Source organism: Anabrus simplex, chromosome 7, assembly GCF_040414725.1.
Source record: "Anabrus simplex isolate iqAnaSimp1 chromosome 7, ASM4041472v1, whole genome shotgun sequence".
NCBI lineage: Eukaryota > Metazoa > Arthropoda > Insecta > Orthoptera > Tettigoniidae > Anabrus > Anabrus simplex.
In genome coordinates this window covers 115,684,509-115,819,296 of record NC_090271.1, presented here as the reverse complement: position 1 = coordinate 115,819,296, position 134,788 = coordinate 115,684,509, and the positions used below count along the sequence as shown (strand labels likewise).

The following is a 134,788-nucleotide window of genomic DNA, read 5'->3' as shown; positions in this document are numbered from 1 at the left end:
CGATGGCTACCTATCTGAAGGAACGGTCGTGTGTGTGTGTGTGTGTGTAGACAGAAAGGAAGAGACCCACCGGCTTTAACAACAATGTACTTTTCTGGGTTTTCACTACTGTATTAGGTCTGAAATGCACCCGCAAGTATTTACAGTCAAAGTGGACAGCACGTACAGCGCTTTTCCAGTCACGTTATGTCAGACCATTCAACGCAAAATTCTGTGTAACACAAAGGCGATCTATTCTTGCCATTTGTTTTGAAGTAAAGAAAGTTTATCCTGACTTATTATGTTTTAGGATCCAAGCATCGCACATTTCGTAGTGTATAACTAACATTTGTTAGCTACTACGTGGCTTGAAGTGACCTGTGCAATCTGTTTCTTTTTATTTACTAGTGGCTTTACGTCGCAACGGCACATATAGGTCTTATGGCGATGATGGGATAGGAAAAGCCTAGGAGTTGGAAGGAATCGGCCGTGGTCGTAATTGAGGTACAGCCCCGGTCTGGTGTGAAAATCAGAAACCACGGAAAAAACATCTTCATGGCTGCCGAGAGGGATTGTGTAACCTATTGTACGCAGTATGCAGTTAAAGGTTACAACATTCTTTAAAAAAGACAACAGTCATCTGACCAGATAAACTGAAGGTATTTGAAGTGCCGTGTAGTTAGAGAGACGACAATCCCAACCATACGCCTCTCGCACCAGTACCTCCTCAGTATGTCTGATGTGGGTTCGTGGACCCGTTTCAGCACTCAATCCACAATATTAATATATCAGCCGGTCTGGGAATCGATCACGAGGCCTTCGAGTAGGAAAAAGACACGCTTCCCCTACATCACAAGTCTGGCCAACATTCACACAATTAAATATATTATTATTATTATTAATATTATTATTATTAATATTATTATTATTAACTTCAATGTCCACGTTGGCCCAGTTGTGTCGTCCCATGCCCACTTTCCTGTCGAAGGCTGTAGTCTACTTACCAGTACTTTCTCATTGGTTCCGATCGTAAGTTTCTCAATCCGTCTGAAATTGCCACATCCCTTCTGTGCGTCATTTCTGAAGAAAACATGCCAGTCTTAAGAAGGGTGTTAATTTTACTGTTCTCTTCTGCATCTTCTATCTCAATTCTAAATGCTTTGAGATCTTGATGATTTTCACTGCTCCATTGTCCTCCTGTCTTCTTTCGAAGATAATTTATTGCACTGTTAACTTTATATAATGCCACTTTCCATATCATTAAATTGGTTGTCGTATACGTCACTGACTTTTAAGTTGCTGGGGAGATAGTTACTTGTGTCAGCTAATGGCTCCAAATCCTGACACTCATATGTACTTTCATAAGAAGTAGGCTACCTACTAAATGATATGCTGTACAGCAATCTTACTGTCTATATCAAGGCCTCTCAAACGCCCAAAATCTCACGCGTGCAAATCGAGGCGCAAGAGCTCCGTGCACTGTGCATCGTTCACGCTCGGCTCGACTCAGACCAACGGTTCGTCTCTGGGCCACTCGGCTAAGCTCGCCTAAGTTCGGCTCTACTCGGCGCAACTCAGCTCGGATTTGGAGCGCTACGTAGCAAGTGTGGAAGAGGGAGACAGGTGGAGCGAGCGAGATAGGCGTGAGGAAAGAGAGAGTAAGCGCTATTGCTCCACATCGAAGAGTGGGGGGTCTGCACTCTGGTCAACCAAGCCAAGTCGTCTTTTGCACCGTGCGCAGTGCATGCACCAGGCGCATGCACCCTGAGAGGCCCTGGTCTAGATGATGATGGATTCTATGTGATCTGTATTCGAGATCCTCTTTTCTGCTCTTAAGAATGACAACATATCAGATAAGTATAATTTATCTGTCATAGATGGACTTGTGTCCTTGAAAGTCTGTTATCCTTGCCTGTCACTTGTAAGGAGATCGTTTATACCCTAAGCATGTATACGTTATTTTATTCTGTTCTGTGTTAACATTTTACTTTGTACACAGGTGTTTGTATTTGTCTTCTTCTCATATTACATCTTCTTCTATAGACTTTAAGCTTCCCAGGCACTAAATCTATTTATTAGGCCGGATGCCTCTTTTTGCCTATTATTATTGTTATGATTGTTTCTTGTTTATGTATATTAACTTATACAGTAATGTCTGTGCGATTTCACTTGAATTTACCTCTTATAGGTGAACAGGGTGTGTCAGAACGATACCGACAAAAAATGCAGGGATGCCGGCGTACGACGGTGCAATAGGACATGTGGAGAAAATTCTTCTTTTCGAGAAAATTAGGTTAATCTTTTTAATCTGGGCGCCCTATTCAAATTGAGGGTCATCCTTATGTTGATGATCCGTTGATTCTTCCTATCTCACTGTTCCCATCCAGTCCTGAGACACGGTGTTTCTTATACTGCTGTAACACCATAACATTGAACTACCATGTGTACAACGAACGACATATTCAAGAGACAGCGTACAATTCTTGCGAAATATACTTACTTTAACTGGGAGGTTTCCTATAACGTATACCCAGGAAACTGTAATATTGTGAGAGGTTCTCCGGAGTAATTTTCTTTCCTTTCAGAATGCTTGAGGCAAGGTTATAGTGGGATACTCATCATCAGAGAGAATCTTTGCCAGCTGAAGAGCAACCAGGAGCTGGAGAATGGACACACGTACTGTAGTAGCCATTTCCATGTTTTTCGGACCACAAATCACTAGCAATTATATTCACAAGATATGTGTCATTTTACTGTAGTTATATTATAGCTCATTCCACATTAAGAAAACAGTAATGCACTTATGATAACATGGTTGCCATATCGAACGACTCTGTTTAACACCATCACGGGATAAAGGCGGCACATAAATTTGTGAAATTCATTATTTAAGTTCAAGAAAAAAAGCGGAATGAACTAACCTACAAATCATGTTATGGGCTAAAGGGGGCGGAGCATTTACAGGGGATATTTTTGGCTTGTACTAGAGCAACACGGAAGAAGGAAAATGAAGGAAGGCAACGAAGCGATGGCTGTTCCTGCCATTACGCTTCCTCCCTGTAAATGTGTTTATGAAAAAGAAAATGTTATGTAGTTATGTTAATAACTCACGGGTATAAATGCCTCATCATTTTTATATATCTGATAAAATATTACAAAATATAGTATAATACCCTTTAATTACGAGGAATTATGGGTGTCTCCGAGGGGGTGTGTTCACTCCTTATAGATCCAGAACAGCAATACTGTTTTCTTAACTTGAAATGAGCTGTAGTAGGTGCTGATAAGAGTTTCCTTCATGTACGGTTGATGATGGCGTCTAGAAAAGGATTTTAATTCGTTGATAAGACACCTCTAATCTCACACAAAAGATCTACTCCACACTCTAAAATACTTTTTGACTACTGGGACCTTGGTCAACCTACCGATAGACGGCAGCCTATCTTGGATAGACGTTTTGTTACATGTAATTAATCTCATAATGGAACCGTATTGAGGACAATATATTAAAATTATAAAATCCTTTTAATCACAACCACCTACTCAATACATTATATTACTCATTGAATTATAAAATAATCATGAGGTGTCTTAAATAAAGGAACATGTTTCGTTCGACATAGCGAACATCATCAGCCTTAATTTACAAGGATTAGGTCAGGGCCCTGAGCTGAATGATAAAAATTGTTAAAAGAGTGACAATACCATAATAAAAAGTAAAATGATAACATTAAACATGAAATTATAACAATATGTACAGATTAACAGCAAGTATGCAGAGGAATACTTTGAATGATGGTAACTCCAATTGTGCCATAATCTGCTCCATCCATTCTGGTTTGCTGGAACTCTCCCTACTTTCAAGTTATAGTTACTTAACGAGTCCACATTGGTGTCCTACGTTGTATAAGTTTAATTCTACTGCTAGCGTGTAAATACGGACTAGTTCAACCTGTATTTCCTTCTGGCATTGTGTTGGCTCTCCTACAGAATTCCTAACTACTGAAGTTTACGTCATTTCAACCTTAGCTTCGTCGCTTTGCGCCTTTTGACTGACTCAGCTTGGCTCGCGCTGTTCAGTAGACTCTATTTTAACTTTTGGTTTGCTCAATTAGGAGCTCCATGGTTGGCGATTGGTCCACGCTTCACGCATTGACTTATAATTTGGGATCTACTATATCTGTATCTTTTTACTTTTACAACCTCATGTTTGTTTTAACTCTATAGACTACCATCATTCAAAGTATTCCTCTGCATACTTGCTGTTAATCTGTACATATTGTTATAATTTCATGTTTAATGTTATCATTTTACTTTTTATTATGGTATTGTCACTCTTTTAACAATTTTTATCATTCAGCTCAGGGCCCTGACCTAATCCTTGTAAATTAAGGCTGATGATGTTCGCTATGTCGAACGAAACATGTTCCATTATTTAAGACAGCTCATGATTATTTTATAATTCAATGAGTAATATAATGTATTGAGTAGGTGGTTGTGATTAAAAGGATTTTATAATTTTAATAGACGTTTTGTGCCATATAGAAGTCAGGATGAATCCCTCTACTGTTATGTCACTCTCTTGTATTAGATTTGCTTGGTTTTGGGAACTGGTATTTTCTAAATTTCTCAATTGCCCTCACGAGCCCGGGAGAGCGTATATTTCGTTCGTTGCGGGGCCAGAGATCGGATGTACAGCCTCATGGGAATAAAAAACTACTGTACACGTACTTCTAAAACAGATATCTGGGTGATGTTAGTACATGGGGTTAATTGTATTGGATAATACAGGAAATTCACCATCATAATATTTTCCTCATACGACTATAAACATCTTCCTCAGACATGATGTCCGTTTAAGAGGACACCGATTTCAAGTGGCATCGGGATGTGACTAGCGTACGTTTTAAGTCCCATTTCTTAGAAGACTGCCACATTTTGTTCAAACATCAACTAGGACCCATTGCCAAATGTCTGTCTCCCTGAGTTCATTAACAGGGTTGAATATAGAAACAAATTATATTTCGGAATAAACATTTCCTCTCTCAAATTCAGGTCAACTTTCACAAGCTATTGTGAGGAGTCACAATTCATTTTGTGCAAGTTAATGACACTAGTACCAAAAATGTGGTCAAACAATTGTACCCTATTAAACTAGCCTCTCAGAAAGAATAATTATCCCTTCAAAAATATGGAGATAGATAGTGCCATACCACTTATATATTTAAAAACATTATTTTATTTTGCAAGTCTTCTTTGTAACTTACAGTTTACTGTGTTTGATTGCTCAAGCTCTTATTATATTAAATTTAAATTAATCACAATATTTAAAATGGTGCTTTTGCGATTGTAATGTTAGCTCCCAGCTGAGGCCTTGTGGCGTATTGCTAGAAGTGCCTCTAAACGTGAAGAGCCATTTAAAATAAACTTCAGTAACATCCACAAAGTAAATATTTTTGGATTCAGGTAAGATTATTCCACACAAAGCAATAAAAAATCTAAGTGTGAAATTTCATTTCTTTAACAAACTTGCTTTTCGTCACACCGATACAAATAGTTCTTTTGGTGACGATGGGGTACGAAAGGGCTCTGAGTGGGAAAGAAGCTACCGTGGCCTTAATTGAGGTATAACTCCTTCATTTGCCTGGTGTGAACGTGGAGAAATCACGGAAAACCATTTTCGGGTTGTCAACCGTGAGTTCGAACTGACTAACTCCCGAATCCGAGCCGATACCTACGCGACACAAGCCGTGGAGCCAGTGTGATTTTTTGATTACATTTCACGCCATGATGCACTCAAAATTTAGTATATCACTCAATTGTTCATACTACCTACACATATTACATACATACATACATACATACATACATACATACATACATACATACATACATACATACTACATACATACTTTGACAAGTCGAGCATACTGCTGTTAAATTCGCTCCTCGTTTGGCCATTAACAGTGATTCTTCTAGAGACTCGTCCCACTATTGGGCGATGATATTGATGGTATTGTTGGTACTTCCATATTATTTCGCATTTCTATGAAGGGATAAAAGAATGGATGAGAGAAGCATTGTAAGGACTGTGGGTCTGAATGGGAATTAAGGAAGATGAGGGAGGAGGACGACGAGTTGGAAGGAGATAACACGACATTCAACGGAGGACAGGAATGAAGATATGTCTCCCTTAATAAATGTACATGGGACGGTAGGTAGACAAAGGGTGAGGAATAGGGGGAGATATTTTGTAAGACAGGTGGGCTAATTTAAGGGAAAGAAATAGTAGGGCAACGCCACGCTTAAGCTGCAGCTTCGCTGCTGGCACATCGCTAGGCCTCACTGCTCGATGCTAGGCGACGAAGAAGCAAACCAATGGATCTCAATCAGTGATTTTACCCTGGAGCTTAGCTTCTCGCTACGCTGCTCTCTGCTATCCTCGCCACGTCGATGGTCTCAAACATGTTAGTTTTTCGAGCCTGGTACATCGCCGGCGATCCTGTAACTTAGACTGTTCCTCCCTTCGCACTCTATACAGATGTTCTGTGATATCTTGCTATCTGAACCTGTCTTCGAATAAATGCGATTTGGAATCACCGACATGCGGATCATCTTATAAGAGGTCAAAATGGGATACATAGAGGGACGACATTGTCTTTTAATTTTTCGTTTATTGTTAACTACTCTTTTATTCTATTGACTATGTGTATTTTTAATTTGAATTTTGAGAGGAAAATAAGTCATTGCGAATTAGATCAACTGATTATGTTAGATTCATAATAATTGTCCTCATCATTATCATCTTTCTAATCTTAAAGGGTTAATTATAACTTATAATCCATTTCGTATCATCTCGTACCATCAGGGGCCGATGACGTAAAGGTTAGCGTGCTTTAAACAACAAGCATAATCAAACTATGGAATAAATTGGCGAAAGAATGCGGAACGATTATGTCAAAAAAATTTATTCTTGCTACATAGGGGACCTCTATCAATATATGCAGGTCATTTATATGAAGTACCTCGTTTTTCATGGAAAGCTCGACAGTTATTTTTTCAAACTGTAAATACATTTCGTTCAGGAGACCTAACTAAAGTCAAAATTATGTACTCAGTAACTCCTTACTTTACTTTACAAAAGAGTACACTATTAAATTACGAAATGAAGTATTCGTAACTCCATTCTTCAAACAACTCTCGCAGTAGAAAATGACTGAAAAATCCAGGTGAGTATTTTACATTTTTATTATACATTCAACGTACCAAATTATTTAAAATCCACTCGGCAACAAAACTGTGACTCACTCGTTAAAAATCTCTGAATTTATTCCGCACTTTAAAAGCTTCAGTGGAGCTGCGTTGTTCCTCCTTGACAGGGTGGCGCCTGGAAGTACGCGTTAAGTGTTCAGCCCCTCTATATCTATAATCATATTAAGAAAAAAGCATTCTAGCCTGAGAAAGCATCGCATGCGGACGTGCTGGGTCGAGTGTGCCGGTAGAGTGGGTGTAAAATGTGAGCGGTAAGTGCAAGAGGGAAGCGGAGAGTGATGAGGAAGGTGATTGGTATGGAACAATATCGGGTAATTTTTGGAAGATGGCAGGGAGGAAGGAAGAGGGAAACAGGAAAAAAGAGAGGGAGGTAATGGGGAAATGGGAATGAAGGGTGAGTGGATGTTGGTGGAAGCGATAATTATGATACTGCTAGTCATTGGGGGCGTGGAAGTAAACCCCGGACCAATTTCCAGTGTCAACATGAGCTGGGAAGATGTGGAAGTCATAAGGAGGGTGGTCAAGGAGGTTGTGGGAGAAGTTTGCCCGTTTGAACAGATTAAAACTATGTTACAGGAACAAGTGAAGGAGTTCGAATATATGAGATAATGTATCCAGAAAAAACGGACGAAACAATGACGAAAATGCGAAATAACGAGGGAGAAATAGTGTTACTCAGAGAGAAAATAAGAAATACGGAAGAGGAGATGTTGAAGCTGAAGAGAAAAATAGAAAACAGTAGTCAGGAACGCAAGAAGGAATGCTTTTTATATATGGAGTGCCAGAAGAAAAGGGTGAGGACAAAGTGGAGACAATTTACAAAGTTGTGGACGTCATCCAGAACAAAATGAAAGTTAAATTCAGCGAAGTAGATATAGATGAAGCGGGAAGGATAGGCAACAGGCGTATAAATTTGTACCTGCCTTTCTTCCACTCTCATCCCCATCATTTCTTCCTGCATCAGGCCCTCCTCTAATAACGGTAATTTCGTCACAGTGCAAAATCTGACCCATCTGCCATTAGTTACCACTAATTGCTTCCCTCTGATGTGCGATAATTCTTGAAGTCTGGCCCTCAATAAATGTTTCTTTAGGATTTTTAGATTCTTAATCCCTCTCTTCCCATGTCTCTTTTAATCTGAATTTCTTCACTCTGTAGGTTCCCTGCGTTTCTTATCACAATTGCAGCCACCAATGTGGATAATAAAAGAAAGCAGCGCTGGAGAAGACGGGCATGGTGGCAAGGAAAGAACAAATGGAAGCAGTGAGGTGGGGGAACTTAGTATAGCTTCGAGATCGGAGGAAAAGCAGGCAAGAGGAGCACGGAAATCATAGAGCTTGTAGAAATCAGTGAAGTGCTGGTGAAGACAAGAACATAAGAAATGGCAAGTGGACAAACGCATAGTGTATATTCTGGTTTGACGGAAGAAGCAGGAGCAAAAGGAACTATGATTAAAGGGAGAAGCATGAGTTTAAAGGACCTATGTAAAAAAGGTAAAAGTGATGAAGGCATAGTAACGAGAAGTATAAAGTCGAGTAGTATTAGTAAGTTAGCTAGCTAATAATGAACGGTTATTCGGTTTGTAAATAATTAGATTGGAAAATGTTAAGAAGTTAAATGTGGTAGGTGGTGAAATGTGTATGGTATAGGCCTTAAGGGGTGGTGTAATTGGAGTATAGTGAAGTATATCAGAATTAAAAGTGAAGGTAAGAGTGAATTCATTGTTGTTGGTAAGAGGTTTATTTCGTGGTATGTAAGAGTGATTAATGATTGAGTTTGGTGATATAATGAAGGGTGACTGTCAGGTGGTTAGAGTTCGGTCTGAGAATGATTAGAGGTACTGTTAAGTAGCTATACTATGTAGGTGGTGGAGTGTGTTTGTTAATTGTATTTGAGGTAAGAGTAAGTTATTTAATTTGTAATCTAATGTGGAGTTTGGATCGGAAATAACGGAAGGGGAAGGCATTTGAATTGTAAGTATGATTATTAAGAAAGGCAGAAGTATAATAAAAATCTTCCGGGCTATTATGCCGTGGTCCATTCCTCTCGCTTCTCCCAGACGTTTCGACTACTGCTCTGGTAGTCATCTTCTGTGGCGTCGTGTCGATACACTCTCCTGTATACCGCAGTAGTAGTCGAAACGTCTGGGAGAAGCGAGAGGAGTGGACCACGGCATAATAACCCGGAAGATTTTTATTATATTGACACCGGCCGTGAAGCCTTCATAGTTTAAAGGCAGAAGTGATGAAGGCATAGTAACGAGAAGTAAAATGTCAAGTAGGATTAGTAAGTTAGTTAGGTCATAATTAAAGGTTATTCGGTCTGTAAATAATTAGATTGGAAGATGTTAAGTAGTCAAATTTGGTAGGTGGTGAAGTGTGTATAAGGGAAGGTAATAGTGATGGTGATTAAGCGGTTGATTTGGTGTGTAAGAGTGAGTAATTATTATAATAAAGGTTGGCTGAATGGTGGTGGGAGTTTGGTCTTAGAGTGCTTAGAGTGATTAGAGTTATTGTTAAGAAGTTAAATATGGTAAGTGGTGGAGCGTGTTTGTTAATTGTATAAGAGAAAGTAAATTAATGGAGGAAATGTATTGTTATTTGTAAGAGTTTAATTTGATGGTGTGTAAGAGTGATTAATTATTGAGGTTAGTGATATAATAAAGGGTGGCTGTAAGGTGGTTGGAGGTTGGTCATAGAGGGATTAGAGGTACTGTCATGAAGCTGAATAGGTAGGTGGTTGAGTGTGTTAATTAATTGTATCTGAGCTAAGAGTGAGTCATTTAATTTGTAATTTAATGTCGAGTTTGAATGGGTGTGAATGGAGTATAGTTAATTATATCAGAAATATAAGTGAAGGTGTGATTATACAAGAGGTTGTATTGGTGGTGTGTAAGAGTGATTAATTATTATAATGCAGGTCGGGTGAAAGGCGGTTGGAGTTTGGGGCAAGGGTGATTAGAGTTACTGTTAAGAAACTAATATTGGTAAATGTTGAAGTGTGTTTGTGAATTGTATAAGAGGCAGCAAGTTAATGGTGTAATTGCATTGCTATTTGTAAGGGGTTGATTTGGTGGTATGTGAGAGTGATTAATACTTGAGTTTGGTGATATTATGAAGAGTGGCTATATGGTAGTTGGAATTTAGTCTGTGATTGTTTAGAGGTACTGTTAAGAAGCAAAATTGGGTACGTGGTGGTGTGTGTTTGTTAATTGTATTTGCGCAAAGAGTGAGTAAGTTATTTAATGTCTAATTTAATGTGGAGTTTGGATCATTGCGGCTTGAAGTGTTTCCGGTTTGCTAAAACTGATAAATATTTAAATGGTAAGAAGTTGGAGGATGAGATTATAGGGAATAACGAGAGGTAACTTGAAAGTAGAACAGTGGACAAGGAGGAATCAGTAAAAAAAATAGAGGACATAGACTTAGCAGATGACACAAGGTTATGGTTGGTCAGCAAGTTATAACAGATCGTGAGTGAATATGTGAGAGTGGAATGTATTATGACTTGCTGTGTCAGCCAGGAGACGAAAAGGTAGGGCAATACCCTTCATATGGGTAGCCATGTGCCAGGTTTCTCCAGTGTCGTTTAATTTATTTTAAACTGTTCTTGTTCTTTAAGTCTGTTTTTCTGTTCATACAGTTGCCGTGTGTATGATTTGTTTTGTGTTTTGCGGGTGCTTTGATTATGTATTATTGTGACGTATTACCATGGCGTTCAGATATCCAATAGGGGCTGGCCAGGGGATATTTTGCTGGGGAGAAGATTATTCACTCTAATTTTCTCTAGTTGGGTTGTTTGATTGCTTATTTTATATAATTAAATTTAATTTAATCTAACATACTCTTAATGTAACTAGTATGTTTCCTTGTTGTTTGTGTATTTGTTCATTGAGTGGAGTTGAAGAGCTTGTTTAGGTATGGACATTACACAGGGGAGGAAACTATGTATAGACTCATTAATTGAATACGTAAATAAAAAGTCTTATTACGAAAAATACAAAGAGCCTTATCTATCATTTCCGCTAGTGATGTAGGGAAGGCACTGGCACCGTGTTTTGAGACCAGTGCCAGAGACGGCACGGTAGACTCGGTGCCACGATTTAAAATAAACCAGTGCCAGTGGCACTGCCATAAAGGTAAATCCGCGAAACGTTTACAAGAATAAAAAGGTTTTTGGCGTGAATATTGATCTAATTTATACCGTTAGTAAGGACAAGTACACACACCAATCAAGTACGTTTTTCCATGAGTACATCGAACAGTATGGCGGGCACTGGCGACTAGCACTGTTGCCGAATTAAGGACTACTGTATGTGGCAACGTGACTGTCTCGTGCCAACGGCACGGCACGTACAGGCCAGTGCTTCTCAGGTCCATGCCGGTGTTAGTGACAGTGTGCCAGGTCAGATCGCTTCTACGGTACCTACTGGTCACCCCGTCCTTCCAGGATTGTACTTTAGAATGGTCCCTTGGTCTGTAACGCTGTTTCTTTCTGGTAGTTTTTGGGTAGGATCCACTGATTGTTTTTGGGTTCATGTCCATCCATTCATTCTTGATGTCAGTTTTTCTTTCGGTCAGTGGATGATTTAAAACTTTTGTTTTGCCATTTCATTTAGTGCCTTCAGGGGCCGATAACCTAGATGTTAGCCCCCTTAAAACGACAAGCATTATCATCACTAAGTGCTGCCAGACTGTGAAACGCCATGCTTTATTCTCTTTCGTTATATTATCGATTGTCTTGAATTTCGTGTCAATGACAGACAGACGAAAATATAGCCCTTCGTTGAGTTCTTTCACTCCAGATGATAAAAACCAGTACATAGAATTGTGAGATATTTGTAAATCTTTCATATCGTTTAAATCGACAATAACAGGTTTAAAACGACATATGCTTCGCCATACCTGGAAGACCCCATGATAGTTAGGCAGGCATATCGGTTAAAATGGTGGTTGGGAAGAATGCTTCAGTATCCCAACATTTACTGTTTAGCTGTCCGGAACTTATGTGTTGTAGCAATGTTCGCGCCTCCCGAAGGTGTGTTTTCGAAAGCTGGTCAAATTTTCACTAACAGACTGTCAGAAAATAAGTGAAAAAAATACTGATCTTGAATGTGAATGGAAAATTTATTTTGGGGTTATTTTGTAGTATTTTGCATGTAAATTTTGACCAACAGACGAAACAGACTGTCAGCAAATAAAGTTAAAAAGTACTGTCCTTGAATGTGAATCGAAAACTTATTTGAGAGTTATTGTGTAGGATTGTGCACGTAACTTCTAATACAAATTACGGTATATCTATGTGTAGTTCCTTTTTTGTCAATACATGAAGTGTGTTTTTGTGTTTGAGTCATCAGTCCATAGACTGGTTTGATGCAGCTCTCCATGCCACCCTATCCTGTGCTAACCTTTTCATTTCTACGTAACTATTGCATCCTACATCTGATCTAATCTGTTTGTCATATTCATACCTTGGTCTACCCTTACCGTTCTTGCCACCTACACTTCCTTCAAAAACCAACTGAACAAGTCCTGGGTGTCTTAAGATGTGTCCTATCATTCTATCTCTTCTTCTCGTCAAATTTAGCCAAATCGATCTCCTCTCACCAATTCGATTCAGTATCTCTTCATTCGTGATTCGATCTATCCATCTCACCTTCAGCATTCTTCTGTAACACCACATTTCAAAAGCTTCTATTCTCTTTCTTTCTGAGCTAGTTATCGTCCATGTTTCACTTCCATACAATGCCACGCTCCACACAAAAGTCTTCAAAAACATTTTTCTAATTCCGATATCAATGTTTGAGGTGAGCAAATTTCTTTTCTTAAGAAAGCTCTTCCTTGCTTGAGCCAGTCTGCATTTTATGTCCTCCTTACTTCTGCCATCGTTGGTTATTTTACTACCCAAGTAACAATATTCATCTACTTCCTTTAAGACTTCGTTTCCTAATCTAATATTTTATACGAATGAATAAGTTGTCATCTTGGCACTGACAGTGACAGAGGCACAGCAATTTGCATCACTAATTTCCGCTGTTTTGAATTTTGACTACAACTGGGAGTTGCCAGCAGCGTGAATGCGGGACTTCTGCAGGCTAAAAGCTCCATGGCGTGCGGCCTGGCTATAGTCAGCAGCGAGCTGCTAGGGCGAGCATCCATGTGCCAGCAGCGAAGCTGCAACATCAATGTACCCTAACGGTTTTGCTCAGGGAGTGGGTCCAGGATATGCGTCGATGAGAAATCGGTATGTTTCACTGCACAAAGTTCAGGAGAGTTCAGGAGAGGAACATGTAGTTCAGGTAAGGTTACAGAGGACGAGGTTAGAGGAAGGGAATGGTAGGAGAGGGAAACGTAGAGTAGTGGACCGGAAGAGTGAGGTGGAAGAGGGTAGTGTGGAGAAAGAAGGGAGGAGAAAGTAGGTTCTGTTGGCGTCAAGGAAGTTAAGAGGAAACAGGAGACGATCGAATGAGGAGGATGGGATTAAGGCTCTGGTCATGGGTGACTCAATTGTAAGGCATGTGGAAAAAGTGTGTGGAGGAACGGAATCAGGGTAGAGTATTATCTAGGTATTACGTTAAGGTAGATGTTGAGTAATATAGTACAGAAGCAGGAGGGTAAGCAGAAAGTAGTAATTTTCCGCGTTAGTACCAATAATGTAAGGCAAACAGAAACAGGTGCTAACATAGATGGGAATGTGCGGGACCTGGTTACGACAGCGCGGACAATATTAAGGGAAGCAGACATTGTTGCCAGTGGGATACTGTGCAGGAGGGATGTCGACTGGAGCGCCATTGGGGGATTTACATGAGACTAAGGAATGTTTATGTGGGGAATTGGAAGTGAAATTTGCAGAACCTAGTGGGTGGGTAGGAGATAAGCTTGTATGCTCAGATGTTCTTCACCTGAACATTAATGGTACATACAATTTAGGGGGTTGTTAAGAAGAATTATAGGGAGGTATATTCAGGGAAACGGGATGGACTTGGAAGCGGTGATGACAGTATAGGTAGCATGAAGTGAAGTTAGGACAACATAAAATTGTTAGTGTTAACAGTAGAAGTATTGTAAATAAAGGAATTGAATTAAGTAACATTTAATGAATACACACTTACCAGATATTGTAACAGGAACTGAATCATGGCTGAGATGTGATATTGTGAATGCAGAAATTTTCTTATTGAAGCGGAGTGTTCATCAGATAAATGTCCGACTCGTTGGCTGAACGGTCAGCGTACTGGCCTTCGGTCCAGAGGGTCCCGGGTTCGATTCCCGGCCGGGTCGGGGAATTTAACCTTAATTGGTTAATTCCAGTGGCACGGGGGCTGGGTGTATGTGCTGTCTTCATCATCATTTCATCCTCATCACGACGCGCAGGTTCACCTACGGGTGTCGAATAGAAAGACCTGCACCTGGCGAGCCGAACTTGTCTTAGGACACTCCCGGCACTAAAAGCCATACGCCATTTCATTTTTTCATCAGATAAATTAGCTCACTGCCACATCGGACCGAAACGCTGGTAATTTCACGATTAAAAAGACTCAAAGAGCTTGAATATTTGTTACAATGTGTAATGGTTACTCATCCGCTACTGTCCTCGTATCACCAGTTCGCCGGCAACCATCGCTTATCAGAAAACACGACGATGAAGAAATCTTGCGTGCAAAAATTTAATTTCAATTAGTGAAGATTTCATTTTCTGCACTGAATTACAGTCCACTTTCTGACTGCAACATGTGCTCGCCACCTCGATTGTGGCCTCGCAACGTAATGTGTCCTTCATCCTACCTGTGCGTGGACACATCACTTCCACGACAGAACATTCTGGCATGTTCCTTCTCCTTCTTCTACCGCTGAATATATAAGCCCCTTCTTGTCAAAAAATTTGGGTCGATAGATGCAGAGTGGGTCTCGGCCCATAAGTGGCCACGGCTGGTTCGTGGTCCAACAGCTCTGCACTCTCATCGGCCAACCAAGCCGAGGGGTTCGGACACGTCTTTACCATGGCTCTACGCCTCTGCATTCGGGAGTTGGGACAGGGCTGAACCTCACGGCTGGCCCCAACCGTCGGCTGTCTTGAGAATGGTTTTCAGTCGTTTTCCATTCTTTTGCACTAAGGCGAATGCCGGGACAGTTCATAGTATCGGCTACGGCCGCCAAATCCCTCACCTTTTCCGAGTATCTCCTTCACCGTAACAAATCTCCCGGCCTGAGAGACGGCGCCACCATCTAAGAGGTCCGCCTCCCCCTTTAGGGGAGGAATGAAAATATTTAGTAGTAGTAGTAGTAGTAGTAAGAAAATGTCAGCATCATTCTGTGATTATAGTGAGGTCAGACATGACCTAATGCCGTTTCGAGCTGTTCCTAAATACCTTTACATATGATGTGAGTAGGGGTAATGCTAATCATGGGCAGTATTTATGATTGTCATTGCATGAAACTCATTTATACAAGCTCTTAACTTGATACTGCGGGTGAATACATTTGTCCAGTGTTATCCTAAGTACAGTATGTACTTTGTGAAGAGATGGGACAGTTCGGCAACGTATTCGGCAAACAATTAATCAATAATATGTTCTTTCCTATATTTAGAATTTCCTTCCAAGAATAAGTGTAATTTAAGATAAGAAACGTGTGATATGCGTTCTTTTGATGGCATTTGCTATGTGAATATATTTCAATTATAGGAATGTCCACAAATTAAGTATTTTGGATTCAGGTACTCTTACTCCATACAAAGAAATAAAAATTCAACGTGTGAAGTTTATTTCCTTTACAGACTTACTTTACGTCGCGCAGACATAGATAACACTTATGGCTGTTTATCTTTGGAGGCACCACTTGTATCTCTCAGATGAGAGTTAACATTACATTCCCAAAATCTGAGCGAGTTGGCCGTGCGTTTAGGGACGTGCAACTGTGAGCTTGCATTCGGGAGATAGTGGGTTCAAATTCCACTGTCGGCAGCCTTGAAGATGGTATTCCGTGGTTTCCAATGTTCACACTAGATAAATGGTGGTGCTATACCTTAATTAAGGCCACGGCTGCTTAATTTCCACTCATACCCATTTCCTATCCCATCTTCGCCATAAGAACTCTCTGTATCGGTTCGACGTAAAGCAAATAGTAGTTAGTACATCTCCAAAAGTAACATTTTAAAATATTCTGATTAATTTTAATTTTGAATAGTAAGAGCTTGAGCTATCAGTCTCAATGCATTATAAGCTACAAAGAAGACTTAAATACTAAACTTTTCCCAAAAATATAAGCAGTAACTTATTGCATTCCCTCACTCTCCCTCTCCAAATATTTGAAGAAAAGGGTGTTCGCTTTCTGAGATTTTATTTGAATAGGAAACACTTGTAAGACATTATTTTTGGTACCGTACTGGTATTTCTTTTTAATCGGCTTTACTTCGCACCGACACATATAGGTCTTATGGCGACGATGGGAGAGGAAAGGCCTAGGAGTGGGAAGAAAGCGGCCGTGGCCTTCATTGAGGTACAGCCACAGCATTTTCCTGGTGTGAAAATGGGATACCACGGAAAACCATCTTCAGGGCTGTCGACAGTGGGATTCAAACCCACTATCTCCCGGATGCAAGCTCACAGCTGCAGGGCCCTAACTGCAGAGCTGTGTTATTATTACCTTGCACAAAATGCATTATGAGTCCCCATAAAACTTTGTGACAATTGTACCTAAATTTGAGAGATAAATTTTCATTTGTAAATATTATTTGTTGCTATGTTCATCCTTCTTGATGAACTAATGGAGACAGACATTTAGTAATGCGTCCTTGTTGATATTTGAACAAAGTTTGGCTGTCTTCGAACAAATGGTGGTTGAACACATTCACATCCCGGTGCCATGGAACTCGGTGTCCGTTTAAGAGAACGTCATGTCTGAGGAAGTTGTTTGCTCTGCCTCGGTTGCAGTCGTATGAGAAAAATATTTTGTTGAACGCATTGTGCCGGTATGGTATGTAACTTAATTTCACGGCTGCTTACCTCCTCTTCCTTGTCTATCCCTTCCAATATTCCCATCCCCCCACAAGGTCCCTGATTAGCATAGCAGGTGAGGCCACCTGGGCGAGGTACTAGTCCTCCCTCCCAGTTTTATCTCCGACCCAAAGTCTCACGCACCTTATAGGTGGTAGAGGTGGAATTTCCCGCTGAGTCCGAGTGAAAATTCAACCCTGGAGGGTAAACAGATTAAGAATGTAAAATAGCGAATTAAATGCAATTTATTAAAAACTGACCTTATACTAAATATGTTGGCTTTTTCATATAAACATATTAAAAGTTTTTAATTTAAACTACTTTTCTTTCTTTTTTCTTACGTGACAAATAGGTCATATTAAGACGATGTGATAGGAAAGGGCTAGGAGTGGAAAGGAAGTGGCCGTGGCCTTAATTAAGATACAACCCCAGTATTTGCCAGGTCTGAAAATGGAAAAACTATTGCCAATAGACAATATTTAGGTAGCAGAAGTAATTCACTCTAATTCCTCGGTTATCTCCCTGAATGCGGGAAGTCCTGCTGGTCTGTGTACTTGCATTTGGTTAAACACAGGCTATTTCGAAACAACATGTTGCGTATCCGCACACTCTGTTGCCATATGTGTCTGGTAATCGATTGGTAATTGTTAATCGATACGAAGTGCGAGTTGTAACTAACTTATGTATCGTTTAGTAGAACTACTCTTTTGCCACGTGGAGACTCTTTTGCATCTGACAGGTTTTTGGTGGATTTACACAATATTAAAGAAGTTTTATTACAGTTTAGAATGTGCTGGGCTAAATGAGGTTTCAGTGGTAGGTAGAGAATAATAATAGAAAAAATTAATTGAGGTTAGCCGGAATAAAGTGAAGAATCCTCTTTGAAAACATATATATATATTATTTCCAAAAGCAACAACAACCACAACTGTTAAAAAGATATCCCTTTGACATAAATTTGGTACTTCAACAAATCTTATTACGATGTAGATCATCTACACCATACTATCATATATCACGTAAGTCATTTCGGTTCTAAGGATATTCGAGATATAATTTCAGTATTTATGTTTTTTTCCCAAACTGTAGAGGTCTTCCCAGAAATCCATACGGGTCTTATGCAGATCCTTCTTCGCCTCCAACTGTGAGCCGATGTCCAAGTAGTTCGTTGCATCACTCGTATAGGGAAGCCACGCAGGGAATTCCTCTGTCACCTCTGGTGTTGGGTTCCTGAAATACACGAGAATGATATTATCTCAATTAGAAATCTCTTAGACATATATTTAGTTGTAACAGGTTTACTATTACAATCATTAACAAATTGTTTTAGCCTATCTGACAGTCTTCCACCATGTTCTGTCGAGCGATTCATCCTCATTTCCTCAGACAACTTAAAGGTCCAAATACACTTACTCCCGTCAGTGAAGTCTTAGCCAGAGCTTGGTATATTACGGCGAGTACGTAAACACCGCTTCATTTATCGATTTCCATTGAACGCTACAACATTTCACTTCATGCAAATATTGTTGTATTTTACTGCTGATGAATCTTCAGGTAATTTTCACTGTAATAGGTCCTAAAATGTTCGAATTTTTTAATGTTCAAATAAAATTAGAACTCGATATCTTCTCTTATTCAGGACTCAAGTTTCAGAGCCATGGACAAGTGACATTACTATGATGTAAATCGTAATTTTTGTATTCCTAGAAGCCATTGCATTTGTGAATGTAATCTTCATATATTATCTTTCTAAGTTACATTCAGTTATTTTTACACTTATTGTAGATACTTGAAATATGAGAACGATCAAATGAGAGGTTCTATGCTTTATGGATATCATTTAAAATGCTTCTGTTACTCAATCCTTGTCCCGTTTCTCTCCATGAATTGAGACAATTCTTTATAGCAAGATTTTGCGACAGGATGCACTTCTTGATGTCAACCTCATCATAGGGGGTTAATGAGATGAAATGAATGACGTGATATATGACAGTAGGACGGGAGAGAGTGAAACACGGTGACGGCACATAGCCTACTCCTGTCAAATAGCACCAAGAGGTAGGCTCAAGGCAACGAACGAATCATCGTCAACAGCGTCATATACCCTCTCCCCATATTATCATTGCAGAGCGGTTTAGAACTCAACTCAGGCTTTTAGCACGCAACGTAGTGAACATAAACTGTATACCACCACCTCTCCTACCCTGTCGGCCAACATTCCGGGACTCGAACCGGCTAATCACGGTGTCAGACCATATAAACTTGACGCCTATTCGATCAGGGCCAGAAGGCGGGGTATGGATATCATTTAAAATATTCATCTGACAGTAGATACAATGGACCGCATTAATCCATAATAGTTAACGTGTTATTTCAATTTATTTTTAGTTGAATGAAGTAAAAATCCTCGCAATGTTTCTTGTTTCTTATTGATTTTAAGCCCAAAATACTTTTGGTTTCATTAATTACCTGCCGGAAGTATGACATTATGTGAATATTATTAAGATCTCCCCACCTCAGGCAAGAAACGTATGATCTAATGATTGTGCCTTATGAGGTAGTTCGCTTTTTTTTTTTTTCTAGAATAGTTTTCTTGATGTAGAGTTTGGAGCCAACTCCGAGCTACTGGCAGCAGAGTGACGGATTGAACAATGGCATTTTATGTTGAACTGTAGCTTGAAATTTGATGTGCATTATTGAAAACAATGATAATTTATGGTAAAGATAAAAAATATACAAAAGACATAATTGCAAGAACTGACGACAGCATGTTTATCCATAATGCGGCACTTACGCAAAAAACTTACAGACATGGAAATTATTCATTGATTTTCCACCCATCCTTCCATAGTACCTTAAAGTACATTGTATTATTTACGAGTAATTGCTACCCTCCCCGGCTTCGCATGGGAGCAGTTATGAATAGGCAATAGGTTACTTTTAACGGAGGACTTTTGAGATTTCCTTGTATACGACATTAGTTGTTTTTTCCTCCGGAAATGAACACGAAAAATACTTGTTTTGACATAACACGCGAAAGGAACTGTCCATGAGCAAAACATTTTCCACTGAGATCAACTGCAGCCAAATTAAGTGCCTCTCACTGTCAGACCAAAGCAGACACTTATCAGGATTTGGACTCGCTTGAAATCAAAAGGCAAATCTGAAGGAATTATAGGGATTTTCGGTATCAAGATGCTTCTCCTGTTCAACAACACTTAAGTTAGTAGCTTCAATCAAAGAGCTTTTAAAAATGTTCACTACCGATCGCGTCCTACCGCATATCTTTTGGCGGGTTTACATTACATAGCAATATAATAAACACCCACACATTCATAATCGGCTTGCGTGATGGCAAGAAAGAAGGATATAAAGAAATTAGAAATTCTGTACAGTAATAAACATCTTCACTACCGACTGCTGTGTACTGAGTAACATAGAATAGAATAGAATAGAATAGAATAGAATAGAATAGAATAGAATAGAATAGAATAGAATAGAATAGAATACAATAGAATAGAATACTGCCATCTCCTAGTTCCGGAACTAAGGGAGAGAGCACTCTTATATTTCAGTTCGTTCAAGTTTGATGCATGCATTACAATTTTGTCTTGCAGTTATTTAACTGTTACTATACTAAATATAATTTGTTTTGTCCTAGACGTTCACACTGTTATATTGTCTAGGATAGCATGTATCTTCCCTCAGCTTATTTACAAACTTAACTTAAGGGAATAAATGATCATTATCAAACATACAATACAACAGCTCATCTCATGACAAACTGACAAATAACACACACACTTCTACTTCGCAGCACAAACAATTTAAATAATGAATTCTGCATCGTAAGCAAATATATTTATGACCTACAATAATGTGAAACATACCATGAGAGGTTTTAGCGGAATACAGGTAAAGATATGACCACAATATCCAGCTTGCACATTAATCTAAAAAGTTGCTTGTTACTCCACAGTCAACACAGTACTGACAAAAGATTCATGGAACACATATGAAAGTAAGATTTTTATTTTTCACTAAAGAGAGAACCTTCGGATACTTACCCAGTCTTTATGAAGTTTGTCCACAGGGTGACCATCCTTGATCTCACTTTAGCGTCCAAAGAATCGTCCGAAACTTGGGCTCCAGTATCGAAGATGTATGGAATGTCATCTCCATGCGCAGCACCTGCCGGATAACAGAATTATTTCACAAATGCGACATTTATAAGAAGCACCGAGGAAAATCGATATTAAAAATGTTCTTGTGCTTGCAACTGTGGATGGATTTATTTTGAAATTTTTTAAATTTGTTTAAATGAGCTTACATGTTAGCAAAATATATCGTAGAGTTCAGTTCGATAAATTTATGGAATGCAGTGTTACCAACCCCGTACGAAGTTCTTGAAGTGGGGGATAATGGTGACTGTTGTTGTAAGGGACCCAACATGAAGGTAATCGGGTCCTCGCAGAGAAAGGCAGTTGGCAAAAGTTAATATCAAAAGAGTCTTACGTTACCTTATACTATCACAGATAATAGAGCAAGTCATTGTTTTAACATCTAATCATGAGTTTTTCATCTTCTTCTTAAACCCGAAAAACCATCCAACTAGGCTCCTCAAATAAGATCACATCAACATCAATTATTTCATGTTCAAAAGTCAAAACCATCCATTTTTCTTAAAATTGATTATGGTTTATAACACTGTTATAAAAGAAGTACATATTTATTACTGCTTCCATGAAGGAGCTATACCAGATGACTCTGGAGTTGCTATAGTAGCCCCATTGTACAAAGAGAAAGGTGATAAACATATAGCTGATAATTACAGACAAGTCAAGTTGACGTGTGTTACATGTAAGCTCTGGGAGAGCTTTATATCCTACTATATTAGACAGGTTTGCGAAATTATTTCTTCGTTTGACAACAAAGGAGCTTAAGTTTAACTTGTAGGATTCCAGCAAGATACAGCGTATGTTTTAGGTTCAGCAGGTCAAATGGACTTCATCGCTGTTGACCTCTTCAAGGCCTTTGACAGGGTAGATCATGGAAGATTATTGACGAAAATGAGGGCTATTGGAATTGACAAAAGTAACTGAATGGGTGGCTAAATTTCTAGAATATAGAACTCAGATTATCAGAGTATGTGAAGCATTACCTGATACTGGAGTGATCAAGAGCGAGCCCCCAACGCAGTGTTATAGTACTTCTTTGTTTTTTTATAAATAAAACTGATTTGAGTAAAAGTGAAATGGCCTATGTCTTTTAGTGCCGAGGGTGTCCGATGAAGTGTCCGGCTTGCCGAGTGCATGTCTTTTGAATTGACTTCCGTAGGTGACCTGCGCGTCGTGATGAGGGTGAAATAATTATGAAGACGTCACATACACCCAGCCCCGTGCCAGACGAATTAACCAATTATTGTTAATATTCTCGGCAGAACCCCTGTAACTAGAGGCCAGCACGTTCACCATTGAGCCATGAAGCTGGACAATGATATGAGTAACGAACTGGAATAGCGGAAAATGCTTTATGTGGATGATGTGCTGTTTGGAGTAACTATATATTTACAGTATTGTGAGAGACTGCCAAAAGACCTCGACAAAATTGTTAGATGGACAGCAGACAAATAAAGTTGAAAGTTATGTAAGAAAAAATCCTCTCATTTTATAGTAGTGTGTTGATGGGATGACAGCAATTCAATGAGGTCACTGTAACTACATAGATTTTAATGTAAGAAAAGATATCCTCCGGGTTTATCACATAAATGAGATTGTAAATAAAGGTTACAGATCTCTTCATATGGTTATGTGGGTATTTAGGGGCTGCAGTAAGAAGTAAACGAGAGGGCGTAACACTGGTAAAACCGCAATTACAGTATGATCCGATTGTATCGGCCACCTCACAAGGACTATACTTGATACAAGAACTGGAAACTATTCAAACAAAGAGGCATGATTTACTCTTGGTGATATCGAACGAAAGAGTCGTCTTATGGAAATGTTGCGAAATTTGGACTGGTAAGAATATGAAGTTAAGAGACGAACAGCTCGACTAAGTGGATTGCTTCAAGCTGTCAGTGCAGAGATGGCTTGCAATAACAATAAGAGGCTAATAAGCTTCACTGGAATTTTAAAACGTAGGAAGGATCATAGAATGAAGATAAAGTTTTAATTGAACGAGGTAAATTGGAGAAAATACTGATTTATAGGAAGAGGAACTAGGAACAAGAGTAATTTATCAGAGGAGATATTCGATACATTTAAAACAACTTTGAAATCATAAAAGAAAAGACCAAGTATACAACTGACAGGGAATCTTCCACCTGGGTAACAGCTCTAAATGTAGATCAAAGGCCATTGATTGATTGATTGATTGATTGATTGATTGATTGATTGATTGATTGATTGATTGATTGATTGATTGATTGATTGATTGATTGATTGATTGATTGATTGATTGATTGATTGATTGATTGATTGATTGATTGATTGATTGATTGATTGATTGATTGAAGTCGAAATATATATACCAAAGAGGAAAATGAATTTAATAAAATTGAAAACCACTCTTTACAATTACTAATATATTTTTGGTATTTTTTTTTCTTTCTTCCTGATACACATCATTTATCTCAGTGTAGGCCTACTCACTTGTGATTTATGTTTACTTTTCTTTTGTTTCGGTAATTATGAACATACGGGAGTCGAACCCCGCATCTAAAGGACAGCAAATATTATAAATACCTTATACATAATCAATATATTTTTCAATTTACTTTTTATTACAATTTGCTTTACGTCGCACCAACACAGACAGCTTTTATGGCGATGTTGGTGTAGGAAAGGGATAAGAGTTGGAAGGATGCGGCCATGGCCCTTTTTAATGCACAGCCCCAGCATTTGCCTGGTGTGAAAATTGAAAACCACGGAGAACCATCTTCTAGGCTGCCGACCGTGGGGTTCAAACCCACTATCTCCCGGATGCAAGCTCGTAGCTGCGCTCCTCTACCCGCATAGCCAACTCGCTCGGTAATCAACATGTCAATCAAATTGTTTGAGGACGACGCTGATAATATCTTAATTGATTAATAGTTAGTGTATGGTAGCTTTATGTAGCATAAATATATATTATGTACGTTGGAGTCTGTATGTAGAGCCAATTGTAACTGAATGTAAAGATAGCTCTAAGTTTCGTGAGGAGGTTTGTAGAAAAAATAAGACAGACGGTTAAACTTAATTACAGAACTGTCAGAAAGTGTTACGAAACCCAAAGTGGACTGGGCAAGCAAATGTACTCAAAACACATATACATGACGTTAATCCATATTAACATTTGAGAAACGTGGCCCGCAGTCAACCTCATCTCCTTATGTGACCAATTAGAGTAGAGTAAATTTTGTAAATTTAAACAATCTTCCGTAGAGTGGCACAAACTAGTAGACTTGTCAGTATACGCGTGATGGTCCCATGACTTTGATAAAACACGCGAAAAATCAGGAAAGCATATAAGGGGCCAGGACGTAGGTAAGTTTCACTCTCATTACTAGTCTCATTCTGATTGTGACTCTCTCGCTATAATTCGTAAACGTCGTAACTGGTACGTCAGTGGAGTATGTAGTCGCTCTTTGTCTGCTGTATGACTTACTGTGCTCTTCTTGATCCTTTCCTAAGGACATTCTTTGATTGTCTGAGATTCTTTGGGTTTCACATTCGCATACCAATGTATAAGTGCTGAACGAACTGCACATGTTTTCGACTTCGGCTATTCTGTATTTTATGTGTGGCACTAAAAGCGTGTAACTATGTCATTAAACGGGTAGTATAGAAAATTACTACATCAGTTTACTTAGGTGCTGTCTCTGCGATTCAAATGTTCGAAGTGTTTATACAATATGCCTTCAACTTGCCTGGAGGCCCCGGGTTCGATTCGCGGCCAGATGAAGAATTTTTTACTACGATCTGAGGGCTGTTTCGAGGTCCAACCAGCCTACGTGATTACAATTAAGGAACTGTCTGACGGTGAGGTAGCGGCCAAGAATAACGGCCGTGAGAATTCGTCGTGCCGACCACAGGATACCTCGTAATTTGCAGGTCTCCGGACTGAGCAAATGGACCTTCGGGGCTGTTGCGCCATGTTATTGATAATACTTACATTTATGTATGTCGTCTCAATATAATTTATATGGTGCCGCATTCTTCAGAGATCTAGTAATTCGGCACTATGATGTCAACGTGTGTAAGTATTGTTACATAATTGTACGTATTTGTGGGTGAATTACCTTGTAACAACTTTGAACGGGAAGTGAACCAAGTATTGTCAACGAGAAATGTCAATCTGTGTCAGTTCAGTAACAGTGGATGCGTATGGTTATGCAGTATTAGGAAATGGACTGAGTAAACTGGGGTAGCCTATGTTCCATTCCATCAATCAGGTTTTCGTTCCTGGTCTAACGAAGATGGAGGATAATACATTCGTCGAGTGCAATTCTGTGTTAAAATTTTTGTGAGTATAATATTGTGTTGTCCGCCTCTGTGGTGTAGTGGTTAGTGTGATTAGCTGCCACCCCAGGAGGTCCGGGTTCGATTTCCGGCTCTGCTATGAAATTTGAAAAGTGGTATGAGGGCTGGAACGGGGTATACTCAGCCTCGGGAGGTCAACTGAGTAGAGGCGGGTTCGATTCCCACCTCAGCCATCCTGGAAGTGGTTTTCCGTGGTTTCCCACTTCTCCTCCAGGCAAATGCCGGGATGGTACCTCATTGAAGGCCACGGCCGCTTCCTTCCCTCGTCCTTGTCTATCCCTTCCAATCTTACCATCCCCCCGCAAGGGCCCTGTTCAGCATAGCAGGTGAGGCCGCCTGGGTGAGGTACTGGTCATCCTCTTCAGGTGTATCCCCCGACCTAGAGTCTGAAGCTCCAGGACACTGCCATTGAGGCGGTAGAGGTGGGACCCCTCGCCGAGTCCGAGGTAAAAGCTGACCCTGGAGGATAACCAGATTAAGAAGAAGAAGAATATTGTGTTGACGAATTCATTGGTATTACTGAATGTACATCAAGAGGGTATGTAAATACTGCATAAGTATTGTGTGTTAATTGTGTTAAAAGTGTTCATTGAGTTCAACTCTTGGTAATTCATTAGTAGAGTCAACACTTGGTATGATATCCCCACTTGATCTAAGTTCTTTCAGTGGAAAATGAGGGAAGGTCTATGCGAAAATTTGGATGTATGTCAGCCCTTGACCATATATCTTGGAAAGAAGAGCTCTCATGACCAAAGTAAATAAAATAGTAACATGAATAGTGATAATAATAATAATTTAATATAAAATGGTTGCATTAGGTAGCCTCCGTGGCTCAAGCGGCAGCGTGCCGACCTCTTACCGTAGGATACCGTGATTCAAATCCCGGACACTCCACACGAGATTTGTGCTGGACAAAGCGGAGGCAGGAGAGGTTTTTCTCCAGGTAGTCCGGTTTTCCCTGTTATCTTTCATTCCAGCAACACTATTAACATTTCATCTGTCAGTCATTTATCATTTCCCCAGAGGAGTGCGACAGGCTTTAGCAGCCGGCACAATTCCTATCCTCGCCGCTAGATAGGGGCTTCTTCATTCCATTCCTGACCCGGTCGAATGACTGGAAACAGGCTGTGGATTTCATGGTTGCATTGGGATCGGAAGTTCTTTTTGACTTCAAGTAAATTATTATCGATGTTTGGTTAAGATTTCCCTTCTAAATTATTTAATGATATATATTAAAATAATGCTAAATTAATTAATAGCATACGGCGTATTTGCAAACGACACACAAGAGTAGAGATAGTCTTATATGTATTATTATAGTTCCTGCTTTCATTAAGAAATAACTTTTACAGCTCTTCTTATATACATTTCTTCTGCCCATGATAATGGCCACCCATCTATAAAATTTGTCGCTTGGGCATTCCTGCCCCACCCCCCACCCCCCACCCCCTTTGTTGCTAGCATGTGTACTCTAGTACAAAAGAGGCAGCTATATTTCAGAAATCAGTATGTACTGCTGGGTCCATGGCATGTAGTTTAAGGTCTTCCCAATGGGTTGTTCTGAGCCCTTTGTTATACACAACATACACCAGAGACCTGGTCATCATTCTTCAGTATGATGATGTTTGCCTCTTCGCTTCGGTGCAAACGTTTGGAGATACCAAACTGCAGTACAGCTACGCGAAGCTGTTCATAGTGTGAAACAATGGATAATAAACAACGGATTCGATATCTCTGTATGCAAGTTCACAGCAGTGATTTTTATACATAGAAGACCCCATCATTAAATCTTTAACATGACCTTAGGTCAGTAAAGTTTCATAGTACTAATAATAATGTTATTTTTTATGTCCCACTAACTACTTTTACGGTTTTAGGAGACGCCGAGGTGCCGGAATTTTGTCCTGCAGGAATTCTTTTACGTTCCAGTAAATATACCGACACGAGGCTGACGTACTTGAGCACCTTTAAATACCATCGGACTGAGCCAGGATCGAACCTGCCAAGTCGGGATCAGGAGGCCAGCGCCTCGACCCGCTGAGCCACTCAGCCCGGCTATATGATAGTACAACGACGCGCCAGATTTCTTGGGTAAATATTTGATAGCCGATTTCCGTGGTTTGATCCCAAGCATCATCTTTTGAAGAATGAAGAGGAAGCTATTAATATTATACGTACTTTAATTAGAACATGTTGGGGTTCTCAATCCAGTGTACTGCTCCCGCTCTGTAGATCCCTTATTTAATTTATATTGGATTAAGACTGCACGTTTTATCATATCGGTTTGAAATGGTATATCAAGAAATTATAGATATTACAGTACCGATGCATTGGACTTTTCGCCTTTTTTATGAACTCAACATCTCATAACTACAATACAGAGCCGCAACTATTCTTCCAGATCTCTCTCACACAGCCACTGCCAAGTAAGATCACAGTCCTCTGGACTGTAAAATACCGTATTTACGCGAATAAACCCCACCGCCAAATAATCGCCGCACCCTAATTTTAGGAAAGATAATTTTCAAAAAATGAAAGGAACTAAAATTCCTTCTAGCGAAAAGGTAACGTAGGCATAAACAAATATTTTATATCACTCCTCTTCCACGCGGTCTTTACGCAATTATGAACGTGACGGATATACCTACTTTGCCTGGACATATTTGAGATGATAAAAATGCATCATCACCACTATGAAATAAATTTGCTATGAAAATTGGCAAGTAGGCCATCTTACGTGACAGGTATTTCACGATTTCACTCAAACTTGGCAATTATGAAGCACACTTAGACGCATAGAAGCGAGTGAAAGTGCGGGAAGCTACCCCTACACGTCCTGGAAAACGCGTTCTATCGTGACGCAGGGAAAATTCGAATGGAAATTACTCTGTAAAACATTTTTTAAAATGTAAAGGCAGTTTTGAATTAAAAGTCTGGATTATTTTCCGTTTAAATATTACATCTTCCATCTGCAGTTACACAAAGCATAACTGTACACCCAACACCGAAAACTATGTGAACCAGTAGCGCGTTGCCAACCTTGACGCAAATAAATCCCGCACCCCAAATTCGTGCCTCAATTTTTTAAATATAATATGCGGGGATTATTTGCTTAAATAAGGCTTCGGAAAATATAAAGCTACAAATATGTTTATGTGAGTGACTCAGCTGATTTGTCAAGTTTCAAAGTGTCACTGTCCATATACAGTATATACCACGTATGTGGTATTGACCAATCTTCGGGCAATCTTTCGTTAAATAATTAATTTCAGCCTATTGCATGTTCCCTCTAAGCCTTTTGGAGTTCGGTTCATTTTCTGCATGCCGTGGACTCTGTTATCTTTAGAACTTATTTTAAACGTGTTCATTTATGTAATGTACGTGTTTCTATGTATATTATTGGCAGTATGATTGACACAGACCGAAAGCCACACCTTCATATAAAGTAAAATTAAAACTCCAACTTCATAACAAGCAGTAAGACAAAATTCGCTCAGTAGATGATGTCAATGTTGCCAACATCCAACAAAATGACAATGGCACCTGGATGGATGAGAGGCATTTTTATCGAATATGACCCAAACATGAGAAATTTCTGCCCCACCCGAAAAATACGTTTAAAAATCTAAATGCCGTACAACGATGTATCTGCCATCAAAACTAATTGTATGTCACGCCCAATTTTAGTGGTAAGAGTTCCATATCTTGCTTATAGGTGGTAGTAGTGCCGTGTATACACCAGGATGGTGAAGTTCATTCAATAATTGCACTGTGCGAAATACTGAGATTATTCTGCGTTTTGAATGTTAATAGGATCAAGACGTGCACTCTTAAACAAAATTCATATTTTTAAATATTTTAGAGCGTTTTGCTGTACATAGTTCGATGTAAGAGAACATAAATGAATAGAAAGTTTCATTACGTGCTACTATTATCTGAATTATATATAAAAGTTGGTTATTCTATGTCACAATTCACACTACTATTTCTATCTGTAGTTTAGAAGTTAAATACGGACGTATGAATTTAGTTTGTTCACACACTAACTTTATGTATTGAGTTAATCAGCATGGATGGAATTCAACCTTCTTTCTTTCTTTCTTTCTTTCTTTCTTCTTTCTTTCTTTCTTTCTTAATTGGTTTACCGTCCAGGGTTGTTTTTTCCCTAGAGTTCAGCAGGGAATCCCAACTCTACCGCCTGAAGGGCAGTGTCCTGGAGCTTGAGACATTGGGTCGGGGGATAACCTGGGGAGGATGACCAGTGCCTCGCCCAGGCAGCCTCACCTGCTCTGCTGATCAGGGACCTTAGTGGGGATAGACAAGGAAGAGGGAAGGAAGCGGCCGTGGCTTTAAGTTAGGTGCCATCCCGGCATTTGCCTGGAGGAGAAGTGGGAAACCACGGGAAACCACTTCCAGGATGGCGGAGGTGGGAATAGAACCCACCTCTACTCAGTTCACCTCCCGAGGCTGAGTGGACCCGGTTCTAGCATTGGTACCAACTTTCAAATTTCGTGGCAGAGCCGGGAATCCAACGCGGGCCTCCGGGGGTGGCAGCACACTAACCACTACACCACAGAGGCGGACATAGAAGGTTCTACATCGTACGTGACGTAACCTCTCCTTTACAGGCCAGCACCGAGCTCGCTGCAAGGTTGCCAGCTACAGTCGGATTACCTCGCGCGTAGCCCGTAATTTGAAGTTGAAATAACTTCCGAGTCGGGCGTTTTATCGGCGTTCCTAGTTCTATATGCATATGTAGGGAGATTTTATGCATTGTTTCTTTAAAATCCTAAAGAAATTAAGGTGATAATATGTTTTCATAATGAACCATTCCGTTAATTGTCTTATAGTCATGATTTTAGCCTGCGGTATTTGGAATATTCGAGACCACCCTGAAAATCCTTATGCACTAATTTATTATATGAGAGAAGTGGAGTGTGAGCAGTTCTCGTGGGAAGAAAGCAGCTATGTAAATATGAAGTTTCTGGAATCTCATAAGATGAATTTATAACCCCAGCGAAGCTCTGTAATTTAGGCAGAGGACGCCAAACACTTCACCTCTGTAGCGTGCCAACAAAGGATTTGGAGCGAAAAAAGAAATTAATTTATATCTTTGAGGATAGTATAGATGCATTTGATTTAATGAGAAAATTGCAACCTCCGTAATCGGCGCAAGATTTTGATATGCGGCATGGGCATAGTGAGAAGTGCATAAGGGAGGTAAGTACTTGGCGCGCATTATGCATGCAAGCCGCGAGCGGGAGAATGTCGCGCGTAACTCGTTAGCGTGGGTAAGCGAGCCGTATTATATATATATATGGAGCCGCGGAGCGCTTGAGGTTCATTCTTTGACTGTCTTGCTGTCGGGACTGCGGGATAAGATTCCGAGCTAACATCGAAAACAGCACCTGAGCTGCGAGCCGCAAACACCAGGCACGATCTATTCGGGAAAGAAAGTAAGTAAGCAATCTGCATGACTAAGTTGAAATTTTTAAATACATGTGACGGCTTGCCTGTCATGAGAAGATGTACTGCCTATGACTTAATTGCCTAGCTAGTAGCTTCATATGACTTTGAGGACCAATTGTTAGAAAGGAAGTACGGAGAATAATAGCTCAGATTATTTCTGGTAGTTGAGAGTAACATTTCTATGAGAGGACAACAAGATATTGTCACCATATGTGAATAAGTGAATTCCTGAATCATAAGACAAAACTCTAGTAGAGAACAGAACTTAGAATCGTGTGAGAGGGGGCGTTTGTGGAAACAGGTATTGAGTTGGAACCCTCTATAACACATGTCTCTTTACAGTTTTCCCCTCACCGACCCAGCGGGAGCAACAACACGCTGAGAACTAGAAAGAAGTACGGCGAGTTGGAGAAGGCAGGAGCTGTCAACACCCCGAGCATCGACACAGGGACACCAGGAAGGCGTGCTCATCACGATGCCGAAGGAGACACCTCACAACCTTCGAGCAAGCTGCAGGAGAAGCCTTCATCAGCCATCATGTATCCAGTAATCAGCATACCTGTGCTGCCGGCGATGACGACTGCCAACATGGAATAAAATCCAGGGGTCCACAGAGGGGCTGCCACACAATGCCATCGATACGTCCAGGTTAGATCGCTCCAATTGGTTCTAAGCATGTAAATTATTGCAGTTAAGTTCAGGGTGGCCGTCAGCCACAACAATAGCTGTCTGATGTAAATAAAATTTTGTTTAGAGTAATGAAGTACAGACCTCGAACTCAGGATAGTAGGATAGGCAGTAGGTTGTATATTCCCACTTGTATAAATTTGAGTTTTTTTTTATTTCTTAATTTTGTGGTATCTGTTCCGTCTTGGTCATGTTTGCTAGGTCTGTTAACCGGATACGGTAGTTAGGGCAGCGTAGCCTATATCTATTTGTTATTGTACGTAATTCAGAGGAGATCAAGACTTACTCCTTGACTCACATAGGCTAACGGGGCTGGGTGTGTGTGCCATGTTGCTTGAGATATCTTTACACTTCTAGCTGATCGCACGTATTGTTATAGTGATGCCGAGCGCAAGTAAATGATGAACACTGTAATGTGAATATTATGCATTATTCTGGCCGTGGTAGCTCCAGGGAATTGAGTCCTTCTATACTTATGGATACGCCCAGTGGAGGCAGATATAAGAGAACGTGATTTATGAATAAGCCCAGTGGAGGCAGAGCTAAGATAGTGATTGAATAATTTCCGCGCTAAGAATGGCATATCATGTGATTATAGAAGGGAATTGAGGTACACGGCAGGAATGCCTTTATCCGATCAGCTGAGCGCTCCCAAGAGGAGCGGGGCCTACACACATCCCGTTCTTTGTGGGGTTAAGGAAGTCAAGTTTTACGCCACCGGCTAGGGAAAGTAATATACCTGTCTGCACTAGCTCAAGTGTTCGCAGGGAGAGCCTCCCCCGGGCTAGAAACTGTGTAGCCAGCAGGGATCGCATTTTGTCTGCATGGCTTTGTTTTTCTTAGTCTGGCCACTTATTTACTTAGCTACCTTATGATGGAGCTGTAATTTCCACGATTTTATTGATGAGGTTAGGTGCCTTATGTAAGACGGACTGTGAACCTTCATTCAGTCCAGGCCAAGTAGATTGTAGTTTTGTTGTTTGATGATCTTGGGTTCGAGGTACTGTGATGTGATAGTTTTCATATAGAGGAGATGGCTTTTCTAACGTGTTTTTGTACAGGAAGTTATCCTTTCTCATTACTTTTGATTTATTCCGTGATTCATGCTTGTTCCAGCCTGACAGTACGATAGGACTGTGACCTGGAAGTCTTCTGCGACAAGCTATTGACAAAAATTATTTGAGATTTTAACTTATTGTAAATATTTGGACAATTTTTCTATTGTAATAAATCCATTTGTGTTTACAGTGAATGCAGCGTATTTTCCCGTATTTTCATTTTAAATTTTTGGGTTGTTCTTACCTTGCTTTCATGCATATCCACGTGTTTGATTGTATTTCGCCCTCTGTTATAACCCTGTATCCCTGAGACATGTGCGACTGAGTTGCTGAGGATGGATATGTAACGCAGGTAAGAGATGTTCACGAGCCCACGCTGGTGGGAGTTTGTTTACTATGGTGTTCTTGGTTCAAGCTCGGCTTTCGCCTGATTGGAATCAAGAGCATTGTAGGGCACAATAATATTTGTTCATAATATTTGTGTATAACGTTGAGTGACAGCAAAATATATTATCGTCAACATTTAATGTGAATGCTCTTCATCAATGGAAGGTGATATGCAGAGAAATGAATGTCTCCAAGCCCTTTCTCTGAGATAATATTTCAAAATTTACAAATACTACTTTTCTTTTGCTGTCCAATTTGACATGGAATGCTCCATTCCTGGAGTAGTATTCATATTTTGGAAAAGACGAGTCAATATGGGATCTGCACTAGAAATAATTTTGAAGGTTATATGATCATTTCCAGATATGTTGTTCCATGCATGTTACACAATCTCATAATATTACGTACCTGGGACTTTAATCAGGTGGGGAAGTCCTAGACTACCCTCATATGAAAATTGGTAAAAGTAAACTGGTGCAGAGCTTAGTGAAGACATCTTCTTGACTCCATGCAGAACTCCTTCATGGAAACTCATATCGGTACACATCTGTAAGTATCAGAATGAAGTATATTGTACGAGAAATAAAATATTCAAATAACAACATAGTATTAGTACTAGAATGGAAACGCTTCAACAAATTTGTACGATAAGGCTGCGGGCTACCTTCCACTCACTTGTCGTATTTACATGAACACTCATACAAAAAAGAAGAAACTGGATCATCATAACTAACCACTCTTAACGGGATAATATCCTATTATATGGGACGGGGGGTAGCAATTTGTAGTTCAGCGGGTGACTTGACATTCTATGCACACCATCTTAAGAGAATAGCAGCTAACTATGAAAAGCTGAAGAAACAAAAACATTTGATTTCAGAACGAAGGATCCATAAAGTTGCACTGAATAAGTAGACAGTAAAATGAATTGACTCCAACTATTTTGGATACTCCCTGTCATTGGTAGCAATAGATATACCGACTGAAAGCCACAGCTTCAATAAAAATAAAATTTAAAAAACCTATTTCTAAACAAGCAATAAGACACAATTCGCTCAGTAGATGATGTAAATGTTGCCTACGTGCAACAAAATGACAATGGCACCTTGATGAATGAGAATTTGACCCAAACATGAGTAATTTCAGCTCCACCCGAAGAATACTTCTAAAAATCTAAATGCCCTACAACGATGTATCTACCATAAAAGCTGATTGTATGTCACTCCCAATTTTAGTGGTAAGAGTTCCATATCCTGTTTATGGGTGGTAGTAGTGTCGTGTATACACCAGGATGGTGAAGTTCATTCGTTAATTTCACTGAACGAAGGTAATTTTTCATGAAAAACAGCTGAAATAGGATAGTCACTATTGCAGTATTCATGTAACTTATTTTTGGTCCTAGTTTACATTCCAGAGAATGTTGTGTTGTTGTTATTATTATTATTATTATTATTATTATTATTATTATTATTATTATTATTATTATTATTATCTTCACTTTCCGCTGTGGCCTGTCATGGAGCCCATATCAATTTAAATTCCTCAACTTTCGATGTTTTCTCCTCCTTTGTTCCCAACATGACCGTTAGCTTAGATAGAAATTATTTGAAGAATAATATGCCGATGTCAGGAGTAAATTCAACAAATTCAACAAATCTCACTTATTTACATAAATATGAACAGCTTATTTCAGAAAGGGACATGAGTCACTTTTTGTGGGTTTAGAGTTAACGACATATTTGTGTTCTCCTGTTATAGACGCACATTTAATACCAAAGTACCCTGAGTCATAGTTTCCTTGGAGCTATAATGAGGTGGTTAAATTTTTATGTAATTCAGAAAGATACCTGAGTCATTGACTCGGGTACTTCTCTGAAGAAAATGTTGGCTATTGTTTCACCTGATGATCAGGTTGAAGTTGGTAACTTGGTAACATTTCAAAAAAGGGAGTAAATGACATTTCTCCATTTTTGATTGATTACATTAAAACATACGTTCCGGACACAGTGACCGAATTTCATATTTTCTCTGACAATTGTCCAGGTCAGAACAAGAACCATACTTTGTCCAGTATCATGCTCAACTTAACAGACTCTGATATATTCAAAACAATCAAGCAGTTTCTTCCACTGCGAGGACATTCATGTCTTCCATGTGACTTGAAGTTTAGTGTAGTCAAACGCCCAATAAAACGCTCCAGCAGGATTTACACAGTCAAATGGCTTTGCAAATTGATAATTGCCACGGATAGTAGACGAAACACACTTAACATGGTTGAAACTAAACAGATTATTAACTATGATAAATGGTAGCCAGTGCTGTAAAAGAACACTGTGTTCTCATTTGAAACAGTAGGAGGCCCATTCAAGAAGAGGGAACCCTTCAGTATATCCAAGTATCACTATTTTAAATATAATTCTGGAAGGGAAGTTGCCATCTTGCCATCAGAATACACTCATACAGTGTGCTCAGGATACAATCAGGGTCATTAGTACAACACATTCCTATTGTTGAAAGAAAATGACAATTATGTGTACATTCCCAGGAATCGTCCATACCCAGCTGACCGCCAACCCTTCAGAAAGGCTAAGATGGAGAATATAAAGAAGGCAATGAAGTACGTTCCATATTAGTTCAGAAACTTTTATGATGAAATAATGCTCCTCTCTCCAGATTGTGATTAAATCATATAAAACAAGTGCTGGAATTTGAAGTTACTATTACTGACGTTACAATTTGCTGTTTTTGTGGGTCTTGATAATTATTTACGTATGCAAATGAAAATTGTGCACTGAAATTTTTTAATGTGGTTTCTGTATTCCATTCGTTTTTTAGTATAAAAGTTAAAATTTAATAAAATAAACAACATGTATTTTTTTCAGTTCTTGGTTTTATTTCAGAAAGGGGCATCGGTCAACAATTTTAAAAAGTTATTTCTTGGATGTAAACTGCCTTAATTTTTGTTTAGGAAAATTTAAATCATGCATTAAATTCAGGTAAATAATATGACAAAATCATAACTGGTATAAATCAAAATTATATATATTTTTAGATTTTTGGTATTTCTCTCAAAACTATAGATGAGTGACTCAAGTCCCTTTCTGAAATAAGCTGCTCATAGAATGATTAAAAGAAGAATTCCCTTAACTTATTGATTAGATGAATTGATGTGTGATGCCAAACTAATAATACAATCAAAATGATGGAGATCTGCATATTATAATAATTATAATTAATATAATTAATAATAATTATTATAATAAATGCCGAGGGAAGTCGGCGGCCAAGTTGTACGGTTATAAAGAATACTGTTGAACAGAGGAAGCTGATGTCGCACAGAAATGAATGTCTCCAACCACTTTTCCTAAGATGTTCAAAATTTCAAAAGCTAATTTTATCTTGCTGTCCGGTTTACATGAAATTATTATTATTATTATTATTATTATTATTATTATTATTATTATTATTATTATTATTATTATTATTATTATTATTATGGTAGTAGTAGTTCAATTTCCTTGCTGGAATTCGAATTCTGGTAGATCCAGTATCGAGATTTTCCTCTCAAGAATCACTTCGGGTCAGGAGGGGCATCCAGTCTTAAAACACTGGCCAAAAACAGAATGAGCCCTAGTGGCACTCCAGAAATTATCGGGATACGCTTAAAATGTTTAGTATTATTATTATTATTATTATTGTTACTTCCAAATAATTACGCCGAATCCTCAACACTTTTTAATGACAAACAAGTAAACTCGTTAGATCACTCCCGGTTGTGAATACCATTATATTTTGCCACTAGTACTGAGAAGAGTGCGGTAGGCCAATGTGGGGCATGGCTGCCAAACCGTACCTAGCCTCAGAGCCTTTAACAGGTTAGCAATATATTTTCTAATCACTTACGTGGACTAGCTCTTCTAAAGTATCGTTGCTCAATGGCTTGTCACCGAAGTAGAAAGATCTGATCTTGGGTATCATTTCATCTCCGCAAGAATCTTCTCTGCAAATCCTTAACTCAGGCTTAAATGTTCTTGAGAAATCTTCATCAACCTCCTCTAACGTTCTGTTATTTTGAAATATTCCGGCTGAAAAATGAACGTGAGTATAAGATTTCGGCAGCTATATGCATTTTCACAATTTATCTAGGAGAAATACAATCATTTTAACATTTGAAAATAAATTCAGAATAATTTCACATCAATCAATCAATCAATCAATCAATCAATCAATCAATCAATCAATCAATCAATCAATCAATCAATCAATCAATCAATCAATCAATCAATCAATCAATCAATCAATCAATCAATCAATCAATCAATCAATCAATCAATCAATTATTTGACTTTAGGGATGATTCCTTAACAGTATTTGACATAGTCTTATCTTAAATGTTTTCAAACAGATTGGAAACTTATCAAACATCTCCTTTGATAAATTATTCCAATCTTGAATTCCTTTTCCTATAAAAGAACATTTGCCCCAGTTTGTCTTCATGACTCGAACTTTATCCACATATTATGATCTTTTAAAGACTAAATTAAGGATTATTCGTTTACTAATATCATACCACGTCATCTCCCAGTTGACAGCTCGGAACATTCCGCTTAGTTGACCTATTCGTTTTCTTACTTCCAAGTCTTCCCTACCAGAAGTTTGCAATATTTTCGTAATACTACCCTTTTGTCGGAAGTCAACCAGAAATAATCGTGCTGCTTTTCTTTGGATCCTTTCCAGTTCTCGAATCAAGTAACCCTGGTGAGAGAGTACCGTTCACTAGAACCATACTCTAATTATGGTATTACTAGTGTCTTACCCGTCCTCTCCTTTGCATTTTTATCACAACCCTTAAATATCCTCACAAGCACTTACTTACAATCTCGCTGATGCGATTACACCAATTAAAATAATATTTCCTCATATTAATACTGTCTTGGTTAATTACAAGGATCGCCTATGAGTTATTATGTTTACAGCGCACTTTGTCTTCTGTTAAGGGCTGCATAAAATTTGATACTTTCTTGACTCTGATAATCTAAAAGTGACTGTACTATGCTAGTCTCACTGGTATGATTTGAAATATAGAGAAAGGGACATTGAGAAAGAAGAAATACATCAATTACCTATCTCTCTTGAATATAAATATCCTGTTGTGAGTGGTGGGAAAGTGTCAGTCACAGAATCGGTTGATGCGCGCATTTCAGTCGGCTCGGGAGATCAATATGAAATGGCAACTTCTGGTTCGGTGGGGAAAACAACGAGGAACTACTTCACTCCTCAGTTCCCTATAATGCCTCTTCAATGACTCCTAGGCCATCTATGACAGGTGAGGGTGGAGCTTTTTAAGGATCAACCCAGACTTCGTGATTAACGTCTTACATCCATATCAATAGGAACTGTGTTAACGGACTTAACTTATTTGATAATTACATTTTAGAACTCCCCCTCAACTTCGGTTTCACCCTGCTTGAATAAATATTGTATAGCCTTGATTGTAGTGATTTCTTTTTTTTTTTTTTTGGTAAATGCTAATGTTTATTAAGTTATTTTCAGTCACTTTTACAATTTACGCTTAGGTACTGTACCGGGAACTGTTCCAGCCCTGTACATTGTTTTATTGTTGCCGAAACATATGAAAAAGGGACGACAATAATATCTGTTCGTGCGTCCGACATCTTGTGCTAGCGCAAGGCGAAGCTCCTTGTAGCGAACTGGACACGTCACGAGCAACGAGTCTGCAGGTGACGTCAATATCACATGTTACATGCCTCTCCATCGAAGGTACTAGAAAGAAAAGGCCTAACTTTTCAGCCGATTAAGTTTCGGATTTGAGACATGTATCATCATGTAGCTCATGTTCCAAATACAAACATATATTAATTTCAGTAAATTCCGTCAAGGCATTCTAAAGATATAAGCCAATTTCATCTCTGTGACGTAGCAAGCAGCCTTGAGCCGTACTGAATATAAGCAGAGAGCCAGGCCACAGCAATTCAGTTCACGTCGAGTTCGCACCAAGTTCACATCGAGTTCGAGTCAAGTCTACATTCTTTCACAGCTGGCTAGTATATCACGCTGCGCGCGTTGAACCAAGTATTCCTGCGACCGGACCTCGCACTACTTAGAAATTTTCGATGGCTAGTTGATACTTAGTCTCTGCGATACCAGTGAGTAACCTGTACATTGTGGGACTTGTAATTCGTCTGATATTCAGACTTGGAAAATGAACGTGTGTAATTTCAAAGTCTTAAAGACTTATAGTATTCTGCAACAGTTGTACTTGACACTTAGTAAATATCTTAGTTGACGTGTGAATAACCGTAACCAACTTGGGGTTTAACACAAATACTTCGCATGGTAATGATCTTCGACTATTTGAACTTTGAATTTCATGAGTGTAGGTTATAACACTTTGATTGTCTTGGGAGCCTAGAACACTGTCATTTGTGTAGAAGAACTGTTCGCGCGTCATCATAACAGGCTGTGCTATTTAAAATTAATGCATGTGGACTAACTGTGTACCCAGTGTTATCGTGAAGTATAGGACTTATACTTGAATAATTGAGGTATTACAAGAGAGAGTCGCTTATTTATTTTGCTGTGAAGTTGAGCAATTACAAACTGTGTTCCAAATGTAAGTTAACTTAACCCTACGAACAGTGAGCAGTAAGTAGTTAGATGAACTGTGCCGTGAACGATATTTCTCATGATCGTGATAGACGATAAAAGACTCGCTCCAACGTATTTCTCATCGAAGTGAATTGTGAAACAGTCACCAGTGATAACCGTGCAAAATCAAATAGTGCACGTTTTCGACGTAGAACGACGGACATCGACGTAAAACGACGGAGATCGACGTAGAACGGCGGAGATCGACGGAGATTTGGTACTTCGCGGGAATGGTTCCAGGGGCGTGGTACCATGGAGCATCTTGGGGCCTGCTGACAGCCGAATCCCAGATTGCTGTTCGCAGAGTGGTTTTCTACTGTTCGAGAAGGCGTATATCAGGTGATGTCAGTGCTTTTCCATTAAATTCTGACTTTAAGCAGGACCTTTATGAACTAAGTCATTACGAACAAAGAACATTAAAGAGTTTACTTAATTAATATTCTACTTGAACAGTATTAACGTTTTCCAAGTCAAGAAAGACTTTCAACAACAAAGTGCTCCCGTACACTCCCATTTATTAGAACTTTGAGGTATCAATTAAGTGCACTATTCGTGGTGAAAGTATAACATAAACTCCAAATTTGCCATATTTTTCATAACATGTGCTCAGAACTTTGAAAGACTAGATTTGATTTCAAGTTTTAACGTGTTCTCGAGAAGAAATTTGCTTTACTCAATTCATGTAGGAAGTGTAAATATGAAATCGCAAATACCCCTAGAGAGAGAGACTTTAGGATTTATTTACAACATTCTTGATTTATGACATGAAGAATATGATGGACATATCAAATTGGGAAATATTATTCAGTTAAATTTCATTTGAATTAATTTCGATGTTCTGTTGTTAAAGAAAAAAAGGAGAATGAGGATTTATTTTCAATTAAATATTCATTATTTGACGACACGATAGGAGAGCATTCCAAAGAATGAAATAAAGGAATGAAAGACGTAATATCTCTTATTTCGCCTTGCTATCCTCTCTCTGTACCATCTCCTAAGGACTCAGTACCCTTTAGAAAGACCTCATGCTATTAACAGTCAACTTTTCCTGGTACAGTACGTACGTACAGACAGACGTGATTGAATATAAATTAAAATTGTATTCCCCTTTTTATTCTGGACATGATCAATACACATATATATTTAAATGTGTATAATCAAAGTTCAGATAAAACTATTATCTTATTTATATTGAACAGAGATAGGTCGTTTTCTATATTTCTTAGAAAGCGTTGTACCCTTCTCAATTTTCATTTCTCCATATTTCGAATCATACCAATCATTCATTCATTCACTGGCGAGTATAACAATATTCTGAGCAGGGGCGTAGACAAGGGGGTTACTGGGGTTATAAGAAACATGGAATTTTTTGCTAAAGAATGTAAACCGAAATTGACAATAATAACAATGAAAGACAACTCAATGGGTTGGGTCTTATGAACATTCAGAGAGACATAATTATAAAATCTCTTGAATCTATCTTCTAAGAAGCCTCCAAAGTTGGATTTTAGTTTGTACGAGGAACCTGAACATGCCATTCCAGGAAAATATTCTCCTTCATCATATTGTTCTTCTGCTGTATTTTAATGTATGATTTTGTAGTGTACCGGTACTGCAATCTGAATATCAACATAAGTTTTTGTATCAGTGTCCTTATAATGATAGTCACGCATGCGCGCACGACACACGCACAAGCATCTTCATTCAGTTCTAACATTATTTTGTAACCATAACCTCCCCCCCCCCCAACCGTCGATCCTGGCTACGCTACTTCTTCCGAGTGCCTCATTGTTGCCGATAATGGATTCTTAAATGGCTGAAGATACCAGGCATGCCTATCAATCATATCTACGATTAGATTTTCCTCTCATTTTTCTTGTTACTTTCTATGGTCTATTATATCGGGTCATGCCTCGTTCACAGTATGTTGAGCCGTCTTGGACAATATGTTATCATTTTGACTGATCGGACATTGCATCTTTCCGCCTGCTGAAATCAATTTGTCACATCATCTTATTAGTCGTTAGAACGTCTTTCAAATAGCGAACACAACACCGGGTGACGTGACCAGCCCATCGACGTTGAACCTCGTTGTTAGAGGTGCTGGACTCTTCTGAAATCAAAATACGGCCACACTAGACCGTCTGGGGTGTTATTTTATTTCACCTTTTAAAGTAAGTTAATATTTATGGCTGCCAAAATAACGAAAGTGTCGTGCTGTTTTACTCTTATAGGACCGTTGGTATTCTTTTCAAAAATTTAGTCTTCAGCAAGTAGGCCAACTCTCACATTCTGAAATCTGTCGGACACTGAGGTCGTGGCGATCCAAGGAACACTTACAGAGAAGACCAATGGCCTCACAAGACCGTCTGGGGGTGTTACTGTGTTTCAGCATACAAAGTAAGTTAGCATTTATGACTGCCAATGTGAAGAGAGTGTTCAATATTGTGCATTATCTTGCCATTGACCATGATGGAAGGAGCTGCTTCGTTGGAATTTGGTGCAAGCTAGCAAATGACTTTTGTTTTGTTAAAGTTATGTTAAAATATATTAAATAAAAGCTTCGTTACATACATTAAAATATCTTGTAGGCCTTTCTTTGTATTGGCTAGAACAACATTATCATCTGCGTATTGGAATTCAGAAACTGAGGTTGAGAACACTTTGGTCTTGGCTAAGATTAAGCAATTTAATCCGCCTTCAAATCTATACATTATTTTCACAACCAGAGGATTTTTTCCCTCAACTAGATGAACTGACCTAGCCCCGCGGTGAATGGTTGCAGTGCCTACTTCTTACCCGGACGGTCCGGTTTTGATTCCCGGCTAGGTCAGGGAAATTTACCTGGATCCTTCCGACTCCATGGCTAAATGGTTAGCGTGCTTGCCTTTGGTCAAAGGAGTCCCGGGTTCGATTCCTGGCTGGGTCGGGAGTTTTAACCATAATTGGTTAATTCCCATCACGGGGACTGGTACTTCATCCTCATCACGACTCGCAAGTCGACTACGCTATCAAATCAAAAGACCAGCACCAGGCCTCCCCGGAGGCCACAGAGCGATTAATTTCACCTAGATCTGAGCGCTAACTCGAGTCCACTCAGCTTACGTGATTACAATTGAGGAGCTATCTGACAGTGAGATGGGGGCTCCTGTCTAGAAAGCCAAGAATAACGGCCGAGATGATTCGCTGTGCTGACTACACGACACCTCATAATCTGTAGCCATTCGGGCTGAGCAGCGGTCGCTTGTTAGGCCATGGACCTTCGGAGCCGTTGTGCCAGGGGGTTATTTTTGTAGACAAGAAATTCGGAGAGACTACATTTATCTGTATGACAACATTATAACCAGGAAAGGCTCTCACGTTCCAGTGCAGGCTAAAAAGCCGAAGCACTTGCGTTTCCGTGCAGAAAACGAAGTATTGTGATGTATTTTGGGGGTTACCCAACTAAAACTGACTGTAAGTTTACGAAGTCGTATACTGTACTTTCACAATATATTTAACTGCCACGTTAAGAGGTTTGTTTTGTTCTTTGGATTTTCCCTGCATTTGTCGAAGCTTATCGATTATATGTCGATTGGTTCTAAAGCCACACTGGGTTCATGTTAATGATTCATTCGCCAGTAGTAGCAGATAGTTAAATAATATTCTTGTTTTTTTTTAATCTTCCGAGTAAAAGTATTGATAACCTTTGTTCAGTGGCGTGCGGTGACCCTCGAGCCTAGTGAAGCACTCTATTAAAGTATAATTTCGTGTGGCTATATCTAGCCGAGTGCAGCCCTTATAAGGCAGACCCTCCGATGAGGGTGGGCGTCATCTGCAATGTGAGGTAGCTGCATGTTATTGTGGTGGAGGATAGTGTTATGCGAGGTGTGTGAGTTGCAGGGATGTTGGGGACAGCACAAATACTACGTCCCCGAGCCAAGGGAATTAATCATTTAAGGTTAAAATCTCCGACTCGGCCGGGAATCGAACCCGGGACCCTCTAGACCAGGGATGGAGAACCTCTTCCAGCTAGTGTGCCATTTTAAGTCTGTTTTATTATTCTCAACTGTTTACTGTGCCACTTGTTATTTTCTTTTAAAGAATGGCTATACCCCCCCCCCCCCGTACGACTTCCTTTTTTAATTTCCAATAATGTTTCATAATATGTTAGTTATTCTTTTAGTGATTTATTTAATTATTTAATATATATCTTGTAAATACATTTGACTGCATGTTTCGCGGTTGTATTTTGCAAAAACATCAAAAATACATATCTAAGTATTTCGAGAATACCTAACATTACTTGTCAAAATATATAATACGCTCCCATTGTTACATTCCTCGTCATTAAATATTATTAGATATAACAATTAAAATACTAATATTGCTAATGAACTTCGAGTGAAATAACGTTCTCACATTTAGTACCCATGTCATTTATATTAGGTTCATAACTTCTTGTCTTCAGTAACACACAAGAAGCACATAGGTCTGAACCAACACAGATTCTAACTGTTGACTTCACAACGTTCATTGTAGGGTGTTTAACGTTTTCTTTAAGAAATTGCACAAACCCATTATGAATATGCACCATACTTGAGGCTATTCTGTAAGTCAAAGCCCATTTTAATACAAGTTCTTACTTCACATCCTTCATTATATCCTTACCTATTGTCGTACTTCGTAAACTCAACAATTTTACTAACTTCTCCCTCCCCTCATCATATTTTCACAAGGAAATCATTTAAAACAGCAATCCTTTCTTGTAAGGCCACATACGTGTTTTCATGAAGACATACTGAATACATATGGGAGTTATCCCAATCAGCTTTCAAATGTTCCGAAACATCTTCACTCATTCTTATTATTCTACCCTTGACAGTATTTCGGCTGGCTGGCATTTCTTTAATTCTGTTAATTATTTGCTGTTTGTTAGGAAAGTCTTCAATTAATGTATCGGACGTCGATAAGAAAGTCTCTTTCAAGAACTCACCGTCAAAAATCGGCTTCCCATGCTCTAATATGCTGTGAGACAGATGGAAACATCCGCACTGACATTATTCCTTGGCCTGAAAGTTGATACAAAACAAATAGTTTGCTTTGTGTGTTCTTCGATTTTCTGTGAAATGAGCTCTCTTCTTTCTTTATTTGACATGGAACGAACATTTAAATGATTCGTCCGGAAATGGTGCTTTTGGCCTGCATTAAATGTGCGGGACACGACGGTTTTTAGTTGCAGGAAACACAAAGCGTTATTGCTTATTTCTGTCACTCTGAATTCCGTTGTCCACTGTTCTTGAAGAATCCGGTTACTACTTTAGTTAAGTTTCTGTTTTATCGGCACCGAAAATATGTTTGTGAGGTCCGTATACAAACGAGATTCAATAAACAGTAACACACAACGAATAATTACGCGCTACTGGCTACCACACACACACGTTAAACTTCACTCACCGACTAACTGACGGCCAGGTTTTCGATATTTATTTCTTACACGTGAAACACTATGACTATACGAACCATGTGATATTGTATAGTCTGTAGCACAAGACATATATAAAAACTTTAATATGTTCATGTGACGTGCCACCGAAATTCTGTTTGCGTGTCACCTAGTGACACGCGTAGCATAGGTTCGCCATCCCTGCTCTAGAACAAAGGCCAGCACGCTAACCATTTAGCCAAGGAGCCGGACTGTATTAATGTGAAAAGTAACTAATTGGGTACCCAGTCCACTTTAATAACAACAACAACAACAACAACAACAATAATAATAAGAAGAAGAAGAAGAATAAGAATAATATAAATATTTTGAAATCATCTTCATACAGTACAATTCAGTATTGTACGTACAGTATAACTATTGTAATTAATTTTAAAATAATAATATAACGTTTCAAGACACGTCCGTGCAGTGCAATGCCACAATTTTAGGATATGTCTGTTTTAAAATGTGATGAAAGAATACTTTAAGACATAAACTGTCTACATAATAATGCGAGGAGCGATAAAGCTATTTTCATGTGAATCCATTTTTAACAGCTTTTGCTTAAAATCTTTCAACTGAGATGATAGCTTGGCCCTTGCACTCACATAAGGTTACTGTGGGCGTGGAATATGCTATCTCCTGTTGATAGCCAATATATAGATGTCATATCACAATAATTATGTTCACCTCTATGTTGTCCAACGCAATGGCCGAGCAGTTAGTGTGTGGCCTTCTGAGTGAAGGGACCCGGGTTTGATTCCCGCCGGGCCAGGAAATTTTACCTTCAATGGTAGATCCCATCGTTCGAGGACTTGTTCGTTACGTCATGAAAATCATTTCTTCTTTTTAAAATTCGCACACAGCACGAAACCCTTCCTTCCATCACAGTTACACGCAGAATATACACTAGAAGATGCAGCCCACCCTCTTCAAGGGTCTGCCTTATAAAAACTGTACCAGCCAGGGACAGTGACATAAAATTATTTACATCAAGGCATTTTTAAGTTTAAATCATCTTCTAAACATAAATATAAATGGAACTCACCTAACGTTAACGGAGTTGGAAGTTCATACGCTTTTCTTTGCCGCCATAGAAGCTGACAGTTCTGTCAAAGAAAGTTCCATATTGCCTGATTTTCTCCAACAGTCAAAATTAAATTGATACTACTGCTAATTTGGTTTATCTTCTTCCCTTCTCGTGTTCCTTGAATAAGATTTTATTATTTTAAGAGCAGAAAACGATCGCTCCAATGTCGCTGTCGACACGGGAATTGTGCATTTCATTTGCACAAGAAAGGAATTTTGGAGGAAATTTGACGACAAAGCAGGAGAACTATTTATCCGCTTATCCAATTCAAAACAGTCCTTGTTTCGGTGGGATTCACTTCTGCCATATAGCACTATTAATTCGTTTTTTCAGCCGAATGGTATTAAAATGCTTGCCATATGATTTCAGCAGACTTGCAATTTCATTTTTAGGAAATATTTTACTGTAGTCCTGAAATATGTCTTTGGAAGGCCTAGAAAGTGCAAATTAGAACGATTTTGGAATTGTGTTTGAAGATGAGAACCAATATTGTAAAAATTTCCAAAGAAGATTCGCCTGAAATTTATATTTATTCTTTTAGAAGGATCTCCTACATCCGAAACAGTTTGCTGGCATATTTCGCCAAAATTTTCTCTGAAGTACGCAATGTGATGTTGAGTTTCAGTGATTTTCTGCCTACAGTACACCATGTCAAATGACTGCTTTTGAAGAATGCTGAATAAAACATCTCTGAAAGCGAAAAATTTTGTCGAAGATATTAAGAAAGAAATAGAAAGTAAAAGAGAGGAAACCGGATACAGGCTAAAGATATCTGGTTCTACTTCCTGTGGATTATTTAGCATGGCAGTTGAAATTCGTTCCTCGACACTGTATTTATGAGTGTAGAAGAATAATTCCACCTTTTGGGTGAAATTCTTGGAAGCCTACACTTCAAAAAGTCATCGGCAAATTTTGCTCGTTTCGGGGATCTCGTAAAAAACTAAGTCCGCTCAAAATAATAAAAAATACCTTACATTCACGTAACACAATATCACTTTGTGTTAAAACCAAGTTCAAAACATGGGCATAACAATGAATGAATAAAGCCTCTGGATGAGTATTTTTATCAGTGCCTGTACCCCTTTGAAACATCCAGCCATGATGGCCACCCCATCATAGGATTGACCAACTACTGTAATATGCGATTAATTTCGAATTCCGTTAAGGACTGTTTAATGATCTCGGCTATTACTGGAGCTCTGCGATCAGAGCTTCATCACTGGAGCCTATGAATCGTTCCTTTACTTTACCCCCATACAAATATCTCATTACAAGAGACATTTAGGCCTTGTTTGAAACATCTGTCGTTTCGTCTACTAATGCTGCTACAAAATTTGCCGATTTCAGTTCATACTTTATTTCTTCTAAAAAATAAGATGCAATGGCGTCAATCAGTTCATTTTGAGTTCTGTTGCAAATTCCTATGTACACTGACGCTGTTTCTAATTGGTTCGCCAACAATGGGTCATATTCTGCTGTGTATTTAAGTAATTGTACATAATTTCCGCGATTTATTGATGATTCTGATTCATCGTGATCTCTAAAAGACAGTATTAATGAAACGCTTAAAATTTCCCTATTTTGTCTAATCCTTCAATTGTGTTCCGAAATATAATTTTCCAGTTGCGTATCTAATGCAGTTTCTATTCAGAGTTCGCCGAATGTCGCTAGAGATACGGATGCCTGTATGTACCCCACTGTCTTTTCATGACTTGTTATAGATTTTGACAGATTACCTACATGCGTGAAACCAATTTTTTGTCCAGATTGTGTTCTTATCGGCTGTAAATAATAGACAATTCTAGCAAGCCAATCATGGTTCTCATACAAATTTACGGGAAAAGGGCGCGTGATTTTTTTTGATACTTCTGAATTCAGTTTGGTTTTTCGGTGTTGGTCTACCATTTTTTTAATAATTTCACTTTTTCTGCGAAGGAAAGTGTTGAAAATATTCGGGCTATTAGGTCCTGATTCAAACACTTACTATTGGCCATTGATTTACATAAGACACACTCACAAATTAAAAACGTCTACGCTAAACTTCAGATACTGTATCACTACTGTTCACTCACTCACAGCATAAATTTGCTTGTAGTTGTCCGCTCCGAGGTTGAGTCACAAGGTGCGGCATATTCATGTGGTTCGAAGTGAAAGTTTCCTCATCCCGTATTCAGTGTTGTTCTCGGGTTCTCGCCCTCAGGCTATGTCTGCTACTTGCTGAGGTTCTTTGATGTCGGAAGGAGCTAGGGCATCTTGGAAACGAGATGATACATGCTTCAGTTCGAACTGCTGGGCATTAATCTTGAATAGAAGTCAATGCTCTGCGGGTGTAGGACTTGTAGGAGTACACGCTATAAATTCTCTGTGTTACCTATAGCGTAAGCTGAAGCAGAGCTTCTACCCGCAGACGAGACGAAAACCGAGCTCTCACGCAACAGGAAATATGGCAAATAACTAATAGAAAATAATGAATTTAAAGGGAATATTTCGGGCAGTGAAACAGAGTTTACCTTGCTTCATCCCGATGCACCCACTGCCTTCGATTGCCGTTTTGAATATGATAACGATTAAGTAATTTAGTAAGTCAGAACAACCTTAAACCAAAACAGTTTTCCAATCAGCTACAAAATACATTTTCTAAAGGAAGGACTAACCATTGTATCACCATTATCAGGAAAAATTGTGAACATTTTCGTATACAACATTGAAACAAATTTCTCAACACACCAGATATCTAGAGGGATGTTACACCGGAGCAGATACCTAGATAACGTAATATGCACAAACGCGCAGACTTTAATAAAAACACTCACTTACTCACAAAGTTCAATCTAATTCCCAATGGACCAAGGAACTAGCAGGAACATCGGAATAAGAGAGGTTACTCTCACGCAAAGTACGACTGGAATGTAGGGTAGATTATAATAGCTGTACTAAATTTCACGAATTTTGGCAACGGCTCGCCATTAAAGACTTAAGGTAAAGCCACACAAAGTACTCTTTAATTCACTGCAGCGCATTAATTTCTTCCATAAAACGTTATCACACATTCATTTTATAATACACGTAAATACTATAGCACGTAGCACTTCCCTCTCCCAATTAGAAGAGTTGTCACCCCTCCGCGTTCCCCTAGAGACATATTTGTGTCAGCAAACCAGTAAAGCCAGAGTCAGATCTGCTTTTAAGATAAGTACTCAAAACTTTCCCATATTCAGTAAAGTGCCTATAACTCACTTCTACGTGCATATAATTTTTCACACTTAAAATCACTGATAAACTTGCGAAATGTAAACATGGTGAAAAGTGGTTTCATAGAACCTGAGCATAATATTGTAGAAATAAACAAGGAATTCTCTTACTGTTTTTTTTTCCGTACAGGAATGTTATAATGCTTTAAGTCAATATTTTGTATTTCAGAAAACTATAAAACATTTAATGTTATACTAACTCATTCGAGACTGAAAAAGAATGGCTTCCTTCTTAATAAAAAAAATAAAAAATTAAATGAACATCGAAACTAGAGGGTGGAAGCTTCATTCATTCCTACATCACCATTGGAATTGACACATTACCCACTGGAGCATATACACTGACTGACAGTTACAATGCAACACCAAGGAGGAGTGGTTCGAAAGGGATGAAAGTTGGGGAAAAAACAGAGACGGCACGGATGAATAATTGATGTTTATTTCAAACCGATATGCAGGTTACACAATGCGCACGGCATCGACTCAGTAGGATGTAGGACCACCGCGAGCGGCGATGCACGCAGAAACACGTCGAGGTACAGAGTCAATAAGAGTGCGGATGGTGTCCTGAGGGATGGTTCTCCATTCTCTGTCAACCATTTGCCACAGTTGGTCGTCCGTACGAGGCTGGAGCAGAGTTTGCAAACGGCGTCCAATGAGATCCCACACGTGTTCGATTGGTGAGAGATACGGAGAGTACGCTGGCCACGGAAGCATCTGTACACCTCGTAGAGCCTGTTGGGAGATGCGAGCAGTGTGTGGGCGGGCATTATCCTGCTGAAACAGAGCATTGGGCAGCCCGTGAAGGTACGGGAGTGCCACCGGCCGCAGCACATACTGCACGTAGCGGTGGGCATTTAACGTGCCTTGAATACGCACTAGAGGTGACGTGGAATCATACGCAATAGCGCCCCAAACCATGATGCCGCGTTGTCTAGCGGTAGGGCGCTCCACAGTTACTGCCGGATTTGACCTTTCTCCATGCCGACGCCACACTCGTCTGCGGTGACTATCACTGACAGAACAGAAGCGTGACTCATCGGAGAACACGATGTTCCGCCATTCCCTCATCCAAGTTGCTCTAGCCCGGCACCATGCCAGGCGTGCACGTCTATGCTGTGGAGTCAATGGTAGTCTTGTGAGCGGACGCCGGGAGTGCAGGCCTCCTTCAACCAATCGACGGGAAATTGTTCTGGTCGATATTGGAACAGCCAGGGTGTCTTGCACATGCTGAAGAATGGCGGTTGACGTGGCGTGCGGGGCTGCCACCGCTTGGCGGCGGATGCGCCGATCCTCGCGTGCTGACGTCACTCGGGCTGCGCCTGGATTCCTCGCACGTGCCACATGTCCCTGCGCCAACCATCTTCGCCACAGGCGCTGCACCGTGGACACATCCCTATGGGTATCGGCTGCGATTTGACGAAGCGACCAACCTGCCCTTCTCAGCCCGATCACCATACCCCTCGTAAAGTCGTCTGTCTGCTGGAAATGCCTCCGTTGACGGCGGCCTGGCATTCTTAGCTATACACGTGTCCTGTGGAACACGACAACACGTTCTACAATGACTGTCGGCTGAGAAATCACGGTACGAAGTGGGCCATTCGCCAACGCCGTGTCCCATTTATCGTTCGCTACGTGCGCAGCACAGCGGCGCATTTCACATCATGAGCATACCTCAGTGACGTCAGTCTACCCTGCAATTGGCATAAAGTTCTGACCACTCCTTCTTGGTGTTGCATTTGCTCTGTCAGTCAGTGTACTTCGTGATTGAAGCTTGTAACATTCATACTATACAGCATTAAGAAATTTTAAAACTGAATCTCCGAGTAGCCACGCCGTTTAGGTCACGTAACTGACAGCTTGCATACTGGAGATAGTAGTTTTGTACCCCACTATCGACAACCCTCAAGGCGGTTTACCGCGTTTTCCCATTTTAACACGAGGAACTAAAGTCATGGTCGCTTACTTCCCACGGCTATCCCCTTCCTATCCTATCTTCAACATAAGACCTATCTGTCACGGTGCAACACAAAGCAAATTGTAAAAAATAAAAGCATGCTTATAAGTGATGAAAAGGAAGTTTTATACCATAAAATCAAAAGATTCTACTAGGTAAATTATTATACATACCAGTTACGAGAAATATTCCTTCTTCTGAAGTTACTCCTGTTAGATAGGGCACATTATGGAACTTCCCCTCATCCAGAAGAGTGAGTGGATCCTCTGTGATGAAGGCCGTCTCTCCCTCTATCACTGGTTCCAGGGATGGTAATTCATGGAACTTACTCATAAGACGGAACTGGTCCTGTACACACATAGAAAAAACAAAGAGAATGTTAAGAGACCTGGAATGTACAGGGAGATCATTGGCTATGATGGTTCAGGCTAAAATATATATAAACAAACTCTTTTTCATGGCTCTTTTCCAGATCCCTGGAGACGGCGCTGGATGTGGGTCAAGCCCTATTTTTGCAGCCAGAAGTTTTTCTGTCGCCAAAAATATATGGAGGGATATGGCGTATCCTGTATTGCGCGTTTCTGTGGGGGATGGTATTGTGAGATGTAATATGTAAATGAATGTGTGCGGTAAGTCTAACATAAACCCCCAGCTCCTGAGAAAAAGATTTAACTATCCTCTGAACCCAAGCCAACAACGTTGACCATCCAGCAAGGGAGCAGAATAATGATGATGAGTATTATATTTGCTAGGTGAAACTCGTCATGACATGCCGGTGAATGGGGTAAATATTTATTGAAGAATTTCTTTACATACGACATTTCTTATACTTTATGTTTCACAATTTCCTTTACGTCGCACCGACACAGATAGGTCTTACGACGATGATGGGATAGGAAATGGCTAGAAATAGGAAGAAAGCGACAGTGGACTTACTAAAGTACATCCCAGTATTTCCCTGGCGTGAAAATTTGGAAGTACGGAAAAACCATCTTCGGTGCTCTAGACAATGCGATTCTAACTTGCTAAATCCCGAATTAAAGCTGATAGCTATTTGACCCAAACCACGGAGCTACTTTCTCGGTGCATTCCTTGTACAATTTCCTTTTAGCACTATTGCAACTTTAAAACATCGCTCTCTTCACAATAACTGGCCTTTACTGAAAACTGGTTTATGTAAATAGAGGCCTTCAAGTCCATTGAGATTTATTAATCGTGATACAAAATGCCTAGCGAATTGTAAATTGATGCCTCTTGAAAGGAAATGGATGTGTTTTATCGGATGTTGTTGGTATCTTTGGGCACATGTTTCGATCATTTGCGATCATCATCAGCCTTATATGATCAGTAAAACATTAGAAAATCTATAAAGAATGGATAGATAAATAATGAGTGAAATGAATGAACTACTATTTCAAACAGTTAGTGAAGAGTCTATCATTAAAAGTTCTTCCCTTGTCTTCACTTAAATTCACAATATTTTTGTGAAACACTTCTTGTTGATATATAAAATTGGCATGTTTTTCTCGGAACTTTTTGTATTATGGGAATTTGGCGCTGAACTCTTGTGGACGGCTTCTTATTATTAAGTGTCAATACGTAAACCTTGGTGTGTGAAATCGTGTTGTTAACACATTCGGTTAAATGGAGAAATCTTGAAAGAGGTAATGTAGAAGATTGAAGTATCAGAAAGGAAATTACAAAGACGAAAGGAAATGAACTGAGTGAAGAGAAATATAAAATTACATACTCCCCTTTTTCTCTGTCCCATCATATTTGCTGTCCTGATCACGTTATGTTCACTTTGGAACTAACAATGGCAGGGAGCGGCCTGAAGCTGCTGTTACCAAGGGCTGGTGGTAAAACGGAGAGTGGGAGTGGCATATTATTGTTCCCGTATTGTGATTGCTTAAAAGATGCCAGGTAATTTTTTTAACCGTTAAAAAGAATGTAGGATTTTTCCGAAATTTCTTTCAGATTAAAGATGGGATTTTTTTTATCTATGTGAATGTAAATATTCTAAAGTATATTTAGTAGAACGCCCTTCTTAGCTAAGTAAATGATGTCTAGAACTCGTTCTATGGACGTATATGAGTGATTAGATACATTAATACGCTCCCATTAACTGAACATTTAGTGTATTTCTGGGCATTAACGTGTTATTTGTATCGAGCCGCAAATTTTCTCCCTGTTTTTCCTATATAACTGACGTCAAATTGAGGGCATTTGAGTTTCTAAACGTCGGAGTTTAAATATTTTTCATTATGATTCCATGTATCTATATAAATAAAATCGTAACGACCGTGTGTCTGTACATTGTTTATTTTTGCGAAATTTCCGTACAATTATCCGCTTCAGGTGTAATAATGACCATCTGCATAATTTTTAGCTTTGGTGTCTGTTTGTCTGTTTGTTTGTCTGTTTGTCTGTCCTTCTATAACTTAAAAACTACTGGCTATATTTCCACCAAACTTCATATTTAGAATCCACCTGTCCTTGTGTAGGTTCTAGCGCAAATATCGTTTCTAAATCCCTGACCAGAGTGGGGATTTTTACGAAACCGTAACCGTGATTTTGCACTCCCTCAAAGTATACACAGCTGAACTTAATGGAAATCTACCTGCCTTAATGAAAATTAATTTCTAAACTTTTCTTCTCATGTGCATCATTTCGATAACAGGATTTAATAAGGGAGATATCATTAACGGACCGTTTTTCGGTACAAATCCCAGCGGACTTAACGCAAGAGCGGGTGCGCGTAAACCGTATTTCTTACAACTTGAAAACTACTGAGATATTTGAACCAAACTTTATATTTAGCATCCACCCTTCCAAGGGTAGGTTTTGAGGTTTATACCATTTCAAATTCCCGGAATGGACTGGGGTTTTATAGGGGACCGAAATGGTTATTTTTACTCTCCCACAATATATAAAGTAGAAGACCAACCTGACTGGAAACCGATCAAACTGTTTGGAAATCCAATTCTAATTTCTTTTTCTCGTGTGCATTTTTCAACGGGAGGATTAATAAGGGAGATAACATGGAAGGTCGGTTTTCAGGCTAAGTCTAGCGGACATAGCCCAAAAGGTGTTATACGTGGAGCAGATTCCCTATCTATCTAGATAAATCATATCGTAACTATCGTGTACCTGTGCATTGACTATTTTGGCGAAATTTTCGTACAGATTTCCGTTTAAGGGATAATAATTACCGCCTGCATATTTTTTAACTATAGTTTCCTGGAAGTCCTAAATTTTACCCCCCCCTCCCCGCCCTCGCCCAAAATCAAGATTGCCTCACAATCTGCCACACGAGCTGAAAAATTGAAATTAAGCACATTTATACGTTATAGCCGGTAACCTACGGAAAACGTCCAAGATCTTTAAATTTTTCACTTTTTATGCCGAATAATATCGCAATATAGGCAATTTAATGACGGTGCAGACCTTCGTTTCGAGGTATTTCGCGGGTGAACGGTAAGTCCTATCCCAAAACGGATGGTACGATCTCCGTTCAATTTAGAGTGATCTACAACTTTGGTCCTGTGATATTTTGTCGTCTCTCTCTCACTTATAGGGTAGATTTGGCTGTATATTTCGATGATTCGTAAATTTTGTGCTTTTGACACGTGTATTACTTCGTTTGACACACTTATAGGAAAGGTAGAGTCATCAAATTTGGCACGCGTATTGACAGGACCAATGGCTATATGCGAACCCAATTTCATGATTCTAGCTTCCACATAAGTATGTGAAAAGTAATGTAAAATGATGAAAATGTACCCAAAATTCACCCCATTCAAATATTGTAACTCAATCGATCCCATAAATATGTGAGATACGAGAAAATGTTTTAACACCAAACATGTAGAGCGATAAAAGGGACGTCTGATGGTGCAAACGGTTTGTTGGTATGATGTACCGTTTAGGAGCAGTAAATCTCGAAATGAAGGTTTGCACTTTCAAACGTGCCCATACTTATCTGTCATGTATATAAATATAATCGCAACGACCGTCTGTCTATGCATTGGCTATTTTGGCGGAATTTCCGTACAGTTATCCGTTTCAGTTGTAATAATGACCATCTGCATATTTCTTAACTTTGGTGTCTGTCGGTTTGATTGTATGAGTTTTTATAACTTGAAAATTACTGAATATATTTCTACCAAACTTGATTCAATTGAATTCAGTCACTACTGATCTGCATTTAGGACAGTCGCCCAGGTGGCAGATTCCCTAATGTTGTTTTCCTAGCCTTTTCTTGAACGATTGCAAAGAAATTGGAAATTTATTGAACATCTCCCTTGGTAAGTTATTCCTTAGAATCCACCTGTCCTTATGTAGGTTTTACGGCCAATATTATTTCTGAATACCTAAATTTACTGGGGGTTTATCCCAAACCGGAACCATGATTTTGCATGTCATCAAAATATGCACATCCGAAATTAATCGAAATCTACAATCCTTAATGGAAATCCATTTCTAAAACTTTTGTTCTCATGTGAATTTTTCGACAGGAGGATTAATAAGTGAGATATCATGAACGGTTGGTTTTGCTGGTTAAGTCCAGCGGACGTAGCCGAAATGTGTTGTACATGGAGCAGATTCCTTATCTATCTATATAAATAAAATCGTAACGACTGTGTGTGCCTGTACATTGAGTATTTTGGTGAAATTTTCGTACAGATACCCGTTTGCGGGGTAATAATGATCGTCTGCATATTTTCCGGTTTAATTTCCTGAAAGTCATAATTTTTACCCCCTCACCCAAAATCCAGATTGCAGCATAATCTGCCAGACAAGCAAGAAAATTGAAATTTGGCAAAATTATACGTTTCAGCCTGTAACGAACGGAAAACTTTACAGATCTTTAATTTTTCATTTTTTATCCCCGAGGAATATCGAAATATGGAAGCAATTTTAATTATGGTGCAGACCTTCGTTTCGAGGTATTTCGTGGGATAAACGGGAAGTCCTATCACATTACGGATGGCACAATATTCGTTAAATTAGGAGTGATCTTCAACCTTGGGCTTATGACTTTTTGTCGTATCTGTATCGCTTATACGTTAGATTCATCTCTATTTCTCGATTTTAAGTAAATTTGGACTCTTTACCTATATAATTCATACTTTCAATCACTTACAGGAAGGATAGTATGATCAAACTCTACACGAACATTGGCCTACCCAGTACCCATATGTGAGCCAAATGCTATGTCACATAATTATCCGAAAAGTAATGCAATGTAAGATTATCTTACACAAATTTCAACCTATCAACGTTTCTGACACAATCTGACCCATGAATAGATGAGATGCGAGAAAATATCATAGGACCAACCATTTAGATAGCTAAATACTGCGCCTTACGGTACAATCCTTTGTTAATATGAAGTACCGTTTGTAAATGAAGGTCTGCGATATTGTAAACATGCATATACTTTCGTATGTCCATCTATAAATATTCATTGATGTCGATTTGTAGCGATCGAGAAAGGGTGTGTCTGCTATTGTAATCAGTACACCGACTTTGACTGCTGGCAGTAGGAATGGGGTCCTTCTCCAACTCCTGTGTAATTGACATTAGTAAGGAGGGCCTACTATTTTAATGAATAATTCACTTCTCGATTTGTCTTGCAGAAGGCAAGAATTCATACAGTTTTTGTTCGAAAGTCCCCTACCCTATTGTGTTTGGCTCCAGGCCAGGGTGGCCGCCATTATAAACAAATGTTCCAATCTAAAATTTGACTAGCATTAGGCATAGTGGCCTGCTATTTTCATGGAAACTCACTAATTCTGTGTGACTGGCAGTAAGCTGGCTGGCAGCAGTCAAAAGGGCCTGTCATTATAATGATAACTGCACAACTCAATTTTGACTGGTGGTAGGGAAGTTGCCTGCTGTTATAATAATAGCTCATCAACTGTAATATGTCTGAAAGTAGAAATGGGTCTGCCATTGTAACTAAAACTCTCCAAATCGATTGTGACCGCGCAGTAGCCAATGGGGCCTGCAATTATAATGTAAACTTGTCAACTCGATTGTGAATGGCAGTAGGCAAGTGAGCCTGCGTTATCATCACAACTCCGCAATCCTCACTTTACATTGGAAACAACGTATGGGGACCTCCCCATGCTATTTCTAGGATAAGGCTAAGAGGCATGCAATTTTAAAACAATCTCATTTACTGCACACATAGTCTTTATGTCGATATCCGTATACACTGTAGAATACCGTAGCGAAGCACGGGTACATTTGCTAGTGTGTGTTATAATGAATCTTCGAATAATAATTATTATTATTATTACTCCTGAATGTAATGTTAAAGTTGTGCTTCTTGAATACATTTGAGATCTGATATATGTTTGTTGTTGTTTTTTTCGTCGTCGTCGAAAGCAAAAGTGACGAAAACACTTTCTTGCCGCCTTTTTTATGGTGTGCTCGGTTTGTTTCTTACTTTGTTGATGATTTTGTCAACGTAGCTTCTGTTTGTATAGTGAATTTTACGTGGGGGTTTAGAGGATTAAGATGCTCCAGTAATGACTCTTTGATCGATAACGGCGAATAAGCCAACAAATCTTACCCAAAATATCCCATTTTTGTCAGCGATTATTATTCGTTTTTACAAATGGTCTATGTAGATAGCTAGAATACCTGAATCTGTTTAGCCGACTGGGAGACCTTTCTGTTGATAAACGACGTTGTTATGCGTGAAATAATGATTGTTTATAACAACGTTGTAAACGTTAGAATATTCTTCTAATCTGCTTAGATGACAATGTTTCCTTAGATTGTTGATGACCAGTGTGACAGTATCGTTTGTGGGGATGCTAGAATACATGTTGGAAATATCAAATAATGTCAAGTATGCTAGGACTGTGATTCCAGTTTTTAACAATGCTACAAAATTCCATTGATATTTTAATTGAAGTCCTCTTGAAAAAATATAATGTTGAAATAATAACATTAAGTTATTTCAATCAAATATCATCAATACGGACCAAAAATGATATTTATTACATAAAATATAATGTTTCATTAAGAAAAATTTAATGGATTGAGAAGTTCTGTAGGTGAGGCTAGCTCTAAAATTTATGATTAGTTTAACAGGGATGTTATTTTTGTGTATTTAGGGCAAGGGCTTTGCTGAAGGGAGCCTAGAATTCATAAACTGCGGAAAAAGAAAATTAGTACACCCTCTTAGAGTTTTCCAATTCGTTTTAAAGTTAAGAATTTCATAAATGTTCCGTATTGAATAGAGAAATATACAATATTAAATAGAAGGAAGGATCCACCTTCCAATACTCCGTTGTTAAGTTGAACCAAATAGAAAGTTACAACCTGTTCATTTTGCACGAAATAGTGTTAATTTTTTGCAGAAAATAGTGTTAATTTTTTTCACGAAATAGTGTTAATTTTTTGCACGAAATAGTGTTAATTTTTTTTTCTTGTCATCATTGTGTTAGTTGCTTTTAGACCTTTATTACTTAATTTTTGCACTGCTTTACTTGTTGGCTGATGATGACACTTCAAATGTGTTGAAACCGGTCCCAAATGAACAGGTTGTAACTTCTATTTGGTTCAACTTAACAACGGAGTATTGAAAGGTGGATCCTTCCTACTATTTATTATTGTATATTTTTCAATTCCCTCCAGATTTTTTGTTGAAACAGTGCATATGGAGAACATGAAATCGTTGCATTTATAGATCAATAGCTCAAGCGGTACTGAGGTACCTGGTATCACTTCATGCTGAAACACTCATATTAGTACGTGGTGGCAATGTAGGCACTGATTCTGGCATCCATTCGATAATACAGACGGCTAATACTATCTTGGGATACATTTTCCATGCCTGTTCGACCGGTGTACGCAGTTCTGCAAGAGTTGCGGGTTGATGAGTCGCGCGTGTCGGTTGTCGTCCCATCATATCTCACACGTGCTCCATGGGAGACAAGTCCAGAAATCGTGATGGCCAGGGTAGTTGCTGCACGTCTTGCAGAGTACGTTGAGTTTCACGCGCTGTGTGGAGACGAGCATTATCCTGTTGCAACAACACATCCCCTTCCTGTTGAAAGAATGGCAACAGAACAGGACCTACAACGTTCCTCACCTACCGAGTGTAGGTCAGCGCTCCCTCCACAAACACCAAAGGTGATTGAAAGTTCTAGCTTATCGCACCCCAGACCATAAGGCCTGGGGTGGGGTTTGTGTGTCTTGGACGAATGCACTCTACGAGACAGCGCTCGCCAGGTGCACTTCGTACGCGCGAACGACCATCACTTGTGTGCAAGCAGAATCTGCTTTCATCGCTGAAGACCACGGCCCACCATTCCATTTCCCAAAGAATCCTCTGTCGGCACCCACTCAAGCCATGCATGTCGATGATATGGCGTGAGTGGAAGACGGGCTAAAGATGTGCGTGCCCGTAGTCCCAATGCTGGTAACCGGTTGGCCATTGTTCGTGTTGACACTTCTGGGCTTACAAACCCTCTTATCTGTGCTGGGGTAACTGTACGATCTGCCACTGTTGCCCTTACAATACGACCATCTTGGCGGACATCTGTGCTGTGTGGATGTCCAGAACCTCGTATACGTTAGTGAGAGTGTTCACGTGACCATTGCAACCAGCATCGTTACACAACTGACGCAGCACGTCCAACTTCTGTGGCAATTCTCCCAAAGGCCCATCCCGCCACTCGGAAGGCCACAATTTGACCCCGGTCAGACTGGCTCAGTAGGCTGAGGAAGCCCGAGTGCAACTCCGTGGCATGGTGCCTGTTTGTCTCACACGTTTACATCGTTTACATCACACTGAGCCTCATGGCTGTAAACATTCCCTATTAAAGGGTACACCCAGATGGTGCTCTGGCAACTATGCCACTACGCTATCTGTTGGCGGACGACGTTAAAACCATTATCAGTTCATCTACTACTGTACCTCCAGCTGGCATCTGCAGTCATCGGATCAAAATCGACGCGGTCTTTCCAGGTATACGATATTTTCCGGCAGTGCATTTATTAATTTGGATGTTTAAGGTTTGTAAAGCCGGGCTGAGTGGCTCAGACGGTTAAGGCGCTGGACTTCTGACCCCAACTTGGCAGGTTCGATCCTGGCTCAGTCCGGTGGTATTTGAAGGTGCTCAAATACGTCAGCCTCGTGTCGGTAGATTTACTGGTACGTAAAAGAACTCCTGCGGGACTAAATTCCGGCACCTCGGCGTCTCCGAAAACCGTAAAAGAGTAGTTAGTGGGACGTAAAACAAGTAGCATTATTATTATAAGGTTTGTTAAAAAGGGAGGAAGAATTCTTCAGTTACTGTTCAAGGTATTTTTGGATTTTATTGGTAGGTCCTTTTTCGTTATTAAGAAGTTGTCTGAAGAATACTGTAATGTCCTGTTTTACTGACGCAATCATCTTTGTTTATCAGGACTGTGGTGCTACCTCGATCGACTGTGGTGACTATGTTCTTTGGTATCTTCCGTTTGAGATCTATTGTTTGTTTACTGGAAATATTGGAATTCTGAGACTATTTTTATTGCGTCAGTTGTTGATTTTGTATTTACTTTTCATCTTAATTCATCCTGTTTGTCTATTGGTAATGTGCTGATAACGTGTTCCCTTTCAGCTGCCGTGGTTCTTACATTATTTGAATTATTTATCTGTCCATTAATTATGGATTTCGAGATGCTTTTCCAATGTTTTTTAATCATATAAGTATGATCATGACCGCAAATGGCCGAATCACATAAATGGGATTGTAAATAAAGGGTACAGATCTCTGCACATGCTTATGAGTGTGTTTAGGCGTTGTAGTAAGGATGTAAAGGAGAGGACATGTAACTCTCTGGTAAGACGCCAACTAGAGTATGGTTCCAGTGTACGGGACCCTCACCAGGATTACTTGATTCATGAACTGGAAAAACTCTAAAGAAGAGCAGCTCGATTTAAGCTGGGTGATTCCCGACAAAAGAGTAGCGTTACAAAAATGTTGAAAGATTGGGCTGGGAAGACTTAGGAGAAAGGTGACTAGCTGCTCGACTGAGTGGTGTGTTCCAAGCTGTCAGTGGAGAGATGGCGTGGAATGACATTTGTAGACGAATAAGTTTGAGTGGCGTACCATAGGGTTAAAGCGATGGATTTTCGGGTAGTCATATGATCCATGGATACGTCAGATGGAGACGTCATTCATGTCTAATGGGAGATAAAATATTACTCGGCGAATCGGTTCTCTTCCCTAACTCACGTAAAACAACTATACATTCAAGAACCATGAGAGACTGGTGAGGATTTCTTTTACGGGACCCATCATGGACACGGGAGGGACGTGCAAGTTTTCGAGGCACTGCATTAACGTCGCATGAAAACGCTGATGAATTCACGTAGCCCATACGCGATCACATGAAAATCCTGTTACTTGATGGTAAAAATATCATGTTGTTCAACCCGTAGATGTAATTCTGGTGTACATAACGACTCCCACACAGCAGTTAAACTCATCCTCCTCTTGCGGTGTTCACATTTGTAACTTTTTAATATTTGCAAATACAGCAAACTCGATTATCCGGGCTAATCATCGGATAATACGATTTCGTACAGTTTAACGCAGAACGGAAGTTAATGATACAGAACATACAATACTGTTTGATAATTCAAGAATGTTGAACAGTTAACACATTCAATAACCATTGTTATCAATAAAGTAAAAGTATAAAAATTACTTGTTAGAATACTTGACGTACAAAAGTATATATAAATCACCTGTTTTTCTCGTACAGCGAAAAATAATCTGTAATGTTCTTTCGGTCTGCCTCTGTGGTGCAGTGGTTAGTGTGATTAGCTGCCACCCCGGAGGCTCGGGTTCGATTCCCGGCTCTACCACGAAATTTGAAAACTGGTACGAGAGCTGGAGCGGGGTCCACTCAGCCTCAGCAGAGGTGGGTTCTTTTTTTTTTTTTTTTTTTTTTTTGCTCGTTGCTTTACGTCGCACCGACACAGATAGGTCTTATGGCGACGATGAGACAAGGAGGAAGGGCTAGCAGTGGGAAGGAAGCGGCCGTGGCCTTAATTAAGGTACAGCCCCAGCATTTTCCTGGTGTGAAAATGGGAAACCACGGAAAACCATTTTCAGGGCTGCCGACAATGGGTTTCGAACCTACTATCTCCCGAATACTGGATACTGGCCGCACTTAAGCGACTGCAGCTATCGAGCTCGGTAGAGGTGGGTTCGATTCCCACCTCACCCATCCTGGAAGTGGTTTTCCGTTGTTTCCCACATCTCCAGGCAAATGCCGGGATGGTACCTAGCTTAAGGCCACGGGCGCTTCCTTCCCTCTTCTTTGTCTGTCCCTTCCAATCATCCCATCCCCCACCAAGGCCCCTGTTCAGTATAGCAGGTGAGGTATTGGACATCCTCCCTAGTTGTATCCCCCGACCCAATGTCTCACGCTCCAGGACACTGCCCTTGAGGCGGTAGAGGTGGGATCCCTCAATGAGTCCAAGGGAAAAGCTAAACCTGGAGGGTAAGCGGATTAAGAAAGAAAGAAAAAATGTTCTTTTTGATTTCGAGAGATTCATTAATGTTTTTCTGTATACAAGTACGAATATTCTGAAGTGCATAACATCCTGCTTCACTGCTGCAATTTCTAGTGAATTCTAAGAATTTCTGTTTGTTGTTTTTAACGTCTCTAGCTGTCTGAACACCAATCCCGTAATCATTCGCCAGTAATAATTTCGTGTGGCTATTACTAGCTGAGTGCAGCTCTTCTAAGGCAGACCCTTCGATGAGGGAGGGCGACATCCGCCATGTGTAGGCAACTGCGTGTTATTGTGGTGGAGGATATTGTTATGTGTGGTGTGTGAGTTGCAGGGATGTTGGGGACAGTACAAAAACCCAGCCCCCGGGCTGTTGGAAGTAAACAATGAAGTTTAAAATCTCCAACCCGGCCGGGAATTGAACTCGGGACCCTCTGAACAGCAGTCCAGTACGCTGACCATTCAGCCAACGAGTCAGACGTTCGTCGATATATTTACAGCATTCCAATTGCGAAGACTTCACTTTAATAGCATCTAAAGTTTGCCGATGGCTCTCCTTTCTCGAGCTTTTATATTAATTAAATCTCTAGTTTTAAAGTTAAAAGCACTTTCCTTCGCTTCGTAGCCAAGACTGCTATCATAGAACACCAACAAATAACGGCTGTATATTGCATTATTTAGTGTTCAGGTCTCCAACAAAGCGTGTCGCCAGGACACTTGCAGTCGAGAGCATGCTCGAGTTTCAAGTGTGCAGTTCACAATTCAAAATACCATCACAAAAATAAAGGAAATAAAATATATAATAATACAAGGAACCTCGAGGGTGCTCGTATAACGCACAAACCGGATAATCCGAAACGGGATAATCCGAAGTTTACTGAGTGTGCTCTTTGACACCACTGTGCATCGTGACGGTATGCGTCGTCTTCGTCCGTCGACTTTTCCGTCGATATTGAGTTCCACCATTGTCTCTGGTGTCCTTGTCATGCATGGTATATCCTTGAGATACTGCTGGCTGGTGAAGGTCAACAACCTAATTTTGACGCCCAGCTGTCTCAATATCAGCTCTATGAGCATAGAATCCAGAGTAATCTTCTCCTTCAACTGCGGATATCAGTTGGTATGTAGCAACTCTCCATGCAGTCCTGTCTGCAGCCAGTCTCTTCAGCGCCAAGTATTGTTGGGAGGTCTAAAGAATGCATATGCCCGGTGAGGCACGGGGCGAAAGGGTTTTCACCAGCAGAGCCAGTGACGCAATGGTTACCATAGCAACTCCGCTACTACCCAGGCGACTTTATATTATCTTCTACTGGCAGCTCTTCTCTTTTGTCAGTTGTAATCCAGAAAACTGCAAAGTGTGAGTCAATGTTTTCGTGTAGCAGATAAGAGCCGATCTGTCTGGGCAGAACAGGAAGTTCGTGCTTGCAGGCCACATTCCTCATTATTGCATTCTCTTCATCTCCACACAGTAGCTGTGGCGGCATTTGGTCCACATTATTTATTTCTAGTACGCAAAATGTGGTTTTCTCGCCAATTTTCACTTCTTGAAATCCCTCAAGTAATGTGTGTTGAAGACTTTCGTGTCTAAAGACATGTCCTATTTAGATTTGTTTTCTCCTAGTTAACATTTACCATAAACACGGCCTGTCTCCAACCCTCTGCGGTGTTGCCTCATCTCCATCTGTGATACCAAGAAAACTGCTTGTAATATGACTGAAGTGAGTTATTATTTTACCATCAACCATGATGATAAATAATTAATCAAACAAGTGTGTAGTTTCTCTTTGTTGGGAAAAACGTTCAGTAGAAGTAGCTCAAACAGTCCATACATTTGCCGACGGTTTGCCCTTGGAAGAGTAACATTCAAATGCGTGGATAAGATCTTTAAGTGCTCAGATGTCTTGGTATATTACAGTTAGAATGGTTAAGGAGTTAGTCCTTCCCATAGCTACATATAGGTTTGAAAGTTGTACAAAAAGGAAGCGAGATAGGAAGCATGTTGATGCATTTGAGCTTTGGTGTTGGAGAAGGATACTGCGTAGCATATCCATTAGACAGCGAAGAAGACAAATGGATGGGGCATTCAAAAGACCAAACCAGATCAGTCTCTTGAGGCATCCACTAAAATATTACTGCATTAATAATGAAGACTCATTTATGGACGATTTTATTAATTGGAAAATACTACTATGCATGCGAAGGTGGAGAGTTCAGGGAGAAGAAGGCGACCAGCATTGAGCTGGGTAGATTTCATCAAATCAGCCGTCCGGCTCCATGGCTAAATGGTTAGCACGCTGGCCTTTGTTCCAGTGGGTCCCGGGTTCAATTCTCGGCAGGGCCAGGGATTCTAATTTTCATTGGTTAATTTCAATGTCTCGGGAGCATGGTGTGTGCCATCTTCAACATTAGAACTTATCACAGGTAGGGCCCCATTCTTATAGACGCGCAGGTCGCCTATACGATTCAACTCGAAAGACCTACAATAAGCCTCTTCGGACGCCACGCGCCATTATTACTTTTACCGAATCAAACAGGAACATGTCACTGAAGATTCTGAAGTATATGGTTGAAGACAAATTTCTGGAGGTAGTCCATGCATGCAGTCACTAGGAGTCCACGTCGACTTGATGGCACCTGATCATCATCATGCCGTATTCAGTATCGTTCTGTACACCACATATCTAACACTTCAGTCTGTCTCTTGCACGACAAGATTAGGATCAAAGTGTAACACCCATACTACAGTATGCTCTATGCACTTATGCCGTTACCGTGGTCACGCCTTCTCTACAACCGCCGACCCAGTTCAACGGTTGCTACTGGTCTATGTTTGAAAGCCTAATCGTTCACCAGTTTGATACGGCGGAGCACTATCACTATAGCCATATATAGTACGGCTATGGTATCACCGAACGCATCTCTTAGCTCACCGTGCCAATGCACTTTCCATATGACCGTTGTGCAACTTTACTTATGTGAGTGAGTCAAATGAAAACATCATACCAAAATTAAACATTCGAAATGACCCACTACGGTTCTGTCCGTTAGCAGTACCATATATTACAGAAGGGGAGTGTACGCTCTTCGCGAGTGGATCGCCGCACAGATGGCACTGTCAAAACTCGTGTCTCGTAGTGCAATTAACAGATACACTTCAGTACCACCATTGATTCTATCTACGTATTAAACTGTTGCGCTCAACTCAAGTTTAAAGAAGATTTCAACAGCTGGACGCTTTTGGAGATGGTTTAGCTGTCTTAGAAGTAGCCATCTCTCTTCGTATCTTCTTTGTGCGGAGGAAGTATCGACACTTCATGTAGTGAAATACAACTTTAGGTAGCATACACAACAAATCTTTACAGCATTCCAATTGCGACGACTTCACTTTAATTGCATATAAACTTTGCCAATGCGTACGTATGATTTGTGCCTCTCTGTGTAGACCCGTAATCTATAATTAGTGTTAGTGATGGAAGCCGTTTATTGTCCGAATGTTACGACATATTACTAAAGAACGAAGGTTTTATTTGACTCGTCCTCGTATTTCAATCTTAGAGCATCACTAGTAGCACAGTTTCATGCGTTATTAACTAGTCATCTATATACCTAGACTCTAGCAGTCGGTGGTATTCGTTAGAGAGCGATACAGACTTTCAAACGTCAATACTGCACTTACTGTGTTTACATATGTTCGGAAGATTACCATGCCGTATTAAATGACCTCCGCATCAACGAGCTGTGTGAATGGAATATAGGTAGGAAATACTGTAGAGGAAATAATACTGATGGCTGAAAACATACCTCTTCGTTCACAGTGGCAATGGATGTCGTGAGCAGTTCGTCCGAGCTGACGTTGCGCAGAAAGTCCACCAGGTCCTGACTAGACTCTCCAGTAAATCCCAACGCTTTTCCAACTAGAAAAGCATTCTTCCTGGGTTTATCTGCTATGGTCCAGGCACAGGATGTTGAGCCACTTTGACCAATCGCACCGTGAAAAAGTCCTGGAAAACATAGTCGTAAATTCATATTAATTTGTCCTCGAATTTCTCTTCAAAGCATTATTATCAGAGCCAGAATTGCTTAGTACCAAGAAAGGCTGAGGTAGATCTAGAAAATAATATTAGATGCATGTAAGTTCAGTCGAAGCTTCTCCCTCTGTAGGTGTGATACATTGCCACACTAATGATCCGAATATCGTGAGTTTATACCTGCCAGAGTTAGTCTAATATATTATGAAGGGCGCAACGAAGTCCGTCCGTTTGGTAATCCATTTCGTATGATGGTATTTAAATGATTTTTGGTGTCAAATTCGTTGTTTATCTGACATAATTATTTAAAGCTCAGTAATGCATCATCAAACGGAGTTCTAGTTTCTCTGCCATCTATGGAACGTAAATCATAATTCGAAATTGTTAAGTAGGTGTAGGGTAAAACAGTAATTATCCACAAGAAATACACTAGGTTACTCCTGCAACTATTTGTTTAACTTTTTCTACACAGAACTTACAAGGAAAAAAGAACAACATGAATATTCATAGAAACAAATGCATCTTGAGATTAGAAGATTCAGTTCCACTACACACTCGCGACCCCCCACTAAATAAAACGATAAAATCTACGAATCTGCGGGGAAAACGAACTGTTAGACGAGATGTAGTTTCCAAAGGATATTCAAATGCTACTTGTACAGAAGTTGGTAGTGGGTGATCGGTTTTTTGTATTTCGTCTATAATTGTCTGCGAGTGCTGTGTTGAATAATCTTCCTTGAGCATGAGAGCAGGTTTCATGAGATCAATGGTGATCTCTTTAACCTTTCCATTGACCTCTAAAATACTTGTGGCTTCGTTTCTTCACTTTGTAAGGACCTGTGTATGCTGGTTGTAGGGGTGTTGATGCGGCGTTTTTATGTATAAACATATGTGAGCATGATGTTGGATGTTGGAACAGAGTTCAGTAAGCGTATTGTCTCCTAAAGATGTCTCGCAAAGTCTCGGTGGGTGATGTTAGGGGCATCAGACAGAACTTCGCCTGGAAGTCGGAAGGTTGTACTATAGTCTGCATGTGCACATCCCAAGTCTTCTTTGACTGCGGCGACTCCAGCCAAGAATCTGATTTAAGCTGGTGGAACTTATTGGCTGCTTTCATTGTCCGATGTTGACATTCTATTAGTCCATTAGCCTGAGGGCGGTAGGCTCTAGTTGTTTTGCTCTGAGAACCCAAAACCTTCGCAATGGTTTTCAAGAGCTCGCTCTCAAAATGCCGACCTTGGTCTGTTGTGATTCGGAGTGGTATACCAAATCTTGAAAAGCAACACGAAATTAAGGTTCTGGATACAGCTCGTGCTGTTTAGTCTTCCAGAGGTGCTGCTTCCAACCAGCGTGAAATCCTCTCTACGATCGTTAATAGATATCGGAATCCCCTGCAAGGTGATAACAAGCCAACGATGCGCACGTCGATGTGTGTGAATCGTTCGTTAGGTACAGGAAACTCTGGTGGAGATGATTGATTGTGCTTCTTGATCTTACATTTCTGGCATTCCAGACATGCTCGAGTCCAAGTCTTGCAATATTTCCTTATGTTCGACGAAATGAACCTTTCAGTGATCATCTTCGTTTACGTTCGGATTCCAGGGTGGGATAAGCTGTGGGTAGTTGAAAATGCTCTCTTGCGGATGTCTGGTTGGTATGTACGGACGAATGCGACCAGCTGATATGTCACAGTAGATAAGTTTAGTGGAATTGGGTATAGTGAAGTTTTGTCATCCTAAGCAGTTCTAAATAATCTTTCTGTTTATCTGCCATGACATCATAGTCGAGGGGTGTAGGTGAACTGATGGTGTTTATGCCCAACAGTGCATCTGCAACCACGTTCTCGATTCCTGACATGTGCCTGATGTCTGTGGTGAACTCTGCAATATACTACAATTGCCGTGCTCGCCTGGGAGTTGCCTTGTTTAAGTCTTGCTGAAATTCATAGACAAATGGTTTGTGATCTGTAAAGATTTTTGAAGTTCTGCCCTTCTAATAAATATTGGAAGTGTTTAATTGAGCTCTAGATGGCCTGCTGTTCACAGCCATGGGCACTGTACTTCATTTGTATGTTGGTTCAGCTTCTGTAGAAGAAATGTCAATGTTTTTTTACGCCATTTACTTCATGCTGGAGTACTGTCCCAGTAACAGTGTCCGAAGCATCAGTGATCAATGATGGGAAGCTTGGTGGTGGTGATGATCCTGTAGCGTCTCGCTGCAAAGGACCTCTTTGACTGCAGTAAAAGCGTTTCTTCTTTCCGCAGTCCACTGCAGTGTTTTGGTGCTGTTTTCCTTGTGTCCTGTCAATATTGAGGTTAGTGGCTGCTGTAATTTTGCACAATTGGGAATAAACCTGTTGTATAAATTAAGCATGCCAAGGGAACGCCCGAATAAAGTGGCAGATTGAGGCTCGGGAAAGTTCTTGTTGGCTTCTACTTTTGATGGAAGCTGTTTCAGACCGTCTTGATTTATCAAGTAGCCCAAGAACTGAATTTCTTCCGCACCAATGTTGCATTTCTTGACGTTAACACAGATACCATAGTCATCAAGTCTCTCAAAGCACTGCGAAGGTGGCACTGATGTGTTTCTTTGTCAGGTGAAACAACGAGATCGTCATCCAAACAAAAGTAAACTAAGTCAAGTCAAATCAACACAATGATCAAGAACCTTTGAAAGTTTTAAGCATCATTTTAAAATCCAAATATCTTGAATGGAAATTTAAATAATCCGAATAGAGTGGTGATGGATTTTTTAGGGATGTCGGCTCCGCGGCCATGTATTTCTTGGAAAGCACGGATTAAGTCAATAGATGAAAAGGTCTCGGCTCCTGAATATATGTCTGCAATTAGTGAGGAAGGGTTCAAGATATCTATCAGGAACTGTAATACTGTTGAGAGCCCTGTAATCACCACAAGGTTTCCAGTCACAAGTCTTCTTTTTCTTTTCTTTTTTTTTGTTTTTTTGTTAGATGTAGGGGACTTGACCAGTTATTCTTGGAAGTTCTGCATAAGCCTTGTTTGAGCATATATCCAAATGCTTTTCCCGCTGCTTCATATTCTCGCTTGTGAGTCTCCTCTGCTTAGTAATTACAGGGGGACCTTCAGGCTCTATGTGATTTTCTACGTTGTGATTTTTAATTGTCCTGTTTACTATTCTAGGACGTGCCAGGTCTGAAAATTCATTTTAAATATACTGGTACAGGTTTCCATCCTCTGTACCTCTAACCTGTTCTCCACTGTTTTGGTAAGTTATGCAATTAGTAATTAATGAAGTATTGCCAAGGACTAAACGTTGGGGTTGGCTGTCGACCAGTAGGTTAAATATGAAAGTAAGTCAATTAAAATGATGAGTCTGCTTACATCAGCTATGATGAAAGGCCACTGATAGATCCGGCGTAACCCAAGACCGAGCTTTAATAACTTATGCCGGGCTGAGTAGCTCAAAGGGTTGAGGTGTAGGCCTTCTAACCCCAACTTGGCAGGTTCGATGATGGCTCCGTATTTGAAGGTGATCAAATTAGTCAGCCTTGTGTCGGTAGATTTACTGGCACGTAAAATAACTCTTGCGTGACATAATACCGGCACCTCGGCGTCTCCAAAAACCGTAGAAAGTAGTTAGGGGGACGTAAATCCATTATTATTATTATGATTATTATTATTATTATTATTATTATTATTATTATTATTATTATTATTATTATTATTATATCTTCTGACCACATGTTTTAATTTTAGTGTTCTTAGCTGCGAAGAGTTGTAGATTACTTACAGTGTGATTTTCGTTGGTTGAAGGTGGATCAACTGAAACATTTGCCTCAGTATCTGTCAGATAATGGGCTCCTGATACCTTGTCACTTACATATTGGCGACTCAGCAAGGTCCCCTGACTCTCTATTGCCGTGGAGACACGGGCAGTTAGTTTTCCGGATTACCCGTCTGGGCTTGTAGTACTGCACTCATTCTGCATGACTGCAAACACTTATAACCACGTTCACCGAAATTTGAGTGGTAATAACAAGGGTTTGGAGTTGCAGGAGAATTACTGCTGTTGGATCTCCCTCTCGAATTTGATCTGCACCGCTGATGGGAGCATGAATGGAGTCGTCTGCTTAAATCTGACACTTGAATGAAAAGTTCAGATACCTGGTATTTTAACTCCTGTATGTAGTCTCGGTGGGGTTTGACAACATTTATAAGTGCTCCCTGGAAAGAAGGGGTTTGTTTCAGGTCCAAAATTTGATCTACCATGGTGGCAAGCCTCGCCAGATCGTCACTGCTTACTGATAGTATAGTACGCATGTCACGAGGTAGCGTCTTAAGAAACTGTTCACCAACCCTGTCATTCACACAGCAGTTCGGAAGGTTTGCGATCACCAACTTCCAGTTCCATTAATAGTTTCTGTGTTCTTTGTGTCTCACTGTCCGCGAAAACTGATGTCAATCGTTCTTTAATGGCAACATATTTTCCTGAATCGGGTGGCTTAACAAAGATATCAGCGGGCGAGTTGGCCGTGCGATTACGGGCTCACGGCTGTGAGCTTGCATCCGGGAGATAGCGGGTTCGAATCTCACTGCCGGAAGCACTGAAAGCTGTTTTCCGTAGTTTTCCATTTCACACCAGGCAAATGCTGGGGCTGTACCTTTATTAAAGACACGGCCGCTTCCTTCCAATTCCTAGGCCTTTCCTATCCCATCGTCGCCAAAAATCTATCTGTGTCGGTGCTTCGTTAAGCCTCTAGCAACAATAATAACAAGGATATCGGCAACATGGGTTAAGATTTCCGAACCGATTGAACTCACCACTGTGTCATATTTAGTTTGATGACGAGTTATGTTGCTCGTACGAAACTGAGCTTCAAGTTGTATGAACCATGTCCTAGGATCTGACTTCCAGAAAGGTGGGACATTAACACACGAAGCTACTGCCTGTTTGTGTCCGGTATTTACTTCTTCGTTTTCATGCGAGATCATGTCGGGTCACTAATTTGTGCAGTAAAAATAATTATCCACACGAAATACACTAGGTTAGTCCCGTAAATATTTTTTTCACTTTCTTCTACACAGAACTTACTAGGAAAAAAGAACAACATGAATATTCACATAAAACAAATGAGAAAGGTATTTCTTCGTTATACCATGACGAAGTTAATATCATTATTCTATGCATCTTGAGATTAGAAGGTTCACTTCTACTACAGAGGTAACCTACCTGATGTTATATCGAAACATTTGCAAATGATTGCTGAGATCAACAAATTAATCTTATTTTTTAAATTATTATTATTAAATAAATTTAGGTCCATTAAAGGTCATGTTAAGTAACTCTATTTTGCATCAAGAATAGTTGTTTTCTTTCTGTTGAAGTCTATCGTTTTTCCTCAGTCTGCTTCAGTTCTTGGTGCATACGTTTAAAGTTGATGATCTTTATCTGTGTCGTCTTTGATCGGAAATGTATTTCCACCTCCGAGAAACCCTGCCAAAAATCTCTGACTTCCTGAAACTTCAGACCTAGCACACAGTATTTCGAACATCGGCTTTGTCAGCCTACTTCATTCATTCTAACAGATAACCATACAACTTCAGTCTTCATTTTATTATTGACACTACAAGTCTCCCTCTCACTACCCACTTCCTCTTGACCTCATTTGTTCATCCAGCTTCTTTGGGCATATCGTTTAGCGAAGGATCGTTTTATGAAATTCTTCGGTTCCTGTTTTTCCAGTTTATCCAGTCATTCGGAGACACCCATTTACATAAAGACGTTCCATGTTCATTACTGTGTTTAACTTGATTTGCTTGCCTTAAAATGGTATTTTCCTGGTACAGGCTGAATTTTCTACGGATGGCAGAGACAACCTCTTCAACCAGGCGAGGTGGCCGTGCAGTTAGGGGCGCGCGGCTGTGAGCTTGCATCCGGGAGATAGTGGGTTCGAATCCCACTATCGGCAGCCCTGGAGATGGTTCTTCGTGGTGTCTCATTTTCACACTAGGCAAATGCTGGGACTGTATCTTTTTTTTATGCTCTTCATTCGGGTCGTCGACCTTAGACCTTTTGCCCCTACCTTGCACCACATGTTGTGAACCTGCGTGTATTTGGAAATGGCGGAAGTGTAAAGTCCGTAGTGTAGGGGTAGCGTGTCTGCCTCTTACCCGGAGGCCCCGGGTTCGATTCCCGGCCAGGTCACGGATTTTTACCTGGACCTGAGGGCTGGTTCAAGGTCCATTCAGCCTACGTGATTAGAATTGAGGAGCTATCTGACGGTGAGATGGCGGCCCCTGTCTAGAAAGCCAAGGATTCGTAGTGCTGACCACACGACAGCTCGTAATCTGCAGGCCTTCTGGCTGAGCAGCGGTCGCTTTGCAGGCCAAGGCCCTTCAACGGCTGTAGTGCCATGGGGTTTGGTTTGGTTTAGGAAGTGTAAAGTGTTGAATGTGAGAAAAGGAACATTTAGAACGACACAAATACCCAGTCACCAGGCCAGGGATATTAATCATTTACAATTAAAAACCCCTGACCCGTCCGGGAATCGAAACCGGGGCCGCCGGTAACAGACGGACGCGATGCCCCTACGCCGCCGGGCAGGATGGGGCTGTTTCTTAATTAAGGCCACGACTGTTTCCTTCCAACTCCTAGGCCTCTCCTATCCCATCGTCACCATAAAACTTATCTGTGTCGGTGAGACTTAAAGCCACTAGGAAAACAAAATTGTATTAGATTTACTGTTCACGTAGGTTAAATGTTGCAGTACGTCAGGAGTTAAATTCCGTTTATATTAGTCTTCTATTTGGACTTCAAGTTACGTTACCCTTGAAACGGGGACCAGTATTCCTAACTTAGCCAAGTAAAGTAAACCATCTATCTATTCTTTGTCTATCCGTCTATCGAACTACACCTAATATACACTGACTGACAGAGCAAATGCAACACCAAGAAGGAGTGGTCAGAACTTTATGCCAATTGCAGGGTAGACTGACGTCACTGAGGTATGCTCATGATGTGAAATGCGCCGCTGTGCTGCGCACGTAGCGAACGATAAATGGGACACGGCGTTGGCAAATGGCCCACCTCGTACCGTGATTTCTCAGCCGACAGTCATTGTAGAACGTGTTGTCGTGTGCCACAGGACACGTGTATAGCTAAGAATGCCAGGCCGCCGTCAACGGAGGCTTTTCCAGCAGACAGACGACTTTACGAGGGGTACGGTGATCGGGCTGAGAAGGGCAGGTTGGTCGCTTCGTCAAATCGCAGCCGATACCCATAGGGATGTGTCCACGGTGCAGCGCCTGTGGGGAAGATGGTTGGCGCAGGCACATGTGGCACGTGCGAGGGGTCCAGGCGCAACCCGAGTGACGTCAGCACGCGAGGATCGGCGCATCCGCCGCCAAGCGGTGGCAGCCCCGCACACCACGTCAACCGCCATTCTTCAGCATGTGCAAGACACCCTGGCTGTTCCAATATCGACCAGAACAATTTCCCGTCGATTGGTTGAAGGGGGCCTGCACTCCCGGCGTCCGCTCAGAAGACTACCATTGACTCCACAGCATAGACGTGCACGCCTGGCATGGTGCCGGGCTAGAGCGACTTGGATGAGGGAATGGCGGAACGTCGTGTTCTCCGATGAGTCACGCTTCTGTTCTGTCAGTGATAGTCACCGCAGACGAGTGTGGCGTCGGCGTGGAGAAAGGTCAAATCCGGCAGTAACTGTGGAGCGCCCTACCGCTAGACAACGCGGTATCATGGTTTGGGGCGCTATTGCGTATGATTCCACGTCACCTCTAGTGTGTATTCAAGGCACGTTAAATGCCCACCGCTACGTGCAGCATGTGCTGCGGCCGGTGGCACTCCCGTACCTTCAGGGGCTGCCCAATGCCCTGTTTCAGCAGGATAATGCCCGCCCACACAGTGCTCGCATCTCCCAACAGGCTCTACGAGGTGTACAGATGCTTCCGTGGCAAGCGTACTCTCCGGATCTCTCACCAATCGAACACGTGTGGGATCTCATTGGACGCCGTTTGCAAACTCTGCCCCTGCCTCGTACGGACGACCAAATGTGGCAAATGGTTGACAGAGAATGGAGAACCATCCCTCAGGACACCATCCGCACTCTTATTGACTCTGTACCTCGACGTGTTTCTGCGTGCATCGCCGCTCGCGGTGGTCCTACATCCTACTGAGTCGATGCCGTGCGCATTGTGTAACCTGCATATCGGTTTGAAATAAACATCAATTATTCGTCCGTGCCGTCTCTGTTTTTCACCAACTTTCATCCCTTTCGAACCACTCCTTCTTGGTGTTGCATTTGCTCTGTCAGTCAGTGTATTTTGTAAATCCTCATCATGAAATTTAAATTCAGAAGATACTAGGAATTTAGTGTACAGAGAAAATGTAAGCTAAGCAAATTTATGCCTCAAATTCCAGGTCCACTGGACCATACAGTAACACTCCTATGGTAACAGCTCACCTTTAGACATGGGAGACAGCATGTGGTAGTGTATTGAGGCACCACCAGCACTCTCTCCTACAATAGTCACTTGGTTTGGGTCCCCACCAAATGCGGCGATGTTCTGCTGCACCCAACGTAGAGCAAGGACTTGGTCCTTCAATCCAGCGTTGCCTGGTACTACCTCGTCTTCAGTACTCAGGAACCCTGAAAGAAATGTATGTTACATGGCGTCATTGAACTTGGAATAAGTAATCGTTATGGTTCTCGCCGTGCAGCAAAGATAAATTTGAAGGACTTAAAAATATTGCACAATCTCGCTTCTACGACGGATTTCTGTTTCTCGACAAATTGGTTCCCATTACAGAACTATTCACAGTGTTGACCGATAACAGTTAAGAATGAAACACTATAGAAAAATATGCGCGCACCAACGAGCAGCTTGTCCCCTTTACAAGTAAAATATATTTCCAAGCAGAACTTACGGAGTAAGCCTGGCAAGGAAAGCATCACCTTGATGCAAGAAACTCGTATATTACTTCTATGGAGGCGTAATATCGAAGAGAGTGTGATGGTCCTTCAAATGTATCTAATTCACCAAAAGACATTGTTCTCAGACATACAGAACCTGTCTACGGGACGGACAGAAACATTACTGCAGATAATTGGTTTTCGAGTGTGTCCTCGCAGAAAAAATGCTGAAGAAAATACTGTCGTCGCTCGTATCAGCAGGAAAAACAAACCTCAGTTGACAAATAACCTAACTGGTGCAAAGGGAAAAGAATGAAACAGCTCTGGATTTTCATATTTTGGCGAGATACCATGTTTACCTTACGTACCAAGAAAAGGCTAAAATGTAGTGATGGCATCGGCCATTTATCCTAATTCAACTGATACTGATAATACTTTTGCAGGCGAGAAAACACTCGAATTAACAACCTTGTTGCCAGGCCGAGTGGCTCAGACGTTTGAGGTGCTGGCCTCTCTGTCCCCAACTTCGGAGGTTCGATGTTGGCTCAGTCCGGTAGTATTTGAAGGTGCTCAAAGACGTCAGCATCGTGTCGATAGATTTACTGGCAAGTAAAATAATTCCTGCTGGGCAATATTTCGACACCTCGGCGTGTCCGATAACCATCAGAGTAGTTAGTGGGACGCAAAAGCAATAACATTATTATTTATTAACCTTTAAAATGGACTGTCGTATGCAGTGTACGAGATGTCAGCTACGTATAGTGTGACAAGGAATACGAAGAGTTTGCCCATGGTTGAATTTTCGCAAGTGAAAGGTTTGACTTTTATCAAAGTACAAATATTATTTTTCTAATAACCCAAATTACATTATTGAAAAGCGTTATTTTCCTCGTCGGTCAGGTCAAATACCAGTGAAACCCAAATTTGCTGAGGGGGCGGGGGTGCATCATCAGCATTGATTTCAAAATTCATCCGACTGAAGGCAACAAATTGCCAAATATCACTGATGTAAAGTCAGCTCCCGCGAGTGAATAAGAGAAACAAAGAAAATCTAATGTGCAAGAGGACATCGGACAGGAATTATTCGGCTATATATGTCAACAGTTTGTGTGCCTGAATCGTATGGGAAATATATGTAGCAAAGCACTTACAACAACGATCTTTACTCTGAGGATAATGGTAACTGTTAAACGAACAACAAAAGTCAGTTTGAGAAGAATAGCAATTTCTGAACAACTTCTATAACAGAATCGTTAAAATTCTCATAACAGTGAACAATATAAATTACAATTTTATATCTGAACTAAAAAGTGTTGGCAACTGCTGAATAATCCTCAGTTTTTCATGTTCTAATTTTCTATGTGTCTAACGGTTCAGTGAATTTATAGCAATTTTTATAGCCAGATCTCTGTTGGGCGATGTATGGCTGAGTTTTAATTAATTTTGTCAAATAATCACTGAATATGTTGGTACAACAGAGTGCGAAAAATTGAACTTTTCCTTCCCATCAACATTGAGGCTATCTCCGCCGGTCTGAGTCCATGATCTTCGCATTTGGATGTGGACACCCTTCCACTGACGCACATAAGGATGTGCTTCGAATCATTCACCGAAAGGCCAAATCCATGTTATTGTGAATGTAGTAGGGTCGAAGCCAGTCGGCATCCAGTCGATCAGCTAGTTTATTATTCAAATAATTCGTAAACTGTCTAGTATACAGAAAATCTAATTTCGCTTTCGGTTATGTTACTAAACCGCTCATAAATGAATTTCCCATACTTCTCCAGGGCAGCAATACTTATTGAGATAACGGCTCTAAAGTTATTTTCTTAAACTGAAAAATACTCTCCACTATGGCCCCTGATAAAATTTAAGAATATACTTAAATGTTATATTTTTATGACGGGAAATGTTTGTGTTTATTGACAACTACATCATATTACTATATTTGCTTTTGTGCAGGCTCCTGATTTTTTCTTTTAACTTCGAGCTCAGGGAAAATAAGTTTGTCTTCTTACCAAGCCATATCATGGTCTAAATATTTCCAGAATAAGGCAGAAGAGAAACTCTCTGATCTACTAAATTAGAATATTTTTCAAAAATATTTTTTACACATTAGTAGTGGACCAAAAACAGTTCTGGATACAAGCGTCAGCATTTCTTTTTGCTGAGTCAGCACCCGAGGTCTAGTAGAGTACCTATGCATGTGGTGGCGGGCAATTTAAAATCCACGTGCTTTTAAGAACAATTCCGTTACTGTGAATGTAGTAGGGTCGAAGCCTGTCGATCAGCTAGTTTATGGGACTGAGTGTTCGATTGTTAGAAGTAAATCCTTCGAGGTTATATCAATTCAAAACACCTGTCGACTAAAAAAAGGCTGTCGCGTGAGAAGCCGCCCCTAAAATCAAAGTGTATGTTGGGTATTCAGCCGAAAGGCTAGTTTGATCCCCTACAGCTCCACCAACAGCTGTCATAGATAGCCTAGGTGTCACTAAGGAGGCATACTAAGGAAATGAGGAGTAAGGCAGTTAGTTTCCCGTTGCTTTCCTCACTGAGCCAGAAGGTAAGTTAACAATATAAATTTCCGATCCCTGTCACAGCTCATTTTATCAGCATGATGGTAGTGATTATTGATTTAAGAGGAAGGAAACTTCTATTCCTCACCCTTGTGAAGAAAGTTCGAATTCGATGACTTTTTCCTAACAATGGTGCTAGAACAGGGTTTGAATCTATGATTTTTCTCCTTAATGCAATATGATGTAGGACAAACGTATCCCCTACTAAGTAGTAAAATCGTTTTATCTGCACAGTGGTATGATTTTTTATTCTGTTTCGATAACTAAATCACTATACAGATGTTGCATGTGCTCGAATCCCGTAAAATACATCTCCCTAAAAAAAAGGTATCCCCTGCTAAGTAGTGAATACTTTATCTGCAGTGATTAATAAGAAGTATGTCAGATGGAGATATACAACATTTGCAATTTTATGTGCGCGCGCTGATTGCACAGAAATACGTTTGTATGAGCAGAGAGATTAATCCCATAATGCTCGTAGATGACAGAGTTGGAATCTCATAATGATTTGCGGCGTTATTTTCCTGTTCTGAAGACTAATTGTCAACATGTTTGTCATGTCGGATGAAGAAATACAACATTAGGTTGTTCTAGAATCATTTCTAGTGTGTGGTAATTGTGACAGGACTGATCTTGTCTTGTCGAATAAGCACATACAGCACAGTAACTATTGTGTTTTCGTTATAAGTTTTTCTGTTCAATATTCAACAGGTTTTCTCCTGTTGGATGGAGACATACAGCACAGTAACTATTGTGTTTGCGTCATAATATTTATGTTCAATAGCCAACATATTTTCTCTCGTCCGGTAAACACATACAGTATTAGCTTGTTCTACAATCAATTCTAGTGAGTGCTAGTTGGAACAGGATTGAACTTCTCTTCTCGAATAGAGGCATACAGCACAGTAACTATTGTGTTTGTGTTATAAGTTTTCTGTTCTAAGCACTAATAGTCAACATGGTTTCCCTTGTTCTACAAACAATTCTAGATTTGCCCTTTAGACCTTTATCCCTTTAACCCATTAGCCCTTTAACCCATTAGCCCTTTAGCCCATTCGCCCTTTATCCCCAGGAGGAGGGCACGGTGAGGAGTTTGCCCTATAGCTCTTTATCACTTACTCCATTAGACTTTAGCCCAATAGCCCTTTATCCCTAGGACGAGGGCATGGTGAGAAGTTTACCATTTAGCCCATTAGCCCTTTAGCCCTTTGTCACATAAGCCCTTTATCCCTAGGAAGAGGGCACGGTGAGGATTTTTTCTTTTAGCCCTTTATCCCTTTAAGATATTAGCCCTTTAACCCATTAGCACTTTAGCCCTTTAGCCCTTTATCCCTAGGAGGAGGACACGGTGCCCTTGTGATAAAAAGTGACCACAGGGTTACATTCCCTATCATGTGTGTAGCACGATTTTCATTCGGTTCAGCATTTTCCATTCCTACATTGAATAAACTTTATCACTTCTAACAGATTACAAAGTTAGGTTATAACAACATTCTATGTTATCTCCATCTCATCATTATGATTATGTTTTGTCCGCCCTAGTTCAGAAAAGTTAGGTAATAAAACTAATAGGATCATAAGTTGCAAGTTGTAAGACCCTAAGGCAGCTCTCTAGTTAGGTCTATACGAATAGAGTATATCAGCTATCTTGCATAGAAGTCCTTGCCTCAGTTCTCGAATGTTAGAATGATAAATGCAATGTCATAAGTTACAAGTTGTGAGCCCCTCAGGCAGCCCTCTTGTTAAGGTCTATACGAATACAGTATAGCAGTTGTCTTGCATAGTAGCCCTTACCTCAGTTCTCGAATGTCAAGCTGATAAAAATAATAGGTCATAAGTTAATGTAGTAAGCCCCTGAGGCAGCTCTCTGGAGATAGGCCTATAAGAAAAATGTATCACCATTAGGTATTGGTCCAAATCCTTAAAGTTAGTCTCATACAACTAATGTATAGGATCCATATTGCCTGGGGGGCCCTAGCACTAGGAAGTTGTACGCAGCCGCCATCTTGCTCAATCGCCCATGGCCAAGGTTCCCCATAAGAGCCCGTGTACAGCTGAAATCATCCGCAATCGCCCCTAGGCCAGCTTTATCTAGCCGCCATCTTGTACAATCGCCTATAGCTGTCATCCGACATCGTGTGCAATCGCCCATAGCTATCATCTTTCTCCATAAGAGCCCGAGTATAGCCGCCTTCTTGTGCAATCGCCCATGACCGTCATCTTTCTCAATAAAGCCCGTATATAGCCACCATATTGTCCAATCGCCCATAGCCTTCATCTTTCTCCATAAGAGCCTACGTATAGCCGCCATTTTGTGCAATCGCCTATGGCCGTTATTTTTCTCTATAATGGCCCCTGTGTAGCAGCCATCTTGTGCAATCGCCCATGCCGTGATCTTTCTCTATATGAGTCCGTGCATAGCCGACATATTGTGCAATCCCCCCTAGGCAATCTTCTTAAGTCCTAGGTCTCCCCTGTGTCATCTTTCTCCATAAGAATCTAGGAATAGCCGCAATCAGGCGCAAGCGCACCTAGGCCGTCTCCTTAAATCCTATGTCTCTTCTAGACCAGCTTTCTCCCTAAGATTTTATGTATTGTACAGCCGCCATTTATGCAGTAGGCTCTCGGCCAGCTTTCTCCCTGAGAGCCCTTGTACAGCCGCCATCTTGCGCAAGCTCCGTTAGCCCGTCTCGTAAGAGCCTATCTATAGGCGCCATTTCGTACAGTAACCCCTGACCCAGGTTCTAGGAGTTAGTCTCATAAGAGCCTGTGTATAGCCGCCATCTTGCTCAATTAACGTCGGGAAAGGCACCTGCCGTAAAACTAGGACCTTGTGTAGTTAGGCTCGTCTATGTAGTTAGGTGTGCTCTCTTATGCGAATGCCCACTGCCCTGCTACTTAAGATAGCGTCGCGAGAATCCCCATTGGCCTACTACCCAAGATGGCGTCGGGAAGGCTATCTAGCCGTAAAAATAAGGCTTGGCTCTTCCAAGATAGCGTCTGGGAAGGCAACTGGCCGTAAAACTGCTTCATGTAAGGTTAGATCCCTCCATAAGGTCAGGCTCACTCCCTTATGCGGCGGAAAGGGCAACTAGCCGTTAAAGTGAGGTCAAGCCCCTCAAGATTGCGACTGTAAGGTTAGGCTCCCTCTCTTATGCAAAATCTGCCAATCAGCATTGTACATCTACTATACTAGGTTTATAATGACCTCGGGTCAGAACCTGCATAGCTACTCTACTAGGCCTCGGGTGCTGACTCAGCAAGAAAAGAATGCTGACGATTGTATCCAGAACTGTCTTTGTTCCACTACTCACATTCAAATTTATCGCACCGGCTGCTTCAGATACATATTGCGCAGTATGTATGGTTGCTGCATCTGGCAGCAGCACTCGTATGGAAAGTAATAAGTATGAATATTGTTCCCAATTTCATCAGAACAAATGTTCAAATTCACCCCGTCCCTGTTCCGCACACAATGCTAGTCTTCCCACTGTGCTCTCTCATATTCTCGATATCAATGTTGGTGTGATGGTTGCTGTTGCACGAGTTCAGTCCTGTAGGCTACGCTATCTAATGACGTATGGCCTCCGGAGAGGCCTGGCTCGGGTCTTCTACACGTTGACGACCTGTTAGACGACCTACACGTCTGTGAAGTAGAGGACCCTACCTAGGATGATATCTAATACTGAATACGCCACACACACACACCGCGCCATGGAAATTAACCAGTTAGAGATAAAATCCCCTACCCAAACGAGAATCGGACCCGGGACCCTCTTGACCAAAGGCCAGCACGCTAACCATTTAGCCATGGAGCCGGACGCCCTGTATGCTGGAATCTGTAAATAAGATTTATTGAGTACCTTAGCCCATAAATTTCCACGGGGTGTAAATTGCTTGACCTCGGAGAAGTAATCTGGTAAACCAAAACTACACGAGCCACAACATATGTAATTTTATAACATGTAAGTAATAACATCAGATGTGTGCCAATCAATTCTTCAGCTATGTACTCGCAAAAATTCTAGTGACGCGCATTGTCATCAGGTCGCAGGTGTTGCATCCACGGGTGCCAGTGCAGATTATGTTTTAATAATAATAATAATCCTCTGTTCATTAGGGTGACGTGTTTAGAATCTGTGTGGCATGACTTTAATACTTGAATGAGGTTTTCCGGCAACAGGTTTTCTCAATACGGCGTAGTCTCTTCTCAACATTCAGGAACATTCTGCGATCTGGATGTCTTGTGGCTTTTGTTTGGATATTGTTTTGCATAAATCCTAGGTAAGTGTCGTTGGTGATGACATACAATGATCCCTCAATTTCTTCAGATAGCCAGTTATTCACTCCACTGTGCGCGTAAATAACTCATGATCGCTTTGTACGATATAAAACCTTTAATATTACCACAGGCAAACTTCAGATGAGAAAGAGATAAGAAGTGGCTTTTAAGGAACACCATTCATTCGTTGCATGGCTGGTAAACATAGCACACTTGAAGACATTCCATTTTATCAATAAGTACATGTCAGGTTTTGATAGAATTCACCAGTGTATTGAAGAAACGATTATTGATATTTAGTGTGTCTCACTAACTGTCACTTACCAAATATACCAAGACGGTAGTTTATGCTAACATAAACTATTCCTTTATTGATGAGGAACTGGGGACCTTGTCTTTCTTGGTTACCAGAGCCCGATATGAAACCACCTCCGTGGATCCAAACCATCACCGGTTTCAAGGATCCAGAGCCTGGAAGCTGAAACAATTCAACAGTTTAACTTAAGAGCAAACAAAGTCATTTCTACACTACTGGACCCTATTGGACTACCTCTTCGTGAAGTTGAAGATGTGATGAACTTAACACTCATTAGTGGGCCACATAACCAAGGCAGTAAAATTTTCCTCGGTTTACTCGGAGGACCAGGGCTTTTACTCCCCGCCAAGATGTTTAACGCCACGATAATAAATAATGGAGGACTTGTCCTTCCGTTCGTCTAAAAGATTTGAACGTCTGTACGGAGAAGGATTTTGCTTTGCTCTACTACAGACGAGCTCAAAATTCACACACGAACTTGAATTATTTATAACAAATGACTATTCTTATGCCATACTAGCTTCGCAAATCTATGTTGTGCTTTTTTAGTGGCTAACGTTCGCTTCTTCTCAAAGATGGTCTCTCTTCAAAGCAGTTTCATTCCCTTGTCAACAGTCTACGGCTGTAACGAATCTATTTACTGGCGAATATTGTTCTTGAACTCCAGAATGTTTGTTAGCTTGTTGACGTATACACGCTACTTGAGATATACCCGAAGAAAATCATTTGAGACTGCCGGACTTGGGCGAAGGGCATGATAATTGGTGACAATAAGGAAAGTTCAATAGCCTTCCGTAACAGCTCGGTGCTCACTTACTGTATGGGTACGTTCCCGATTGTCTTTTAGAAAATGTGGAAGGAAAAGAGAACGTCATTTTAAAGTGAAATCTTATAGCTTATGAGGTATTTCGAACCGAACAAGTGACAGCGCGTTTTGGGTCACATAGTTGTTAGGTTGCATTCGAGATATCGTGTGTCCGAACCGCTGTATTGGCAAGGCTGAAAATGGATTTCTGTGGATTGCCATTCACACCAGGCAAATCTTGGGGTTCTACACCTCAATTAAAGCCACAGTCGCTTCTTTTCCACTCCTAACCTTTTCCTATAGCATCGTCACTCTAAGAGCTACAGTATATGTGTCGGTGTGACGTAAAGTAAATTCTAATAGAAAAATAAAAACTAAAACAAAGACATTTTAACAAACATAGTACTCCATTTCCACCCTTTGTATCAGTTTATAGTTGTTGTTGTTGCTGTTTATGTCATCGGCCCATAGACTGTTTTGATGCTAATCTCCATGCCACTATGCTGTGGCATTGTATGCTACACAAATCACAGCAGACACGCAAATGAACGAAACATCTACTTTCATTCTTTCCCTAAAGGCACTGACCCTTATAAACAAATAATACAAGGATTAGTTCCGAAAAGTTTGGAAATGAAGATTATCTACGAGATTGAAATTCAGGATTACTTCAGTTAAACCCCAGAAGAAATCAAACGCTCTTCCACATATGTTGCCGTGTAATGAAGTTAAGGATTATTACACTCATATTAATAAAAAACAGAATACCTCGAAAGACTAGAGATATGAAATTCATATTCACAGGACATATTCATCAGCATGTTCTGCAGGAAGGATTAGCATTTCAGTCACCTAGGTTCAGCAAGTGTCCTGCTGCCTAGTAGGCTCTAGGTCCTCCATGGGCACTGATAACTTGTTCCATGCGTGATGGCATCCACGCATACAATGGCGTTCTGGGGTATAGCCATCCATGCTAAATTCACATGGTTCTACAGTTCATCTTTGGTGGTTGGCATTGGCTCACAGGGCCGCATCCGTCGTTTCGCCATACCCCACACATTTTCGATTGACGACAAGTTCAGTGATCGGGTGGACCAGTGCAATAGTCTGACATCTGTGACAAAAAGAAGGCACGTGTTCGTGCAGCAACATGTGGTCACGCATTGTCCTGGTGAAATATGGAGTCCGGGGTGTCGTGCAGAAAGGGTATGGCTACGGGTCGCAAGATGCCATTTACGTAGGTCAAACAGGTCACAGTGCCCTGAACACGTACCATCTATGATTTGTATTTATATCCAATAGCACCCCGCACCATCAGGCCTCGAGTTGGCGCTGTATGCCTTGTGCAAATGCAGTCATTGTGATTCCTCTGCCCCTGTCTGCGGTGAACCAAAATGCGGCCATCGTTTTCCAACAAGGAGAACCTGGATTCTTTCGAAAACACAATCTGCTGCCATTCCTGTCACCAGTTAAATCGTTCCGTACACCATTGCACTCTAGCATGCTTATGCACATTATCAAAGGTAGGACGGATTTTCACTCCTGATTGTGAGCTATGTGTTACACTGTTCCACTGTTGAGCTACGCCCTAGGAGGACGCAGATCTGTCCTGCAATGCTATTCGGATGAGCTGTCGATATTCTCGGGGGATGGTCTGGGTGGTGCGACCTGATCCATCACGTAGAGTTCTACGGCGTCCTGTGAACCTTTCTGTACACACCCGTTGCACTGGCGGAAAACTTTGTCCCACACGAGCAGCAATTTCCCGGATGGATGCACCAGGTTCTCACATGCCAATAATCAAAATCACTCATTTGACGATACGGTTCTCGCATGCGCCTCTGAGGCATCCTGCGCGTCTGCTCAAGTCACATTAATCCGTTACCTTCGGTGTATAGCGACAACAAGAGCAGTAGGCACATTTTACCAGTCGGTAGTTGTGCGCCGATATATATATTTGGACCTCGAACCTGAGAGCCAGCATTGTTTAATGCTAATCATTTCTTCAGAACATAGTAATGCAAATGTCCTGTGAATATGGACTTCCTATCTGTATTCTTTCAAGGTGTTCCGGTTTTTATAAACATGAGTGTATTATAACAGTGCAAGAAGTCAGATATTAAAGCTACAAGGTAGAAGGTGAATAGTCTCGTGAGTAAGATTGACGATTCTGAAAGATGAGCAAAAGTGGAAATTTCCAATGAAACCAATGTGTCCGATTCGAAAGAAGTTTTGCATTCCGGTACTTCACCCTCCGAACACACTTTAAACGAAGAATCATTGACTGAAAATATTAAACAGCTTGAACAACAGAATAATATTCTGGCGGAGGAAAGTAAGGATTTCCTCCTCACATAAGGAGTAGCAAGTACTGAGGTTCAAAACACGGGAAGCGTCTGTCAGATATTTGGAAACATATTTTCTTCTTATCCACAATAGGAATTAATTAAAGGAAAGTTTCCTAACTGGTCATCATATGATATGGTTCCGGTGGCAGTCGAGGGATCCTGGAGCGAGTCCTCGTTTTCCTCGATATCAGTTATGTCCTGCTGAGAGCCATAGGTGCCTGGCCACGCCGGATCGTGCAATGCGTCATCACCAACGATGTCCCACGACGCAGGTCACTACCGAAGTTCATATTCTGCATAGATGGACGCAGGCAAGGGAGGAGCTGTTGAGAGTATCATTCTCCGGGTCGAACAGTTTCCAATAGTCTTGAAGTGTTTCGGTGTGGGACCGTAGTAGACCGCCGGTGCTTGGGGAGTTGACTGTGACCGCTCTACCACCCCTGTTCCTGATCCCGCTCCTCCCCACTAAGGAGTGCTACGGGCCCAGTGATGCGGACGGCTCATGCCGTGTTATTATGAAGTCCCATCACCTGATTCGCCGATGCACTTACTGACGTCCCCTCCAGGAGCGAGCCTCCTCGTATACTCAAATGAGGCTCGCGTGTACTATACCTAGCACTTCCCTGGAGGAGGATCTGCCGAATTGGCTGTGGGGACGATGGGGTACACAAGATGGCAACCCCATCTCTGATGCTATCTTTATTACATTATGATATATAAAAAGTAAATAGTTATTGTGATGCAACATGGAACCAAGCCCGCATGGCAATACATATCGCACTACTGCGCTAGTATAAACAATAATTATGCTATCGTACTGATAAACGTCTAGGTCAGTGAGACTCCGGTGAACTGCCATTGCTGCTGTCCCCCTGTGGGTGGGGGCAGTAGAATAACACCCACGGTATCCTCTGCCTGTCGTAAGAGGCGACTAAAAGAGGCCCCAGGGGCTCTGAACTTTGGAGCGTGGGTTGGCGACCACGGGGCCCTTAGCTGAGTCCTGGCATTTCTTCCACTTACTTGTGTCAGGCTCCTCACTTTCATCTATCCTATCCGACCTCTCTTGGTCAACTCTTGTTCTTTTCCGACCCTGACGCTATTAGGTTTGCGAGGGCTAGGGAGTCTTTCATTTTCACGCCCTTCGTGGCCCTTGCCTTCCTTTGGCCGATATCTTCATTTTTCGAAGTGTCGGACCCCTTCCATTTTTCCCTCTGATTAGTGTTATATAGAGGATGGTTGCCTAGTTGTACTTCCTCTTAAAACAATAATCACCACCACCTGCCATTGCTGCTGCCGCCGTCTCCGCCGCATTAATAGAAGCTAGGCGCTCGAAGGCAGTAATGGAATATGGCGTGGTGTCTGCGAAGATCTCTGGTGGCCAGCTGACATTCTTCGAGGAGTGGCAAGGAAGTCTGGGGTGAGCAGTCGGCAGATCCAGAAAACCTCGCTTGAAAGGATATGTTTTGAGAAGAGCACTGGCCATTCCATGATCCAGACTAGCCATGAGAAGAAGCCTGAAACCTGTTGAAGTTGGTAAGGGTATAATCGCGCTAGCGTGTGCACAAGGGAGAAGGGTACGCGTCTGGGTGGCATGGTGCAGAGAAATCTGCTGAGCAGGAATGTCAGTTGTAACCCCAATGTATGTAAGGATACTTCCGGGTGCAGGACCGATTTGGAATAGTTCAGAGTGATACCGAAGATGGCTCACAAGTAAAGATCAATATCCAGCATTAATTGACACGTCAGTTGAGGGGAATGAATGAGCCAATCGTCCAGGTGGGGACGATACCGTGTGGCAACTCTTGTTGTGCTCGCAAGATGCGTTCATGCTGCCCATTTCTATTTTTCTTTTAGAATTATAATTAAATTTCTATGATTATCATTACGTGAATTAATGTAACATCAATCATAATATTGGATTGAAGTACTAAACAAAGTAATAGTTGATCCAGAGCATGCAGATTGAATCTAGTCCCTGTTGTTTGATACTGTAACTTATCATACTCCTGTTTACTCACCTCTGGCGTGAATACATTCAGGAAGAGGCAGTCTTCATCACTATCAGAGTCTCTTATAAAGCCGGCAGGCTGCTTGCACATGTACCCTTCCTTTAGTGCTTCCAGGGTTCCATTCCACGGCTCAGCAGGGACAGGGGCCTGTCAGGAACATAAAACAACAACAAACTAAATAAATTACTTTATCCTTGCAGTTATTTACACCTGCAAAGCACTTACTGTGCTTATCTACCAGTGTTGTTGTTTCATATTCTTATACATTGTTGTAATTCTTATTGTTTATTACATTAATAAAATTTAATAAGATTTGTACATTTATATTAGCATAATTATCATGGTCATTTAATCATGTTGTCTGTGTTTTTATCAATCTCTGAAAGTATAATTCAAAACAGACAAGTCTGTGATACATTTTTCATTAATGAGCTAATATTTAAATTTAATTTTTTTAAATTTTATCATGCATAGTTTCATATGTTATTTTAGCTGATATTTTATTCCCAAGTACATCGTTTCCGAGGTCAACTTGTTCAAAAATTTAGGAACTACAACTTGTAGTGTTCTGGATCCATATTTGTTGCAGTGCCTGATCATCTGAAAATAACTGCTATGCCTCAGTCTCGTACCATGTGTATATTCATTTACAATGCTATGTTGAATCTTCCAGGAATTTTCTTTAATACATATAAAACTGTATAACTCTCAAGAACCTTTCCGTTTATTACATCCCTGTTGACATTTTCTCACTTAAGCTAAGTACTGCCAGTTTTCGTTTCAAAAGAATGTCTTGATGATACAATTTCGTAATATTTGTGCCATGTTTATGTTGTAACAGAAGCCAATCCCCACACACTTACACCATATGATATAAGTGATTCAACACGTGAGTGATAACCTACTTTTAATCTTTCATGGGTAATATGTACTTAACCAATTGCATGTTCAGAAGCTTAGATTCAGTCTTTCACACAACTTACTAATCTGTTGCTTCCATGAAAAATATATATCTATTATTATACGACGATATTTCATGTTATCAAATTCCTCTATTACGTAGTCATAATTGCATGGTATGTGTTCACTATCACGAATACACTAAACTGAATGCCCTGTTATTCTAAAGTTTTCTCTCTGCATTTTTGGGTTACTAATGTACTTCAATTTTGTTTTTGAAGTGTTAATTATTAGCCCCTTGTCATGGTACCTTTGTTGAAATTTGTTGTGCACCATTTGTAAATGCTTCTCTGCCACTTTTGAGTTTTTATGTACTGATACAATTAGTTTATTATCTGCATTCATGAAATATTTACATTTTATAAAGTATTAGCTTATATCCTTGATAAGTATAATATACAACAATGGGTCCTAGGATACTTCCTTGTGGATCATCTCTTTTAATAGAAGTTATTTCTCTATATATATTATCAGTTTTTACCCTATACATTCGGTCAGTCAATTAAATTTCGGAAACGTTTTTTTCCTTTTTTGCTAGTTGCTTTACGTCGCACCGACACAGATAGGTCTTATCGCGACGATGGGGCAGGGAAGGGCTAGGAGTGGGAAGGAAGCGGCCGTGGCCTTAATTAGGGTACAGCCCCAGCATTTGCCTGATGTGAAAATGGGAAACCACGGAAAACCATTTTCAGGGCTGCCGACAGTGGGGTACGAACCTTGAAAACTTTTAGTGGTGTTCCTCTTACCCCACAAAGTAAATAGATAGTGTGATGCAACATGGCACCATGCCCGGATGAAAATACATATCGTGGTACTGCGCTATCAGTAGGCCTATATACATTTATTCTATAATATTGATAAACCCCAAAGTCAATGAGAGCCCGGTGGTCTGTCGTCGCAGAAATATAGTAATAATAATAATAATAATAATAATAATAATAATAATAATAATAATAATAATAATAATAATAATAATAATAAGGATGAAGACGGGCTGTGAATTCAGTCAGTAGATCGCTGGCTTTCTATGCCGAAGCTTTCAATTTCAATCCCGGCTCAGTTCGGGGGTAATTGTAGATGCTCAGTACGTCAGCCTCTTGTTCGTAGATTAACTGGCAAGTGAAATAACTACATTTATGGTTATGGTTATTTATGGTTTTCGGATACATTCTATATAACACTCCTTAAGCACACCAACTTATGCAACTTGGAAAGCAGTTGGTCTGGACTACAAACAGATCAGAAAATTAAAGTGGTGAACAGAAATTTAATCAAATCTTATTTATACTGAGGTTAACATTCATGATGTAAACATTTGTCAAAACCACGTTAAATTATTTAAGAAGACGTTATGTTATTTCTCTTTATAAATGACCAAACACTAGTTATAGTCTGATCGTGAAATATGAAAAATATAATTATTTTAAGATATTAAAAGTGCTATAAATTAATAGGAACGCTAAAAATGTTATGAGTAATGTAGTTTGTTATTAGAGACATGATAATAACAGACACCTTCCAAATATCAACAGCTGAAAGATACAGATGTTTTCGTGGTGCTCAGATTTAAACACATATTATTGTATTAATAAGAGAGAATTAAAAATGAATACTAAGGTAAAATTGGTATTATAATTAAAAACGGAAAGCGTTTTAAAATAAGCCGTCTAGAACATGTATTAAAAAAGAAATGATAGTAATAATAATAGCGTATGGCCTCCGGAGAGGCCTGGTGCAGGTCTCTTTCTCGTAGACGGCCCATGAGGCGACCTGCATGTCTGTCAACGTGAGGGCCCTACCTAGGATGATTCTATTGCTGAATACATTACACGCACCCATCCCCCGAATCATTAGAATTAACCAATTAAGGTTAAAATCCCCGACCCGGTCGTAAATAGAACCCGAAACCCACCGGACCAAGGACAAGCACGCTAACCATTTGGCTATGGAGCCGAACGAAATAACAGTAATCCGTGTTCTTGATCTGACAAATATGCGACTTGTAATCAATGAGCTGTCAAAGACGAGCATATAAAAAAGAACTGAATTGAAATAATAATGAAATTAAATGATATTTGTCCTAATGAATATATATTTGAGTTTCGGTACAATTGACATATTATCACTGAAATAATCAAGTATCATGTGTGACAAAGAAATGATAATGTCTAGTGACAACTGCCTGGATAAAAATATGATGTGCGAAATTAGCAGTGGAGGAGGCCGAAGGAAGGGTACCATAATTGACCACTGTGTTAGGTGACCAGATGGAGTAATTAATATAAGTGGACATTTCCTTGCTATATTTTCTTATTTTCATTCTTCTTGCATTAGATGTGACTAGAAGAGTACCTCTTTCGTAATGTTAGAATTGGTTTGTTTATTATTCGAACATGTTAGACGTAGGCTAAACTGCACTTCAAAGAGTCCACATATTTGGAGTTACCTATGTGTGTTTAGAGGTTATGAATCTAGGAAGTATCAGCATGGAATAATTATATTTGGAGTATATATCTTCTTATAAATAAAGTTGTTCGTGTCTGTTTGTCTGTTTGTTCCACCATCACGTCGAAACGGCTGGATAGATCTCAACCAAATTTCATATTTACAGTATACTCACCCCGGGGAAGGTTTCGATATGCATTTCATTTTAAAATCTTTGAAAAGACGGGGGTTTTATAGGAAAACCACAACGGCTTTATTTTCTCTTATACTATTACAGGCAAAATATCGAATTTTTCGTATAAGGACGAGACAAAGCTCAACTTAATCCTCTTGACGCAACAACAAAACTCGGTAAGCCCTACGGGCCCGAAAACCATGTTTTAAGGCCCTAGAACCAACCGTTACGGAGATATTGGCACCACACTACCCCTGCTCTAGGAATCGGATAAAGAAATGAACTGCCGTAACCATGGTGACGTCAGCTCCAGGATTCTAGAGCAGTGAGATTATGTATGTACGCTTGGGCATAGCTGCCAACCAAAATTGGTACAAATGAGACTTAATATCTGGAAAAAATATACTGTTGTGTAAGGCACTCATAGAACTCCTTTGGGCAGGGATGGAAAGAGGGTGAAGTACGGGTATAAAAATCTTACTATATATAGAAATGGAAGTGTGTGTAAATGACACATCTCCTCTTAAACCACTGGAGCAATTTCAACCAAACTTGGTACACGTATTACTTACTATCGGGAGACGAGCACTGTTGGGGGTAAGCCATCCCTAGCGCCCTTAAGGGAGAGGTTCGGGGGGGGTTAGTTACAATAATAATAGAGAATAGTGTCGAATTCATAGTTTTCGGGGTCGCTGAGTTGAAAAGTAATACTCTAGAATTTTTTAAAGTCCAGCCTCCTTTTATGTGGGGAGCAAAGTGGGGGGTGAGGTATAGAAATAATTAAAAACAGTTTCGAATCCATAGATTTCAGGGTCTCTGAGATGAATAGTATTACTCCGGACTTTTTGCAAGTCCAAGTGGGGAGCGAGGGGGTGAGATATAAAATTAATCGAAAAACTACATATAAAAATATTATCTTCTTCTTCTTACTATATATAAAAATTGATGTATGTGTGTGCGTGGGTGTGTGGGTGTGGGTGTGTAAATGACACATCTCCTCCTAAACCACTGGAGCAATTTCACCAAACTTGGTACACTTATCAATTAGTATCAGGAGACAAATCGCGTGAGGGTAAGACACCCCTAGCACCCTTATGGGCAGGGGGCGAGGGAGATGGTATAAAAATAATATAGTATATTATCGAATCCATATTTTTCGTGGTAGCTGAAATAATTAGCTAACATTCGCAGTAAGCCTCGAACTGAAAGAACATATTAAAAGGTTATACATTTATTGTAATTTCAACTTGTTGATGAAAGGGCATTTTATTCGAATGCCATTGATGATATGTAAACACTGTATCGTCATAAGAGGAATCTTACAATGTAACCAAAGTGGAGTGTATATTGAAGAAAGTATGTCGGTTGAGAATTGCATAAGATTATTTATTGAGTATATGATTTGTAATAGTCACTTATTTGATAATAATAAGACGTGTAAGAAAGGGATCATCAACAAAGCTAACAACTTGTTGTTACTAACTGTACAAGTTGCACACAAATACTGCAACAGAAGGTTCCTAAGCAGACATGGTTTTTGCGGCGTCAATGCTTAATTCTGCCAAGCCGCTATTTAACGGTTCGAGTCCCATTAGTCCAATACCGTTTTGCTTTCCACATTTTAGTCGGCATGGTACCGGGAAATAGTGGGTTCGAACCTCACTGTCGGCAGCCCTGTAGATGGTTTTCCGTGGTCTCCCATTTTCACACCAGGAAAATGCTGGAGATGTACCTTAATTACGGCCACGTACACTAGATTCCCACTCCTAGGCCTTTCCTGTCCCATCGTCGCCGTAAGACCTATCTGTATCGGTGCGACTTGAATCAAATAGCAAAAAAAATAAAATAAAAAGAAGTCAGCTAAGCGTGACATGATGGTAAGTATAATTGGCGGTCATACAAATTTTATTGAAAAATGGAAGTGTATGCATAGATATTTTTATGCAGAAGCAGGTTCCAAGAAGGACATTCCAGGAATTATTAATGAACAAGGGAAGTGTGTATGCTAGGATCTTCAAAAGGGAAAAGTATTCAGTCAGCAATATGCAAAGATTGTTGGTTACCAGGATAATGTCCAAATAGAGGAGGTGACTAATACAAACGAAGTACCGGTATTAAAATTTACCTGGACAACAATGGAATTTACAGTAAGGTACAAAAGTTGAAAACTAGTAAAGCAGCTGGAATTGATGAGGTTTCGGGGGATATACTAAAGAAAATGGGTTGGGATATAGTACCATATCTGAAGTACTTATTTGATTATTGTTTGCATGAAGGAGCTGTACTAAATGAATGGAGTGTTGTCATAGTTGCCCCTGTGTATAAAGGAACGGGTGATGCACATAAAGCTGAAAACTACAAGCCAGTCAGTTTGACACGCATCGCATGTAAGCTTTGGGAATGTATTCTTTCTGATTATATGAGACATGTTTGCGAAATTAATAACTGGTTAGATAGAAAGTAGTTTGTGTTTAAGAAATGTTATTCCACTGAAGCTCAACTTGTAGGATTCCAGCAAGATATATCAGATATTCTCAGGAGGTCAAATGGTCTGTATCGCTATCGACCTATCTAAGGCATTTGATAGGGTAGATCATGGGAGACTACTGGCAAAAATTAATGCAATTGGACTTGGCAAAAGAGTGACTGAATGGTTGGCTATGTTTCTAGAGAATAGAACTCAGAGAATTAGAGTAGCCGAAGCTTTATCTGTCCCTGTAATAATTACAAGCGGAATTCCTCAAGGCCGTGTTATTGGACCTTCATGTTTCCTTATGAAGTAAAACCTCGTTTATCCGGCCCTCGATTATCCGGACCTCCGGATTATCCGGATCAGGTTTTTTTAAAATTTAATGTTCACATTAGATAATAAATTTAACTATGCTAGCAAGAGCATAACTATTAGTATGCCAAATATTCGCTTTATAGTTGGGTTCAATGTACGGTTCCTGCATAAATTGTACAATTAATTATTGTACTGTAGTACGTAAGCCTACTGTTTAAATGCTACCTGTTGAGTTTAAGAAAGATTTAGTAATGTGTCACACGGTGCTGACGTGGTAGGCCTCACCAGTTATAAATAGCGCCGGGGGAGAGCGTTGACCGTGATCCCTACGAGTCACTACACCTCCCTCTATCTCTTCAGTTTTCCTACAATTTTCAAACGGCACGGGTTATTAAGTTATCGTGTGTGTTTCAACCGGATTGTTTTAGTTTCTTATCAAAGTGTTTTGGAGTCTAATTCAGTGCACTCTATTATACAAGTTTAAAATGGCATCAAAGAGAAAGGAGGATGTGGTTTCAATTGATACAAAGTTGGTTGTTATTAATTGAATTGATAAGGAGAAACATTGATGAAAATAGCCGGTGAACTGGAAGTTGGGACTTAAACAGTGTCCGACTTGAAGAAGCAGAGAAAAGATATTGAAGACTGTTGTTGTAAAATAATATGTAAAGACAGCTTGGAAGGCAGAGGAACGGCAAAAATAGCAAATAATGAAACATTGCATGACCTAAATTTCACTGTTATCCAGGGGTGGATACAGCGTTGGAGAAACAACACGGTATTCGTCAACTTACTGTGAATGGAGAGAACTTGTCTAGTGATGCTGCTGGAGCTAAAAAATTTAAAACGCACTTCGAACAATTTGTTTCATCTGAGGAATCGACACCCGATCAAATTTATAATGCTGACGAAACTGGGCGCATTTTTACCGGATGCGTCCGAGCAAAACGTTAGCAACAAAGCTTGAAGATTCGGCTAAGGGGTGTAAGAAAAGCAAGGAAAGCTTGCAGCAATACATCGGGGAATCATAAGCTTCCCCTTGTCGTTGTAAGTAAACCAAAGAATCCCCGAGCGCTAAATAATGTGAACCACTATTCAATGCCACTGGTTTAGCGATCACAAAAAGTGCGTGGATCAACGGATTTTGTGTTTAAGAACTGGTTTTTTGATAACTTTGTTCCTGAAGTTCGAAAATTCCTGAAAGAAAATAGTTTACCAGAAAAAGCAATTTTGCTGATCGACAAAGCTCCGTCTCATCCGGGAGAAGAAGAACCCATGAGTGGAGGAATTAAAGTGAAATTTCTTCCATCAACCGTAACTCCACAGCTGCAGCCTATGGACCAGGACGTCCTTGAAAACATCAAAAGACTTTACCGAAAAGAATATTGATTGGTGAAATAATTGAAGAGGAAGGGGAGGGGAGTGTGGTTGATTGGTTGAAATAAACCAACATCAAAGACGTTATTTAAGTGGTTGCTGACGCTTGGGATTGCATTACAAAAGACTCATTGAAAAAGTCATGGAGAAAGCTGTGGCCCGCTATTTGTGCTACAAATTAAATGGCAAGCGATGATTTGGTGCAGGTAACTGCAGACGACCTTCTGCAAATGTTAGGAACAATAAGTGGGTGCTCATATGTCAATGTGTGGCTGAAAGACAACAATGACGGCGGCTGCGGCGCTATGTAGGTAAGGGTTATACTGCCCGAAGGCAGGTCCGAACCTCCGCAGAGGTGTTCCTGAGCCGGAGTTTACGTGCGGTAGGGTGGCCAGTTCCTTTCCGCTCCTCCATTCCCTTACCCCCCACCAACAGTGCGTGGCAACCCATCCAACTCCTGACCACGCCCAATATTGCTTAACTTCGGAGATCTCACGGGATCCGGTGTAGAATGAAGAAATTGTAGCGGTATGCACATCTACAGTCGACAGTGAGAGAGAAGATGAAGTGGACGAGGAGCGACCGATCAAACCGCAACAGCGGACGACACATGTCGACATACATTATGACGTACTTGGAGCGTCAGCCCGACACCACTCCAGCTGAACTATTAGTGATAACGCGTTTGCTTGACCGTGCTTCGTTCAAACGCCACACGTGTTTAAAACAGAAGACTGTGGATCTATTCTTTGTTAAGAAAGGATGTGATTTTATGTACAGTAGGGTAATTAAGATTTTTATATTTTTAATGTCTTGTAAACAATACTATGTACAGTACATAATTTTATTACATAAACGGCAAGTCTGCTTATTTAAGGATTTAAGAATTTTGTTTAGCTTATTACTCGTATAACCCGGATTATCAGGATTTACGACTTTCCGGATTGCCTTTGGTCCCAGTTAGTCCCGATAAACGAGGTTTTACTGTACATATTGTGACCGTGAGGCCACAGCTGAGTGAACAGGTGTTGGTGTGGCTTGTGTGCGCTTGTCGGCGAGATGGGGTGTGCGCGACCTTGGACGAGAACAAGTTTTGTTTACGTGAAGGGGGCGACCGGCCGACTGGCTAACAGGATAAAAATAAAAAAATGAAGGTTGGCGAGAGAAGGAGAGATACCAGCACGTGTCACCTGTAATTGCGAGGAACGATATGAATGAAATACTTATAATATCTTTGGTGGCGTGACGTGCATAATTACGGAAGGCTCAAGGATTAAATTAAAATAAACTGGATAAAAAATAGCACATTTAGAGGATATAAATTAAAAACTAAAATTTTGAAATAATTTACACGACCTTGTGGCTAAAATGGTAATGAAGTTGTATATTCGTACAGTAGAAGAATTTAGTATCTAAATTGACTTTACTTCCGTGCATGTGCACCAGACACGATATTTAAGTCATGTGATATGAGTACTCACTCTCACACTCACTGGCGTGTTCCTGGACTATCATCTGCAGTCGCTCAGCGTGGAACGTCGTGAATACTGTCGTCAAGAATAGTGGCTTCACTCCTGTGCTCTACACCTCTGATAATTATATACAACTTAGAACAGTGCTGTGATCAGACGTCGAATGTGGAGATATTAATCCCTTAAGTACGTGTCATTTCCAAAATACAGTTACGTGTGTGTTTGGAGTTAATGCTAAAGCACTTTGTGTAAGTTTCAGCTTTCTTACGAGTGGACGCGGAAGACGTGGACGTGATCATTTCCAGAAGAGGACGGAACTTCGCATTATGGATTACCAGTGCTTCACCATGAAGTTCTAAACTATCGACCACCGTTGGCGGCGTCGGGATGCAGATTCTTTCATCCTAGCATGGCTGATTGAGAACCCAGACTTCCAGACATGAAGATTTCTCCTTAAGTCGATTACGTCTCATTTATATCTGTTCTATGTAGTTTTGTTCTATTCTTTCTTTCTTTCTTCTTAGCAAGCTATTTTGACATATTTTATGGTTGTCTATTTGCTCGAATATGTCGTAAAACTGACACATGCGATTACTTCATGACCATGTGGTCATGAATTTGATAGTGAGGGTTCTGATAGAGTTATCCATGTGTTATCGACACCATCTTTGCTTATTGAGTGAATTTCGTCACGAATATGAATTAATTTATGTCCGATGGATTTAATGGTAGGATATTTCGTCCATATTTTCAATATTTTCCTTGTAATGGAACTTCTACTTGTACCTCGTGTTTGAGAAAACGTGTCATCGGGATATTGAGTCTGAATTCTATGTACGAATTTAATGAGAATATGTGCATTGGGGCATGTGATAATTAATTGGAGTAATTGATCATCGAGACACATTTAAGTGGATATTATGTATTTGTAGGACGATGGTAGGTCCTGATATTTCACGGTTACACATATTTGAGATTAGGATGCGACAAGTTAGAGTCGTCATGGTAGTACACTGTACGTGTAGAGTATATGGAATAATTGTGCATGACATTGATCTTCGTGAAACTGAGCTTTTCACATGATAATGGATTATTCGAGATGAATGCAGTGTAGTCTAATATTAGTGTCTTCAGATGAAGAAAATGAAAGTCCATGTTAATCGATGTACTTCTTAATTCGTGGGAATATCCCAACTTTTCTCAAGTGATTCAATAATTTCAAGTAGAAGGTACAGGTGAATGTTCGAGAAGGCCTTAGGTCTGAAGAACAGGTCTTCGACGAAATATCTAAATAATATTTGATTCGTGACTATGCCAGCTCATTCGTCGATACAATTTTTCGCTCTCATGAGGTAACTCAATCTGGCTGGAACTTAATAAATCTGTTAACAGGAGAGTAATACGGTTGATCGACACTCGTCGACATGTACATAGTGTAGATATTTTCCTCTTAGTAATCACAATCTTCTTGATAATTTCCGTAGTTAGCTGTAGAAGTAGTAATTTGTAGTAGTTAGAGAATTAATTTCTATGTGTTCTGTTCTGAAAAAATGTGACACTTTGATATTATCGATTGATAGTGGACGGGATTTCCACATGGATGATATTCTCCCCATTTACTTACGTTTGCAAGCCCAGAAGGCGTTTTATTTTGTTTAATGATTGATCAGATGCTTAAAGTTCAGTATTAATTCTCACGAAAAGAGATGTGAGATGACGTGAACAGGTATATCCGACGTCTCGGATTAACTTAGAGAAAACCAAGGCAAATTCAACTTTTCATTTTATAATTACAAAATTGTTAAGATAACGACTGTAAATTTTATTTTGCTATAATTGTTAACTTTTTGAATCTTGGAAATTTCTTTATTATACTCGTTCTTACAATTACTGCATTTTTTCCAGATTGTCGATGAAGGCTTGGCCCAGACCTCATTTTTCTGAACGACAATATTTAATTCAACTTTAAATAAATAATTTAATAACTTTAAAGACGATAAAAAAAATTTAACTATGTAAACACTCTGTTAGAATATTAGGGAAACAACTGCCGTGTACCATCCCATTTGTTTGCACCTAGGTTTGTTACATCAAGAGCCATATTAAATTCCATAACGTAGCGATCATAGTCATAATCACAGATTTCAGGATGGCCAATATTTCATTCAATTAAATAAAAGTGTCATATTTGTTCTAAACTTGAACGTGCTTATTCGATGAACCCTATAAAAATCCTGCCACATTCATTTATTTTATAAGCCTACAGCCACCGAACTGAGCACCCCTGGGGTGTCTCGTGTTCGCAGACTGACTATGTCGGGTACAATATAAATGATACGAATAACGAAGTGGAATCAGAGATAAGACTTTTGACAGATGATGTTATTCTGTATAGAGTAATAAATAAGTTACAAGTTTGTGAGCAACTACAAAATGACCACGATAATGTTGTGAGATTGAAATTATGATGATAAACGGGATTAAAAGTCAGGTTGTGAGTTTCACAAATGGGAAAAGTCTTCTCAGTTTTAATTAGTGCGTTGCTGGGGTGAAAGGTCCTTTTGGTCCTTTTGGGGATCATTGTATGTACCAACGTGTTAATACAAGGAAAGATCTTCATTGGGGTAACCACATAAATATGATTGTAAATAAAGGGTACAGAACTCTGCGCATGGTTTTGAAGGTATTTAGGGGTTGTAGTAAGGATGTAAAGGAGGGGGCATATGAGTCCCTCGTAATACCCCAACTAGAGTATGGTTCCAGGGTATGGGACCCCCACCAGGATTACTTGATCCAGGAACTGGAAAAATCCAAAGAAAAGCAGCTCGATTTGTTCTGGCTGATTTCTGACCAAAGAGTAGAGTTACACAAATGTTGCAATGGGCTGGGAAGACTTGGGAGAAAGGAGAAGAGCTGCTCAGCTAAGTGGTATGTTCCCAGCTGTCAGTGGAGAGATGGTGCGAAATGACCTCAATAGACGAATAACTATGAGTGTTGTCTTTAAAAATAGGAAAGATCGCAATATAAAGATAAAGCTGGAATTCAAGAGGACAAATTGGGCCAAATATTCCTTTATAGGAAGGGGAGTTAGGGATTAGAATAACTTACCAAGGTACATGCTCAATAAGTTTCCAATTTCTTTGCAATCATTTAAGAAAGGGCTCTGCAAACAACAGATAGGGAATCTGCCACCTGGGCGACTACCCGAAATGCAGATTAGTAGTGATTGATTGATTGATTGATTGATTGATTGGTTGATTGATTGATTGATTGATTGATTGATTTATTGATTGATTGATTGATTGATTGATTGATTGATTGATTGATTGATTGATTGATTGATTGATTGATTGATTGATTGATTGATTGATTGATTGATTGATTGATTGATTGATTGATTGATTGATTGATTGATTGATTGATTGATTGATTGATTGATTGATTATGGTTGCCTTGTTGTACTTCCTCTTAAAACAATAATCAACACCACCAACACTGCGAGGAACACCATAGATCAGTGATATCGTATCAATAGGGAAGGAGTAACATGGTTTTATATTGCCTATGATTAGTACCACTATACGAGGAAGACCACCGGTCTACGTTTCCTGTAATTAGTACCGCCATGTAAGAAATCCCGTGGGTCTTGGCGTAGCCTATGTTTTGTGCCACTATGTGAGGAATACCACGGGTCTCCGTTACCTGTGAGTAGTACCATTACCTCAGTAATACTATGGGTCTACATTACCTTTGTTAGTACCACTATGTGAGGAACACCATCAGTCTACGTTATCTGTGATTAATACCGCTATAAGATGAACATTGTGGGTGTACTTTGCCAGTGAGTATTACCATTATCAGTGACGATGACCTAGATTTTGGACCCGTTTTTACAGCAAGCATAATCGATATATGATTTTGCTTTAGAAACAATCCCTCGTTCCGTTTTTGCGGTCCGGATCTACTGATTGTTTTAAGTTCATAATAATTTTTTATCATCGTGTTATCGTATTCTAGTTAGTGGACGGATTTTGGAATTTTGATAATCATAACATTACGCTTCATCGCTCACCAATAGGGGCCGATGCCCTAGATGTTAGGCCCCTTTAAGAAACAAATATCATTACTCCTCTCCTCGGAAGTGAAGATCATTACGCAAGTGTGAGGATTACTGTTATGTGTTGTGATGATGATGGTGACAACTCAAGTAGGAAGAGGTTGAAACTTCGTGTCAAAGCATAGCCTTCTCCTGTCAAATAACACCAACTGGTCCAATCAATGCGCCCTCAACTATGGAGAGGTTTGAAATTGAGCGCAGGATTTACGTGCGCCATCTGACGATTAGCAATCGTAAGTTTCCACGTTTCCTACCCTAACGGCCAACCGCTAAACCGATAACAACGATGGTAACGTGGCAGATGTTTACTGGACCAGAGAACTGGATCGTGGAACGTTTTAAAGTTGTACCAGACTAGAGCACTAAGAAAGCGTTTGGATCAGCTTGACAAGTCTCGATTTGATATCACTACTATCCAAGAAGTGAGATGTACAAGTAACGGAGTTATAGAAAAGAAGGATCAAAGAGCATTCCACAGCTGTTATAGGAAGGAACATTTATTTTGAACTGTTTTTATTGTGAATAAGGAAACAAAACTCCTACATTTTTCAGTGTAAATCAAACAGACAACGGGTTGAGAGTTCTAGGAAATATTTTCAAGTATATTCTCATTATCTAAATAGCGAGTTCCCAAGAGGCGATCGAAAATTAATTTTCGGATATATAAATGTCAGGTTAGGCCACAAAGTCTTGTATTTGCCAATGATTAACACAGGTAGCCTAAAATTACCAGAAACTGCTCTCAGATATTCTAAATTAATCAGCCAGGCACTGACACTCTGTGATGGTGAGAGTATTGGTGAGACCTAGAGGAACTTCAAGTGTGTATTTCATACAGCTACAGATGATGCCTTAGGAAGAGCATATGGGTAAAAGTGCAATAGTGTTAAATATATTTTGCTTTACGCCCCACTAACTCATTTTTACTGTTTTTGTAGACGCCGAGCTGCCGGAATTAAGCCCCGTGGGAGTTCTTTTACGTACTGGCAAATCTACCGACACAATTCTGACGTATTTGAGCACCTTCATATACCACCGGACAGAGCCTGGATCGAACGTGCCAAATTGGTGTCAGAAGGCCAGCGCCTCTACCGTCTGAGCAACTCAGTCCGGTTAAGAATTCAACGGCTGGTTTGATGAAGAGCGTAAACATGTGACTGAGTTTTAAAAAGTGAAGCATACAAGAGGATGCAGCAGAAACATACAAAAAATTAGTGGAATAATACAGAGTTGCTGGAAATGAAAGGAAGAGAACAGAAGAGAAAGAGAGAGTAGGAGAGAAGAAGAACCGAGGAGTTAGAGCATCTAAACAGCTCCAATGAAACAAAGCCCTTCTCTCAGAAGTTAATAAGAGTCGGAAGGATTCGTAACCAAGAAAAAATCTGTGAAGAGGTAATGAATGTACAGTTTGGGGCAATTATGGATGAAGCGTTGCTTGACGGGTGGGCTCTGCATTTTAATGAACTATTTAATGAATTATATGTCATAATCAAGGGAAGATCATCTTCGCAGAAAATACAGACAGCTTTGAAACTGAATTGCAAGTGTTAATGCCAACCATTGATGAAGTACATCCTGCATTTGCAAACATGTAAAATAACAAAGCTCCAGGAGTGGTGCTCATCCAGTCAGATAGAATATCAAAACATGCAGGATGAGAGTATACTTAACTCCTTCAAAACCTAATGACAAGAATATGGATTGCTGAAGAATGAAGAAGTACCTGAAGAATGTAACTTGAGCATTATATGTCCAAAGCACAAAAATAAAAAGGTGATATCATGGTATGTTGCAATCACAGGGGAATTCGGTTAGAGATCATTGCCTGAAAAATATTTACTACAGTTTTATTTAACAGGTGTTGAAAATGTCATTGGAGACTACCAATGTGGATTCCGACAAGTTGATCAACTGTCTGTCAAGTGCTTACGACACACAAAATACTTGGGAAATACATCGAGTATGGTAAAGGTACACATCATTTGTTCCTTGATTTCAGATCATTATTGATAGAGGTGGTCTGGGTATGGAAATCTGACTTCATTTATAAAAGCTACCGCAGAAAATACTCGGTTTGAAATAAACAACTACAAATTAGTTAGGAAAGGATATTCACTGACCTGCCTTCTGTTCAGCATTGCCTAAGAGCAGGTTGTTCGAGATTCTGGAATTAACATGACAGACACTATCTTCTGTAATCCAGTCCAGATTATAGCGTATGAGTATGATAGTGATATCATAGCAAGAATAACAAGAGGTAGAAATAGGCATTTACTAAACTGCAGACGGCAAGAAAAATGAATCTCCATATCAATTAATATAAGGCCAATATATGTCTGTAAATAAAAAAAATGACGCACAACCATCTTCGTGCATTTAAATTTGTTTATACAAATGTGAATTTTGCGTAGTTTCACCTACTTGAGATCAGAGGTCATATTATAAAAGTATGTTAGTGATGAAATCCACAAAAACAAATTATTCTGCACAAATAGAGGATTTTATAGCCTTAGCAAGACTTACGAAGTCTCGATTACCGGAAGAGAAAACAAAAATAATGATCTACAAGTTCTACAAGATTTGTACTAACATATGGTTCTGAAACGTATTATCTAACAGAACTCTGGTGAAAGACAGCTTCGAATCTTCTAGAGAACAATTCTGAGATGCACTTCTGGGTCAGTAGAAGACGGTGGAGTATGGAGAAGACTATAAAACTGCATGCCTAACAGACTATTTAAAATATCCAACATGGTTAAAGTCATCGAAATCACGAGTGAGATGGACATATATTTCGTGTCAATGACAATGGAGTTATGAAGGAGTTACTTAATACGTTGCCAGAAGTATCCCAAAAGTTGCAGGAACGAAGCAGAGGCGGGAGGAACTTATGCGTCAAGACATCAGGATCCTGATCATTATGAACCGGAGGATCGTGGATCTGAACAGCTGTAACTTCTGAGAATGACCAATGGCTTCAATGAACTGTCGAGCCAATGGTGGTGATACCTGAAATAGAAATCACATACCCAATTCTAGGTAATCGAAATCCTTAGGACAATGCTACCAATGAAATAAATGTATTTTACTTCACAAATTAAAGACAATCACAGATATTTGTCATACAGTTGGGTAAACATCGACGTTTCTTTAGCAATATGTCAAAATGGAGCAACGTTGTCCTAGTCAAGGTGACAAATATGAGTGGAGACTGGTGAAAGACTGTTCCGTTTGGTTTCCGTAACAACTACGATTAGCTGACTTTGAAATAAAGTATTTACAGCTATTAGGAGTTTGATACTCGCTAAATTAAGTTACGTGGCTGGTTACGTAGGGTCATGGGCGACTGACTACATAGTCCGAGCATGCGCGAACCAAGTCACCCCTTATCATTCCGTACATTTCTGTGTGTGCAGTTAAGTAACTCGTATTATTCCGTGCATTTATACCTTGTAATGTTGAATTTTGGGTACGTTTAAGATGGCTCACTTTATTTCTATTGAAATTCCCCTTCCCAGTGATATCATAATTGTCTCAAAATATCTGGTGCGTAATTTTCTAAATATTGTACACCATTTATCTTTTAACACAGCTGTATCGTTATGTTGGGTGTAACTTTCTCTATTTAATGATGCAACATCATGGATCAAATTCATATTTAAAACTCCGTAAGAAGCAAACAAAAAAACTTGTCACTTTATCGATAACTGTATAACTTTGTCTCTAAGAGTCGTAAGGAAACGGTCGATGATGCTACTGATGATGATGTTGCTATTGTTGATATTTCTTGTATAAAGGGGCATAACAACTAGGTCATACGCCCAAGTAAACTGCTGGGATATCATTAACTTTTTTCAGAAGGATCTTTATAATGGCACCACATATTAGGCGTCGAAATTCCCATTCTGAAGATAAAATCATTGAATGTTCAACTAAATTTAAAGCAATTTTCAAATTTCAAATGCTGGACTAATCCCTCGTCATATTATTCTTTGCGGATTCTGACCATTTTTATTTTACTTGAATGTCATAATCATTCATTTCTGAGTGTCGTGATCCCACTGGTTTCCTCTTTGCTGCTCACATCTGCGCTGTAGTGTCGCCATCCCGGATGACCTTCGGTTTTCTTCAGGACACATTGGAAATATAAACCAACGATATATTTCGAATGTTCCGTCCATCTGTTGCAGTCTTTCTCCGTGGTCTACTGCTCTCAACCTTCCCTTCTATTACTACATGAACTAGGTTCTCCCTAGTTCCTTTCACTATGTGTCCAGAGAACTGAAGTGTTCTTTCATTGATACGACAAGAAAGACATTTTAAAACCTTCAGTTTGTGAAGAGTGGATGCATTTGTTCTTCTCGCGGTCCGAGACACACGTATGCCAAATTTTTAAATGTTCTACTTTTAGTCGACTTACCCCTTAAACATCTGCGTTTATCTTTTGGATTGGGAGTTACAAATCACCAAATCTTTTACCTCCAAATCATCACTTCCTTTAAAGGCACCCTCGCCACTTGTACTGTCTGAGGCCCGTTGAAAGTCATACTTTTCCAGCCATTGGAATCAAATCTTAAATTCCAGACCTATTACCCCTAATGATTTCTTTATACAAGTTTAGGATATGTGCAGTATGATTTTATACAAGTGTTTGCGAAAAAAGGAATTCATCATTTATGAGCGAGTTTTGTAACAACTATAAGACTACATTAATTTATTCAGGTAATGTACCCATCTGGTGGACAACATCCTTAATATGTCAAGTATTTATGGTCTGACACATTGCTTAGTCGGTTCGAGTCCCTTTGGCGGAACAACGTTTTCAAGATCAGAATGCCAACCAGCAGAATACGAGAAATGGTGGTCTACAATTTTTAATCACTAGATTGAGTGCCAAAAGCCGAGGTTCAGATCCAAATCTCTCCACAGTGTTCATATCAAGTAAGGGCGTATGACGTTGATGGTTATTCCTCCGTCCGATGGAGACTTTAAGCCTTGAGCATACCCGTCTACGTTATTCGACAGGAGTAGGCTAAATGCTGAAACCAGTTTTCACCCTCTCCCTACCTCATCACCATCATTGTCATCATAATCATCTTCATCATCAGTACATTCCTTATATTTTGAGTGAAGGAAACGCATAATCCTCAATAATTTTTAAACGCCCCAACTTCCCTGAACTTTTAAATTGGTTGACACACTGAATAAACAGAAGTTCTCTGGCAGTTTCTTACCTTAAAGCGGAGATTTCCAACTGGGGGCTTACCGTAAGGTATGCCGAGGAAGCTATAATAAGGAGAAAGATTATCCGGAGTCACCTTCCTCCCTTTCAGAGCACCCTGCGGCAGTGTTATAACCGGATATTCGTCATCAGAGAAGACTTCCGCCAGCTGACTGGTAGCCAGGACGAATAAAGTCCAAAGTAGCGCTGCTGTGGCCTTCATTGCTATGCTACGCAATCTACGCATCGCTTACACTTATATACAGCTGACTACTCACTTCTGATATAAACTGGTAAAACTGTGATAAGATTTACTTCTCAAGAGCTGAAACTCAAGTATTTTTCAAGATTTTATTTCTTCGATGGGCACTTCAGTACTCGAGCATAAAAGTATTACTTTAAATCACATGCTCTACGACCTTGATCTACTGGCCTATCGATGGCTATCTATCTGAAGGAGGTACGTGTGTACGCCTAGATAGAAGGGGAAAGACACACCACTATTAACATCACCGTACTTGAGAGGTTTGTTTACTATTGTGTGAGGTCGAAAATGCATTGGCGACAATTACATTCGAAATGGACAGTGCGCCGAGTTCCTCTCCAGTCGCGTCTGAGCAGACCATATAACTGACCTGGCACGCTCCTCTCGCGCAAGGTACTAATTCTAAAACACAACGTATTAGCGAATTCTGTGGGACATAATGGTGATCGATTCTTGCCGTCGATTTTGAAGTAAAGAAAGTAATAATAATGTTATTTGCTTTACTTCCCACTAACTACTTTTTAAGGTCTTCGGAGATGCCGAGGTGCAGGAATTTAGTCCCGCAGGAGTTCTTTTACGTGCCAGTAAATATACCGACACGGGGCTGTCGTATTTGAGCACCTTCAAATACCACCGGACTGAGCCAGGATCGAACCTGCCAAGTTGGGGTTCGAAGGCCAGCGCCTTAACCGTCCGAGCCACTCAGCCCGGCAGTAGTAAAGAAAGTAAATCCTGACATATTATGTTTTAGGACCCATGCATCGTACATTTCGAGATTAATAACTGAGGTGTCCCGATGCTATTAGATTGGCTATTATCTACTTTCATTCCCCTGCCAAAACAATCAGCTTCAAAAAATCGCAACGGATATCGTCTTATAAGCTTAATGAGCCATTTGTTGAAACCTTTCCTGAGAATTATACATGCTCGAATAAGAAGAAAATGTGAATACCAGGCATAAAAGGTTCTGATATCTGGTCAACAAGGAGACAAAACAGGCAAAGAAAAAATACATAATGGGAAAGTGAAAGGAAATAGAGGAAAGGATGGAGAAAGAAGGTAGAGAAACAGCTTTGAAACGATAAAGACGCAATTCAAGACAGACATTGGCTGTAGGGACAGCATGTTAAACGAATGTGATAATCGTCTGAGAGCTAAGAATTGGGAGATTGTAGCGATACATACAGAAATTATGTGATGTTCCGGCCGAGATAGGCGATCTTAAAAATTAAGATAGCATAACACATTATCAAGTCGGATCCTCCTTAACGAAGGAAGAGCCTTACGGCTGTGATAGGAATGAAGGTTAATAAAGCACAATGACAAGATGAAGTGAGTGGAGGAGTGATACCCTGTACAGGAATTTGACGATGAAATACGCGGCTTTATTTTTAAACTGATCACGGAAATATGTGAAACCGGAGAAATTCCAGAAGATTTCCAAAATTGCCCCATAATCCCAATATCAAAGAAACTTGGACCTCTAAAATGTGAAGAACAACCCACTTTGATTCAAAAATATTGCTAAGAAAAATATATAACCGAATAGACAGTAAAAGTGAACCAAATTTAGTTGAAGACCAGTTTGGATTTAGACGGAATAGAAGTACAACGGAAACTATCTTGACGTTACGACATGTTATAGATAAAATGCTCGACATGAGAAAGTCATAGCGGATTTGTGGATTTAGATAAAGCCTTCGATAATGAGGATTGCGGCTAATGTTGGTCTAGATTTCGGAGACAGACGAATGATGGGCGAACTGTATAAAAATTAACAGGGCATCACAAACATAAATGGTGAAGTACAAGGGACTTACGGGAAGGAGTATGATAGGGATATAATTTGTCATCTGCCGAGTTGAATGGCTCTGACGTTTGAGGCACTGGCCTTCTTACCCTAACTTGGCAGGTTCGATCCTAGCTCAGTGCGGTAGTATTTGAAGGTGCTCAAATACGTCAGTCTGGCATGTAAAATAACTCCTGATGGACTAAATTCCGGCACCTAGGCATCCCCGAAAGATTTAAAAAGTAGAAGTAGTAAAGCCAATAACATTAATTAATTATTGGATTTCGCGGATGTTCCGCCAGAAGTTGAGCAGGAGGGGGTGCTATTGACATTACGTCAATTCTTGGCGAGGTGGGTAAACGAGCCACATTTGAAGCATCCTTGTGACGACCCTGCTCCATTATTTGTCCCACTGGATTTTACCAATGGGCACTTGTTACGGAGATGTTCCGTAGACCGCCAAGCATAGCATTTGCGGGTGGTAAAAGTTAGGCGAGGAGGAGACCGAAGACTATTACAAGATGGAGGGGGCGCCTTAGCGACTCGTAAGGTGTCGGCATACCTAACTCCTTCGACTGAGACCGCCATAGCCTCTAATTCTGCAAAGTTTTGAGGACGCGACGCGAAACACAGATACAACCTAAAGTGCGGGGAAATGCCCTTAACAATCGTCTGCACAATTTAATCTTCCGGGAAATGAAGAGCGAATACCCTAGTGTAAAACTTAATATCTTGGATGAAGTCTGCAAGATTTTCGTCCAGTCACTGTACTCTGAAATAGTACCTTTGCATTAAGGATGACATGACTCGAGCCGGAATGATGCTAGCCAGCAGATGGGTGTAGAAGTCTTCTATGGACGATCCCTCAGCTATTGCTTTAACTATTTTGTCCGAGAGGACGCCTATGGAGTAAGGGTAAATAATTTGAAGAATTTGGGACTGAGTGAGAGAAAACTCTAGAGCGTGATCTTGAAATTCAACTAATAACCTTCTACCATCTTGGAAGAATCTTCCTCAATCGCAGTGTTTATCACAGGGGCTTGGTCAGTTTTGGGAGCAGCTGCCCCAGACAACAATTGATTGACTCTATTTGACATTTTTGATAGATGGTCAACTAAATTACTCGCCTCCTTAGCATGGTCTTCTTTTAATTTGAGAGACAATAGGTCCCTAACCCTGTGATAAGAAATGGAACAGTCTCGCCTGCACTCTTTTAAGTTGGTTAGCAGAAGGATCACTCACTTCAGAAAACTTACTACAGATGCTAGCTCGGTGGTGTTGACAGTGATAGGGGATAGAGCCTCATCAATTTCCTTTCTCCAAAAATTGGGATACAAATTGGAAATTCTAAGTAATCTTTAAGTTTGGCAGTATCTGCCGCAACCGTGCCTCCAGACTGAATATTTATAATGAGCAATTCATAAATTAATTCCTCCTTGCGCAAGTACCCGTGATGGAGGACTTCGCGAGGGCCGGACATGGTAATAAAAAAGTACAACTTTAGAAAAAGAAATTCCAGGGACCGAGAAAAATTCGTAGATGTCTGATCGGTTTCGATTCTAGAAGACAAAAGGGCATAATTTATACCCATTCAACCACGCTCTGCTACCAGTTGTTCCGGGGTTACCCGTGGAGCAGAAAGAGGTTAAAGAAGGTGATGAGGTGAATGGGTCTATCTACAATACCACAATTAATTTAAAACTTTAACTGAAAGTTATATTTCTTCAAAACACAACAACTCAACAACTTTTCATATAACATGTCAGGTACAAAAGCAAGCTTGAAACAACACAAGGAAGATTCAAGGTAGTGAATTTTACAGATTATCGGCTTCAAGCCCCTGGTTTTACCATTCCCGAGATACCGGATCCAGTTTACAAAACTGTAATTAAAAACAAGGAATTATTTAGTTAAGGGCAGAAATCCCCTCATTCAAGAGCACTTGCTCCTAAAACACAATATCTAGCCTTCCAGAGGCACTCGTTACTCTTACAAAAACTTAGAAAAGAGCAAACAGGCTCTCAGTCTCTTACTGCCCGCTCAAGGCAATATTACATCAAAATTTACCATCTCTGGTCTCTCAAACCACCAATTACAAATTGAACTTATTTTTACAGGGGTTTTTAATACCCATTCTACTGGGCCTTTATGGAAAAGGAACAGGTTAGATAACTGGCCCAAACACAAAATGAATGGAGGCGCACACTGCGCTCCAGATAATGAAACATAAAAACCTATAGGGCTCTCGGCCCATGAAGCAGGGCTATTCCCAAACTACTGAGGTGGCTCGCATGGAAATTACTTTAACAACTTACAGGAGAACACAGTTACAAAACGTAGTCACCTCAAATCAAGATGTAGGGGAGCTTGAGAGGGTAACTCACCCTCTATCTCCGATTTACAGTTAATGATTTATGAAGTTTTTACATTAGCCAAAAGATAAGTTACCTTTTGGAAAAGTACTGTTACATAATTAAAGATTCGGACCTTCCCCTCGAATAAAGCTGCGAAGGTGGCAAGAAAGAATGAAGTTATGTGGCCATTACCTTATAGATGTTCAGCTGACCGAAGAAAGTGGCAGCCCCGCCTCCTGCCTTAACACACACACAGAAAGACGATGATCAGTTGACAAGGAAACATGAAAAGCCGCAGTTTATATACCCTGAGGGAGGGTTCGATATCATTGAAGACTACTCAGGACACACCCTCTTAAATTTTATTGGCAGATTCAAAGTGAACAAGAAATGCGGGATTGGTTGAAAATTAATTACAAAAATTCGTGATTGGGTAGATTCGAAACTGGCAAAACTGGCGGGAAGAAAAGGAAGTATTGCCAACCCAGAAGTAAATGAACATAGATCAGTTATGGTGAACCTAGGAATATGAAACTTCTTTAAGTTATAAGTTCTTACATCTTGAACCAGAGTGCATGATCATAGTTTTTAGTAGCGTCATCTGTAGAAAAATGTCCGACTTTCTTGATGTATAGCAAACAAAACCAGGATAAATTCACTCATTTTAGGCAACTTCACAACAAAACAGTTACTTAATATTACAGTGGTGACATCTTATGATTAATGTTCCAAGTTCGTGAAGTCACCTTTTGACCGATAGAGGAGCTCATTAAAATGTGCGTTGTTGAGGTGTACCTCCCGGTACAATTATTATTATTATTAATATTATTATTATTATTATTATTATTATTATTATTATTATTATTATTATTATTATTATTATTATTATTATTCCAAAGCATAAAATGTCTCTTCCAGACTTAGAGTCTGTTATTTATAGATTACTCAATCGAATAGAGTTACAGTAACACCAATTATCAGATAGTATCCAAACTCAAAAAATACATCGCAACATCAAAAAAGTTGTTGGTAATGTCGGCTCCCTCAAAGCTTTCCTGAGATCATATTCCTTCTTCAGTAAATCTCAAAATCCTCTGTTACCATATATACCAGCCGTTGTCTAGAAAGATGAGAATTTTGCACGAGTAGTTATAAAAACAGAAAAATGGCGCAGGCTCTAGTGGTGATACATTGCCTCTTATAGGACGAAATCTAGAGAGTTACGCTAGTACTCCTCAGGTAATACGGCCACTGTACATCACTGTTATGGAAATAACTCCAGGGAACTGTTGCAACGGCTAACGGTACTGTAATACATTGTTCTTAAGGGCCTAACTCTGGAGAGAGAGCCCAGGGGCTCACAACGTTTAACTTTGACCTATTGGTTTTATCGACCTAACTTTAGGGACTGTGGCAAGGGCTACTGTTCAAGACGGCTGTTATATGGAACACTCTGGAGAGCTACCTCAGGGACTCACAACTTAGGATCTATTAGTATTATCGGCCTAACATTAGTGAAATGATGCAAGGGCTATTGGACAAGATAGCTGCTATATACTATTATTATGGAGCTAACTCTAGAGATCTACCTCAGGGGCCCACAATTTGTAACTTACGACCTATTGATCATATCGGAATAACCCTTGGGAACTGATGCGAAGGCTACTACGCAGGAAGGCTGCTATACCTTATCTCAGGCTAACATCGGAGAGCTACCCTTGGTGCTCACAACTTCTAACTTCGAGATCGACTCCTCGGCTAACATCGCAGACAAGATTTCGACTTTTCGATTAACCTTAACCTTACATGCTGGAGTTTGACATCGGCTGAAGGAGTGTGCTCTTTATGAGCTTGAGTTTGAGGGTTCGATTCTCGTCAGATACAGTTAATTCTGGTACTGAATTGTGCAATATGCTCCTCCTCCTCCTCAATAGGAGCTCTATCTTCCTCCTTCTCACAAAGGGCTCTATACTCTTTCTCTTCCTCATCGTCATCTTAATCGTCATCATAGACTTAGCGTACGACCTCCTCTTCATAAAACTTCTTGAGTGCGTCGCTACGCGTCAAGGTTTCTTCAATCACCACCTGTGGGCAGTAGAAATCGTAGTAAATAGCATTACACAACATGTCACACTTCCTTGGGCCGGAGTGCCACAGTACAATAAAGAGTAGATCTTTGCGCTGGCCAAGGACGTCCCAAGACTCAGATTCAAGGGCCGTCTGTAACCGGACAGAACCGTGATTCGTCATTGAATACCACTCGTCACTAATCCGCAAGCTAACATGCCACCCGTTCCTTATAGAGTTCAAACGTGCTCGGTGGTGGTCATAGCAAAATGTTAGAGGTCGCAAGGGACGCCACGACGACAGACTCGCCACTGGTAGCGCCTGGATATGATACTGTTGGATATAAGCGTATCCCCAGCTGCCGTGACGTGTCTCTGGATGGTGCACAGTGGCGACCTTGCAGCTTGTAACTCGATGAAGCGATCCTCGCCGAGCGGGTTGGCCCCAGGTAAGGTCGCGCAGTGCAAGCTTGTATTCTGGAGATAATGGGTTTGAACCCTACTGTTGGCAGCCCTTAAGATAGTTTCGGACGGTTTCCCATTTCCACACCAGTCTGTGCTTTAATGAAGGCCACGGCCGCTTCCTTCACCCTTTATAGTGATATCTGGGCTACCGTCACCCACAGAAGTTATGCCATATTATCTATAGTCACAATTCGTTTAAAACTTATTCCACATTTTGTCGCTCTCAAAACACATACATTTGTGTACTGTTTTCCGCGTACGAGCTTATATCTGAATAATTTCTTTGTATAAAGGAGCGGATTCCGGTAACGAGTGATGTGAAGTAGGCTCCAAGACTAGTTCCAGACTGACCTAGGGTGCGCCTGCTGTCGGTCTATTTATTAACACTTGAACAAAATGACTGACCCTAGACTCCTCCTGGAGAGGATATCAATCTATTTCATTGATACCGCGAATATTAGTGAGGCAGTGCGCTCGGGAGGTAGCTAAACGTATACCATAAATCTCGATTGTATGCGGAAGCTGATTCATTCGTAAACTATCTTTCAATATCCATAGCATCATCCCTGCCTCTCGAGCGATTGCGGGACTCCCTGCGACAGGCCACGTGTTCAGTGTATCGCGTGGGACGCTTTCTTTATGTAATAGAGTCACTACTGCGTAATTTAAATTCCACGGGATATTTAGCATACCCCTTTCGGACAATCTCTCTACATAATTCCAAAGATGCATGTGGTGTTCTTTGTTTTCCTAATCATCATATAATTTGAGATGATAATTTAATCTCTCCTCACCATTTCGTCCCGTTAGGCTGGCTATTCACATAAAATTTCTGTGCGGAATATTGGTTATCCGCGATTTTCGCTCCCACTGTATTATCACGTGGTACGGGATCGAGGCATGCCCTCTTCTATTCACGTCACACAGATATCTCCATCGGATTCGTTCCTTGGATGGAACTTCCCCTGGCTCTCAATCCTTTCGCGTTTCCCCTCTCGGATCCGCGCGCCAAATACAGATCATGTTTAATAAAATTTTGAATGTATGTGCCTGGATCACAAATTCATGGCTCTGATACGGCACAATACTGCAGACCGAGTCGAGTCATCCTTGAACGATTCTGTATTGTACTCCTATTTACTTACCTCAGATGTGTATACATTTAGGAAAATGCAGTCCTCATCACTACCAGGGGCTCCAAGCTGCTTGCACATGTTCCCCTTCTGTAGTGCTTCCCGGGTATCGTTCCATGACACGGCGGCTGCAGGAGCCTGTTAGCGATAGTAAAAAGCAAGAAATGTATTATGTATTATGATGATGATGATGATGATGATGATGATGATGATGATGGTTATGACGTTAACAATAAAGTCGGGTTGACACTCAAATGGTAGTGCGCCGCCTTTCTGAACCGACTCAGTTCGCAGGTAATTGTAGGTGCTCAGTACGCCAGCCTCGTGTTCGTAGATTTACTGTGAAGTGAACGAACTGTGTTTATTGTTTCCAGATACCCTGTAGAATGCTTTAACATACTCCTTTCCAACATTTTCATTCTGATTTTGTGAAAATCTTTACGTGTAACTGGAAAATGGTGGTCGCATTTAAATTAAGCACACCATCTTATGTACAGTGTAAGTACGTTGAAATATGTGCGTGTGCCTGTGTGAATGTGTGTGTTTGTGTGTGTGTGAGTCCATTGACGTGATAATGGCGATTAGTTATGTTCGTTTATTTGTGAGCATCGTCTTTGATCAATACGTTAGTCATGTCCCTCCTCATGAGGTGAAGATCCTTAAGCGATTGAGTGAATTTTATCATAGTGTGTTTGTGAGAGAGAGAGAATACCTATATGTCAACAGCTAACTCATGTTTCACACGTATCGCGAATCGAACATTGCAGTCCTCAGCTGGAAAATGAAGCACGTATGAACACATTACGTTTCCTCAACCAGTACTTGTCCAATTTCAATATAATCACGGTGCTGATTTTATAATATTTGTAAGTTTAAGGCTATATGTAGAAAACAATGTAGTTCCATTTAAAACACAAATTTAGTACCATTATTTAAGAATAGACTGGCGCCATGGTAATTCCGATTATGAGTCATTTGGTGCCATTCTTCTTCTTGAGGCGCCTTCTCCTAGCGGATGTTGGCGGTCCATATAGCCAGCTCTGGACGTGATGTTCCAGCATGGAAAGCATCTTCTTAAGTGCAGTTGTGCCATCTTCGGATGTCCTTCAGCCATGAATTCCTCCTCCTGCCAACACACCTTTTCGGCTGTATTTTACCTTCAATGATGAGTTGTAATAGCTGGTACTTCTCGCCTCTCATAATGTGCCCTAGATATTGGGTTTTTCTTTTTTTAACAGTAAGTAATAGTTCTTTTTGTTTCTTCATGCGATGAAGGACTTCGTCATTTGAAATTTTCAGCACCCACTGTATTCGGAGTAAGTTTCAAAAGCATCACTTATTTTTCTAGATTATGGTCAAGGGTCCATCTTTCACATCCATAGAGAAAAATGGAGAATACATAGCACCGAATCATTCGCATTCTTAATTGCACACTTAGATCCGATTTTGTAAATAGCTGTTTCATGCTAAAAAATTGCCTCCTGGCCTGTTCTATTCTAGATTTTGTCTCTCTCTTGGAATCACATTCCTCATCTAGCACAGTACCCAAGTATTTGAAGGAGGAAACTTGTTCAATCTTACTGCCGTTTATTGACAGGGTTGGTGGAATTTTTCTTTTAGAGAAGACTACAACTTTGGTCTTGGAAGCATTGACAAACAGGCCAAACTCTTCACTGCGCTGGGCTAATTTGTCTATCATGCGTTGGAGCACGGGTAATTCATTTGCTATGACAACAGTATCATCTGCGTACCTGATATTGCTAATTGCCTGTCCATTTACAACTATCCCGCTGTTTTCCTCCTACAAAATCTCCCTAAATATTGCCTCAGAATAAATGTTGAATAAGAGAGGTGACAGCACACAACCCTGACGAACACCTTTTCTGATTGTAGTCGCTTCTGATGTTCTTTGGTAGATTTTGACATCTGCGGTTTGATTCCAGTACAGTGCGCTGACAATGAGTAAATCGCATTGGTCAATACCAGTCGATCTTAATATCTCTACCATCTTTTTATGTTTCACACAGTCGAAGGCTTTTTTTGTAGTCAATGAAACAAGTATATACATCAACATTCATGTCCCTGCACCTCTGTACTAGTACATTTAGGGAGAACAGTGCTTCACGTGTGCCGACCCCATTTCGGAAGCCAAACTGGGTCTGATCCATATGAGATTCACATTTCTTGTAAATCCGGGTGTGTATGATTCGCAGAAATATTGTGAGGACATGAGACATCAAACTAATCATACGGTAATCATCACACTGGGAGAAGTGTTGCTTCTTCGGTATTGGTATGAAAGTTGATCTCAGCAAGTCAGAAGGTATCTTTCCTGATGTATAGATGATGTTGAACAACGATATTAGTAGACTGAGGCCGGCTGAGTCCTATTCAGCTATAATTTTAACAACTTCGGCGTAAATTCTGTCTGGAACAGTGGCTTTACCATTCTTCTGAAGTTTAATGGCATTCTTTATTATTTCAGGACTGGTTTCATTGATTCTTCCGTCAGGTGGTGGAGGATCATCTCTATCATTTTTGAAGAGATATTCGACATATTCCTTCCATCTTTAAAGTTTTTCTTCAACTCCTAAAATAATCTCGTTGTTTGCGTTCCTTAATACTGGTCCGCGTCGCTTCTTTTGTATACCACTCAGCTCTTTCACCTTTTTATATAGGTTAAAGTGATCATGTATCTCCTGAAGTTCCTCAATTTCCTTGCACTTGTCAGACATCCAGGATTCCTTTGCTTCTCTGCATTTTCTATGTACCCTTTTGTGTAGATTTTGGTATTTAACGGGGTCTTTACCTTTATATATACTTCTTTCATTCATAAGCTCCAGGATTTCATCAGTCATCCACTTTTGCTTTTTGCTGCTGTTGACGTATCCTATGTTATTTTCCTGGACTTGAGTTATGCTATCTCTTACGGAGTTTCATGTGGATTCTACTTCTATATGTTGAGACTCTTTTATTGCTTCCATCTTTTCTTCCAGAGCAGCACCAACACCAGTTCTGACATCAGAACTGGCCAGTTTTGTGGTGTCTATGCGTCTTGATATTTTAGCACACGCTGTAGCGTTTCTAAAGCGTTACATGTTAAAGTCCATTACTACTGGGTTGTGGTCACTGTTAATGTCGGCACCAGGATGGGTTTTTACTGATTTCACTAATTTTTTCAGCTCTTGTTTCACTAAAATAAAATCGATCTGATTTCTGACAGTCTTTACTTCATTATCTGCAGGTGAAGTCCATGTGTATAGCTTCCTAGGGTGAAGTTTGAAACAGGTATTAGAAACGAAAAGTTCATGTTCTGTGCAAAACTGCACCAATCTGTCTCCCCTTGTGTTTCGTTCACCAAGACCATAGCTCCCTACAATATCACCTTCAGCACCAAGGCCAATCTTTGAGTTGAAATCACCCATGACCAGTGTTATCTCTCCTTTCTTTGTAATTTTCAGTGCTTCATTAAATTTATCATAGAATGATTCTATCTCTTCATCATCTTTGTCAGAAGTTGGTGCATGAACCTGGATGATATTCATAGGTCGGTATGTCGTTTGCAACCTTACTAACAATACTCGATCACTAATTGGTAAGAAATCTAAAACTGATTTTGCAATCATTGATGACACAATAACGCCAACACCATACCTGTGGTTAATATCATCTCCCTCTGAAAAGTACAAGGATATTTCCTTCATAATCTGAATCCCTGATCCAGGCCATCTTACTTCACTTAACCCAAGAATGTCAATTTTCAGCCTGCATCTTTCTGCTTCCACGTTTGCAATCTTCCCGGTCATATATAAGCTGCGTACATTCCATGTAGCAATTCAAACTTTGTTGTCATACACTTTGATCTTTCCAAAACTGTCGGGCTTTCTAATCATAGCAGCGTTCAAAACATTCCAACCCCCCCCCCCCCGCCCTGGAGATCCGAATTGTGGAATAGAAACTCCGGATAATAGTTTAACATTAAACAGAGCCATGCCATATGAACTCAAAGGGATATCCTTCAGGATCTTTAATGCAGTGGTTTCCCGTTGCCTTCTGTATCCTAATGCCGTTGACCAGTTGTAGGTTCATCCGCCTTTTGGGACCATTTCCTGCCCCAAGGACAATAGAGTGGCCTAACCTCTACCCGCTCATCCACCCTCTAGGAGACTGTTGGCACTTGGTAGAGGGTATCTTCTTATACCGGAAGATACTCGGTCTTTTTCACACTACCCTATACAATTTCCTTCTTGTTCTCTTGCGGCTGGTATCATTTATGTACCACAAGCTAAATTTTCTTACTTAATTTCCTAATTTACTTATTCTTGCTAAGACTGAACAGAGGAACTTCGTTAACTTAAAGTACAGTAGTATAATTTCAGCTACACAGTAGTATTCTAAATTTCGAGAAGCCAATAGCTTAATTTTAAAGATAATCATTGTTATTCTGAGAGCATACATTGGTAACGAATAAGTTAAAACTTATCAAATTACATTCAAAGATGTAAGATTTTTGACTAAATTGGTGCCATTACGGAAGGATAAAACAAAATGTCAATATATTTAACCGTTCACGAGTTATGAGGTGGACATCTTAGCTGAATAACCCTTTATACATTTGATGTGTATTGTCTATCTACCAGTCTATTCAACCGGCTTGTTCCCCTTGTTTGAAGACGTCGTTGGAGACTACCAAAGTGCCTTCCTATAAGGAATATAAACTGTCGATCAAATGTTTAGAATACGCCAAATAAAGTACATGAAAAATGCATCGAATGTGGTATTGATAAACATGACCTGTTAATTGACGTCTGTTTAGTATATTACAGTATTTATAGAGGATGTGTGTGAATGTAAATGCAGAAGATGCACAATCCTCAATAACTTATTTCACTAGTCATAGCTGCGATGGAAAACACTCGGTCTTAAATTTTCAAAATATGTTGCAAAACCTGTAGCAACTACAAATGGAGTTAGACAAGGATATTCCATGCCCAGTACTTTGCTCAATAGTGCTTTAGAGAAGGTGGTTCGAGATTCTGGCATTGACTTACAAAATCTGCGCAAATAAGTGCTTTTATGGCCTTGGAAGGCATACATTGATTACTGAAAAGGAAAACAAAAATGATGACCTACATGGTCTTAGTGAGATCTCTGCTAACATTTTAATACTGAAAAGTGATCTATTTCAAAATAATGTGAAAGACAGTTTGGATTCTTCGAGAGAAGAATTCTGAGATTCAGTGTTTGGTCCAGCAGAATAAAATTGAAAATGGAGGATTAGACACAAACATTGGACTAACAGATTATTTAATGAACCCAACATTGTTAAAGTAATGAAAATCATGAGGCTAGAGTGTGCTGGACATGTGTTTCGTGCCAATGACAATGAAGATATTCAATAGCGGTATGTTGCCAGGGGGTTCCCGAAAATTTGGATGACCTAAGCTGAGGTGGGAGGAAAGTGTGCGTCAGGACATAAGGATACTAGTAATTAGGAAGTGGAGGTGCTTGGCACTGGAATATATGAGAATGGCCAACGCCCGCAAACAACTGTCGAGCCAATGTTGGTGATACCTGAAATAGGAATCAGATACCCAAGTCTAGGAAGCTGAAATTGTCATGACAATATCATCATTGTAATAATTGCATTTCACTGCACAAATTAATGTAAACCATAGGTACTTCTCAGATAGTTCTCTAAATACTGAGATTTCTTTAGAAATAAAACAGAATTGAGCAATTTTGTCTTAGTCAAGCTGTCAAATATGGGTGGAGACTGACCCGCTAGCTTTTCGTGACAACGATTAACTGATTCTATATTTACACTACTCTTAGGTTATTCATACTTTCTCTAAACTAACTTATCTGGCCAGTCACTTAGCGACACGAATGTCTAATTATTGTATAGCCCGAGAATTACTCCCTACAATTCCGTAGTAATCCTTACAAAAACTTACCAGTCTGTGTGTGCACTTAATTAAGTCGTATGAATCTGTGCGTTTATAATTTTTGAAGTTGAATTCTGAGAATATTAAGGTGGCTCAGTTCAATGTCATTCGAAATCTCCCTTCAAATTACATCAAAGGCAGTAATATCGCAAAATATTTTGCGCTTAATTTTCGAAATTTTGTACAGCATAATTGGTTTAGGCAGTGGAAACTTTTGTCAAGCACCTGTATCCATGTCGAAGTCATGTTGCATCTCACTGCACAACACCTCCGACTTGGTGGTGCAAACACAATTCCGGCTAAACTAGAGAGATCCCCAGAAAGAGAGCGAGCTATGAAAATGACAAGAAACGAAAATACATAGTGATAACTCCGCCCACTAAAAATGGCCGATACACGGTAATGCCAACGTGCAATCTTGATTTGTGTTGTGTGATTTCAAGATAAGTGCATTAATTATTAAGGGAAACCTCGGCATGTCATGTGTTTTTATAGAAGACCTCTGCTAAATCTATAATTGTAAAACTTTAACGCGTGGAAAATTACGCCACCAGAAGATTATGTAAGCAAGAGTAGCGTACTCACGCTTGCTGAGAATGCGGATTCCGGACGGGGGACCCCCGAAAAGGCGTCTTAATTGATGGTAAAAACCTAATAAACCACCAATCGATTTCTTTTCCGCACATAACCAAATTGCTTAGAATTCTGAGCTACACGTTTAACCGTATCGCCAGTGTCGGACGACTCGTAGAACGGCTGATATGTAAAATGTGGTGGAGAGTACCGTCCACGCGTTCTCCGAGTTGGGGTGAAATTAGTAAGAGACCGTCACGTTCAGGAAGGGACGACTTGACGTGAAATATTGGAGGAAGACACACTGTTCGCTGGTGTATTGGCCTTGCCAGTGTTCGGGAATGCTAATGTACTTTTTGTCCATACGCTGCATGAAAGACTATGTTCAACTTGCAGATAAAATTAAATTACTGAAAGTATGTAAAAATTAGACTACCAGGAAGATTGTATCGCAGTAAAGACGACCGCGGGAATTTCTTTTTGAGTTTCATAGACTGTGTTGTTGAAAGACGTAATTTAATTCAACGTCATTAACATTAGACTTGTTCCAGTGAAGAAGACCCCAGGATTATGAAGGTGCTCAAGAGGACCAGAAGAGGATTTGAACCAGTGATCCACGCCATCATCATGAGGGGTTAAACGAAGGCAAGGGCCTTCACAAGGCCCGAGCTATGGATTTCTCGACATGACAATGAGTACATTAAATTTTAAATACTATCTTTTTAAATGCGGTATATTTTATGTAATTATGTAGAACACATAAGATAGGTTATTAAATCAAAAATTCATTTATTTTTGAATTAGGAAGAGACTTGTGAGTGGTCTTCATATTGTATGAAATAATGTATATCTAGACGGGAATGGAAATTCGGGAATATGGGATAAATTTTCGGGCCTATACAACGTTAATTTAAAGTAAAGCAGTGCATGGATTTATAGATGAAATATCTGAAAGGTTCAGAGTGGTTTAGGTTGAGAGGGTAAAACATAGAATTGTTTCATTGAAGATTTCGAACGGTAAAATGAATATTTTTCTTTATATGCATATTGGAAGCCTTAAGGGAAGTTAAAGAAGAGAGTCGATTTTTAAACGAAATGGAAAACAGGAAATTAAAATTTATTGGACATGTCATCAGACACAATGCCTTCATCACTAATATACTAGAAGGGAAAGTTCTGGGAAAGAAAGGCAGAGGAAGTCCTAGGATGAAGTATTTGGACGACATCAAGAAAAGGTTAGGTTGTGTCAATTACATGGAAGTGAAACGAACAGACAATGAAAGAAAAGAGTGGTTGCATCGATAAGGCATTAGCCTATAGAATATTGAATTGAATATGCATATTTAATTCATGTTCGAAATGTATGACGGTAGTGTCTTCAAAATGCCAGTATTTTATGATAATCGTAGGGGTAGCAATGCACTCTGATTTTTTGGTAAATTTTCATGAGTAGAATGTAGAGATGGCTATATCCTTTTGTGTAATATGTGACAAGCCTGGATTCGAACGGACGTCCTCCCATTTTAGATATGGTTTTCCTTCTATGTCAAGAAGTACAGTATATACTTTTCTTTAAAATTATAATAAAATTAGGGATACGTTCAGATCCGTTTGGGATTTTTGTTTACCTTCAAATTTGTAGGAAAACTGTAGGCTGCTTTTTCTGTGCGATCGACTAGTTGTGAACGCGTGTATTCCATGTGTATGGATGTGACACTGTAAAGATGAATAGTTGCTTGATGTGAGTTAAAGAGTTGTAAATGGACAGAGAAAGAATAAGCGAATGAAGATTTGAATGTGATAAGAGGATATTGGTTGCAATGATACATGTTTACCACGATTTTTCTCAGGGGGACTGATTGTCCCATTTTGAGAAGGTTTAACATGAAGGGTTTCCGGCTAGCATTTACAAGCACGCTTCCATGACGTTATGATTATTGAAAAATGTGAGCAAGGGAACCTGGCCGTTCACGTAAGAAAGAATTCTGCCAAGAGTATTGTTCAAGCCTGTGCACCAATACGGAGAAGCTTAAGGGTTCGTAAATATACAATAGCACTTAGAAGATTTCCTTTTAGTAATTGAGTAACTGGAACGCCATAATACTGTAGAATTGTCTGATGATATTGTGAATAATTTAGGTAGGGATTTACAGAGACCAATTGTCGGTATAATCCTTGATTTTCGTTCACACACTATTTATTCCATGAAATACAGCCAGTTGTATGTGTTTATTGTTTACGCTTCTGTTTCTAGTGTGTGAACATAATTTTTGAATGTGTTCTTTGATATTTATTTCTTGTTTTATGTCTGAATTCGAGAGCAGGTTCTGCCTCGTGATTTTGTCATCGGGTTCTTTGCGATGTGGGTTCGATTTCACCCGTACATCTGTTTACTTTTGTGGTTCTTTGTGATATTGTCTACTAGTGTTAGCTTATTCTTTTTGTTTACTAATTAGGAGTGTAGTTAATTAGTAAGTCGACCACTCAAAGTTATCCTCAATTTTGCGTAGATAGTATATCTCTTCTGATAGTGAAGAAGGTCTTTCATGAGAACAGTCGCATTTAAAAGGTCATTCCTCTACTTAAGAATATTTCAAATTAATGTGAGTTTAATGATCTAGGTGTATTCGTCGTCATGTCGTAATGGAAAATAACGTTCAGGATGATATTTTTTAAATGAACGGAGTCATATCTCCGAGTGTATGCATTCAGTCAATCAGACATTGTACATTTTTACTGTAGGGTTACACTGAATTAATGTATGTATTTTATCAAGGTATATTAAACAGGGTTTTAAAATTAAGCAGAAGTTGAATGCATCCTAGTTTTCCCCCGTTCGCTTCTGCCTTTAAGTTATTTCTGGTGTTGTACTTTGATATTATGCCGCGAACGCACCATGGCACTGGGAGGCCGGAGGTTGTATTCGGTGGAACGGAGGGAGTGTAATTGATCCTTACAGATCGAAACAGCTTTTGTTCAACCATCTGTTTGGAGTTTACTTTTCTGCTTGTAGTTTACTTTCCTTCGCTTTCTAGATAAGGTTATATTTGATTCTAGACTGAAAAGGTCCTATACCATCGAGAGCCTTGGCGTATGGTCGCGTATGGTTATAGCCCAGTTTGCGGGTTATGTTGCCGTTGTATGGTATTATGGGGCAATGGCGTCCATGGTATGGTTCCATTTGGCGCGCAACGTTTTTGATATTTTCGGCATTTGCAATGTTAAGCATTTTCAGCAGTTTCGATAGCTACCTTCCGGCGATGATTTTTGAGAAAATAGGCTCAGGACATGGGGATGCCATATTTAAAATTATAGGACTGGCCAATTATAAGAAGGAACACCATGGTAGTTCATGTTATAGGATGCTGACAATTGGACCACTATGTGAAATGAATGACAGATAAAACTTAATATTATATCTATAATGCAAATAAAGCATACTCGTCGTTATAATTAAGTGATGATAACATTGACAGTCATTCATACTAATGACGTACCAAAAATCAAGTAGGGATTTAATCATATCAAGCGAAACAATAAAATGACTGTCCCGAATCTGAGGAAAAACTAATACCGATACCCTTCAGGTAGTCGTGTTCATGGGTTCCAGTCAGAAGGTACTGGTTGCAACAGGCCTCATTATTAGTAGTGAATCATTTATTAAATTTGTGTTAGTTTTCCGCGGTAGAGAAAAGTGTCCTGAGGCCTTTAGAGTTTGGTATGAACTGACAATAAGTTAGGAATCAGACGGAAAGTTTTGGGACAGTATTATCCATTGTATTATGTGCATCTGTCTCAATACTGGAAGGATCACCTAATTTATTGGCATATACCACATGTGTTGATTTAATTCTCAAGTTTATTTGTTTACGAACCTGTTCGAAATTATAATATGCGTTTAAAGGCTACCTACTTGAATTTTTTCTCGATGAAGTGTACACATGGTAAAATGCATTGCTAGGCAACTTAGGCTACATATTTGATTTAAGTTAGATTATGTTGAAAAATGTTATGAAGTTGGATTAAGATAACCCTGAAGCAGTTTCATTTTTGAGTTGATCGTTCTTAATCCGAGGTTCGAGTCGAGGAGGTTCATATTAATGAAAGATTGTTCAAGATGGATATGGAGGCCATGAGAGCTCTGATAGAGGACATGAAGGGGACGTTAAAAATATGTTGGATCAGAAGATAGGTCAGGTTAGTGAAAACGTTAAAGTGATTGATCAGAAGATAGATCAGAGTGGTGAAAACATTACGAAAGAATTGAAGCAAGAGAGTGAAAATATTCAGGAGAACGTTAAAGGAAGTATTGATCAGAAGATAGGTCAGGTTAGCGAAAATATAGAAATAATTAATAAGGAATGTAAGGAAGGGTGAGAAGAAATGAATAAACAGATGAGAAACTTTAACGTTCGGTTGGAGGGAACGATTGAACTTTATGACGAGCTAGTGGGACAAATAACGGTGTATCGGGAACAATGTGAAAGAAACTCCCCTAGCTTAGCAACACGAGTGGAACATATGCACGAAAAGCAGGAACAGCTCGGAAACTCGCTAGGAACGGTGATTGAGCAAGTCGAACGTGTTGAGGCTCAGATATTAAGTAAGACTGGACAAATCGGAGTTCATATCCAAACTGTGGCGGCTCACCAGGAAAACACAGATAGGATGATAGAAGACGTTAAGAAGGAGGTCCATCAGACTCAGGTCGATATGCATGAAATTCGGAACCAAACTAGCACGCTGAAACAAATTATTACCAACGTGGATAAGCGAATACCTGAGGTCAGAAAGCTGGCATTCGATGAAATATTTGTGATCCAAGAGGAAGTACGGGAGAATGAGGATAATATGTCAGATAGGATAGAGGACTGGTCACACAAGATACAGAGGGCGAATATTAAAACAGATATAAATGAGGGCCCTATACATGTGTTGAAGGAGGAAATTGAGAAATTGAAATTACAAGATGACTTTCAGGAATCGGGAAACAAACCAGGTCCAACAAAAAGAGCTACGTTAATCCTTATGGTCTTAAGGTAGAAGTTGAAGGAATGTGTCTATTCGAGGGTTTGATTAACAGTGTAGACCAGATATCGGCGGCACAGGCGCATAATTCAACGACTTTCCCTATCAAATCCATTCCGTTTAATGCCATAATTCGGATAAATGAAGACAGACAAAAGAGATTCAAACCAGGAGGTAACGTGACACCAAAGCAATTTTTGGCTGAGTTGGACGGTTATATGGTTGTTCATCGGGTAGCTCCAGAATGTACAATAGATTAAGGGTAGTGAAGTCAATCTTAGAAGACCAGGACCTGCTGGAATTCAGGCGTTCAGTTATTATTTTGATGGTTATGATACCTTTAAGGGACTGTTTCTGGATAATAATTTCGTGGGGCTACTTCTAGCCGAGTGAAGCCCTTGTAAGGCAGACCCTCCGATGAGGGTGGGCGGCATTTGCCATTTGTACGTAACTGCGTGTTATTGTGGTGGAGGATAGTGTTATGTGTGGTGTGTGAGTTGCAGAGATGTTGGGGACAGCACAAACACCCAATCCCCGGGCCATTGGAATTAACCAATGAAGGTTAAAATCCCAGACCCGGCCGGGAATCGAACCCGGGACCCTATGGACCGAAGGCCGTACGCTGACCATTCAGCCAACGAGTCGCACACTGTTTCTGGATAAATACTGGGGAATGGAAACGCAACAAGGATTACATTTGGAACTCTACTCGCGTGGTTTTCCATGACCGGCCCAACGTGATTTTGCGAATATCTTACCGGGCAATTAGCGAAAATGAGGGAGCTTGATAATCCTCCAGCTGAAACAGAACTCATATCGGCCATCAACAAGCAGGTTCCACCTGACGTTCAACGGATGTTGATCGCGGCGAATGTAAAGGCGGTTGTGGGGACAGAAGATGTCTTGCGACACCTCGACCAAACATCAAGCGGACATCATCCTAGGGCTAGACAAACCGAAATGTTTAATACGCTGGATTGTCAAGAGAAACAAAGCATTATCGTAGTCAAAGACCAAGGAACGAATACCTGTGAGGCATATGCTGGTAACGGAAATGTAAGGGACAACGGATGGAATTCTCCTTCTTGGCGAGCACCTAGACGACAAGATGGAGCACAAATAGGGTGTAACCGAGATCGTCGACGATATCCTAGTTGGCCACGCCGGAATAACCAGAATTTAAGGCAGAAAGAGCAATACTACCCAGGAGATCTAGAACATAGAAAGAGGGAGCCCCAACAATACATTATAGACCTGAATGGGTCGATATTAGGGAAAGACATATGGGAACAACCCATACGGCGGCTGAGTCATTCGGTGGAATGTCATGGAGCCGAGAGCCTCGCGTTCCAGAACCATAAAGCAAACCAGATTAAATCCTCGTGCTCCTGAATATGAGGCCAACGAGGAAATTCATCCAAAAAAGCGCTAAAGGTATGAGAGGAGATAGCCGGGATTTCGGAGGCTATCATTACTCAAACTTATCCATGGACAATAGTAGCCAATGACGCGTGGATGATACAACAAGATGAGCTGTAAAAAGGCAAGATCCAGATGGATACAAAGATTATAAGAGAACTGCCGGTTATCTACATAAAAGTAAATGGAGTACGGGTTCGATGTTTCGTGGATACGGGCGCAAGTGTCAGCGTCATATCGAAGGCTTTGTTGGAAGATTAGAGTTAGAAAACCACATTCCAGTGATTCCAATATCGAATATCAAACTTCGCGGAGTGATTCTCGATCGAACTACGATCTGCAACACTCAAGCATACCTTGATTTGGAACTGGGATACAATATTATTTAACATTATTGTACCAACATAATGGAGTGTCATATTATTATTGTGTCAGAATTCCTACGAAAATATAGAGCAAATATCAATATGGAAAGTAACGAGATTTTCTTTACATTCGATTCAGTCCAAGAGGAGATAAAATTGAATGAGGTTGAAAATTCAGATCTAGAAGAGATGATCTGGAATACCCTATTATGTTCGAAAGAAGAAGAGGAGGAAATATTACTTAGAAATGGACGAGATGAGCAGGAAGATTTTTGATGAATCTGAAATTATGATCGCGGCAGTGGAAGCAGAGGCAGAAGAATCGCCATTTGAATTATTAGTCCAGAAGAAGATCAGTGAGGCCAAGATTGAAGATGAAGATAGAATCCGTCTGCAAGAAATTATAGAACAACGGAAGGATGTATTGGATCACGACCAGGGATGATTCCAAATTTTCAATACACCTTAGTTGTAAATATTTGGGAACCTTCAGCGTCGTTACCCCGTTCAAGGGAAATGTCATAATCAAGAAAGCTAAATCATTAGTGAAATAGAAGAGAGCGGACTAATTACTAAATCCCCCACACCATTCTTAAGTCGGCTAGTGAATGTAGAGAAGGCAAAAGTGGGTCACTACGTGTTTTTTAGATGCTCGGGTAATAAACCAACCTCTTGTTCCGGAATACGACGAAGCTCCTTGCAACTAAGACATTTTGAAGAAATGTCATCATATGAAGTTGTTCACTGGGATAGATTTGACTTCGTCGTTTCACCACGTGGAACTCGATCCAAAGACTGAAATGTTAAGAGGTTTTTATTTTTGATCAAACTACATATGTTTTCAACAGACTCCAATTCGTGATAATGAATGCAGGATCGACCCTCATTAGATCCTTAGATAGAAATTTGAGTGATGACGTAATGGGATTCACAGTTAGATATGTCGATATTTTGTCTGCATCGAAAACTGTATATGAACATCTAGAGAATATCAAGATATTACTAATAGATTTGGACCGAAACTATTTCAAAGTTAACCTCTCGAAATTGTAATTTTGCAAAAGGAGCATTCTATTTTTGGGGCATGTTATTGATTCCTAAGGTGTGACTCCAAGCCCTGTAAAAATTCAGGCCATTCAAAAGTTTTCAAGACCAACTAGGGTGAAGCATATTCGGCAGTTTCTGGGTATTTTCAATTTCTTCGCGGACCACTGTCCAAGGTATACGGAAGTCGTTGCCTCTCTACAAAAAAGAACAATCGTTGGAAGTGGGACGATGAATATGAGGTGGCATTTATCAAAACGAACACTGTAAAGCTTAGGTATCCCTATTACACAAAGAAATTCATTATGTAGACCGACGCGTCAAGTATTGGAACAGAAAGAAGAACAAGTCTGCACGGTTACGGACAATCGTCTTGATAACAAACAAAACTGTGAATGTGCATGCTGCTTGCATGCTAATACCCAACATCTTATTTATGTCATAGAAGTAAGTAAGTGAGTCTATTAAGATGTTCTATAAACATGGAACATTATATCAGATGCCAAAACATCTGATTCAATGTATACCGCCAGGATTACTATATACGTTCGCTGCTCCTTTCGTAGATGTTTTATCGGACATCCTTCCTCTCTACAGTAAGATATCAATCGATGTAGCTTTATGCAGCCCTGTCAAGGTCATTACAAGCCTCGAGATAAAAATGGTTCGGATGATTGAGATGGACCTAATCCGAATTTCAAAACTGTAGACAGTGTAGGAATGAAGTCTTTGCATTCATAGCAGTAACTGATAATGATTTAGAAAGAAAAAACACATAAATAACAACAAGGTAAGAAAAGGATTAAATTCTTTGTAAAGCATAACATAGGCTACAGAGTATAATATATTTTAAAAACTTAATTTCATAAGCAAAAAATGTTTTGTTTAATTTGAATGTTGCAGAGGGCATTACAATTTTGGAAGCGTACTACTACTTCGCAGTAACTGTTAAGAAGTACAGCAAACGTTTTGACATCATAACAGTATAACCCGTAGTAGTTTCTTTAATTTTGTAAATAATTATACAATAAATATTTCATTACATTCAAATTGTTCTACTTACACCTATCGAATATATTCACACTCATACCGTCTATAAAAGCTTGAGTTTATTAGAGAGTAACCTTGATAACGAACAAGTCTAAACATGCATAACCCTATCGACGTCATGTTAAAAACAGAATAATCTTAGTATGGCACGTGCTCAGTCCCGGCGGATGGAGGCGTAAAGCCTTGAGCAGAGGATAACGTCGTCATAATTATGCATGTTTAGACTCGTTCGTCACTGTTGGATGGAGAAATAAAGCCATGGACTGACCTCTATGAAATTCACTCACGCTGTAAGGTCACATTATTTTTCCGTCCGATAGAGACGTAAAACCTTAAGCAGAGTAAAACTAGGCCAGACCCCACCAAAATATTGTCTGTAAGGATAGGTCCCTTCAAAATCTTCTCTGTGTGCGGTTAGGCTTGCTCTCGTACGCAAGAATATGACTGTGACGTCACATTACTTGACTGTCGGATGGAGACGTAAAGCCATAAGCAGACCAATTGTAACACAGGTGCACAACTAAGCAGTCTGTCGGATGGAGACATAAATCCTTAAGCCGAACTCTTTTAAAATCACAGATAGCGACTGTGTAGTTGGACCCCTCCAAAATAGCAACGGGATGGGCATCTGGCGGTAAAACCGGACCCAAGATTGTGTTTGTGTAGTAAGGCCCCTCTGGAATGGTGGGCGGGAAAGATATCTAACTGTAAACCTGAGCCTCTAAGCCCTGTGAATTGAGACCCCTCAAATATGGCGTCGTGAGGGGCATCTGTCCATAAAACTGGGCCCTGTGTATTTACGCCCCACCAAAATGACATCAGGAAGGGCATCTGGCCATAAAACTAGGTTAGGTCATATGTGCCCCCTCTGGTGGAGAGGATCAAAATGACAACGGGAAGGTCATCTGACCGTAAAGCTGTGCCCTGTGTTGTTAGCCCCTTCAAAAGGCGTCGGGAAGGGCATCTGACCGTAAAACTAGGCCATTTGTAGTTATGCCCTCCATGAGGTTAGGTGTGTTCTCTTATGCGAATTCCATTACCCTACTACTCAAGATAGCGTCGCGAGAATCCGCATTGCCCTACTACTTATGATGGCGTCGGGAAGGGCATCTAGCCGTAAGAGTGAGGTTAGGCCCCTCCATGACGTTAGGCTTGCTCTCTTAAGCGAGTCCACAATGCCCAACTACTCAAGTTGGTGTCGCGAGGATCCCCATTGCCCTACTGCTCAAGATGGCTTCGGGAAGGTCATCTACCCGTTGAAATGAGGTTAAACCCCTCCAAGATGGCACCTGTTGGCGTCGGGACGGGCATCTACCCGTAAAAGTGCGGTTAAACCTCTCCAAGGTGGACTCTGTGATGTTAGGCTCGCTCTTTTATACAAAATCCGCGTCGGGAAGGGCAACTAAGGTAGGTTTAGCCCTTGCAAGATGGCGTCTGTGAGTTTAGGCTCGCTCTCATGCAAAATCAGCGAATCGGCATTGCACTACTACTATACTAGGGGTCAATAGGCTCGGATGAGAACGCCCATAGGTACACTACTAGGGGTCAATGACCTCGGGTGCTGACTCAGCACAAATAATGCTGACGAGGTGGTTTAGAACCTGAACCCGTATAGCTATACTACTGTCACCGACTCCTAAGTTGCCGAGAAATTATCAGCAAATGAATTCAAATGCTGACACTCACATGTACTCTTTCCCCAAGAAGTAAGATGCCTACTAAATGATTAAACGTACTGTCTCTATGTGATCTACATTCGAAGTCCACATTTATTTATTTAGGTATTTAATTATATATTTATTTATTCTTACAAGTTTATTTACGTCGCATTGTCACATATACGATGGGATATGAAATGGATAGGATTGGGAAACAAGCGGCCGTGGTCTTAATTATACTACAGCCCCGCCATTTGCTTGCTGTGAAAATTAAAAACCATCTTCACTGCTGTCAGAAGTGGGAATCGAACCCATTCTGTCCGTATAACAAGCTCACAGCTGCACGCCTCTAAATGAAGCAGGGAAATAAAAAACCCAGTAACTCCAGTAAAAGTAATTTTACAGGAGAGAGAGAAACTGATAATCTTCCTAATTGATTTTAAATCTAATGCGTTTATTGCTCATATTCAGTGAAATTATATTATTGATCAATGGCACGCTACAATACTTTCAAAATTCTCTTTCTGCAAGTTGCTTTACGTCGCACCGATACAGATAGGTCTTATGGCGACGATGGGAGAGGAAAGGGCTAGGAGTGGGAAGGAAGCGGCCGTGGACTTAATTAAAATGTGAAAATGGGAAACCACGGAAAACCATCTTCAGGGCTGCTGACAGTCTGGTTCGAACCCACTATCCCCCGAATACTGGATACTGGCCGCACTTAAGCGAATGCAGCTATCGAGCTCGGACAACTGGAATTAAAGAGTGGTGGAGTTAGGTTTTTTAACTTCCGGAGTGTATGAAATAATGAAATATTAAAAAAATGTGGCAGAGAAGGTACCAGTATATCATAACTACCGTATGAAACAATAAAATATGGAAGTTCATTATTAAATACTCGAATCTAAATTATACCAAAATACATCAATTACACCACAAATTTACTTCAATACAATCATTACAGATATTCTGTTTCACTTTCATTCTCTTCTTCAGTCTGTAAATCAGGTTTATTACTGTCAGCAAACTGGGTTTTGTAGACTTGTAACGGATGACAGGAATGAATATAGGTCTTCCTCAATCAATGTACAGGACACGGTAGGTAGGTAAGGAGAAGGGGAAGGGGAGAAGTTGTGAAGTCCGTTTGCTTTTCTGTTTTCAGTGGCAAGTATGAATTGTACTTTTGTTGAGTGGGAATAGATAGTTGTATTGGGTCTTGGATGTTAAATCAACTCTAATTGTACTTTCCACAGTTCTGCTCACATGGATTTCGTTTCTAAGGGGTGCCGAATATCGTATTACTTTTTTTTTCTGATCTGTGGAATTTCTCGGTTCAATAGTGTGTTGCATTACTCCATCAGGGTATTTAGAAGAGCACTGCTTTTTGCACATAGAAAATTAGAATGCTAATACTAACGCATTTATTCAAAGCACATGTTTATATACTATAACTTATATACATGAAAGGAAAACTCGTATTTCACATCTCAGCAGTGATACATTGTTTAATGTTCAACGTTTTGGGTAACACAATATGAAATTAAACATTTGAGGTTAGCAAATTGCTGTTTGATTTAAGGCTTTAAATACTGTTTCGCTTCAATTTGCCATCATTACTTTGTTTCTTTCCATTTACTTTCCTGTCGGAACTTAAATGATTCCATTTTAACCTCTCAATCTCCGCACAGCTGGTTATCGCGTACTTTCAAGAAGGTATAGTACGATAGTATTTGCACGACCCAAGGCAGTAAGAACACGGAAATTCCCAATAGAAGGTCGTAGCAACACGTGGAAAATTACCAGGGCCCACCGAGGTCAGGTGGATAAAGAATAAATAAATTGCCAGTAAATAAAATTAGTGACTACTGACTAAAATAAAAACAACGATCTGAAGGAAATCAGAAATGTAATTGAAAATTAAATATTAATGAAAGACTTTTAAACATAAATCTTTTGAAAAATTAAAGATAAAATATGCGAGATCTCTTTTTAAAAGGTAAAGAAAACCCATAATCAGACCTTGGGATCCCAGAACTACACCTAACAAATTACAGTGAGTTAATGCGTCCGAAGATAAAACTTGACTGTAGCACAAGAGGAGAAAACGGTTACATACGAGACTATCTCCAGTTACCAAAGAGAAAACTCATACAAAATTACACCAGAACAAGATCATAAAGAATAATATTCAGAAGCAGAATTAATACAGAAATTAATAACCATGCAGAACGAAACTTATAGGAAATTAAACATAAACTCTTAACGCAAATCACGGTTCACTGAACAAGATCCCATTCACATCATAAGTCAACATCATATCCATGACAACCCCCAAAAATACCCACGACAGAGAACATCCGTCAGCTGTTTGCCCATAACAGAGAGCTCAATCAAAGCAATGTTTACAAGTGAAGTCATAGTAACGGGGTCACATGACCAAAAGCAAATGGCTGCGCATCAACAACC

At 40.1% G+C, this 134,788-nt stretch overlaps 1 protein-coding gene across 1 annotated transcript; it reads right to left on the bottom strand.

The window, feature by feature from the left end:
* Positions 1 to 18,128: 18,128 nt before the first annotated feature.
* Positions 18,129 to 107,412, bottom strand: LOC136877729 (esterase FE4). The gene is made up of 10 exons (XM_067151939.2): positions 107,179 to 107,412; positions 88,623 to 88,760; positions 83,460 to 83,613; positions 75,828 to 76,013; positions 67,140 to 67,339; positions 51,976 to 52,150; positions 37,272 to 37,453; positions 33,777 to 33,915; positions 21,313 to 21,436; positions 18,129 to 18,475 (listed from the first exon to the last, which is right to left on the bottom strand). Exons 1-10 carry the CDS (start codon positions 107,410 to 107,412, stop codon positions 18,304 to 18,306), a joined length of 1,704 nt encoding a protein of 567 aa, XP_067008040.2. The 3' UTR covers positions 18,129 to 18,303.
* Between the last annotated feature and the right edge of the window lie 27,376 nt (positions 107,413 to 134,788).

Coding starts and splice junctions, on each gene's coding strand:
- LOC136877729 (XM_067151939.2), bottom strand. CDS start 107,412: ATGCGTAGATTGCGTAGCATAGCAATGAAGGCCACAGCAGCGCTACTT. Junction 88,761..107,178: donor TTGGAAATCTCCGCTTTAAG/GTAAGAAACTGC, acceptor TGTTCCTGACAG/GCCCCTGTCCCTGCTGAGCC. Junction 67,340..75,827: donor GCTGTCTCCCATGTCTAAAG/GTGAGCTGTTAC, acceptor TATGTTTTCCAG/GACTTTTTCACGGTGCGATT.